The sequence below is a fragment of the Oreochromis aureus genome, linkage group 11 (assembly GCF_013358895.1).
Source record: "Oreochromis aureus strain Israel breed Guangdong linkage group 11, ZZ_aureus, whole genome shotgun sequence".
Lineage (NCBI taxonomy): Eukaryota > Metazoa > Chordata > Actinopteri > Cichliformes > Cichlidae > Oreochromis > Oreochromis aureus.
This window is the reverse complement of record NC_052952.1, coordinates 15,900,544-16,044,722: the sequence shown is the minus strand read 5'-3', so window position 1 is coordinate 16,044,722 and position 144,179 is coordinate 15,900,544. Positions and strand designations below refer to the sequence as shown.

Genomic DNA, 144,179 nt, shown 5'->3' with positions numbered 1-144,179 from the left:
ATTTGCAAGAAATAGCAGCAATAGTTTAAACCTACCTTCTGTCGTCCACACGGGGGCGGTGCTAACACTCTCTTTCCATGGTAGAGTTGTTAGCCAAACCATGTACACGCGTTTATCTGTAGCAGAGGACGGATGGATGTGGAGTCGTCATCTGAGGTAAGTCCAGCATTTACTTGTTTATTTGTTTGTTTGTTTTTTAAGCTCCTGTCATTTGCTTGTAGTTCTCCAGTAGTTTCACCAGCTGGTTGCCTTATTTGTGTGCTATTTGGAGATGACGGTGGGCTGTCTTTTTTTGAGAAGACCAGTGAGAGGAGAGTAAAGCAGTTGGACAGAAAAAAAGCAAAAAGCGAAGAAGTAAAAAGACAAACCTATTAAAATGAGGGAAATTGTAGAGCCACATGTGTTTGTTTAATTATAAAAAAAAAAAAAAAGATAATTAGTGAGTTACAAGCTAAAATTGTCTGGAGCAGTAGTAATAAAGGGAGCACCTGATATTTTAGCAAATTAGCTAAGTCCATTACAACACTATGCTGAAAAATTCTGCCTGTTTCAAGTGTCCTTCAGAGGCGTTATTTTGGTTGTGCAAGTAGTGGGGAGCTTTTGGGAATTTGACAAGAAGTTTAAACTTTTCAGAATTTGTTGACATGTGCACAGCCAAAATGATGGAAAAAGTAATACTAAATAGAAAACAAATTTCCCCAGTGACGTAGAACAGTTAAAAAAATAGAAAGCCATCTTTTCTAATTTTCTAATTAAAGATAGGAGGTCAAGGAGGTCAAGCAAACATCAGAAGAGAATCCAGATTCCAGCCCGTCATAAATGATTTAAAGCTGTGGAAGAGCGAAACAAGCCTTCATCTTCTCCCTGAGGGAGGGGCTGTGTGGCTCTCAACCTGTGAGTGTAAAAGTTTTGGTCTTTGAGAGGTTTTTAAATGACTCGTGATTTGAGAAGGAATGACAAAAGAAAAATGCTCTTAAAATTTCGCTGAAGAAGACACGATACGTAATTAAACATACATTTGTAAGCCACAAGGGGGCAGTGGAAAGAAACTCTTACAAGAACGCCACCATTAAATTACGCGGTGAACTCGTTAGAAAAAGTTTGTTACCACATCTGACTTTAAGAGTGAAAATGACAAATGGCTCATTATCTGGTTAAGTCCAACGGTCCCCCTCTATTTATTCATTTTTAATAGAAGGGTCTTTCACAGCAATCCTTGATGGTGCTGTAGTGCTGTGCAGGTGTGTTAAACATAAGGCCCGGGGGCCAGAATCGGCCCAGCCAAGACTCCCACCTTGCCCACTAGACAGCTTTAGAAAGGATTTGTGGTATGTGACTTTTGTTGCCATGATGCTGCCAGGTCTCTCTTGGAAATGAGATTTTAAATCTCAATGAGATTTTTACCTGAATAAATAAAGGACTAATAATTTGCAGCTTTTACAACTACAACACCCCATCCTCTTAGTTCAAATCATACTACACAACATACTTAACTGATAGATTAACAACTAAATGACAGAAAATTTCAATTTTCTCCACTATTTAATATAAAATTATCTTTTTTTGTTTTGTTTTCTTACAGTGAGTCCAAGAAGGGAAAAATTAGATTTTAGGTGAATTAATCAAATCCCTGGGTTTGTACCAGGAAGGATATAAAAAATCAAACCTGTGGAGATATCTGCTCTTGGGAATAAGGAAGAAGACGACGTTAGCACCAGTTCTCCACAATATTTTCTAAGTGGTTCCTCACTTTATTCCTTGTTTGTGGACAGATAGTGTTTAAGTTTCAATAGGTGTGGCAAATTAGGAGGATTAAAGGAGTCCAAAAGGAGTAAGCTGAAAGACAGTCCCGTTAAAAACGAGTGACCGATGATCAATAAATAAGTAATTCACACAAGAAACAATCTGAGAAGGGAAAATACTTCATAAATGAACATTTCCAGGTGGGAAATATGGTGGTTGGAAAACCTACCAGCCTGCAAACAGCACGATTCAAAAAGCTTGCAAATTGCATTTCCTGTTTTTTAAAAATAATTTTCAAGAAACACCCTCTAAATTTCCTCCAAGCGCTCTGCTAGATGGTTTTTAAATTTACATGTGAATGTGAAACTCCAAGGTCAGGGCTGAATTTCACAAACCTGAGAAGTGAGTTGATAAGCTTTGGGATTTCAACTGGTTTAAAGTTAGGAAGATAGGATTTACATATGGAGATTTGTCATTGTTTAGATTATGTTTATGCTATTGATTCTTAAATGAACCCTATAACTTCTAAAGCACCCTCTAGTCACAGGGTGTATTTAGAACCTGTTATGCAAACTGGAAAATGCTGAGGGACAGCTGTAGAGTAATTAAACATATGCAAGTCTGAGAGGCGGTGCGTAAGGTTCAGTTTACTGTGTGCCTCCATGGCCTACGATGGAGTCCATTATGTCCACCCCTTCCCCCTTTTTTTGCTGTCTCAACAATTAAACCAGTCAAGGTGAGGTGACTGTACACTCTCTTTCTTTAAAAAAATGGGCAAGTGGATAAAAGCATAAGCTGGTATAATAGTCCACTCTATGACCCACAGCACAAATGAGTTTTCTTATTATGAAACATTTCACCTGTATGTCAGCAGTTGCCATGGAGATTTTGTGGAGATATGCAAGGCTCTGCTTAATGGTCTGACCTTAACCTTGCACTTTCTCCACTGTATGATGTAACAATCACAGTGGAATACTTCATATTGTAAATCAATATTTCAAAAGGCAGCCTGTTCTCCCAGCTCTCCTTCACATCTTCACACATATCAATCGTTATTTTAATATCAGAGAAGCCCACGAAAATGAAAAGAGTGCTCGACCTCGTTTCATTTTCACGTCTGCACGCTTTACATGCTGTATTTCTCAAACTAAGTCTTCCATAGCCTTGAACCACCATTTAAAAATCCATTCCCATCCCCCATCTGCATTTGTCTTTCTGCCCCTTTCTGCCCCTCTGTCCTGCTCTCTCTCTCTCTCTGTCTCACTCTCTGTCTTTCTCTCTCGCTCTCTCCTGCAAGCTGTGTCTCTTTCCTGTGTGCTGGGGGCCAGCAGAGGGGAAGTACACAGAGAAAGAAAAGCACTCTCTGAGTTCAAGTGCACGGGCTTAAAGACACAGCTGGCCATAAACAAAGGGTTACAGGATGAGGAGAAAACAGGCGTGGAAAGGTGGAATAATAACCCTGCTGATAAGTTAGCCATGTACTCGAGGACAGTATAGGGCTCATTCGCAAATACACACACACACACATGCACAAAAAGAAATTTTAAAACATGTGAACAGGAAAAAGGGGGAAATATGTCTCCTCCCCTTTCCTCTTTCCACATACACTCCTCCTATTCCCCCCTACCTCCTTTCTCTCAATCTCCGTCCCTCCCTCTCGCTCTCCTTCATTCCTGCATGCACACACACACATACACACATATACACACACACACAGCTACACACACACACGATGACTGATGCCTTCTCCCTCCTCTTCGTGCGTTCTCCGTTTTCTCAGCTCTCTGTGGCACCTCTGAGACTTTTGGCTTTTTGTCCTCTGGTTAAAACCGTGCGGTGGAAGCCGTTCTGCACAGCTCCAGCACCATGCTGTCCCAGCTACAAACTGAGAAGCAGCCGCAGCAGGAGCGGATCAGCCTGCCTCTCACTTTACTGCCTGTGACTTTGTCGGCCGCCTTTCCGTCCTGCACTTTTTCCTCCTCATGGTTGGTGTTAATTTCCTTTGTCTGTAAGGCATGTTTCCCCTCACGTCCACAAAGGGATAAAAAAAGATTTTTTTTTTTGTTGTTGTTTGTTTGTTTTTTAATGGTGTGTGTGAAAGACGAGGTGAGACAACAGTGGATAAAATGTGATGAGGCTGGAGTGACATAGAGATGCAGGGCTGCAAGTCAAGAGGCAAAGCACTAAGTCGAGAGTGAGGATGAGGGAACAGAGAGGAAGATTCAAGTTGGAAAATATACGTGAGAAAAGGTAAAAGAAAAATGGGTTTCCGTCTTATTATAATATTTTCTTATTTCCTTCTTTCAGTGTTTTATTTGGAAAGTAATCGTGTTTTGTTTTTTTCCCCTTTTTTTGCCTCTTTGATTCCTGTTCTCGGATCTGCTTTCATTTGCGCACATAAAGTCATTTTCCTTCCTCCCACTCCCATTTTCCCCATCTCCATCCTTCTCCAATCTCCAAAACATGCCTTTTATCACCTCTGTTTGCTTAGCAGAATTTGCATGTTTGCTTTAAAACCGTTTTTCCTTAAGTCTCGGTCAGTTACAGCTCAGGGCTGGTTTTGGGGCCCAGCTGGGAGGATAACGGGGAAGGAAGAACGGGGTTGGGGCACTCACTTTTGTGTCGTTTTTGTGTCTGTCGCTGTCTTTGTAAATCTTCAACATATTATGCGTTAATAATGATTGTGTTACTTAGTGAATGTGTCTTCAGCCCGTAATCAGATCTTCAGCTTCAGCTGATATGAAACTTAAAAGAATGTGGATTATTTGGTCATCATGCTCCCGACTTTGGGACCGACACGTCCCACCCTCTACTTCCCCTCACTGTTTGTTTGTGGTATCAGTATGCATCCCTCTCATCTCGTCCTCACCCCGCTGTTTGTTCATGGCCTCGCCTTCATTAGGTAGTTTTGACAAGTTACTGTCATATTGGAAATCTGTAATATAGCCTCGTCCTGATATATGTTCTTAACAATCCTGACCATCTTGAAGAAAATATGATCCAGGCTCTCATTCCCAAACGCACAGATAGTGTTTCTCTGTGCAAGGGTGTGCCATTTGACAAAGGGGAGTAAAAGGGTTTTCGTGACTAGGATTAGAGTTTGAATAGGGGGACGATCGCAGTTCTGAGCGTTGATCTGAATACATCTGATTTAAACCAAGACTTAGTGTTGGTACCAAAGTCACAGGCGGCCGACCTTGGTGTCTGGTTTGTACAGGGTGTAGCAACAGAACAATAAAGAGAAATACACAAATCACCATGCCCAGTTAAATTTGAGCAAACCTTTATTCATTTTACTTCTAAATTCATAGTTGGGAGATGGATATAGACTAGTAGATATGAGAAATCCCTCTGAATAATCTGAAGAGGACCAAAATATAGAATGTGCTAATGGTTGCACCAAAAACTCTATGCTAGATACCCGATTTAATCCTTTGGACTACCAGTTTACGTCCCGTGCATTATTGGCCAAAAGTATAAAATCGTTTGTATTATCACAAAATACCCCCATATTCAGTCATTTGACTGCATAATGAGGCTTAGATTTAGTGCAAAAGGAACATAAGAGAAGAGTAAATAGCTTATTTTCACATGAATTATTTTGAAAGGTGTTTTCCCAGTAGTGGATTAAAATATCAAAGCATAGTCAAAATGTTGCATGAGCTGTCAACTGTATTGTGTGGCCGAACCATCTAAAACCGCAACATACTCAATTTGCTATAATTGAAAACTTCAGTAAACTCACAAATATTCATATCTAAGAAGTCTAATCGTTATCAGTGCAGTTACTGATTTAGTTTCTATTAAGCAGCAACAACTTCAACGCCAGTGTAACTGAAACGTACAGCAAAATCTCAGAAATAATTTGGATAATTGTACAGCTCATTGACCTTAATTCCTGCATTAGTGAGTGGCACTTCAGCTTGTACATCACAAAGTGTAGCTGTGCGGTGTACACGGTGCAAGGGGGATGATGATATTTGGGATCCGTGCATCATTTTGAATTATTTTCTTTGTTGTTGTTGTTCTTGTCCTTTACGTAGGATTATTTAGACATTATTTACAGTAATGACAAATTCCTTGGAGTTTGATTTACCCACATTTTGAGTTTGGTTCTAATAAATAAGTGGGTTGTGTATTTTATTATTTTTTTAATCATGTTATGCCAAAATAAGGCAAAAAAAATAAGGCAACTGTAAAAAATTAAGCTAATTAAGCACTATCACTTTTCATCACTCAGAGCAAATGAGCAGTTTTGACACTGACTACACGGCCACAGAAGTGTCTTGCCATACTGAATCCTTTGGCAGAAATAATGGATTGCCATGGCTTTTTGAAGTGACAAAGAACCTATCAGTTATTTAAAACCTCTCAACTTGAGGCTGCCACTTACTGACCCGAGCACATCTAAACATTAGAGTGGAGAGGAAGCCATTCATGTGTTTCACTTTCTAAAACATAACTCGGCCTTCGCTATCAATTATGTAGTTCTGGTGTGAAAGAGATGGGGAAAAAGGGCCACACACAACAGGCAGCCAGGCCCAGCGTGAGAAAGCGCTGCACCACGTGACTGCTGTAGATGTACTAACGCTCTCTCACGGTCTGAGTGAGAGCTATTCCCCCTGGACTCAGTGTTCCAGTTGCATCAGTGTTTGTCTGCCTTCTCTAGGATATGGGGCTGAAACGGGGCAGGAGCTGAGAGAGCTCCATCTGGACATCCATAGGGCCCTCCTCCTTTATTGGCACGAAGCCGATAATGTTGCTCTCTGTTGCATAGGATGCAAAGTTTTTTGCACCAGTTTAAATCTCTAACTGACCTTGTAAAAAAAAATTTTTTCTACCTCTAAGAGATGCATGGCTTGAATTATTTTCAGCTGCCTAGCAATGTTTCATATATATTCAAGCTAGCTTATTACTGCAGATACTTTTGTCTCTGTTGAAATGTGTAAATATTCATGTTCAAATCTCGGCTATTGAATGCATTAAAAGGCCCAATCTTTTATACAATAAACATTAACCAACTGCACGTTAATTACACATTAACACCTAAATATCCATCAGGCAATACTATACAAACTGATATAAATAAATACAACAAATTACACCACTTTGCATTAAGGAGTACTTTCACCCGTAACACTGTTAAAATATGTTGTACTTCCATGAAAGTAAAATCTTCAGTGCAGGGCTTTTTTATTAGTGTGGGGGTAGTGTGTGTTTATTAAGTGGGGTAGTGCATTTTCTGTTTGTATTCAATGCTTAACTGCAGCTGTTAAATAGCACTCCTTTGGTTTTATTTTTAATAGCTAACATTGATATTGTGCTTAGAAATAACAACAGATTAAAAAGATTATCTGAAGTACAGCTACAGTGAAAAAGCAATCATGGTGCCAGCATATATACTCATAGAACATAAAGTACCTTCTTGTATTTTAAGGGGAACCATGCCTTGTCACTCTGGTGGCATTCTTCATTGCATGCTTTTACTTATTTGTACCTCACAGAGCACAGTCTTCAGCCTCTGGTGGCAAATTTGTACCATAATGTAGCTGACCTTTAAAAATCTGCAGGTACAAGGGTTCTTTATTCCAGGGCTCACAAAATCGCTAGCCCGACGTCCCGGGGCTAATGATTTTTCCAGTCGGGCTACCAAATTCTATCTCAGCCCTGCCCGTCGGGCTATCATAGGAAGGGAAAATATATGTCAGTGCTTTTGCATTCTTTTGAAAATGTAGCTGAGTAATTATGTCATTGGCATCGATGAGCCACTGCCAATATGTGACATATTGAAATCGCGTTTGAATTTGTGCTTGTTTTTTGCTTTCACTTTCACTTTGCGATCGCGCGAACGGTGTGTAGAGAGCGGCAGCACTGATTGGTGAGTGACGATTAATTGCGCACCAATTCCTCTGACATCGTCTTATCACTCATTAGCTTGTCAAACGTGACAAGTGAAATCTCCCACAGCAAGCTTAAACATGTGAGAGATTGATTGCGCAGAGAATCGCTGACCGTTATGTAAGTACTAAAAGCAGCAGGACTTACACCGGTATTTTAGTTCTGCTGAGCCAAATAAGACAGGTCAGGGTGAAGAAGGGGCAGCCAATGAAAAGCCTACCACAAAACGGAAAAGTTATGACAAATCAGACTATGAGGCAAAAAGAAAGCTCAGCTTTTTTGGTTTCATGGACAAAAGAATTTCTGTGGTTGGAATATGACGAGCTAAATAACATGATGTTCTGCCGGGTGTGTTGTGAGCTTCATTTCATTTGAGTCGACAAGCGCCTTTGTAACTGGGACCAGTAATTTTAAGAAAGACCTCATCAGAACCCATGAGAAATGCAAGAAATGCATTATTGCCCAGTCTGCAGTATCTTTCCCAGAACAAACAGCAATTGCAAAAAAGATACTAAAAATAAACCAAGCACAAGCAGAAGTCCTGAAAAATCTTTCAAAAGCGTACTATGTTGCAAAGAGTTCACTACCATTGTCAAAATTTAGCAGTCTTTGCAAACTTCAAAAAGCAAATGGCCTCGATCTTGGTTCCACTTACCCCTTACCCTTGACTTCAGTGGAAATTTCAGATTAAGGATCTGACACAGACTGATTCGTGTTCTACACAGTTCTACAAGTTCATAGAAATTTCTGTTCAATTAGAACCAAGTATTTGAGTTGATGACTGTGATTTTTATACAATTGTTGTGATTTGTGTTTTAACAACTTTCTGATTAATTTTTGTTTCACACAATATTATACTTTAATGTATAATATTGTAACGAAACAAAACATTAAAAAATTGCTCTCTTTTTTATTCGGGCTACTTAAATTTATTTTGGGCTACCAAAAACTGAAGAGTGCCTGCCCGAAGGGCTACCAGAGATTTTGAAATTTTGCGAGCCTTGTATTCATATATTTTATTATTATTGTTAATATTATTATTAATATTATTCATTCGTACACTTGAAAAGGAACAGGTACAGGAAGAATAAAAACTTCTTTGAACCCAGGAGCTTGGTACAGGCGATAGTGCTGTACCCAGTAAACAGTAAAGCCTTAACAAGGAGTGCAGTAGAGAGCTGTAGGCCTAGAAATTCACTCCTACTGCACTCCTGTTTCTGAGATGTGCAGATAGTTTAGAAGCATCATGATTGCATTTCTTTCTCGATTGTTTAGCACATATCTTAGTCACAGCTCTTTAAAAACGTACATTTGATTAATGTCAGAATCCATATCTGCCTCTAACTTCAGTGGCTACTGTTACACTCTTAGTGTTTGGTATAAGTCACCTCTTTAATGGCTTTTATCAAACACATTGAATTTAAGACAGTAAAAAATGATAATATGTAACATGACTCTCTCTCAGCTCAATGAGACTAACAGAAAAGTGTATACACTTAACATGTGTTTGCTTATTTTGCCCTTCTTTATATTCTGGTATTGTGAAATGAATCTTCTGGTACATTTGGGGTGGCTGTAGCTCAGGAGGTAGAGCTGGTCCCCTACTGATTGGAAGGTTGGTGGTTCGATCCCTGGCTCCTCCAGTCTGCATGTCAAGTATCCTTGGGCAAGATACTAACCCCAACTTGCTCTCTGATGCATCCATCGGAGTATGAATGAGTATGAATGTCGTTAGAAAGCACTAAGTGTAGATAAAGTGCTTGTGAGAATGGGTGTGATTGGGTGAATGAGGCATGTTGTATAGAGCGCTTTGAGTACTCCGTGAGAGTAGAAAAGCGCTATATAAGAATCAGACCATTTGCCTCCATGATTTTTGTCCACTGGAGTACAGAGAGGACAGTGAACCTCTGTCACGCTGGGTGGAGGGTGTTTTCATTTTTTCCTCCCACCTATTACTGTGTCAGAATCTTTTCTGAACCTGGTTGATGTGAATGAATAGTTTCCTCATATACGGGCCAGGTGGCTGCCTTGTGTGTTCAAAAGCAAGCAGAGGTGGTAAGGTGGGGGTTAATATTTGCAAGCTGTAGGAATGTGTTTGGAGTCAGCAGTGAGAATTCCTCAGTTCTGCATTAGTAGGTCACAGCATTGCTTCTTACCTCCCCTAACTGTCTCAATCCTCTCTTTCCCCCTCTTCCCCCTTGTCTGTCTCATTTTTCTTCCTATCCAACTCTGTCACGTCTTTATCAACACGTTCCTACCACTGTCTCATTCTTGATGCACATCTTTATCTGCTGTGTTCTGACTCAAGTTTTGATCCTCTGCACTTCTCCTCTCCGACTCTTTAGATGTGTGCGAGACATCTAAAGAGCCTCGGGAGTTGGGGGTTGGGTAAAAAGCAAGAGATAGTGAAACTGTGTGTGAGTGTTGATAATGCTATAGTGCAGGGCTCTCCTGCTGGCTCCTCTTCAGTACATCAGTCATGTATGATTTATGGAGTAGGTTCCTGAGGAACTGGCTTTGTTGATGTCATCCGGGATCATCTGTTCAAACAGTCATGTGAAGTTTTCACAAGACTCTGTAAAAAAACAAAACAAAGTACACCCCATGATTCAATAGCTCACAGGACCACTTTTAGCTGCAATAAATCAAAGTAAGTGTTTGCTGCATGACTTTATCAGTCTCTCACGTCATTGTGGAGGAATTTTGGCACACTCTTCTTTACAATGATACTTTAGTTCATTGAGGTTTGCAGGCATTTGTTTATACAAAGCTCTCTTAAGGTCCTGCCACAACATTTCAATCAGGTTAAGGACTTGACTTTGACTGGGTCATTACGACACCTTGATTCTTTTCTTTTTCAGGCATTTTCTTATAGTAAGTAAGTAAGTAAAATTTATTTATATAGCACTTTTTAGGACAAAAAGCTGTTACAAAGTGCTTCACATGGGAATGAAGGCATGTCAAACAAACAATATAGCAGTATAGAAGCATATCAAACAAAGCAATAGTGCAGTATAAATATAGAATAAAACAACATATTTCACACGAACATTACCCAAATGCCTGTCTAAACAGATGTGTTTTAAGCTGATTTTTTAAAAGATGCCACAGTGTCGATGGTGCGTGGGGGGGGGGGAACAGTTCCACAGTATTGGAGCCAGGGTTTGAAAAGTGAGATCCCCCTTCGTTTTCAAACGGGTCCGTGGAATAGATAGAAGACCATTATCAGTGGATCTAAGAGTCCGCTTGGGAGAGTAGGGTTGGAGAAGCTCATTGATATAGGTGGGGGCCTCACCTTGTAGAGACATAAACGTAAAGGTGAGAATTTTAAACTTATATCTATACCCAACCGGGAGCCAGTGCAGGGATTTTTAGTATAGGAGTGATATGGGAGAATTCTTATGAGCTTAGCATCACTGTCCTGTTGCATGACCTAGTTTTAACCAAGCTGTAGCTGTTGGACAGATGGCTTCACATTTGAGGCTAGGACACTATAGTGTACAGAAGAGTTCAGGGTCAACTCAGTGGCTGCAAGTTGCCCAGTTCATGTGGCTGCAAAACAAGCCTAAATCATCGCCACAGTGATTGGTCGTGGGGGATCATATGATTATTGGGGTTATCTCTGTATTATTGTAGGGTATTTGCCTTACAATATAAAAACCCTTTCGGCAACTGTTGTTGTCATTTGACAATAAATAAATACAATTGAAATTAAAATCCTTGCCTTGTTACAGCTGTGCCTAGCAGTTGGTATGTTATGCCTGGTTTTCCCCAAACATGGTGTCATGTCCTTTTAAAGAAAAGAGGCTTTTTTCTGTAACCTTTCCAAGCAAGCCACAGTTGTCAATCTTTTTCTAATTCTACTGCAATGAACTTCAAAATGTGACATGCTAAACTTGACTGCCGCTAGTCTGAGAGTCAGGAATTTAGCTCTTGGGTTTTTCACAAGTTCTCTGAGCATTGTACAACTTGACCTTGAAATGATTTTGCTTTCACAATCTTTCCTAGAAGATTGTGGCATTGCATTAGCACACACCTGAGAGCTGCAGACCAGTAAATTTGCCCAAAAGTCTTTTTTTATAGAAGTGATGACACTTGCAGATGATCAGTTTATCTAATTCACTTGATTAGCATTCATCTGTTCATCCTATTCATCCATCCATCATTTCTCTTTACCACTTACCCAATTAAGGGTTGTGGAGGACTGTACCCTCTCCCAGCTATCATAGGGCAACAGGATAGGTAGAACCATGACATTTCTATAGTCTATTAAAATCTTAATTGTTATGGAAGCATTAAGGATGTACTTAGTTTTTTACAGAACTGTATGGAGTCATGTAAAAAATTTATTTTTCACATAACTGCATATCACATGAATTGATTCAACTACAAACCACGTTTAAAAAAGCATAGTTGCACATTTTTGAAAATATAATAGATATAATAGATATTAGGGCTGCACGATTTTGCATAAAATGAGAATCACGATTTTTTTGCCTAGAATTGAGATCACGATTCTGTCACGATTTTCTTTTCCAATATAAATATTTATTGCACTTATTAACTGCACATCAACTTCGTAACAGTTGAAACTGAACATAAAAACAATAAATAAAAATAAAAACAATAAATGCCTCACATTTTGTGGTTGCCGCAAAATGTTGTACTGCTTGAAATTCCGTCTCCACCGTTGCTGGACACTGCGTGTATAGAGCAGGTAGTGCAACAATAGAAAAATAGTTGCGGGATGGCACTGTGTAGCGTTTGTCTAGGGTGTTGATCATTTTCCTAAATCCCTCGTTTTGCAGTGTTGATATATCTTTGGTCAGGTGATAAGTAATAGCCTCCGTAATTTCTTTGAGCCTGCGGGAGTTCGACGTGTATAGGGAAGCGCTGTATAAGGTTCCCGTTATTGATGTTTGGGTGGTTGACCGGCACAAATTTTCTCTTGTTACTCTCTCGTCATCCCTGACGTGTTCTCCGATGTTTTTTCCCTGCCAATTTGACCATCACGGCACAGCTTCTGTATCACGTGGTATAAGGCTCCGCCCATGTCATTTGTTGAGCAGGAAGGGTGAGCGCTTGTTTTCATGCAGATTACGTCCCGGATCAAAATGCGGTACAATCGTCGTCGTCTTTTTTTTTTTTTTTTTTTTTTAAATCGTTGTCATTTGGAAATGAGATCGCACATAAGTATGAATCGAGATCGCGATTTTCTAACGATTAATCGTGCAGCCCTAATAGATATAATAAAAAAGATACTTTTTTCAAGAGATGACAAAACTGGCACCACTCTCATGCCTGTCCATTATATATAATGCTAAAAAGTCTCGTCTGGCTCCTACCAGCACCTAATTGTATATAAATAAAATCAAATGGAACATTTTGTTTACTGAGCCCTGGTATTATCTTGTGTGCTGGTATGTAATCTTTCTAACAAAGCTCGATTAGCTGTTTCCACTCTGTTTTAAGTTAATTTAAGCTAGCTCCTGTTTCATACTGACAAGAACCATTTAAATTCAAGTAAAAAATATGCATGAGACACAAATGCTAAAAGCATATGTTGTTTATTGATAGTGGTTTAAAGGGTCACTGTGTCTCCTCTGGAAGCATATTGATGGCATTCACAAGGCTCTTCGTTACACTTTGCAGTGATACACGCACTCTGCAATGAGGTGTCGTCACACAACGGCTCCCTTGAGCGTGCCAGCTCTCTGGTGCCAGGCAGGGAAGAGGAGAGAATACAACAGGGAGGAGGGGAGAGTACATGAAGATAGAAGGCAAAAGAAAGATGAAGGTGCAAAGAAACATGCTGTCTGAGAGGTAGAGACAAGTGGGTGATAAAGCGAGACAGAAAGCGTCTGAGGGGGAAGAAAGGGTTTAATGCTAGACAATGGGAGGAGGTGCAGTCATTGAAGGGGTGGAAAACAAGGAAAAATTTCAGTGTTGCTCAATGTATCATTAGAAAATAAACCTTGTGATTTCTTAGCACAAAAGGTTGTCACTTTAAGAGCCAAGTAGTAGTCAAACTAATATCCATACATTAAGAATTGTGTAAGAATGAAAAATGTTTAGGATCAAGGAGTCTGTAGCTGAGTTAAAACCTGCAGTCGCTGCCTGTTCTTTGGTCAGTAGGTCGTCAGGGTCACATCTGTAAGATGAAAGGAGAAGCTTTGGTTGGCTGCTTCCACAGAGAGATGGAAGGGTCAGGAAGTGGCCCCAGCACAAACACCAGACTTATTGTTCAAGTTCAAGGTAACGCTGAATAGGGTTTTCATTCACTTAGCTCAGCCCTCCATCCCCTGACAAGCTGCTGTTTTTCAAAAGGGTCGTAATTAGAGGAAATACTGCCTTTGGCATCATCTGACGTCAGTTTCTTGGTTATAATTGCAAACTAATTATGTCAGTTTTATTTATTTAAATAAGGGTTTTAGTGCCGACCTTTGGCTATTTTTAAAGAATTATTGAAAGTGAATCGTTTAAAATATTGCTCTCACGTGGCTCATGTTGAGGGGTGCCCAGTTTCTGCCCTTTCAGACAGTGAACAAGGTCACAGCCAGAGGGTCAGATGTCGGGGCAGTGTTTGCCCCTCCTCCACATGTAGCTGCTTCCCCGCCTGCCTCCCGCTCTGTTGTGTCTGTTCACTCGACAGCTCCTCATTAACTCCTCACATGGGATTTCCTGTTCACCTCCTTCACTTTCCTGTTCATGTTCAAAATGGAACAGCATATTAGCTCTTTTTACAAAACATGAATAATTAAATCCTTCACAGTTATTGTGCTGACTCTGTGAACCAACGGCCAAAAGTTGTTACTGAACACTAGGAATGCAAAAGCTAGTTGGAGCGCAGCTAGACCAGTAATGGTGCCAAACCTTTGGGAAGTCGAAGTCTGTAATTGATGACTTTGTGCTTTCAATGAATACAGTAAAGCCACGCGCGCACACACACACATATAGGGACATAATTCAGAGTCTGACGCACTCCCTTTAACAGAAAGTCAATAACAATACAGGAATGATTAATCAGTCGCTCCATGGTCCCACCCTTTCTACTCACCACCTTCCACTCTCCCTTCGCAACCCCACTCACCCTCTCTCAGCTCAGTATTGATCTGAATGCATTTGCCTCCCATTTATCCGTTAGCACCCCTCCCCCATCACGTATACACTGCCACTGCATTGAGCGGTCACAAAGAACCTTTTACACAGGAATGTTTCCCATGCGCACAAATAACGCACACACTTACGAGCGTGTGCACGTGCAGTCCAACACATCACTGCAGCATGCGCGCCATGTCACACTTTGATAGGTACTACACTTAACTGCATTGCACTGGGGGATTTGACTTGATTATTCCGGGCTGTGGAGTGCAAATTAGGAGGGTCCATTTCACAGTGCAGGTGCATTACGTGTTTGTATGTTGCCCACACATTAGCCTAAACACAAAGCTGCATTTTAAGAGGTTTAACTGACAGCCCATTTGATCCCCCTCCTCTCACCCCACATTCTAGTTGGTGGCACACAGGTTGCCATGACACCAGACTGTTTTGTCTGCCCTTTGACCTCTTTAAGGGGCTCTGTGGTCAATCAGGCATTACATGTGAGGGGCAAATAGAAGAGAGGAGAGCAAAAGGGGGGGGGACTGCATTTCCTCTGTAAAAAATTAGGTCCAAAAGGTTCCTCTATACATCCGCTTTGTACTGAACAGAAGGTGGGGAGCCTCCAAGAGGCTTGCAGTGAAACAAAGACACATGTGCACATACTGACCTGGCAGCGCTCTGGAAGGGTAAATGAACTAGGCTGGAGCTCCCAGGAGGTGGGGAGTTATTATGCTCATTGTGCAGTCGGCCAGCTAAAGCTGTTTGGCTGCTTCTTTTGAAGTTATATTTATCAAACCAGAGCAGGAGGCTTAGCGCTCCAAGCTGGTGCATTGCTTTGTCCATACTGCAGAACGCATGTGTGCACCGAGATGGCTTTCAAACATCAAGGCTTGAGAACCCTGATATGTTTATTTAAAAAAATAAAAAATCTTAGAAAAATAAGCATAAAACACAATTTAGGTTACAGTGTTTCTAACAGTGATGCCTTTCCATGATAGCCGTAAGCAGTAAAACACTGATATGATAGCATCTAATAGCATTATCCCTTTCTGAGTAATTCCCTCATAGCAAAAACTCACAGTAGGTAAATATCAAATCATTTATTAAATGGAAGCATTCAAAAAGCAATAAACAGTTTTCTTTTAAATTAGACTAAATATAATGAAATTAACTGAGATGCATAAAAAATTAGATACGGGTTCATGTCATGATGTTTTAAGTGGTAATAACTAATGATTTGATTGTGTCATTTTGTTTTTATTCTCTCAGTTTATGCACCTTTTGATTTCCTTTGAGCTGAATATTTGGATCACTTTTCCCTTGTTCTTTTTTTTTCTAAATACTGACATTAAAATGCTTAATCAAAATTAAAACTGTGTCAACATACACAAAAATGGTGTTTTCCCTTTGTAGTTATTTTTTTTGAGTGGTGTAATTAAACAAAAATAATTTAATTACCTTTTTTCAGAATTTGTACTGCTGCAGTAGTGACCGTCGTCATTTCGTTTTAATCTCCTACATTAAATTGGTTCCTGACATTGAACCTGTGACCTACTGTGTAAACAGTCTTTTCATTCACAAGGTCAGTTTTACTCACTCTAACCTTGATACCATCTGTGTTATCTTTGTGTTTTTCAGTTACTTTTTGGTTCGAGTCTAAAGGAAGATCCAGAACACGTCGACATGACAGCAATCTCAAGGTAAAACCTCAGTAGGACATTTGACAGATTTCTGTGGAGAAATAAAGGCCTCTTGTGAATGGATGGCTTTCTCACACACATATTCATACTCATATTTAAACAATATGTTATTGTACACATTTCATTTGTTTCTGTTCTTGTTCTTTTGTTATGCAGCCAAATTAAATATTGACAGATAATTAGTTGATACCTGTAGCAGGTTGTAATACAACTGTCAAAATATCAAAGAGAAAATAATCCACTTATTATCAGGCCTTTGATTATTCAGTCATACCAGGTAGTAGTCTCAAAGACAAGGACATTTCTTTTTTAATTTGCCCTGTTATGTTTTTCTGTAAAACAAAGCCCACACTTAACAAAATAAAAAGATGTTAACACTGCAGGAAAATGCAACAGAATTTCCTGTGTAAATTAAATTAAGGTTTTCAGCTCTGTTAATAGCAGTTTGCTTTAAAGAATACAAATAAAATAAAATAAAACGGCACACTGTCAGTGAAGGGTAAATTAATTAAAACAGGTGCAAACAGAGCCAAATAATTTGTGATCATGAATTCAAATTAATCTCTTTTATGATATTATCTGATGACGATAATGTGCAAAGTCCAATTGCATCTATTTGAGTACATGTGGGAATAGTTTAGATCTGATTGGTTTACACAGAGTAAAGCGGACACAGCTCTACCTCCTGCACGCTTCTATGACTAAGCCAGAGCAACATGTCCAGTAGTAGTAAAGTCAACCATCTCGGGTTGTGTGCTGTATGTGAGCAAAAGCATATTTTCATACAATGTTTCATCCTGACACTCCTGACTTTTTTCTAAACTCATGTGAAAACAGCTGCAAAGTTACCAGTGAATTAATTTTTAGGGTGCGTTGCAAAGAGTTAAAGTGATAAACGAACTGAAAGATGTTTTTCAAAGCTCAGTATAGACTTGAGGGACTTAGTGAAAGCATCTTTGTCCAAAGCCTGAGTCATGTATAGTCCCACTGTAAAGTGTGCAGATTGAAATATCTGCACTCTGGCAGACTAATAGCTCTCTTTCATCATCTCTGTTATCTGTACAAAAATATAGATCCTCAATAGTCATTACATCTATTTTTTAATTTAGAAATGTATGGACCTTTAGTAAATTAAAGATCGCTTGGATGGCAGTGGCATTACTTACAAAATTAATTCATTATTGTCATATTTCAAATGACATTTAGAAAGGCTGTAAGCCAAAGGGCAGGCTTCACAGATATATTAACATACACGCAAGCCACTTTGTTTTACAAATTTTAGCCCAGAGGCACAGTGAATTGGGATAACTCCTTAGAGCTTTAAGAGTCTAAAATATTTGTCTTTGCCTTATTAGACATTAAATAATGCTTTTCCTACAGTTCAGTTAAATTTAACCTGTGGTGCATTTTACCAACAGCTGAAAACCCAACATCAAAATATTTTGTGATGTCTAAAAAGTGATTTTAAACCAAAATGCAAAATAAAATCATGAAACCTTAAGATGCAATCAGATTTCAAACGAGGATGCTTTTGGGGGGGAAAAAATGGACCAAGCTCATTTTCAGTTAAACACCCCTCTACCACCACAAAGCCACCCCCTTTAAAACTCAAGTACTTCATTTCCAATCAGATCCATTCTTTCATCAGGCATGTGATTGGAAACTTGGGATGGGAGGCATTATGAACAGCCACTCACACACCAATCCCAGTATACGTAGCTTGACAGCTGTGCCATAGCAACAGTTTGGCTATTTGCCAGGCTGTTAGAGTTGCCAGGCAAAAGGTTCCCATGGCAACATTCATTTTGCCATCTTGGTATATGTGGATGGCGTCAACCAAAGCAGATTACTTTAGGTTAGAACTGCTTTTACCTGGGGAAAAAACACACATTACATCAGATCACTGTCACTCTGTAACAGTAAAAATATCAACAACAGCGTGAAGATGCCTTCTGTCAGAGATAGTGTTGGAAGTGCAAAGGGAGTGGCAGAAGTTGTATGCTAATACTTGATTTAGAAACCTGGTTGATAAAAATCAGATGGTACTGCACACTTTCACAGAAAACAGGTATTTTCCACTTTAGGTATTTTCCTAATTGCATCATCACCTACAGCAAGAAATCATTTACAGTAAACTTATCTTGTTGTATCGACTTGTAAATCAGGGAAGTTTTTTTTAAAGCGACTGAGTGATATCACATTCTGCGTCAGCATTCGTGGATGATGATCAAGTATGCGAGGAATTTTGAACTTGAAGTTACACCAACCCATTCGGGAATTACTGCACACATTTTTCATAGTGGAGTATTTTTTGTTTTTTACAGCCTGCTTAAGGGTGGAGCGAGCAAGACAAAGAGGGAGTGGGTGAATGATAGCTGACATTGGCACAATTACACTGCATTTCTGCGTGATTTGACTGTGAACTACTGCACACACGGAGTAAAGTAGAGGAGCTTGTTGGTATGTAAAAATGCCGGCATGTGTGTGTTCAAAGGGCAGGAGGGGGGTATGAAGACAGAGGGTGGCTAAAAGGGTAAGAGGCGGGAAATGGGGACCCATGAGGGATGAAGCAAAAAAAAAAAAAAAAAAAAGCCAAAAAAGGTTGAGTGGGTGAGGGAAGGAGGAGTGGGGGTGCACTTTGGGACAGAAGATTGAAAGGGAGTGGCAGAAAAAGAGTGGTTTGGACTATAAATGCATACCAAGAAAGAAAAGAGGAAGAGGAGGAAGATGTGCACATATTCACCTAGCTTTTTTTTCTTTAAGTTACACCAAACTGCAGCTCAATTGGCTCAAGGCTTTCAAGATAGGCTATTCAGTTTCTTCTTCTCTATGTCTTTAATGCTTCTTTGTTGGAAGTCAGATTCCTTAAATCCTACATACCAGCGAATGCTTTCATGCAGAGCTCCCACACATATAGCTCTCTTTTGTCAGTGCATCCAGAAACGTTTTAACTTCTTGATCACAGAAGTGTTTACATTTCTGTAATCATCTTTACTTTGATATCATTTCATGTTACATTTCTGCCCCGATAAGGGTCTGCTGGAATCCTTTAAACGCCATTTGCACAGCATATCATCTTGCCCCAGTTATGTCTGAATGAGTGCTCAGAGTAGCCTATCACTCCTGGCTGGTCTTTGCTGGAATGTATCACTGTGCCAGCAAATGTAGCACCGCAGCACACAACAATTGCAATTTCTACAGAGAGCATCTACATCCACCTAAAAAGTTTCAGTTTAGCAATCATTTTGTGATGTGAAGGAAATTTCTGTTTGACTGTGATGCAGAAGTCCCCCAGATTTAGATGTAACAGCTGACAGCAGAATTGATGCTTGTGACAGTGTTATGGCAGATGGCCTTTAACTCCCATGAAAACCTGTCAGCGCTTAAGCGGAATCGGACAGTTGATGTGGATGAAATGCTGCAGTCAGTGAATGTAGGAATTTGGTTCAACAACAGGTCGAAGAATAATATTGCTTGGTGACTTTTTTTTCTCCAAAGACAAAATTCAGGCTCTGATAGAATAGGAGACTGTGATTGTAATTCTTTGCATGTAGCTATTCTTAGACAGTCAACCCCTGGAATCGTATTTTGTAGCTGTCAGTGTCGCTCTATTGCAGACTAGTGGCACTGATAGAACAAAGGCCAGAAGGGGAAGTAAGCAGGAGTTTGCCCAGTCACCAGTAGAGGGCAACAAGCCCTAAGAAATGGTTGAAAATACTATGAATGAATGGATAAATTGAAGTTTTTGTAGTACTCACACTTGCATGAGAGGCTTAGATGTCAGGAAAAGGATTTTCATAGTTCTGTTCCAGCATTGTCAAATTTCAGACCAGCAAGGTTGTCTCCTTCCTACAGTACATTTGATTACATAAGCCATCCTCCAGCATCATACATATGCATGCCGAGAGTCTTTGTGCTTTTGTATACATGTGCTCTGTACAACATGTGCCACTGCAGCCACTTAACACTTTCCTTCCCGTGGCATCACTGCAGGACCGTAGGTGAATTTTTGTGTGGTTGCAGCCGCCTACAGTTCCCACGTTTCAATCATGATTGCAGGTTCAGTCCCCATTTATTACAGCTCAGAAGTAAAATGCATCTCTTATTCTTCTTTTCCTGCTATTCATAAAAAAGAAATAGAAAACACACCACTGAAAGAGCTCAATAGAACCCCCCCACACACAAAAAACAGCCCTTTGTAATGTCAGTGAATCGATTTTTTTGCCCAAATCCAAGAGCAAACAGAGACGTTCCATAGCACAATGAGAAGTGCACAAAAGGAAATCAAAGGATAAATTCCCATTTGAGTTTGTGCGACTCAGTCTCAACACTTGCTAAATTCTGTAGTGAAGAGGTCACTTACACTATGAATGTATTGCTGAAAGAGTAAAGCGGGGCATGGGGTAGGAGGCAGAAAGGTGAGTATGTACACAGACGCCTACGTCCTGCTGTTGAAATCTTGTCTGGAGTCTCTACAGTCTGTGCTCTGCAGTGTGAGGTAGTTGGTTGTATGGTTTCGCATAATAAACAGCACGGAGATAACTGTACAACCTTCTAGCTTTCCCTGCGGAGTCACTTCTAGCCACGTCTAGTGTACCACCAGCAGAGAGGTAAGTATGTTTTGTTACTCTGTGAGCGGATCTCCTAGTGTTTAATGACACGGCACGTCCTTTTCAACTGCAGCGCCTTTTATCCCCTCAAGGTCTTTATCATGATGCTCTCTCCTTTGGGCAAACCCTCATGAAGTCTCTTTCCCGGGTCTGTGTCATTTCATGGGCAATATTTGTGGCAGTTGGATTGTAGTTGTTGGGATGACTACCCACTGCTTGACAGGTTGTTGGCTGTAAAGCAATCAGTGGCTTATACTGCAGCAGAAATACCCTTAAGACAGGACGCCGAACGTCCATTTTTATCAAGCAGCTGACTCTGACTTTGAGTAGAAACTAATACCTAAAGAAAGAAAAACCCTAGAAAATAATCCAACTGCCCTATATTGTGAGGAAAGGGGCTGCTTAACAAGCTGTTTGCATATAACCACACAGGTTACTTTAGGTGTTTTTAAAGCACCAAATGATGAAATAAGACACAAAAGATGCAATTAATTAATATATGTAAGACTACACTCGTTAAATGAAAATAACCTACTACTCTCTCCCTCTTTCAGTTACCTCACATAAGTAACATTCATCATATACAGCTTCACTGTGACATTCATGAAATCCCTGCCTGTATTTTTGCAGCATTTCACAGTATCCACGCACTGCTGTATACTACCACAGGTTGAGAAGCCTTGCGTGTCTGCCGTTGTACTTATACCCGTTTCATTACCCTGAAACCTTCCCTGCCTCCTCCCCCTCTCCTTTTCCCCTCAGCAAGTCAGACTGGTGGTTCAAACAGCAGCCATCTGCAGTGCGTTACAGTCACCCCCCCCCCACCGTGCCTCCTGGAAGGGGTGGAAAATAGGGGGCATATATCAGAAATGTGCTGATTCTGCACTGTCAGTCGTAGCCTTCTTTATCATCCGCCACGCAACACTGCTCTCTTGCCTGAGCAGACAGTTGAACATCAGACAACTGCTAGGTGTGTGGAGCAGTGATAATAATGTGCATGGGAGGAAGTGCGATTAACCTCGCACGTTCTTCTATCTCTGTCACATGTTGACATAGTAAAGACCGTTTGCGTTCGCGACCTCTTGTACCTGGTTTCCATCTCCGCATATACAGCAGACTGCGCATATGTGTGAGCAGATTGTTATGTGAACATATTTTCATGACGTCCGCATGCGCATATGCTGCTTAGAAAAACGCCTGCAGGAGTTGTTGGGACTGTGAGTAAAATGCTACAACCTCTATATGAAGTGCTGCGAGTTCCTTGAAGCTCCCGCTTGCTCAGGCAGAAATTCTTACATTACTCTGCCTACATCAGACTTTGCGCGATACTTTGTGAAAACCGGCGCTGCCACAACAATGCCATGTGCAATCTCTTGGGGTGCATCGGCGAACTAGAGCATCCTGATCCTGAGACAGACAAGGCAGACATCATCCTAGACTGATGATGTCATCCCTGTGGAGCACTCCCAGTGCTTTGTCTGTCAGTGGCACTGCAGAGTGCAGCTGCAGGCACACACAGACACACACACACCTGTCCGTGACTGTGACGTTCTGCATTTGTGACTTGGGTTTGCTGTTCTGCTAGAGAGGGGCTTTTTCTTGGTTCTTCAGCCAAAATGGCGCCCACATTGCCTCTGTCTTGGAAAGAGATGCTTTAGTTTACTGGCAGAGGAGAGCAGGCACAGGCTCCTGCACTCTGAAATCCATCCACAGCCAGAATATGTGTGTTGTAAACGCCCAGGAGTTTGTCTGTGTGACATTAAAGCGGGATTAGGTGGATTATATGTGCTGCACAAGACGAGGAACTCGCATTCGGTGCAGAGGAATTGCGCCGACCACTGAATGCACACATCACAGCAGATTGTGTAAACACGTTCTGTAGTGCTGTTTCTATGCAAATTTAGGTGTCTTGCCATTACAGTATGATTGCAGCTACGGAGGAGGATGTTAAGAGTCTGAAGAGTGTAAATTCAGTATATGTATAGAATACAAGCGGCAAAGTGACACAGACTACTATATAGCCTACATGGATGCAGCTTAATTAGCCGAGTGTTATTAGTGAATGCTCTTTTTCCTGCTTTGTGTATTTATGGAAAAATCCCTTTTGAAATAAGGTGAAGATGGATTCACTTCATTTGCTGTTGGTCAGTTCTTGCTTTTTAGTGAGAAGGCTTTTGAAACTTTCACCTAATGATACAAGCAATCAATGTGCTTCTATTTATTCCTGCTGTTTTCTTTATCTCCTCGCCTATTTTATTTTTATAGTTGCCAAGGTCTTAACTAGCTTTTCATTACATTGAGGTTTTTTATCAATTCATCACTGCAGCTACTTTGTGGCCAAAAGCAATGTGTTTTCGTAGTCAGTTTACCCCCATTTACTCTAAATGTGTGAGGCACTGGTGATACGCTGCATTGTAAAACATGGTCAGAACACTTTAGAGCCATTAATGACGCTTACCCATCAAGTGTAGTGTTTATGCTCGCTCTCGCTGAAGAGACAGCCAATCAGTGGGTCCAAATTGGATTTACTTTCATTTCTGAATTTCCCTGGGGGCTGTATGATTCTGTTACCCAACAAGCACAATGGCAACTCTCTTTCCTCCCGGAGACGAGCTCAAATATTAGAATCAAACTGCCTTAAGAGATGCGAGCTGATTGAACAAAGAGCGGAAATATTGAATGTATTTGTAGGTACGTGCAAAGCTGTTGCAGTTTTGTTACTTATGCATGCAACACGGGTGCAGGTTTTATGTTATTTCCTCATTGCTCCTTAAACAGCTCCCCACATTTCAGACTCATTTGGATGAATTCGGCTGTACAGGATGGCTAAATGCATGTTGTTCACCTCTGATGTCAAGCTGTATAATCAAGACGCATTTTACAATTAGCAGAGCTTTCCACCATGGCTTTATTTAGTGTGTTTGAAGTCACTCCAGCTGCAATTTACAGCAGTGTTGGAGCAACACCATAAATCCTGTAATCAATTTGATGACGGTATGATTGCTGTACACATATGAGGAGGCAGTAATGTCAGCCTCTCAGGTTCATGAGACTCCTGGGCTTCATATTTTCTCTCTATTCTCATCCTATTAGAGATTCTGACCCTCCCCCTCCATCCCCACTTTCTGCTAGCCTCCCTACTCACCCCCCCCATCCCCACCTCCCCTCACACATACACACACACACGGAGTTCGTCTCGTTCACACACGCACACACACACTCACACACACACACACTTGCATGCACTCACGGCACTCACATTCCCTCTCTCCTTCCCTCTCTCACACTTTCACACAGATATATGGAGCTTGCAGACTGGAGCGTGTGTGCGACTGTGTGCGTGTGTGCATGTGTGCGTGCGTGTGAGCGTGTTGGGGAGGTTACCGGGTTTGTGCGAGACTCGGAAATACGTGTGAGGAAAAAGAGGGAGATGGAAGGATGACGACCAGAGAGTGTAAAAGAAGGAGAGAGAAAAGGAGGAGAGGAGACTTGGATAGAGGGAAAGGAAAAAGAGATGGCTGGAGACCACTTATGCAGCATGGAGGGTAAATGTGCGTGTGTGTGTGTGTGTGTGTGTGTGTCGTTTTTAAGTGTTGGATAGTATGTGCACCAGGCGGGTTGGTGTGTACACGAGAATGTGAGCGCACAAGTAAGCGAGCTCTTCTTTTTTTTCACCCCTCTCTCTTCTTTATTTTTCCCTTGTTTGCAGCTCTGTGTGTTTGTGACAACAGCCCTGCAGAGACAAAAGGTGAAGCGTTGTATAGGTGCTGCTGTTAGTCAGGCAGGTAGGCAGTGAGAAGAAGAATAATGGAATCAATACTATTGTCTGTAACCTACCTGCCGCTGGGCTCCCTGTCTGGCCCCGACAGAGACCATCAGAAAGAGAGGGAGCTGAGAGGAAACACAGAAGCACTCTGACTGGGGGAAGAAAAGGAAAGAAGAGGCTGAGTGTAAGGTGAATTTCTTTCTTTTCTTTTCTTTTAAAGCATTCATGTCACAAGTTCAATGTAGAGTAAGAATGGTATTTTTTTATGCTGCTTTTAAAATGATTTATAATACAAAACTTTTGTCATCACTAATTCACTTCACATTCTTCTCTTTGACTGTAATAAAACATGCTGCATGAATAAGCATGAGAGCCCTCCTGTAAGTGCCTGTATTTGTGGTATTTATTCTGCTCTTCTGTCTTTGTTGCCGTATGCTGAATAGCCTTTCAATTAGTATCTAGAATCTATGCTGCATGCTGTCGAGGTCATGTCTGCGTTTTGTGTCTAAGTTGCCCTTCATTTTAATTCACATTTTCTGTTTGCACCTTATTCGTGCATCTCTGTTTTAATTTATTCCCCTTCACAGCTGTCAATGAATTTCAGTGTTATGACAGGCAATAAAATGACACGCATTTTAATTAACCTGGATATAATCATTTCTGTGAGCTGCGTAATTAACTCAGAGTTTTGTTCTCTGGATACTGACAAGATTTTAAACAAACCTTCATTTCCACCTCTTTTGCAGTTATTCCAGTCATTCCGGCTGTTCCCTGTGGTCTGCCCCAGCTGCAACTGTTAACAAAGAAAGCCTCAAAAATCGCAGCTCTGTGTCCCAAAATGTGAAGGCCTGACGCTTATAAAGTTAACCTGTAGGTAATTCGTGATGCATTAATATGCATTAATGCAGTTCAGTTTAATGCAGCAAACTGATGTGGACACATTGCGGCTTTTTATTTTCAAATTCATGCAAATGTTTTAAAACAAGATGGAAACATTATTTCTCCACAGATGAGCTATGAAATACAAATATTTCCAATTTTGTTTTTAATTGTATGGTCATATGCAGTCTTCCCCAGTCAGTGTGTGTCATTCTGTCTGTCTACCAGTGGGTGGCGTTGCCTTCTAATACTTCTACGCAATGACATTTCTTTCTTTCTTTGAAGTGTTTTATAGTGATATCACCACAGTTTAAGTGACCAAGCAGTGCAATTATGTTATGTCATCTACAGGTGGATTGATAATTTGCATGCCGCCCGTGTCCTGCTGGGGTTCTTCTTTTTTCTTCATAATCTTTGAAAACTAATTTCCTCTTTTGCTGGTAAGTTAGAAGACAGACGCTGCCCTGCGTTCAGAAATGGATGGACAAAACACAGTGCAACGCCGTAATGATAAGAACTGCACGGAGACGTTGTCGATCCTGAAAGACGCTTTGAAATGAAAAAGTCTCAGACTGGATGGAGTAATCTGAAGTCCTCTTTACAGCGAGTTGTGGAAAATGTAACTTTCGTACCGCCACAGTTACTGAGAACAAAAAGAAAAGGTGACCTATGCAAAGTCTGCATACATATTTAAATGATTATTTGTCAGCTTTGACAACTTTAAGATTTCAGTGTATGTGTGTTAAGTTCCAGCGTGTAAAAGGTCTAGTAACATATTTCACATGAGCACAAATTGATTTTTAAAACCTCTTCAGCTCAGTGGGCTCAGAAAAGCTATTAGAAACTGTAATTTGTCCACGCTAGCTCAGAAATTATGTCCAAAACTCCTGTGGCATTCACCAACAGTTTAAAATTAATTGTTTCCCCTAAATTAATTGTGTCTCCTCCACAATGAGCTCTCAGCGGCTGCGTTTCTGAGATTATGTGTGCCTGCTGTGAAAAATGTTACTTTATATCTGATTTGATGCACTGCAGAACAAAAAGATTAGCATGGATAAAACGTGGACAAATCTATCATGATTATGCGCCGATTACGCTTTAATTGAACTGATCAGCTTTGCTTCTAATCTGCAGCAAACCAGGAGCCCGGTTGGTGCCGCAGAATCCAAATGTCAGATGAGGTCATTTCTTTGTCTCGGTGCAGTGACTCTGCAGTTCTCTCATTTAACTCGAATGAGTTTAAACTCATTTAAACTCCGTTTTGGCATTTTTGTATAACAACTGGCTCCGTCTTTACACCCTCTCAGTGTATTTTAATTTTACAGTATGCCCCTCTGTCCCTGAGACCCTTAACCTGTGAGGTCAAAGCAGGTCACAGGTGAGGTCCTCGGGAACAGGGCTGCATTCAGTTTCAACATCCTGTAGAGGAGGGGATCATTTTAGCAAATATATTCAACATGATACACTCCTTCTCTTCTACAAAGTATATCTGATACCACTTGCAGTTAAAGTGGTTTCTTTAAAAGCACTTTAAGTGCAAGAAAAGTGACAGGCGATACCTGTCACTGTTTCTTCTGGATTTCATGCATCTCACTATCTGTAAGTGACCGTCAAGACTTTTCAGGTTGAAGAAGAGAATGGCTGCTTGTCCTGCAGCACAGACCGTCTCAGGGAGCCAACCCTTCTGGCTGACTTTGTGTTACAGACCCCAGTTGGGGTGCAAAATAAGAAGACAGCCAAGGGTTGTGACCCCGGCATATATGACATCTTCAAAAATCTGTGGCGTCATTTTTTTTTTTGATCATGTACAAGTTTTCATACTTTCCTGTTTGTTTGTTTTTTAACAATTGTATGTTAATAAAATGTGAAAACATACTCTGTGTAATTCTTTTTTTAAATAAAAGATGTTATTGGATGATTAAAAAAAATGCACTAAATATACCGTATCCCAGCTTTCCCCTAATTTTATCTAGACAGTCTCTGAGATTAGGGAATTCTCTGATCCTGCTCTATTTCCTTTTTTTTGTTTTGTTTTAAGTGTCAAATCTTCCATATACATAAAGTCTTCTTTTCTCACAGCCAGACATTTTGAAAGCTCTGAGTAAGTTTGGATATGTAGCAGCAAAAATGATCAAAGTGTCCTTGTCACTAGACACAATTAAATGCCCTCAAACATACACGCACACACTCATTTGGGATTTTCCATGTCCAACCATCTGACTAGCTGTCTGACTTTGGCAGTCCTGGAGCACACTCTTGCCTAATATTGATTGGCCTGTCTGTGTGGAGACAGATGAATGCATTAGTACCCAGCTCACCCTGCCACTGGAAATATATTAAGTTCATGTATTAGGCACCCTGTCTGGTTGCCATGGAGATGCACCAGGAGTGAGGGACAAGGGAGAAGGGGGGGTGGTGGTGGAGGGGATGAGGAGGATGGGAGACGAGAGGGGGATACAGGATGCGATGAGGCAGTCGACTTGATTTGTAGTCCCGCTCCCTCTCTCCCTGCCTCTGCCTGTCACTTGCGTGTCCTCCCTCACCTCCCCTTGTCTCTTCTTTGTTTCTGTTTTCTTTCTCTCACGTTTTTGTTTTTCACCAATAAAATTTTTTCTAAACTGTGCACTGCCTCCTTCTCTCGCTCTGCTGCCCCATCGATTTTGTGGTCCCTTTTGTTCTTTATTTTCATATTTTGTTTTTTTTTCATTCTCCGTCTCGCCGTCCACCCCCCCACCCCCACCCCACACCGCCGGGTAGACTTTCATTTATCGTATATTATGTGTTTCTCTTGGGTTTTCACGTCGGCACCCTTCCCACTCCATCCCCTACACGTACACAAGCATTTAACTCCATCTTCATCTGCCCCTCTCCCTCTTGCTGCTGCCACCTCCCTCCTTGGCTCGCTCCATCTCTGTGCTCTGCAGTAAAACTGGTGCATTGAGGCAGCAGGAAATGGGGACTGGAGACAATAGAATGGTGGGAAATACAGAGAGGAGTCTGTGATGCTCTCCTGTTGTGTCGAGAAAAGATGAGCGTGATACACTTTCAAGACTTTACTTTTATCCCCGTGTGGGATGTGCACACAAATACAGGGCTCTAATTCATCAAGCCCTAAAGAAAAAAGAAAACAAAAACCTTAGAATTTCCACATTTTTAGTCACTATGAGACCAGGATTTGAATCAAAACACCTACAGAGAAACATCAGTTTAGTTTTTAAAGCTCACATTGAAAGATGTACACATCTGCATTGAGGCTTGTGTGTGTGAGCCTGCTGTTGTGCCTGTCTCAAAGCTGCTATCAGTGTTTTGTGAATGTGGAAGACAGTCTCCGTCTGTGCTGGGGTCACGTTTTGACCGAGTACAATGTGAGAAACGTTGACGCCTGCTTCGAGAAGCTGGACCGCATATTCAACAATAATGAGACCGTGATTGAAGCTGGTAGAGTGGGTGCGAAAGACTTTCTTTTTTGCAGATTTTGGAACAGTTTGTGACAGCATGTAAAAATCTGCGTGATATGTGATTTCTTTATTTTTTAGGTAAAGGCTATGACATCCAACTGAAGGAAATTCTGGGTGCAGAGATCCTCCCGCTGGTGGAAGAGTTTGACCAAAAGCTGAATAACGGTAGCTAAACACCTGTAGACTGTATAGCTGCATCGATAAAAGAGTAATACATTTGCTAAGTGAGGTCAGGAAAAGGGAGAAGTTAGAAAAAACAAAAAACGATGCCCCCTAGCCACACAATTCCCCAGTATGCACTGAGCCAAATATTTCTGTCTTCCTCCTCCTCCTCCCCTCCATCTATCAGACACTGTGTACGAGCAAAGGTTGCAGACAGCAGCAGACAATTTCATCTCAGCTGCCTCCAAACTGCCTAGAGGTGAGCCACGGACTTCCCTTTTCCTCCATCTTTCTGTCCATAATAACTTATATTAGGTCATCACAGCTCACTGTACTCTCTCTAAGATGCCAGTTACATTTTTAGAGCCTTTCAAATACCATGAAGGATCCAGAAGGTGGTTTGCTTTAACTGGCTTTCACTCCTGGATGCTGTATCAGTAATATTTATTAATCAAAGTTTTTTATTCTCTTCACAGTCTCCGGATGTATCCCCCCATGTGGTTTGTCTTGATTTTATTGTATTTTTTTTGACTCTACAACATAACAATCATTGCTTTTAGAAACAAAATAATATTGTCATCAGTATCGGTTTCATTCACCCATCAGGTTTTCAGAGTGCAGGTGCAGTGTACAACTGTGTTACCTGCCAGTACGACTCCTGTGAATTTCCTCTCGACTGCCCAGGTGAGCACTGATATCCGTATTATACCCTCTAACACATTACTGATTCTGTTATGTCACAATTTCCAACTAAGAAAATATGTATTAATCCAGATGTGACATATCCTTAAATAGCTCTATTTTCACCTCCATAAGCATCCACTCTTGATCCTTGAAATGCTCTTAGCAAAAAGTGAGGATTTGAAAGAGAGACAGAGGAAAGGTTTTATTTCCACACATTATATCTTTTGCACAGAGCCCCCGAGGTACTCTTTAAGTCCTTGGTTTCTTTATGTAAGGTGACAGTTGACTCCCACACACATGGTATTCGTATCAAGCCTTTACAGCACCGCCACTCTTTAGAATATCATCACTTTTACTCGACTCCTCTGAGACTGGGCTTAAGTATTATCATTAAGGAGAGCTCAGGCTGCAGGAGCTGCCCCTGTGCAAATGTTATCTGAGTGTGTGCATTTGCCTGTGTGCATGTGGGTGGCTGTATGTTTATTTCAGTGGAAGAAATTAAAGTTATGGAAAACAGCGGGATTCGAATGTGGTGCGACGTGCCATTTGCCTTGCCAACTGATATTGAAGTGATCTGGAGGTTCGCAGAGGAGGTACGCTCAGCATATGGTGAATCATTCTGGGTCACTGCCATACTGTTAGAAGTAACAGTTCAACATTTTTGCAAAATACACACACTAGCTTACTAAAGTTAGAGTTAGACGAAATGAGCAACATGATTTCACGCCTTTCAAATATGAGGCTGGAGCTGGAAGAGAGTTAGCTCTGCCCTACAGACTATTATTAACACTTTATGCAATTGAAGGAAGTTTGTTTGTGTGAAGCAGAAAAAAACTGAGAAGATTTTAATCCTTCAGGTTGAAACGCAGCAATTGGATCATTTTAAAGAAGTGACTGTGGGCGCTGACAGGCTCTACTCCATCCCCTCAGTGACTTTGCAGCATCAGGGCACCTACCAGTGTGAGGTGTACTCGGGCCAGCTCTCCCTTATCAGAGTATACTACTATATCTCAGGTAAAATATCTGATTTTAGAAGGATCTTTGGAAATTTTACTGATCAATGGGAGAGTCATTGTACCAGGAAAAAGGCATCTTCTTCACATTTAAAGCAACAATACTTTGTACCAGAGAAAGGTTTAAACACTAAACTGAAATAAGTAAATAGGTCCTAACTTTGACATGTAATGAAACTATTTTAAAGATATTATGTTATTTACAATGTTTTTTTACTTGTTTAAATGAGAAAGAACAGCTTAGAAATGTTTTTGAGGGTACATTGAACTTTCACATTCTTTTCTAAATTTGCCATTGCCAGTCAAATCTTCTCCCATAAATTTCCAGAGACGTGAGTGCTGGCTCCTGTTTGTCTTGCTCACCACTTGATTGCACTCAGAGACACTCTAAGTAGTTGGCTAGAAAGTCTCTAAAGTCTCCAGTAAGTGCATTTAATTGAAAGCCTTCTCTATCCAAAATTAACATCCTCTGGAAAATCACTGTAAATTAGCAACGCACCTTTCTAAATAAGCTGGCTACTGTGTGTCACAAAGAGGCCTGTGACCTCCAAACATACAGTGTTTATACTTCCATTGTGCTGTGCATGTCCTGGCACTTTGGGACTGCTTTTTATGGTCACCTTCCTAGAAGTGTGGTATGAAGGAGGGGGACTTTAGTCTGAAGTTTAAGAAATAAATAGATGATAAGTAAATATATCTACTTTTATTTTTTTACTCTTAACTTTTACCATCGTGTTTGACTGAGACACTGTGCACTACTATAAGTTTAATATAAGTTTAATATTTATTGGTATTTAAGTATTATTTCCTGGGGTGAGAGAAGTTATTAACTATATAGGCAGGAGTTTCTCTCAGGGATTGTTGCGTGTCAGGCTGTGATGCTGAGCAGGTCAGAGGGCTCTAAGGTCCCACTGAAAATGGGTTTAGCCTGTTGCAGAATTGTTCCTTAGAAGTTTGATTTAGTTTTGGATTATAATATTGAAGTTGGAAACACTAGTTGTTTTGTTTTCTCGAAAAAAAATATTTTCTTAGTTTGATTTTTCTTCAGTTTGTCTAACCAGTCTGCAATGTAGATACAGCACACTAATCCACTGAAGAAAAGGGGAATAAAAAGAGACTGGACTGTTGAGCTGCTGAAAAGCTCGTTATTTCTGAGTCTACTGCTCAGGTGCACTTCCAAACATGTTCACATCCAGTAAAATAAAATTATAATTATGATGAACCCAAGGTTTCTAAACACTATTCCACTACCACTGAGTGACCTTGCAAATAAAATATATTTGGAAAGTGTGTTGCTGAGAGGACGTGCTGCTGCAGGTATCTTAATACAGCTATTGGCTGGCAAAGCAAGCACTGGCTGTTTGGAGTCAAGAGGGAGTGATATGCATGAAAACAAAAGAGGAACATATTAACTAATCTAAAGGCTAGCCCATCTAAAGCACTAATAACTAACATTAAATACTAACTAATCTAAAGCACATCCAGTTTGACTATATCCTTGCTTTTTCTAGCCAAATTCTTCCTACAGGAAAATACATCAGACCTGCTGGGTGTATGCCTTTGGCAACAAAGTTGTTAACACATTTAAAGAAATGTGGAAGAATATATCAAAATGTAAATGAGCCCTGTGCAGACAATTCCCTGTGTACAGATTGTGTTTTACCGAAAAGTGGAATTAAAGGGGATTCTAGACAGGAGGAAAGAATAAAAATAACTGTTTGACTATATGAATGTATCTATTAGCATTCATGATTATGCATTTTTACACAGCTTAGCATGTGTAATTATGTATATGGGTATAATATTAAAAGCACATGTGCGTCTCACCTCCTGAACATTACATTATTTGAATAATTATTTTAGTTTTCTGGGTTGGCACATTTTTTCTTAAATTCTACAACTGTTGAATTGGTGGGTTTTAACTAGAGATGGACCGATCCGATATTACGTATCGGTATCGGTCGATTCTGAAGTAAATTACTGGATCGGATATGAAGGGAAATAAAAAATGTAATCCGATCCATTAAATATCAAAAAAGCACCTCAAAAAACTTGCGACATGGCGTAACTCGGGTCGGAGCAGTATGCGTCAAGTGATAGAGCGGCTGTGTGTAGCCTCGCTAGCAATCCGGCAGTTCATCTCCGAGGAAGTTATCCCAGAGAGAAGTAAAGCAAGTGTGTAAGTTCATCTCTGAATGTTTATAAAGCGTTTTCACGTTAAGCTTAACAACCGATATATGGAGTGACTGCCTGTCATTCTCTCCCCCTCCCTCTGCTGCTGCTACTTCAATCATGAAACTGATCAATGATCAGCTGATCGGCTTTTCTGTTGCTAGTCCGTCTCTCTTGTTTGTTTATTGCCCACTTCGCGCCAGACAGAGGAAACCAGCGGCTGAACAACAGCAGCACGTTTAAGCTTGATAAGCTGTTGTTAGAATTTATTTAATATTACTTTCTACACCAGGTGCAGGGGCGGATCTAGCAAAATTTAGCCAGGGGGGCCGATAGGGCATGAACAGGGAAAAGGGGGGCACAAAGACATACTTTTCTTTCTTATTCTCATTTAAAATGTCTAGCTTTTAATGAATAATTATCCGAATCTTACACCCAAAGTTTTAATCTGATGTAAAATGTATAGAAGTCCATTACTGTATATAGTAACTGTTAAGTCTAATATACCCTAGTAAGCTATAGTACTTTTTCCTTTGGGAAGGTACCATCTGTGCAGTCTGCAATTCTGTTGAAGAAAGATGTTGAATCTATTTAATTATTCTTGAAAAATAATTGATTTCTGTGCATTTTTTTTCACACTGCATCAAATTAAAGTTGATTACATCGATTAAGCATCACGAGGTGGAGGGTGGGGGGTGGTTCTCTATTTTTTTAATTTTTTTTTTTTGCTGGGAGTTTTAGAACCCTATTAGTTAGGTTGCTTACTCTTTAAAATACCAGAATAGGAAGGATGGAGTTTAAGGGTTTAAGTTTATTAGATTGATCAGTGTTGCTGAACTATGAAATATTTTGGGTGCAGTGTATTTTTTGCATACAGGTATAACAGAATAGCTTTAGTGCTTGTTTTTTTTTAACTTGAGTATGAACTTATACAAAAAGCAGCAAGATATTTAAAAAACAGTTTTATTGATTAAAAAACACACTATATGGGATTCATATTGATATCGGCAGATATCCAAATTTATGATATCGGTATCGGACATAAAAAAGTGGTATCGTGCTATCTCTAGTTTTAACCCACTATTTTTTTGTATTTGTGCTTAATAAATGAGGAAAGTCCTACTAAGCAAATACAATTTCTCAAAAAACTGCAGACTTTCTTAACCATTATTTTTCACTTTATTCATGGTCGGTTCTCTTCTATATTCCCAGTCTTCATCCCTTCTTGTCTGTCTTAGTGACCCCCCAGGTTGTGGCAGGCCACACAGAGCTGCAGGAGACATTTGACCTGTCTCTGCTCCCAGGAGGGCAGTTTTTCTCCGCGTCTGGTGACTTTCTCCGCTCCTTCCTCGCCTCATTGTTACCGCTTCTCGCCGCCTGTTTAACCTCTTTACTGCTGCTGGTGTTTCTCTCCCTGGGGTAAAACAGAACTATTATTTGCACAGTATCAGCTTTAACAGATTTTAACCGCAAAGTCGCTTAGAAATTCACACCTGTCGTACGAATACATGATGCTCCAGGGCACATAGATCATGTGGTATTCATGCTTTTATTTTTTTTTTCTTTGGTTGTTTCAGGGTTCTGCATTGGTCATCCATACAAGAGCAAAGTCATGCTGAAGAAACACATCAGGCTGATGATTTAGGTTTATTCTAGAGTGTTTGGAAGATGTATCTGAAGCAACAAAGGCATTTCATCTGGTCTGCAGAGTGATACGTCATAGTCCAGACAACATGTGTGTCACTCCTTCCGCCACTAGAGGGCAGGATCCACCTCTTTATTAGTAGTAGTACCGAGTAAACATTTTACTACCACATAGTGTAGAGCAGCTGGGTTTGCTTTCATATTTGTGTGTGTGTGTGTGTGTTTGTGTATCCTTGTTAGAAAAAAAATATATGGTCCTCATCACTCGTCATGAGGCAGGAACCACTTTAAACTGACCTTAGGTTTAAGGTACTTTAAGGGCACTTTGACTTTGAGGGTTAGGCTTAGATTCTTTGGCTACTCCAGAAGGCAGCTGAGCTAAAAATATGAGACCTTAGGCCACTCGCTTTTGCAACTTCGTACTTTTGTGTTACTCGCAGCAACAACTCAACCTCATTGTTAGTCCATTTAAAAAACTCGGTGCTTTTCTTCGACATTTTGCTGCGACGTTTCAAAGAGCCGGAAAGTAAATAAACGGCTGACAGAAATGAAGCAGGTCGAATCGTCTCGCGTTTCACACATGCGCAGTACTGGAATGTAAGCGTTTTCAGCCGTTTCAATGTGGATGAACAACTGGATGAAAACGGGGGGGGGGAAAGTGATGAGGTAAAACAGGTCATATGTAGACATTGTGACCATGATTACACTCTGAGTGGCTGATGGACTCAGTGCTGTCCAGACAGTTGTGCAGTCAAAAGGGTACAAGGAAAATCCTTTGTTTCATCATCCACAAGCAGAACACAGAAACAGAGAGGGGTGACCAGACAGACATAGCAACAAGCTACTGACTACAGTCAGTCTGAGTGAAACCACGAGAAGGCAATCTTGACATGTTTAAATATATTTAAATATATATATTTAAATTATTTGTGGGCCAAGAAATATTTGGTTGCTTAAACAACAACAACAAAAAAGAAAACAGCAAAAAACAAAAACAACAACCCCCCCCCCCCCCACCCCCAATACCCGCAAATGCTGAATCACATATCATATGATGAAGAAACTCTGTTACAAAACATTGTTTTACAAAAGTCACTCATATGCTGGGACCAACCCTCAAAGCTGAAAACCCCAAACAAAAGCTTTTGATGTCAAAGTGTGTGATTATGGTTTGCACAGGAATGTGTACTTCAGGTTTGCTGAATGGCAGAGGAACAGGACCCAGTTGCAGGACTTTGTGAACAGTTACAGTGAGTTTATTTACAATGAAAAAACTAAGTGCAAAACAGTTCCAGCAAGATGCGATTTCCCCAGTGGTGATAGTCCCAGCTCCTGGTGCAGCGATTCCCCCAAAACACAATCTCCACAGTTCCTTCCAAAATATTTGCAAAAGCCTTAGTGCTCTCTCCAAAACACTCCACGGGTTTCCTGGACACAAAGAGGACATAGGGTTAGTTTCCTTCACTCAGAGAAACACGACAAGTTCACTTCTTTGCATGAAACAGGGTTCCACTGGCTATTGTTACCCAACGATCCAGCTTTGCCTAAAGCTCAGCCACTCTACTGAAGTGAGCCTTGATGGGATCAAGATCAAGGCAGGTGTGTGATTATCAGCAGGTGTGTGGCTCAAGAGCAGGAACTTCTTCAAGGTCCCAATGCTGCACAAAGACAAGAACAGCACACACACACACACACACACAAACAAATACACACACAGAAGGGAGAGAAAGAGCTCGAGGTGGAGGAAAAAACAAAAGAAGAAATGACAGGTCAGGCAAGCAAGGAAGGAACATAACTGACGTCATTTAGCATTATGTAACCAATTCAGCCTATACTGTACTTTGATTAGTATGAAGACACGTCTTATGATGGATAAATGTTATAAATCACCAATAGCCTATGATGATAAAAGAGCAACTATCAACAAAAATAACAGCATGTAATTATTTTAGTAACTGCATTCTTTGTTTTGTTCTTCGAAAAAGCCACACCTGCCCTCAGTTTTATGCACACAGACATAAAAGCACATGACAACAATATAACCAGTGACCTTGATCCAATTAAAATGTATTTTTTTATATAATGACAATAAAGATAAAGCTCTTCTTAGGTGTGTGGACACCGAGTTTCTGAATGCGATATCTCACGAATGAGATGACATGGGAGCTTTAAATTAATACTATCAGTACAGCTACTAAAAATCTTGGATGAGTTCAAATCTAAGTGACTTTGACCTCAAGGTCTAAGGTCAGGTTTTATAAAAATCTTGTGAATGCGATAACTCTTAAATTCATAGGTAGATCTACTAAAATCTTGGATGACTTTCAATCTCAGCAATCTGGTCAGAGTAAGCTTTCTGAAAATCTTGAGAAATAACTTGAGAACAATGTGATGTAAGATTTGAACTGATAACACAGGTGTCTCTCCTAGAAGCTGAGGATAGCACTGGCCAGCATTTTTCGTTTTGTTGTTTGTCTGCTTGGCAGTCTCCACTTAGGTCCAAATTTTGCAATTCTTGACACTCTTGAGGATTTTTGCATAGCTGAGCATGTAAAAGGAGTCCAATGATAGTCTAAAAGATGACTGTATAGTGAATATGAAGGCTTCCTGTTCTATAGAAGTCTTAAAAATGGCCACCAGACTTGACCTCAACAGGTTTATGGTCCCAGTCACTCACTTTACTTAATTAAAAAAAGGAGTCTAAAAAAGAAAAAAATGAAGCGCTCTGTTGTTGTTGTGATTTGTTGCTATATAAATAAAACTGAATTTATTTATTTATTTTTACTCATCCGCCAACTTCCGCACACAATTTAACAGGGAGATCCACCCTTCACTCGTAACATCGGTTTCTACTCATCAGGATGGAGATGGTGAAATTGTACATCTTCATGCGTCAGAATTCATAAACTGTGGCTGCACCTATCTTTTATTTGCTGTCGATGAGTCTCAAAACCTGCATGCAAAACATGACATTTGTCCACAGCAGGTCATCCGTGCATGCACATTTAACCATTTTTTTGATATTTTTACGTGCTCAAAGCTCTTTGAACATAAAAAGGATCAGATTTGTGAAACCAAAAAATGTTAAATTTCTGTGCAAATGATAAATATTCAAGTTCAAAGATATACAAAAGATATTTATATGATATAAGATGTATATGTCCTCATGGTTTTTAACTTATTAGTGAACTGAAGCATGCATTTGTGAGTACTCAATGTTACACAAAAATCACAAACATCTGTAGATTAAAGGGCCAGAGTCCGTTTAAACCATCTATGACGCAAGGGAGAATGGGCCCACTGGATGTGAGTGTATGGGTAATTCTTCAAAAATATAAAAAAAAAAACAAGCATTTCTAGGCATGTAAATGAAATTAAATAATTTCTGCTGTTCATACACAAAAAATTCAACTCACATATGGTTTGCAATGTGTGCCAGATTTGGACACATTGCATAACGCCTGAATATTTATTTATTGGAAGTGCAGACACTTTTCACTGTTTCACTTCAGAAGCATAGATCTTTGCACAGGTGATGTTTATATGTTGTTTAATGATTTTCTGGATTAAAATGTGAACTAAAGCATATTTTTAAAGGGGTTATATGCTAAAAAAATAAATAAATAAATTAGGCAAGGATGATACCTAATTGGTATTGGTATTTTGATACCAAGAGTGTTTACACGGAGTTTGTTCAGAGACAGGAAAATAATGTGGAAGATGATTTTTTAACATGTAAGGCAAATATTTTCTGACATTTTAGAGGCTCATTATACTATAAAAAGATAAGATCTTACATTGAAGAGATTTTTGTCTCTTTTGTGTTAACATGTGCTCCTTAAACAGATTCACTGAGAGTCAATTTCTGAATCTCTTTCCAGCAATGCCAAATCTTTTTTTGGCAGTGATCGTTTAGCCAAACAGTGCCGTAACCTAGTGACACCTTATCTTTAATTACCATAATTTAGTAGGAGTTACCCTGATGGCTGGATCACACTGATATAAAAATTGTTTAATGCTTGTACAGCTTCAGCAAATTAGAATCACTGCACTAAAGATCATGCTACTCAATTTTAGGACATTATTCTGTAGATGCACAAGTCACAGCCACACTTTTTGCTCCATCTTTACAGAATTCAGCCACAAATTTTAATTCAGGATTCTTTTACTGCCATGTCTCAAGTCAAGTCCACCACCTCCCTACAGGGTCAGACTTAAGAATTACCTTTGTAAGTAAAGCTAAACTTTCAAAATCAAAGACCAAAGGTCAGGATCAACACGGATCTTCAAAAATTACTTCCTGTTTTGTTCACCAATAGTGGATAAAAGGATGAATTTGAAACTCATTATCATTATTCTCTAAAAATTCAGATAAAAGATTTTATTTCAGAAACAGGACTTTAACATGACATTTAAAAGACCTGTTGTTGTTTAAAATGTTCTATAACACACTTTTTAATTTTATTCTGTTAAATTTTGTTTTGGTTTTTTGGTTAATTGTTTTTGAGAGAAAGCTAGAGCAATGTTATTAAATCTAATTGTAAGATTATAACAATTGGGCCAAAAGAGAAATAAATCTGTTGAGTGTCTGGATTTTCCTGAAATGAAAAGTGTCCTGTTGGTGGAGAAAGGCAATATGAAGACAGCCTGCAATCTCTAACCCTTATAAAGCTCTTGTGGAGATTCTAAATTTAGCCACACATGACTCAACATTCATCATGTCATCTAACTGTCAGATCACTTGTATTTTTTTCCACTTCCTTGCCATGTTGCTATGCCAACATGTGATGCAATCAAAATGAGAACATAAGTTTTTACATTACTGTGCAAAAAAAAGGCTTTAGTCACCTCTGAAATCTTAATATTTTAGTTCCAAGGAGCAAGGTTTCTTTGCAATTTTGAAAGGGGTCTTTAGCAATAGCTGTCCAGATGTTTTTAAGGTCTTTCTTTTTTTTTATTTCTTTACTCAGTTTTAGTCCAGTTCTTGTACGTCACCATTTTCAGAGGATTTTTTGTTTGTTTGTTACAACACTTAACACTTATCTATCTAAGAAAAAAAAGAAAAGAAAAAAGGCCCCTAACTTAAAGAACCTTTTTGTCTCTATACATAATAGACAACTTAGCAAAGAACCAATTTTAAATTGTATGTTCAGGCACTCTACTAATAGCAGTGCGTTGCAACACAGCACAATTTGTTTCCATTCCTCTGGTTTACTCTATGAAAAAAAATAACACAAAAATAACACAAAACACATGGTACACACACAAGGTGTGCAATGTGTTCCTTAAAGGACAAATATGAAAGTCTGAGGAAACAAAATAAAAAACAAGTAGAATGAAGTGGCTGGCCTAAAATCTATCTACATAACATAAACAGTATTTGAAAAACAACCATGCAATGCCATCTGGAAAATATCTGACTGGCATCAGCTTCATTTTTCAGTGTGCCAGTGATTCTTAACACACCGCAAAAACAGCAAAAACATACCTGGATAGAAAAACATACAATGCAACGCACTCAGTCATGGATTTTCCTCCTCAGAATCAAAACTCAACATAAATGAAGCAATGTGTGATCCGGCCAACATCTAAAGAGGAGCTTTAAAATGTCCTGTAAGAAGCCTGGAGAACTATTCCTGAAGACAACGTAAGCTACCAATGAGAGTTCAGGCTGTAGAAGAATAAAGATGGTGACACCAAATATTGACTTTCAAGCTTGTTAAAGCTGTACCTACTCTGTTTTTGCCTTACATACTGTATATGCACGTTTACATATTTTTCATTAAATCACTGCATCTATTTCTCATTTGACTCAAGACTTTTGCACAGTACTGTATTTTGTTACTTATGCCAGATCATGAGAGAAAATGCATTCACTGTTGAATGGGCTTAGCCTTTTCTGGATTATCTTTTTCATTTTGACCCCAAAGTGAATCATATCTTTTGTCAGAGTCATGTGGTTGTTTGGGTCATTTAGACTCACTTCTCACTTCTCCTATCATCTCCTATCACTCACTATGTGGCCTTTAACAGCTAAAGGTCACATACATTTAACTTCATTGCCAGTCCTGTATCATTAAGGCTGAAATTTCCTTCAGCTATCGTAAAAGCTCCTTAGGCAGATCTCACTGTTGACAGAACCATAAATCTTTCTTTTCTTGTATAATTCTTTTATAACTTGGTGGCCCTGCGACAGACTGGTGACCAGTTCAGGGCGTACAATAGGCTCCAGCCTCCTTGTGACCCTGAAATGGGTCACAAGGGGAGAAAATGGGAGAAAATGGATGGATTTTCTGTGGATAAAGTGTAAAGTATAACTCCTTTTGTTAACTTGTCACTTTGAATATTTGAGGATTTATGTTTACACTGCACTCATAATAATTCTCAGAAACAAAAAAGCCATCTTATTTGAAATTTATCATCACTATGTAAAGAAGTAAATAAGCTATTACATTGAAGTGTATTATTTTTTTTACTGCAGCTGACCTTTGGCAAATATCTATAATTACTTAACCATTAGCTTGTTGCAATTTGTTGCCTTAGGCATATTTTTATGCACCGTATCGCTTATAGATATGGACTAATTTTGATGAGGACAATAACTTTGGTTACAGACAGATACAACAGAACAAGCACGTAAAACATTTTAGAGAAAAAATGATAGTGTAAGCATTTTAATTTAATGAGCACCCCGGAGTTAAGGAAAAAGACAATCTTTCTGCTTTTTACATTTTAATTACACAATATTGGGGACCGTATTAGAGATTTTTATAATCTCTCCTGCTTGCATTGCAATATTCATTTATTTAGGGTCCAAGCTTTATAATACAGTAGCCTAATCTTCCCTTCTTATATTGTAATTACACAGTACTTTTGAAATGCAAGCTGTGATACACTTCACCTGCATTTACAGAAGAAGCGGTAGGTTCCAAAGGGAAGAGCTCTGGCAAGCCCTCTCAGTGAGAAAGGTTGAAGGTGTATATGTCACACCTTAAAACAAAACTGAATTGAAACAGTGTCATAACCAGAAATGAGGAAATTTGATTTGCTTTGCTTTGATTTGATATACCTTTATTAATCCCACAAGGGGAAATTTCATGTTAAGGCTGCCGACCTATTGCACGCAATGGCGGCGCCATCTTTCCCTCCGACCATACATACATTACACAAAAACATCACATGGGGGGATCTGAAGGTAACTTAACACAAAGTTGCCTGTCCTTGTTTTTCACTTTGATTTTAGCAGTAGTGTATGTGTGTGTGTGTGTGTGTGTGTGTAGATAGATTAAATTAGATTAGATGAAACTTTATTAATCCCTCGGGTGGGTTCCTCCGGGAAATTCGGTTTCCAATAGCACAGCACCGACAGAATGTGAGCAGAAATATACCATATATACACATATATGAATACAGAGACATATATAAATGCAGACTATACAAAAGGGATAAATAGAATAAATAGGAATAAGAATACAAGGGAATTGCACAGTTCAAGTATTGTGAGTCTATTGCACCGTTGGATATTAACAAAAAGTATTGCACAGTGAAAAGGCACTACAGCTTAGTTGTTCCCCCCTCCTTTGCCCTCCTGTTTCCCCTCCCTCTCCCCTCCAGAGAGGAGTTAAACATTTTGATGGCGTGTGGGACAAAGGAGTTTTTTAGTATCTCTGTGTGTGTGTGTGTGTGTGTGTGTGCGCGTGTGTGTGTGTGTGTTTTCCTTAAGGTATATAATCAAAAAGCTAGTGAAGACAAGGTCCTTATTGTTTGGCATCCATTTTTATCCTCAGCGATGAAAAGTTGATGTTGCAGGTGTAGCTGGTCATTACTACTGATTGTTTCATTTCCTTTTCTCTTTTGACTTTGAAGCTTATGTCATCAGAGTTGTCTCTCCTACATGAAGCTACCTGTAAAGAAAATAATTTTTCCCAGATGGATCCATTGCCGTCTTAAAGCAACTATTCCGTTCATCCAGGCTTGAGGCTGAGGCTGACTTTGTCTCATCCCAGTCTTGAACCAGGAATATTTTCCATATAAGCCAAATGTACTGCACCCCTTCTATCTCTCTCTTTATAAAACTAAATTACCAAGGCATATCCCAGTCTGCGCCTTAACAAATTAAGCAGTTACAATGAAAGTTAGAATCTTTTTCCTCTAGTTAAAAATACACGAAGTAGTCTTTACATACAAAAATTACAGTAAAATTTGTGTCTGCTTTCTTTTCTAAAACTATATTTTTGTTTCTTCTTTCTTTTAAAACTGCCCGTTGATACCCATTTGTTTTGCTGTTTTTTTAACAAAGGGGTAGCAACAGCTTTATATAATAAAAGGTTAATTTAACTGTTGTCTGACACAAGGAAATGTCTGGCTCTAACCAGACGCACCATGAACCCAAACCTTCACAGTGGAGCTGGAGTCTATCCCAGCTGCCACAGGAAGAAGCTGGAACACACTGCGAGAGAACGTGCTCCACAGAAAGGCCAGATGGTGGATTCAAACCTGGGACCTTCTTGCTGTGAAGCAATAACTGTGCTTTCTTACTTCATGAGAATTTTGATAGTCATTACGCTTGTTTTTTTGATGATCCAGTGTGACAAATGATTCTAAAGACCTCAGAGTAATCATTACGCTGTTTGTGTCATCATGAAAAAGAGGCTTTTTAAAAAAAACTCACTGCTCCAGTAACTTGAAAAAATTTGGGGAACAATTGTGGGCACTGATTGGTGTTTCATGGTATGTTGCTTCAAGCTATGTGTTGTTGCGTAGTTTCCAGTATGTCACTGTTGCTCCACCAGCATGAGTATGCTTACTGCATACTCATGAGTATGCTTACTGCATACTCATGCTGCCAGATTAAAGCTGTCTCTGCAGATGGGGAAACACCCTCGGTTTAATTTGTTCATATACTGTGAGCCAGAAATAACAAAATGAGCTAACAGAGTTGTCCATTCTTATAAGAATGGACAACTCTGTTAGCTCATTTTGTTATTTAGAATATATTCTAAATAACGGTTCATTCTCCCAGCCCTTCTACTTTTTGTTTTCTTTCTTTTTTCCTTCTTTTTATTACAGGAAAGACTAGAATGGTAAAGAACTGGAGTCCATCAAGTTAATGTGGAAAATATTGGTAATTGCAATTTATCATCTTACTGTTGTAAGGAAAGTAATCATGTTATAACAATGTAACATAACATTAATCAACGTTATATCAGACCATACAAACCTTGTATGAATTATGCATTTTCAGTGTAGCAGCCACGTTGGAGGTTACACAGTCATGATCACCTTGCTGGTTTTCAGAGCAGTTTGGTGAGAAAGGTCGGTGGGACAGCTTCCTCTAAAGCAACGTGAGCTGCTCAGATGGAATGAGACCAGGGGGTGAAACACGACTTATGGTTCCCATTTCAGACAGACGGGAGGGAAGCTGAGACAGGGTGGGGGCGGACAAGTTAATTAAAAACAGACGCAAAGGGAAGTGATGTTTGGCTTCGTCATGCTTCTACACTTCTTTCTCTCCTTCTCCTTTCTCTGACTCATTAAAACTCAAGCCAAACTAAAACTGATTTCCTCCAGTAAATCACCTCACAGCTCTAATTCCCACATTGGCTGGAGACCACCATATCTTCACAAACTCTAATGACTAATGCAGTGGGATCTCTAGACACATTTACCGAACGTGAGAAAATGCTTTAGTCTGCAACCACTGGTCCTGGATAGCATCTACTGAAATATCCTGGCAATACACCAGGTGCGTTTCTTTGATGTCAAATCTCTGACGCAGTTTTATTCTCTCCGTGAGATAGCTTCAAACCAAACAGAAGTGGAGCGTTTAGTCTACATGCGGTCTTTTATTTTTTAAGTTGACCAGATTTTCATTGCTATTCATTAGTGCTCATCCTTCCCTCCTTATGTGCTCTGCACACTATGATGTGAAAATTAGGCCATATTCGAAACTACACAGAGCTGAAATCCACTATGGCACCTCTGAAATGGGGCACCTGTTAGCATCATCATTAGTGATCAGCTCCTGTGGCCAATCGTGGAGCTAGAATGTTACACAGCCAGGCCCAGTGTATCAAGAGGCAAGAGGCTGGGGCTATACTTACAGCGCTTTTCAACTAGTATCTACTCCGCTCAACTCGACTCCACTCGGTTTCAGTTTTTACCACTAATGTCCGTGGAAAAACGTAGCAATGCAGCCTAAGGTCCCGTGACATCATTTGTATGCGACTCGAATGCCACAACAAAGGAGGATGGCGAGTCGATGGTCTACCAGCTGCTTTGGTCTGTGGCTTTTTGTCAGACTCAGGGAACGTGCTGTTGTGTTTTGTGCAGCCATTTCCTTCGTTGACAGGTTTCAAAAGTGGCAGTTCAGATTTTTATGAAGCAGATTTTTATCTCATGATTTATCGAGTGACGTCACTAAACAGCCAGTTGGTGGCAAGCAGTCCATTGACGTCACATTTGGATCACTTGGAACCCCAGCCATGTAGATACTAAAAACGTACCAGGTATAATCGCCTAATAGAAAACCCTAAAAATAGAGTTAAACTGTGCCAAGCTGACCTGAGTAGGTACTAGTGGAAAAGGGCTATTAGATAAAAATGAATGCTAGCTTACCAGTTCTCCCTGGTTGCTTAGCATGTGTCAGATGTTACTGTTCAATTCAATGGCCGCCTGCCCTTCTGCATGACTTACAAGAGGTTAGAATCCAAGATGTATAAAATAAAAGTATTATCTCTGGGCAGAGCTACACTGTAATTTGTCTTCTTCATTAATGCTGGAATCAAGAGCAGACTTGATGCTATAAGGACTAAGTGGTGAATAAAATGTGGACAGGCTTAGTTAGCATACTAACTTTAATTTTTTTTTAATCTATTTTGTTTAATAAATATACAAAGCAACACAGAAGCTCTTACTATTACTATATCTTCCCACTGAGTTCATTTTTGAATGTTTTCCGTTAAAAATCTTACAAATTGTTTCTTTTACAAAAGCAGCTCTTCTTCGAGAATTAATGATACTATTTAGGACTAAGTCACCTGAGTCCACTCATTATTATTGTAATCTCATTGGTTTGTAGTTACCCTGAACTAAAAATTATTTAAAAGACAACATCTGTGTGGTCCTAGAGTTTGCAACATAGGACACCATCTTTTTCCAAAGATTCAATGTCCAAAAATTTTGTTTGTGGAGATAATATTGCCAGAGAAAATAATATCAAGTATCTGTTGAACTTGAAACTACTGTACATGATTCCTCCCACATTACCCTGTGCATTTCTTATCACAGGCTTTCCACTCTAATCACCCACACAGGCAATGAATGGGTCACTTTTGATTTATTTTTTTCCTCCTGCCTCTCAGATAGTGACAGAGATTTGTCAGTTCCTTTTAGTGAACACCTTCTTTTAATCACTTTAAAGTGAAACTATGTAATGTGGTGTGGCCCCAAGTTCTCTGTTACAAATCTTTCTTATTATATTGCTCTATTTTAATATGATAAATTTGTTCATGTAGTTCACTGTGTACATGAGTGGTTGCGTAAAGAGAATCCCACTTATCTACACCCACCATCAGAATGCACACAGTGATAAAGGTGTACCTGACACAAATATTAATAATGCTATTTGTGTGTTGATTTGTCAGTAGCATTTTCATATTTGTACAAGGAGAAACACCTACCTTTATGATGATTCTCTTCTACTAAACACAAAGAATCGCCTGTTTAATTCATCCCAAGTGTTGATCATCAATAGGATAGTTCCCCACTTCAGAACTGAGTGACAGGTCACAATCCTCATGTTCTTTAAAAAGAATAAACAGGTACTGTATCCCACCCTGAATGTTATGTAAAACAAGTCATCTGTCAATTTGTCAGTTTGACTGAATTATATAACTTGAGAATGAAGTTCTCAAGTTATATAATTCTTGAAATGCTGGAATCAAGAGTAGACTGGATAATATAGGGACTAAGTGGTATAGAGGAATGTTTCTGCATTGTAAATAAACAGATATAATGCCATAAAGTTATCCATCCATCTGTCCTTCTACATTGGCAGGGCTGGAGCCTTCGGCAGCTATCTTAGAGTGGGTGAGGAGCAGGTCACGCTCTTACATACTGCTAGTCTATCTAAGCGCAATGTCTTAAAAAACAAAAACAAAAAAATGGTTTTATAATACTATTTAAAAAGAATATTGATTTATTTGAACATTTTAAGCCCCATGAATAAACATTTTGTTATTTTCATGGGATATGAGGAGCAATAAAGCAATTCTAACTAGCTTTACCACTAAAATTTACAATGTCATGCAAATAAAACTTCCCTTCCTTTGAGGATAAAGCCTGTAATGTCATTCATTCCTATAAACATAGGCTGGATTTTTAAAAGTGTCAAACAACCCATGAATAGCTACTTTATCACAGCTACACACCTTTTGTTCAATTCGTTTTAACGAGTTTCACCTCTGAGTTTGTGTTTACGTCAGTGTTTACGGTGCTGTGCAAAGGTCTTGAGCCACCCTTCATTTCTTAATATTTGGAAAATAGGTGCAGAGATTAATTAAAATCCATTTTGAGTAGTTTTTACTGTATTTTCTCATCTACTTTCACTACATCTAATCCTTGCATCTTACTGATACACCTGTTCACTTTCCAGCTCCATATCTCTGCCTAGCCATCTGATACAAGCCCTGTTCTCCTTCCTCAGTTTCCAGCCTCACAAACAACTCACTATAAGCCTTTCTTTTCTTTTGTTACCTCTCTCTTTGCCATACACTTAGCCTTCCAGTACTTTGCCTCTCCCACTTTTTCTTTGCTAACCGCTTTTTTGAATACCTTCTTGTAATTTTTAAAGTGGTCTTAAGCAATAGGTCTCCAGGCTTTCTGAAGGTATTTCAGTGCTTTTCTTTGGACATTGGCTACTTTATTTTAAATTAATTTTTGGTCTAGTTCTGTTCATGACCATTTGTGTTTGTTGGTGGTCTGTAGGATCACTCTGGAATTCGTGAAAAGGAAGCGACTGACAAAGATAAAAAGATGGAATTTAAATAAGGAAGAATAAGGAAGAATGCTGCACAGGGTTCAGGGAGGAGGTGGGACAGGGACTGTGCGGTAGGGAAATGTTACTATAAATAACTGGAAAAGTACAGCTGTAGTGTTGTTGCATGAAGGTGTTTGGTGTAACCTCTGAACAGAGGAAAAAAGATAGGAAATACAGTAAAGACTGTCTCCTTGGAAGCAAAATATAAAGAAACAAGGGGTGTTTCCAGACTTGTACTGTACACTGCTAATCTAATTTCCAGTCCAGGAATGAATCTATGAAAAAATATATATACTACCTAGCCATATTTGGAAAAACTTTGTTTGATTTATAGTCCTAAATGTACTTTGCACCATAATCTGTCACTGTGTGAATGACTGATTTTTGTCCCCTATAGTCGCACCCTGGATTCATGCATTTCCAGTACAGATGTTTGAAGACTTTGGTTTGGTGCTTTGTGAATTATGTGGGAATGTTGGAAATGTTCTTGTGTTATGTAACTTTATATCCACGTTTCTTTGATTTACCAAGTCAGCATTTCTATAGTTTTCCATTGGTAACATGATTTAACACAAGACAAAAGTGTCCATTATAAAACAAATTTATTTCGTCATTTCTTTTTCACATTTTCCTAAAAATTCCAGCCATTACAAACAATTGCTAAGATGATTCATAAAAAATATATATGTTTTCTCAAATTTTCTCTCCAATAAAGCATTGAATAAAGTGCACTGTACAAAGTACATCCCAACTTCACTTTTCTCGATACAGCAAACAATGTGATACATTATTTAATCAAGTCCTTCTTGATTCATCCTGCAGTAATTTAACAGTTTTAATTTCATACTGCAGTATATTATAACATTTATTTTCAAGTAAGCTTGCAGTGCTGCAGAAAGTTGCATCCAGGATCCAGTGCAATGAAACCAACAATGCTGTAGAAACCTTACACACCTCTGGACTTGTTGTGTTGGTCAAATTAAAATTAAATTAAATTATCAGCATAGACATACACAAACATTCAAAGAAACACAATTCTGTTTATGTATATATATATATACAGATATCAGAAATAAATATTATGCAAACCCATCTCCTCCATTAACATCTGACAAAGAGAACCTGAGACAACAAAACATCTCAGTGTAATTTAAAAAAGAATACGTAACACCATCTCCATATAAATAAATTGTTTGTCTCTATATAGAAATTTTTCATATTTTATTATTTTCACTCTGATTTGCATGTTTTTCACTGATTCTTTTTCTTTGATTCTACTCTTTTTTCTCCAAAAGTTGATTCTGTTCATCTGGACATAGCGTTCAGATAACGTTCACATCCAAGAGACTTCTTCAGTCTCCAATCTTATAAACAGTACTGTTCTTTTTTTTTGAGTTACCATTTTATTTCTTTAGCAGCGTTGTAGAACATCCCTGTCCTTCAATAATGTGACACAAAATAAATACACACATGAGGTTTGAATTTCAATAAATTACTTTTGCTCTTCAGACTTAAGCTGAGGATACACTGTGTGATTTTTGGCCCCATATTGAGACGAATTTTCAGTTTTGGGGATCGGCCCAAATTTCGCCTTAATCGTGTGTCGTGCATCATGTAGTAAATGACAGGCGATTAACACGACTAACACGACCAGCTCACGATCAGCAATCGTATGGTCGCAAGAAAATCAAACCTGTTTGAAATCCTGTCACGCCTTGTGAGGGTATTGTGCTGTTGAAGCAGTGCCACGAGCAGATTTCGCGCAACCTCTCACACTCTGCACGCACAAACACAGAAACTGAAGTGAAAATGACAGAGTAGCGTAGCAGTGCAGCGTGTGATCTGGACACAAGCGATGGATACCCAACTTTGGCAAGCTCATCTGAGCCTTTTCGATGTGGCCTCACAAAGTTATCACGACCACAACAGCCGTGAAAATAGTTGGATGGACATTGCTGCTCAATTACAGCTGACTGGTCAATGTGTGTCATTAGCAATTTAGAAAAGTTGATGGTGGTGGTGTGTGTGTCTGTGTGAGTGAAAGACAGAGAGCGAGAGACAGATTTTGTGTTATAAGCTTCATGTTATCACTTCATGTTATGGACGCACAGTGTGAGCACTTAGGTCGCATCAGAGCATCGGGGCGTATAGTGTGAAACCCTGCATCGTGACCTACAAACTTCTAACCCCTGCGATTCAATCGTACAGTTTGAGCAGGAGCTGAATAACGCGACTGAAAAAAATCGCACAGTGTATGCCCAGCTTTATACGCTCACGTTGTAACTTCCAGAACGCTTTCTACATGCTCTGTGGAACCACACAAAATAGAGGAACATCATAAGAACCCAGTAGCATACATAGGCTACACAGCCATAAATAAGAAATCTAGTTTCCATTTTTTTAGCCTCAGTTGACCAGTCCTCTTTGCTCTCTTTGTAGATGGTGTAACCGAGTCCACTTAATAAAATTGCAGCCCACACCGACAGGGGAAGGAGTGGAATATAGTTACCAACAATCTTACGCCTGCCTGATGTTCCCCAGCTGCTTTTGTTCATCGTGAGAATGGCAAAGTACTTAGCAGGCAGCAAACTGGTCATGTAGAGAGCTGAGTAAAGTGACATAAACACCATCACCATGTTTCTCCGCAGGATGCAGGCATAGACTGCTTTCACCAGCCCGATAAGCTGGATGCAGCACAGAACCCAGAGGATGTCCCACAGAGTGCCTGTCCAAAACAGCTGGATTATGGTGGCCGTGACAAAGAAGGGGAAAATACCTGACACGATGGATTCATAGGTCATCCAGAGATGGTGCTTGTGCCACCACATTGCATTGTAGAGCCACTCCCGGAAGTAAGATTTTGTCCAGCGAGTCTGTTGGTTGAGCCAGCGAAGGAACTGAGCGGGTGTTTCTGTGTAGCATTTTGAGCGAGCAGTGTATCTGAAGGAAAAGGGTAAAAAAAACAGACCTTTAGAACCTGCTTGTTTGATGTTGTAGAATCATTATTGTAGCTACTGAGCTTTGTTGAGCCCTATTATGTAATTTTTGTGCCTAATAATATCTAGAAAATACATACTTAGTGGCATATCCCATGCTCAGCATACGGTTGGTGAGATGTCTGTCGTCACCAAATGTACAATGAGTTCCCAGAAACTTCTGATTGTACCACGACTCCAGAAACTGCTGAAGGATATCATTTCTATACAGACCTGCATGAACAAGTACAAGAAATGACAAATTCAAAAGATGTTGGTTACAATGAGTTACATCAACGCTTTTAAGCCTTTAATATAATAATATTTTGCAAAACAAACAAACAAAAAAAATCCCCTTACCTAAAGGGCCACTAATGCAGGACACACAGTTGAAGAAGGACTGGCAGGACCTTTCGATATTGAAAGCCATCCAGTACCTGAGACTGCTCATGAAGCTGATGTAAGAGTCTTTAAGGTTGAGTATCATCACATCCCCTCCTACAGCCCCATACTTGGGGTTACTCTCCAATACCTTGCACAATTCCACTGTGGCCAAAGGGTCCAGCTTAGTATCTGAATCACACACCTGAAAAATGAGACATAACGTCATTGAAAATTGGAAACATTTCATTTTTATTTTCATAAAAGAATAAGAAAGGAAACACTTAAGTAAAAGTAGATACCTGTATGTAATCAACCGATGGCCCCAGGGCTTTAAATGCTGTGTACATCACCTCCCGCTTGCCTCCCCACTTCTGCATGATGCACACACATCTCTTGGTCTGGATCAGGCGCTCTACTTCTTTTCTCTGTGGATCCTCTCCTACCACATAATCAGCATCCCCTTCCATTGCTGAGCCAATTTCTTCATCATGTTGGACCTGGGTGGGATCCCAGGTATGATAGTTGTTATTCCATACGTAGTAGCCCGGATCCTGGTCTGCAAACACCTCTTTGAACATATCCATCATATACTGGTCATCATCTGAATTCCCATCTATCACCATGATGATGCGCAGCAGCTCAGGGGGATACTTGAGGGCCCTGACTGAGTTTAAGCACTCTCTGAGATAAACAGGGTCCTCCTGGTAAGCCGATATAGTGAAGCCGATTGTTTTGGTATAGGAGCATGGTTTTGTTCGAGATTTCATTCTCTGGTGCTCAACAAAGGCAAACAAGCTCTGGACCAACACATGGAGTGAGAGTAGGAGTCCATAAATGCCAAAGGAAATGATTCCATACATGGACGACAGCAGCTGATGGCCCTGAACGTAGGCCCACACCATCACACCCAGGACGGCCAAAGCAAAGACAAAAGTGAGGATGGCGCGGATTATTGAACCCAGCTTCTTCAATAAAGGTTTTAGCTCCATTTATTTCACCTACGGAGATACAGACAACACATATCAGTAAAACTTTAAATAGAGTCAGGACAGCTTGTCAATCAAAATGTCTACACATTGCAGTGAAAGATGTTTTCTGTTTAGCAGCACATGACAAAAATCTGTTAAAGACTGAAAGTTTTCTGAGCAGATCTCTTTGTCATACTATTAAATTTAGCCATTGGAATATACACAGACACTCAGACTGGGAGAAAAAGAATTCAGTGAAAATATATGTTTTTTGCAAAATGCTTGTGGGACTCATTATCAAGCTACAGTCAGGGGAAAAAAATACACCACAGAATTTATCTATAATTCCACGGTATTAACCAGTGATCAAGTTATCATGGCTGACAATCCTAGAAGGTGTTATCATAAGAACTGTGCCCTACTGAGCGAAAGCATACGAAAAATTAACTGATCATATTTTATTTTTTTTAATTTTGGTGTATCTAATTCTATTTTATATATAAAAATTTCAATATAGGATAATACTATATACTATTATTAAACCCCTTAGGTCAAATGTTATTGTAATTTCCAACCAAAAACAAATACTACTACTACTACTACTACTACTAATGATAATAATAATAATAATACACAGTCATTAGCAGTTTAGAAAAGTTGATAATATAATAATAATAATAACAATAATAATAAAAATAATAATAATAATAATAGTAATGAATTTTAGCCATGTGTTAATAGGCTAAAACAATTTATAATAATAAGAGCATGAATAAAATAATGAAAGTACACATTTTTAACCCTACCTGATGTTAACACTGGCTGCATGTAGAATTATGTGATATCCACCAGGAGTTCTCCTTGTCTCAGAACTTGGTTTGAAATGCATGAGTTTTAAAGTGTACTCGTTTTAGGAGAGGAGGGGGGACCTCCTATATTTTCACGCTCACGCAACCTCGCTGAGTCAGTCGTGCGTCAGGAGCAAGGCGGTGGTCCATTTAACATGAGGGCATCACTGTGCAGATTTCATACAGCTGTTTTGTTTTCTTTCTTTACCATGGAGATGTGTAGAGAGTGACCTCCGACCAGTCTGCCGTTTGCTGTAAAGAAGGGAGTTCCCAAGCTTCCCATTATAGGGGCTTTTCACAGGAGCCGACGTTGTTAAAGGCTGGTCGCGGAGTCCCGAACATTATTTATCTGTTTGCTTATTGTTGTTGTTTTTTAAAATATGTATTTAACTGTTTTTTTATTGTTAATGTGTCATACGTGTTATAAGTATGACAAATCTCTACCCGTTTTTTTGTTAATGACAATCAACTGATAAATGTAAACAGTCAAAGTCTATCAATGAGACCGAACTTAATGCCAGTTACAGTGACAATTGATCTTACAATGATTTGTAGCGTGCAGATGTAAGCTTTCCATCCACTAACAGTGTAAGAACCATATCAGGCTGTTCGAAGCTGTAAGTACTGAAGCTGAAAACCCTTATTAAGTTTTTATGTTTTACAGAAGCTATTGTGACCGTGTGTGCAGGAGTTTCGCTCAATTTAGGTTTTGTTCACAGTTAGATGTTGCCCTCTTGTGGCTCTTTTCTGAAACTCCACAAGCCAAGTTAAAAAAAAAAAAAAAAAAGGTCGAGGCTGTGATTTTAAAAAAAATGTATATGATACCGGTTACATTGCGCTATGTTTTCATATTAAAAGAACCCAAAATACTAAAAAACAAAACAAACAAAGGAAAGAAAACAGCATATGGGATCATAAAATACAGCTGCTGTTGGGCTTTAACAAGACTACAAATGATGAAGATTTGCAACATATTGACCTCCTTTGAAAATGAGACTCCAAGGTGAGGATGTCTAATTTTGGTAAATGCTGCTGCCTCGACTCCTCCGCACATCTCTGACTGGAGGGCTAAAAATGTGATGACAGGGGTCAAGGATAGCGTTTGAAGGAGTGGGCAGACTGTGTGTGTGTGTGTGTGTGTGTGTGTGTGTGTGTGTGTGTGTGTGTGTGTGTGTGTGTGTGTTCGGTGCTGGTGTCACAACTGAAAACAAAGCTTGTCTGCCCTCTCTGAAGAAGAAAACTCTCCCAGATGATTTACTCCACAGCTGCCTACAACTCTTGATTTAAACATGATAACATCCCTGGAGAGTTTCTTTAAGGGAACTCTGTTGACCACTGATGATGGTCCACACCCTCTGAGCTGGCCATAGCCATCAATATGCTCAAATAGCAGCCACGGGGAAGTTGATGTCACACAGGGAGCCCATGCGTGCTATGGGGTGGTAAACAGGCTTGACTTAGTGGTTATGGTTTTGAATCTTTCCAACAATGTGCTGCAGATTTATTGGTTCAAACAGAAACTTCTTCAAACAATGCTCCCGATTTAAACTTCTCCTAAAGTCCAGCTGTGTGCCAATGTCTCATATGATACTGATTTCTGATATCAGTGTATACATTAAGCTGTGTTTTTATGGTTTTATCAGTTCAATTTATCGTCTCTATTAAATGTTTTTGTTATTATATATTAAGATGCACACATTTAGTGTTCATGAAAGCTTTTCACATGTTACTTTTATTCCACTCAGCTCCTCAGTTTTTTCCTTTGCTTCCCATCCCTTTTCATAACTGAGTTTATATGAAAAGATCATGGCTAAACTGGTTTCTTCTATCATATGCCTGACTAATCCTTACAGTTACTGATGGTTAAACTGCATTAGTTTGTGGCCACATCAAGAAAGTGTCCTCTAAAGCGCACTGCAGATGGATGAAGATGCCTTTACCAACCTGCCATAACCTCTAAGTAGCTCATAAACATGGTTTGTGGAATTCCAGATGGATTCAAAACACAGACAGCTGTGTTGCCAGAATAAACATCTTGGCCAGGATCATGTTTTCTAAAAAACATGTCAGCCTCCACATGCCGTACCGCATTTGGTTTTTTTGTTTTAGTAGGGAGGCTATGAGGAGGATAAAAGTCCTCAGAAACTTTGTTAGGTCCCGGTCTTTATGTGGTGGTCAAGCAAGTGCCTGGTGACTCACTCAGCTGCTCTGCGCCACACCCAGGAAACCGAAATCCACTTAAATCATTTCAGGATTTTCTAATCAAGCATTCCCATGTGTGCACCTGGTGCTGTGCTGCTGTGACAGATGCTTACTTTTTAGTTGATTGGTTAACATTAACGCTAAACCGATACATCATGAAACTGACTGTACCACATTTGCAGCAGCACTCTACTATAATCAGTGATTATGGAGAGTCGCCCTATGTGCAACATGCTTCACAGTTTCAACCCACAGAGAGGAGTGTGGCAGCATATTTTGCTCTTTGTGATTTATTGTTGCCTGACTTTAAGTGCTCGGTTTGCTCCTTAACTACTAAGACATCCCTGAGCATGAAACTTGTGTGCCGATTCATTGTAAAGCCATTTTGAGTCAGGGCTTGTAACTGCAAATGCTGTGATGGCATGGGAGGCTGCTACATGTGTCACACACTGTATAAAATTCCTGCGTGACATCTTGATTTACAGTCTTACATACTAAAGTTTGAATTACACACAAGTGGGCTTTTCAAAGCCAAATACTTTGGACACACTTGTTTTAGCACATTGCCTGTCACTTACTGCAAGGTAAGGTCTAAAAGAGAACTCGCGTGTGTGGGAAAATATTAAGCACAAGGCACAAGGTTCTCTTTTTAGAAACTTCAAATGACGCACAAACAGACATGTATGTACACACCACACATCATGTAGATGACTTTACTAAAGTTAACCAGCTGGCATGAATCTTTTCTGTTCATCCAGATGCCATTGTGTTCTTAATCCAGGAAACATAATTGCAAACTTTTGTGTGCACCCCGGCTTGTTCCTCTGTGCACAGCCGTGCCCCCCACGACACAACTCCCTGGAGCTCTCCGTCACACATCAATGGGCCCCAGAGTCACCCTGGAATTAAAATAAATGATTTTCAGTGGTTCATCTTTTTATCATGGTGCATAAACATTTCCTGTTTTGATGTTACCTGGCAGGAGTCCTTCCCTCCCTCCAGATATCCAGCACAGATCATGTTTTCAGTAATTTGGAAAGGATATGCATTAAAGCAGGTGTCATCACTCAGGAGAGGGACCTCCAGGCACTGCAGGGTATCTGGGTATCTTGCTGCAAAGACACAAACAGATCAATATCTTTAAAAATACCTGAGTTGACTGCCTGTTCAAGCAATCTAACACAGACAGGCCGTATAGCACAGTTTAACTTACAGCCCTCATCGCTGGGACGAAGATTCCCCCATCCTGAGACCTGGCACACCTTGAAGGAAGCACAGCAGGACGCACGTAGCTGTTCAGAGCGGCAGGTCGACTCAGTTTGATCAGCATGATGTCGCTGTCCTGTGTGCGGGAATCGTAGTCAGGGTGGCGAATAAACTCAGCAGACATGATGTGCTGGTCAGTCCCGTCAGGTTCCCAGATGTCGTGTTCCCCCAGACGAATTTCTAGATTTGAGCTGAAAGAACCAAGCCCACTTTGAGAGTTTGTTTCTACACTAAAAAAAAGACATTTTAAAGTTTAAAGCTGCTTGCATTCAGGCTTGATGGTGATTGTGTGCCTTACTTTGGTTTGCAGTGTGCAGCAGAGAGCACCCACTCATCAGAGATAAGAACCCCCCCACAGAAGTTGTACCCAGTGAAGAGTGACACTTGGTAGGGCACAGAGTTCTTGGGGCACTCATATCCTCCAACAATCTTGTTATCTCCTTTCAGCGCACCTGTAAATAAGTAAATAAGTCGCAAAATAAAATTAATTATTTTATCAGTGGATTGGCGTCCTATCCTTAATCACTGGTGGCACTTGAGTGCCCATCATCTGAATCTATAAATTAGATTTTATACCTGCCCCTCCAGAGAGAATCAGGAGAAGGAAAAGCTGCATGCCTTCTGTTTTTCTCGCTGGCAGATCAATGTACCCTAATTCTCCTGGTTTCAGGTATTTCAGTCCCTCTTATCTGTCTTTTCTCAAGGCCACCAGAGGCACGCCTCAGACACTAAACATGTGTTACATTTCCCCAGTGATGCTGTGCTTGATGTAAACTATATAGGAGGAAAAAACAGCAGTTCAATAACAAGTTACTACATAACTTGGATTAGGAAACAATTTGAGTGCCATGCTTTACAGTCTGCATATTCTTGTTTAAAGCTCACTTTTGCCTCAATACATTTTCTTCACAGAACAGTCATGTGACATTATACTTTTTATTGCAAGTTTATCATAAAATTCATTACTTTACATGACATGCACTGCCTTCAAGTGACCCACAGAGTGACGTCAATGGAAGTTATGACTGTGCATGTGGGTGAAACTCATGTGGTTACAGATGCTCACGTACCATTTTTCAGCACAAAGACAGCAAAAAATGCATTTAAAGAGAACTAAGGTGGCAATATTTAACCTATAAATGTTATCCTTTTTCATTTAAGGTAGAATTTCAGCTTCAGAAAATTGCTGCCTGGAGATGAGTCTCAGGCGTGATTTGTGACTGAATGACAGCAGAAAAGGGAAGAAAGGGAAGGTTTACAAGATGGTAGTGATATTAGTAGTGGTATTGCATCAGAATCAGAATCAGAATACTTTATTGATCCCTAGGGGAAATTATTTTGGTTACAGTGCTCCAGTACAAACAGTAACAAAGACAGACAGTACACTAAGTAAGAAATCTCAGTCACTCACTGAACGGGCTCCTGTGACTGACCAGCATGTCATGGAGTGGGTGGGAGGTATTATCCAACATTGTCTTTATCTTGGACAACCTCCGCCTCTCCAACACCACCTTAAGAGAGTCCAGCTCCATCCCCACAACATTACTGGCCTTACTTATCGGTTTATTGAGTCTGTTGGCATCTGCGACCCTCAGCCTGCTCCCCCAGCATGCAATAGCATAGAGGATCGCACTGGCCACAACAGACTCGTAGAAAATCCTTAGCACTGTCTGGCAGATGTTGAAGGACCTCACTCGCCTCAAAAAATAGAGACGACTCTGGCCCTTCCTGTAAAGTGCTGTGGTGTTTTTAGCCCAGTCCAGTTTATTGTCAATGTATAACCCGAGGTATTTATAGTCATCCGCAATGTCAACATTGACCCCCTGGATTGAAACAGGGGTCAAGTGTTTCCTGGTCTTCCTGAAGTCTAAGATCAATTCCTTGGTCTTTGCCATGTTGAGCTGCAGATGATTCTTCTCACACCACGTGACAAAGGAGTCGACCACAGGCCGGTACTCTGTTTCATCATCCCTGCTGATGCACCCAACCACTGCAGAGTCATCAGAAAACTTCTGAAGATGGCAGGTCTCTGTGCAGTGACTGAAGTCTGTGGTGTAGAGGGTGAAGTGGACGTTTCCACAGTGACAATCGCTTTGAAGTCTCTTTGAGCTGCTTTTCAACTTTTTTTTTTTTTTTTGCAGTTTTGTGGTCACACATAGACCCCCAATAAAGATCCTCATTAGAAAACAGATTTGTGTTTGGCTTGTGCGACTGGTTATTATGTGACAATGCATTTCAGGTCATGTTACAGAATACAGAAGGTAAAAGTAATCTAATAGGTAGTTTACCAAGTAACTTTCTCTGGGGAGTAATTAAGCAACAATTTCCATTACTTTTAAGAAAAGTATAAGGAATGTGTAATGCACAACTTTTATTGAATAATGACCCCAATGTTGGTAGTGAAGGAGGACATGCAGAAGGTTGGTGGACAGAGAAAGATTCTAGGGATCGGGTGTAATGTGGGCGGATGGCCCCTAAAGGGAGCAGAAAAAGGAAGAAGAAAAAGAAGAAGAAGGACTGAAATGTCGCCTTTTGACCTCGAAAGTATTTCTTGCATTGGTTCTTTTTAGTAATATCTACTAACACGCCGAAAATTAAAGAAATAAATCCAGAAAATGACCTGTAAAGTAATCCTGTCTTGATATTGTACAGAGTAGAATTTTCTGGCACAACTTCACCTACTTCCATCAAGAGACACAACTACAAGTGCTGCTGGAGTATTAAGCCCTTGATACACAGTCTGTCTGGTACCTTGGGAAATCAGTGAATCATTTTAATCTGTCCGGTTTAAAATATTAAAGAAAAATATCAAGCCAACACTGCTAAATTATTGCTGAGTCATAATTTCACAATAGAGATATACTGAAAAACACAAAGCTCTGTTACTCATGTGTGAGCGTAGGTGTTTATCAGCACTAGACAAGAAAACACTGAAATGTTAGGGCCCATTTATCCAAACCCTGTGATTATACACTTAAGGTTAAAATATAACGCATTCCCATCCAGCACAGGCAAGTTCTTCACCCTGTCATTGCTATGAGACACTCACATAGTCTGCTTCACTCCTCCTCCAACCTGTATCTTCTGCTCTTCTTAACCCTAACCCTTCTTCCTTCCTTCCGTATTTGCTACCCTAATGCTTGCTTAGATTATATGGAAAGCATAAAAACTTCCATTCATTTCACCATCTGGCTCTGCCTGCATAACCACTTCCGTTTCCCCTAATCCCGTTCCACTTTATCTCAAAATACTCTCCGACGGACGAGACAGAGAGGACTGTGTCAGATCTGTATGACTTATGCAGTGCCATGCTTGTTTTCTGTCAGACAGAGCTGAGGTTGAGCATTCATATTCACTAGGTCTGCTGAGGGGACTGCGGTTTAAAGTAGGGACAAATGTAAGGAAGTGGTTTGGGTTACTGAGGTGCAGCTTTTTTCCCTGTGTGTGGTTTATTCGTGGAAAAAAAATAACATTTCCTACCCTTATGAGCAAAGACGGTTGGCAGTTTTGACTTGAAAAACTAAATTCCTGACCTCTCCGCACAAGTGAGACGAGGGTTTGATTTCCAGTCAGCACCGCAATAAGATCAACAAACCTTTGAGGTTGCAAGACACAGCAGATTCCCACTGCTTGTGACTTTATGGCAGTGTAACGGAGGTGTAGAAGTTTCAACACTTATGTTGCCCCATGAAATGACTCGGGGATTTACACATTCCTTTTTAGAGTTTCGAAAAGTTGCAAGGTCACACTGTTTTGCACTCAAAAGCAAAATACTGGGTGTATTACAGTGACGCTGGAAGCTGCAGTATGTCATTAGTACTTCACACTTATGTTCCCCCATGAAATGACTCAGGGATTTACACATTACTACTGTGAATATTTCTGTCAACATTATTTGCATCATTAAAACATTTTTGGCTTTATTGCTTTTCCACTGATAATGTTGACCTACTTCTCATTTCATTATCAAAACATGAATGCAGAAAACAACTTCATTCCCTCTACTGAAAATTTAAAGGATAATTTGTGCTACTGAGAAACACGGCAGTTATTAAAAATATCTATACCTTTGAGGAGAAGTATCACAACAGTGTTGAATTTAAAAAGAAAAAATGCTTGGACACTGTTATCATAATGGACAGGTTTTTTGACGGGGCTCCCACACAAACGCAGAGCAGAGGCTGAAGCATCACCAAATATGCTTCCAAACCAACTTCCTTCCAAGCCAAAGACTAGAACATATGATGAAGCATATCTTGCCTTTGGCTTCACCTGCACAACAGCTGTCGTGCGGATCCCCGACAGAATTTGTTTCCCCTGCGTCGGGAGCACATGCTGGGCTCTCCAAATCACGGACAAACAGTATCCCACATTCTTGATTTTTAGTTCACAAACACTTCTTATAACGACTAACTGCTCCTTAAACTTTGGAGGTTTTAGCTCTTTATACAGTAAAGTTACAGGAGGATAAAAATAATTATCAGGCAAAATGTCCTACGTTTGTTAAAATAATCCCATCCGATACCATATGAGAACAATAAATATATAATTTTCTGTTGTAACCCTCAAACTGAATGGTAATGTAATGACACCCATTTTTCACTTTTTCACCTCCACGATTAATTGTCTGTAATGGAGGCGGAGTAAACTGGATCTGCACTCCGTTCCCAGCGAATGCTCGCGACGCAGGGGGAACAAATTTTGTCGGTGACACCTACCTTGGCACAGCAGAGTAAAGCTGACCCCCCACCCACTTGAAACGTAAAGGCAAATAGGCGGAGCAGTTAGTGCTTTGTTTGTGCTGATTTGTGCAGGTAAAATTATCATTTGTGTTGCTATGGTTTCTGAGATATAACGATTTTAATTCTTACGGCCTACGCTATAACACCAATGTCTGTGGTAGTGAGTTTCAGCAGCTGTGGAGTTATGCACTTTTATAGAAGACTGTCCACTTTTTTAGGCTTGCTGCGTATTTATTTTTAAGAATGTTTTGTGTGTTTCCGTACATTTTAGTAAACCAATTTAGTCAGCGGAGAGGTCGATATTTCTGATGCTACCAGAAACGTACACAAGGTAGGCGAAAGTTTTTATTTTTTTCTGTGGAAAACTATGAGTTACATGTGAAATGATTCATGTATACCGAAATTATTTTTGTCTCAATGATTCTGTATCAATGTAGCTGTCTCAGAAAATAAATATGTGTTTGCTTTCACATTAATTTCAAGTGCTATTTTGAGTATGCTTTTTGATAGGTTGCCACCTACATGTAGAAAATTGAATATTCCACAGCACCTAGGCGAGGGATCATCAACCTGCGGCTCTAAAGCCACATGTGGCTCTCTGGCCCCTCCACTGTGGCTCTTATAAGAGCAAGTAAGTTATGTTTTATTATAAAGACAACAAGAAGGGGTTCTGTTAGCAGTTTGTTTTTTATGAAATATCTGCATTGGCTATTCACAGAATGTACAAGGCTTTTAGAAGTGATTTAATGTTTCTTAGCTTCAAAACTATTTGCTGTAAATTTCAGGTTGGTTGCCCATCTTTCCTAATTTTGCATTTTTATGGAAAGGACTCACTTAGCTGGCTTCATTTTAACAAATACTTTTTGCCATTCTAAAGGTTAGATGATTCATTTTGTTCTAAATTCTAAAGATAAACATTTTTATTTACATTTCCAAAGCTTTCACGATACAACAACTCATTTTCTAGATATTTATCAGCTCTTTCTTCTTTTTAGGCTCTAGACACGTTTTGTAGGGGAAAAGAGGCACTTTGAACTGAAAAGGATGTTGACCCCTGACCTAAGCCATGAGGTCAACACAAAACAAATACAGAAAAAATTATTGACAGAAAATGGAACGGTTACTTTCAAGAGGCTACAGGTGAAGGTGAATGGGTGTGTAAAAGCAAATATACATCAGACTGACAAAGAAAAGAGTGTAAAAAGATTTTTAATTTTGAAATTTAACTTTATTTGAAAACTGAACTTACTGATAAAAGAAACTAGCCATATTGAACACATGTAACTGTAATGAACCAAATAAAACAGAAAAATGCATGCAACAGTCATTATACTGTGTATAACACAGCATGGGGTTGTATTTTCTTCTTTTCAGATGCTCCTGTCACTCCATTTCCCAGGTCATCATAGAACTCCGACACAGATGGAGCTCTCCTGCAGTATGCAGTGTAATGCCCCAAACCACCACTAGTCATCTTTCCATGGAAAGCAATTAATGCCCTCAAAGTGAACGACTTTCCTTGGAGAACCAGGTTGGAGGGAAATTCACTTAATGGAAATTCTGTTTGGTTTGCAAGGTCAGTATCAATCCACACGATATCTCCAATGTTGTAGCTGTGAGTAACTGTCCCTGCACAGAGCTCATTTCCTGTGGTGCTGTCTTCTGTTTTGAATTCTGATGGACACAGAGATTGATTGGAGAGTGGCCTGAGGCAGGTAGACTCAGGTAGGCCAAGTCCTGCTTCCACAGCAGTGCCAAGATGAGCCATACCAGACTCTTTGAGGACACAGATAGCAGGACAAACAAATGGCTCTTCCCTTTTCATCCCTTTTCTGAGGTAGCAGTGCTGTGAAGAGCAGTGTTTTGTAAAATAAACACTTGATATGTTCCTCATTGCCTTAGCAATTACAGCAGAGACATTGCACTGAGCATTGATTTGGATTTCACCAGACCTCAACCGGACAGCTTCAAACATTACACTAAGCAGCTCTGCCCTCCTGTATGTTTGTTGGGTCACACCATCTGTGGCAATGGCTTTCACCAGCTGCAAGACTTGGTTTTCAATGTCTTTCAGAACAACATTGTGAAATGTGTAGCTGTCACAGAAGGCACAACACAAGCACTGAAAAAATGCATCAAATGCAGGTATTGAGCACAGAGATTGTTGATTCCCCTAATCTCATAGGCTGATGATGGTTTCCATTTTTTAATAATCCCACCTTCACTCTTTTGGCCCCAAAAGATTCGTCTGTATGGAGCTATTCGGTACATGGAGAGAGGTAGGAAGTCGTCTTCCTTTTTTTGGGTGGAACAGCCCCTCCAGTTCTCAACTGCATCTTCATCAGTCGGAGGAATGTTTGTGGCAGCATCAGATCCCACAAATGGGTGAGCATCCATTTTTATTTTGTCTTCTGCACTGTGAGTCGTCATGGATCCAGAATTGGCATCTATGACTTTCAGTGATCCCACTGTTTCCTCGTCTTTGGTCTTTTCTTTTGCAGAACAAATCTGCACATTTCCCTCGATGAAGGAAAGATGACGAGCAATAAAGCAATCGACTCGAACAGGCAAGTTTTCATGTTTGAAAAGGCCCTGTTTTATGTTTTTGAACTCAGCTTCTGTGGTGGATTTTTGTATGATATGTATAACTATGTAGCTATATACACTATATATCTATGTGCACTGAACATATATATTTTAACTTTCATGTAGAGTTTTAAGCACAAGACATTTTGCTTCACCGAGGTTTATTAAGGTGGTACAGTAACAGGGCAGTTAATGTAAGGGGAGAGTTCTCCTGAATAATTTACTCTCCGGTAACTAACCTTCCCTAATACACGCTCAACGTCTTTCATGCAGCACAACCAAAACAGTAACATTGTAACAGAGATCCTGAACACATCACAATAAAATATCATACGATATAATCACTCACACACACACACACAGACACACACACACACATACTTTGAACCCACACTGAAGTGTTTTTATATATGAGAAAGCATGTAACCTATGTTATTATATGTTATAAGATTGTGCCACTTGCTGTATAAGATGTAATAATTAGGATTAATGTGTGATGTTTGACCGTGTCATGACCTATTGTGATAAGCCAGAGCAAGGGGTAGTCAGAGTCCTGACTGGCCTTTGGCCAAGACCTTAGCCGCTACCTGACCCCTGCAGCTGTGTTTGGGCGCGTGGGAAAGTTACCCAGCAGCAGGGGGCGGGGATACTGGTCCTCTGGTCCCTAGAGGACCAGAGGACACCCCCAGCTCTTTTTCTCCTGCTGCTACTTCCTGTCCGTCTCTGTGTTGCTCTACTGTCTGTGCTTAAGGCTGTACACCCCGGGGTTTTGCTTTGCTTGCTTTCTGCTATGTAATTTTCTTGCTAAATGTCTGTATGTATTTTTCCTGCTGTTCATATGATTCAGTGTATTAAACTCTGTTCCAAGAATTCTACTCTTTTACAGAGCATCTTTTTGAGTGTATTGATTTTAATTGGATCTAAAAGGGTTGGATCTCCACATCGTTGGTGGGAGAAGGTTATCAGGATGGCTTCAAAAATGTGCGACCACACTTCTACAGTGGCTGAACTTGCTGTGATCCTGGTGCTTTGGAAGAGAGGGACCATTATTCCTGTCCAGAGTGGCAAGTAACTTGCCAGTATTATTATATGGGGAATAAGCTCAGGGAAAAGTGAATATTATCTCTATCCCTGTTTGCTGCAGCAAGTGACCTGCTCTCCTCACATATTTCTGTTACCCACTGTCATAGGTCAGTCTGGATCTCATCAACTGAATCCACTTTTTCACTTTCCTCTGTCTGTTCATCTGGAGTGATGATGGAGTCTTGAGCAATTTGGGCTTTCAGGTATTTTTTGCACCTTTCTGAAGGAAGAGGGGCTCCAGAACTGTCATCACCTAACCAGCATTTGCACCACTGGGACACTGGAGCAATTGTTTTCTGTCAGAATACCTTGATAAAGCAAGATATGGCCAGATTTGCCATTTGGTCTCAGCAGTTTTTTCACAACTGAACTGGTTGCATCAATAAACACAGTTGGGGGAGATTTTTTTTTGACAATGTCTTGTAAACATGTGGGATCTCTGTGTAGTGTCTTCTCTGGTCTGCATTCACAACAAAAAGGCAACAAGTTAGAAAGTTTTTTGTTTTTTGTCGTGGGCAGTCAGCGTGAGACCTCACAGGAATCCTCCATTACTCTGAGGATTACATTTACATTGGCAGTGTGATCATATAGTGGTAAAATTATGCAAACAAAATAGAAGAACCTCAACACAAATAATCTGCATCTTTAATTTCCAGAACGAAAGGAATACAGAAAAATATTTCAGAGCTTTACATAAAACAATGTGTATTCTCTAAACAGTGTGGCACAGTCACATACCTGCGTGAGACCTAAATGGAAAAGCAACAACAGCGTTAGCTAACTATGCTCCAATTTTTTTTCCCTCTCTTCCCAATCAAGAAATCTCACATAAACGTGCATTCAATTCAACATAAGGACTGGAGAAATGACCTGCAACAAATGATGATTAAACAACAAAAATAATCGGGTCAGCTTGTATTACCGTTACAACCAGCGGTATAATTTTTCTTCCCCACGACATTTGCGGATTCCTTACCTCACAGGAATCCTTCATTACTCTGAGGATTACCTAGAATCCCTTGCCCTTTGTAAATGTTGCAGGGTGACTTTTACAACAGTAGGTGGTGCCAATGTCCCATTTAGCAGGATTTAACTTCAACTCTATTTAACTATGTTACACATGCAGCTGAGTTTGACTCCAGTAGTGACAGAAAAAACAGTCCAATATCTCGTATGCTACCACTGTTAGGAATACTATATTTTAATAATTGCAGAGATGCAATGGGGTCCTTGTCCCCTAATTCCAAATCTTTTCTCTCTTGTTTGGCTTTTTACAAAGTGGCCAAATTTGGAAGTTGGCTTGGCAGCTTATCAGCTCACAGTCCGACACACACCAACACAACAGCATAGATAGCACAGACGTTAAGGCGGCGAGGCGTGATTGCGGGTGCCGCTCAGGTGCGTCTGCCTCCCCTGCAGCGGCGCTGCAGACCACGCCCCGCCACACACATTAACCACGTAAAATAAATATTTAGGCAGAATTTTGCAAATATCTATTTTTCATTTTTTAGCAGCATAGTGCTTTTTTTTTCCCAATTATTTTTTAAAAGTCAGGTCAAGGCTCCAAAAGCCCAAAGGCGATATAAGGGAGGCGGCTCACAACAGTTTTTGTTTGCTACATGGATCATTTTAGTTCAGCTGGGTGTCTTTCCTTTTGTTATATTTCTTTAAGAGTTCAAAATATGTTAATTACATAAATAAAATGTAATTTTCTCTGTAGCACTTCATGGATTTCATAAGCAACACAACTTAGTTGTTCACACAAAGCATAAAGGTAAAAAACAATATATACAGTGTTATCTTCATTTTAGATGTCTGTGAAGGTTCTCAGTCATCCAGGTCATCGTAGTCAAAGGAGTTTGCAAAGAAAAGCGTCTGGACTTCTTTGAGTTGCTTGAAGACGTTTCACCTCTCATCCGAGAAGCTTCTTCAGTTCTAAGGTCAAATGGCCGAGAGTCCATTTGACATTTTAGATGTCAAAAAGTATTTGCGGCTCCCAGTGTTTTCTTTTGCGTGGAAACCGGGTCCAAATGGCTCTTTGGGTGTTAAAGGTTGCCGACCCCTGCTCTAAACCAACTGAGAACTAGGAGCAAACCTAAACACACTAAAGAACATGAAGTGAATGTAAACCTTAAACCAGGGGTGTCCAAACGTTTTTCACTGAGGGCCACATACATAAAAATATAGGAGCGGCTGGGCCACTTACTAGAAATTAGGTATATAACCTTAACTTTAGTGTATTAAAGTTAGAAAAATCACTTAAAAGTGGTCAAATGTGTTATATTGTTGAATATAATTAAAGACAAAACTGCCTTCATCACAGTTTCCATAAATGGATTTTTGTTGATTTATTCAGAAAAAGCTTTGGTAGCTCATTCTCAGAACAGCAGCCTCAGATTTCTTCTTAGACAGAAGATTTACAGTACAGAGAAAAAACAATAAAGGGGAAAATGGGACGGGGACATTTCAAGCTTATTTTTCTTCCTGTTAAAATGGAGTTTTTGTCATGGGCTGGGTCGTGTGACCCAGCGTTTGAGGTTATGTATCTTTTTTTATTCATTTGTGCCCTGGTTTATTTTGAGATTGCTGTTTAGTCCTTTGTTCCTTAGTTGTTTGTCATCTCTCCCTCTACTAAGTCTCCCTGGTTCATGCGTCATTATGTTTAATTCATGTCATGTCTAATCTCCATGTTTCCTGTTTTACTTTGAAAGTCTGTATTCAATGTCAGTGTATTTGGTTTCACCTCTCCTGTTCTGTCGTTAGGTTCATGTGTGTCAGGTGTGCTCCCTTGTGTGGCCACTTCCCCTAATCATCCCTCATGTGTATTTAGTCTCTGGCTGTGTCCCAATTCAGGGTATGCACGCTTGAAGTACGCACACTACGCGTACTACGTACGGTGCGTACTACAAGTGCGGGAAGTGCGGAAGTGCGGAAGTGAGAGGCTTGTGAAATGGGACGGTCTAGCCTTCGTCGTGCTGTTAAGGTTGCCTAGCAACCATGATACTAACCGCGAGAAATGTTTCATACAGCTTTGTGTGACAGAAATGAAGGAGAAAAAATGTTTTGTTGGTCATTCATTTTTGTCATGACATCACTTTGATTAGTTGAGACCACAGGACTGTTGGGCTTCATTCCTGTACTGAACAGTCATTTCAAGATTAGTTAGTAAATAATAATTAGCTAATGTTATTCATGAGACTAAAGTCATCTCACTGTGGTAATGTTAATATAATATGGACAATATTATATGTATTGTCAGATTATATATATATATATGAGCTTGAACTCTGGGTCAAAGATGCAAGTAGCAGTTATTTATATTTCCTATCACCTTAAATCTTCACTCAAAGACAAGTATCTCTGACAGTGTATATACAGATGTATTATATATAAGAGACAAATATTGTTCTTTTAATATGTTGGCATTACTAAATTTGGCTCAATGCTTATATATGTGTGTAAAAAGAAAATGTACGAGTTGTGATAACTGTTTCTGATAGAATGAAGAGTAGACTGATATATGAAATATTCCTTTATTGGGTGAGAAAATCAGACCATGTCATAACTGCTTTAAGTCATACAGAATAGATATCAGAGCCTTAAACAGGCTGACTTCTGCTAAATGGGTCAAACTGGGCAGAAAGTAAACAAACACATAACATCCTTATAGAATATGATGTAACACTATAGATCAACTTAGCTCAGAATATATAAAGCATATAAACAATTACAGCAATATGATGCAACAAACACAGCAGTACTACTAATCCAAAATACTCAAAGTTTCATAGAACTGAAACAAACATTTATTTTTAGCTCCATTCTGCTGCTGATACATACTTTAGGTTTCTGAATATTAAACTTGTTGCTGCCTTTCATAGTGTGTAACTTGAAGGCCCTGAGTACTTTCTCCCACACTGAAAACACTGGAATGATAACATTATTTGAACATTACCTAATAAGACTGATTCAGGACAGACAATTAGTTATTCTAAACTTTCCTAGCAGTCCTTCACAAACAGGGAACAGTCTGTCTATTCTCTCCATCTGTCAGCTGCTGCTGGCTCTTCCTCCTCCTCTTCCTCACACACTGCTGAGTTTGTCCTGGTGGATCATCAGGGGTGCAAAGCCTCACAGATGATGTGCAGCAGTGGGTCCCTCAGTCTGTCCTCACTCTGGACACTTGCAGTTGTCACACATGGAAATCAAATGTGTGATAAGCTGCAGGATTCAAACACAGTGTAACTTATAAATACATGTTCATACTTTTATTCCACAATCAGAGAGAAAGAAACAGAGAGAGAGTGCAGGACAGACAGACAGGTGACAGTCTCAGGTGTACACACTGCTACAAAACAGCACAAGAGAAGGAGGATTTAGTGTTTGTGTTATTACGAGTGCTAAACAAGAAGAGTTCCCAGATGGTCCAGTGGACACATGCGTGACTCCTGTGATTAAAGCATCTTTCTTTCAGCTTAACGAGTGAACCGTCAGCTCGTTCAAACACACGTTAAAGTCCGTTTGGCTCGACACCACCGAACAGAGGCAGCAATATAACATAGCTAACATTAACAGTGCAGTGAATCCTGCTTGTGCCGTGATATTCAGGACTGCAAACCGAGCAGCATCACTGACTTTCAGCTTGTTGTGTTTGTAGATATATGACTGACTTTAATTATCCATAAAATCATCACATTCTCTGTAAGATTAAGGTCAACTATATATGTATTTAGAAGTAGAGGCTTTAAAACCAAGTAAACGCTGAAAGTACAAACATCACTAATGTCACATAACTTTGCCGACATGTGGCCAACAGTAATGTTTTAATGTTCTTAAACATTCGCACATAACTAAGTGACATAATATTCAGTACTCACTTTTGACAGTTCACTCTTCGTCCGCTCCCTTCTGCCGTATTTTGCGGCAAAATTATCCACACCCACCGCCGCGCTATGGATTGTGGGATATATGGGGCCACGAAGCGTGCACCGGACCACGCTTGATATTTGGGGAAATCGACGGCGCATTTGGAGTATGCATTTTTTTTTTCTTTTTTTTTTTTATTAGTAAAGATAACATACAAACAAAATGCACCATACATTATACAATCAAAGAATAAACATTGCTTACATATTAACTCTTAAACATAGGAAAAAAAAAATATATATAAAAATGGGGTCACATAATTTAACAGATTATTAACTCACTAAATCAAAATCTTCTACAAAGGAAACAAAAAGAGCAGCCTTTTTCTTTTTAACTAAAGTCAAAGATTTGACCAACAGACTTAAGTCGTTTTTCCAGTAAGCTAGTGTTGGTTTGGTCTTAAAAAAACGACATTTATGTATAAATTGTTTGCACAAAATTAATAACACATTAACACCATAATTAGCTTTCTTTTCTTTGGAGTATGCATTTGAAGTACACTTTTGGGACAGCCGTCGTCGCGTGGTGGTGACGTAATCGCACTCGAAATGCGTACTTCAAGCGTGCATACCCTGAATTGGGACACAGCCTACGTGTTTCATGCAGTCCGTGTCGCGTCGTCTGTGTTCTCACCTCCATGTTTTCACGGTCAGTCTTTGCAGTGATCATCATAGTCTCTGAGTCTTCTTAGTTTGTCACAGTATTAGTTTTCCCAGTTTAGTTATGGTCTAGTTTAGTCACTCTATCCCTGCTTTGTTTGTACACTTTGTCTTCAGCCATAATAAAGGCTCGCTTTCTGTTAAATTCACTCCCGTCTACTAACTTGTGTACGCACCTGGGTCCATCACACACACCACCGCACAGCCTGTCTCCGCAGACCGTGACAGTTTTTCCTTCCCACTGTCGCCAAAGTGCTTGCTCATAGGGGATCATATGATTGTTAGGTTTTTCTCTGTACCAATGAAGCGCCTTGAGGCGACTTTTGTTGTGATTTGGCGCTATATAAATAAAATTGAATTGAAAAATTGTAGCCACAGCTGCCCTGGGGTGCACTGACAGAGGCGAGGCGGCCATATCGCGACACTGACCCTTCTGACCACTACCAGTAGGTGGCAACGGGTGAAATGTCTTGCCCAAAGACACAATGACCGAGACTCTTCAAGCTGAGGCTTGAACTGGCAACCTTCTGTTTACAAGACAAACTGCCAACTCTTGAGCCACGATCGCCAGAACAGAGAGACCTGCAGGCTGACGTCACTCTGAGCAGCTGCATGGTTTCATGTTTATTACAAACCTGATGTTCTTCATGACTTTGTCACGAGAAAATGTGACAGAGTGTGAGACGTGTGAGTCTCTGGCTCAGTGTGTCAGCACTCACCTGTAACAGGAAACACTGTTGAAGCACTGAGAGCCTCTGACTCTCTGATATGAGTTTGTATCTGAACCAGCAGCAGGCAGCTCCTTCTCCACCTCCTCTCGCCTCACCTGTGTCCTCCTCATTCCTCTTAAAAAGGCTTCTTATAACCACTGTTGAAGTGTTGTTTCAGAGGTGACTGTGCCCGTGATAACAGTGACAAACAGATGCCTGAATACACCTGCTCTTTAATAAATAATTCTTTTAGGAGATCCAGGCTTTTCAACTCTCTGTCTGTCCCTGCTGAGAATCTGTATCTCTCATGCAGAACATCATCAGGAAAGCCCAATTGATCACGTCGGCCTCTGAAGGTTCTCTCCATCCAAACTGATCCTCTCATTCTGAACACCTAAATCTGCAGGATTTTCTAAATGTGGTGACACCATTTCCAAAGCAGCTGAGAAACACTATAAAGCTTCCACAAGATTTTAAGCCAAAGCTCAGGACATAATCAGCTCCTGACCAGGTTATGTGTTCACCAGATGTTACCATGGTTATTTAGCCAGAAAAACTCTGAGTTTCAGCTCGACGTAGCTCGCTAAACCACTAATTTCACACCATAGGTCACCCCTCAGGTGTCACTTTATCTGTGATAGTAACTCCAGGAAAGGGTAGGTTTGATATCTGCTCCATGTATGAAACACATAAAGAAATCAACAGCATTGTTTCAACGATGCTTTTATTTTGAAAGTAAAGAATAGAAAGAAATAAACCCGAGTAAGTTTACAGTCAGTTATCTGTGTCTGGATCTGGATTCAGATGAAAAATAAGGAAACATTTCAGCTTCTACAAATTCCTCCACAGCACTGACACACATTTTTATATCAAACTAAATCAGCTGTTTACATTTTTATCATGATAGTCAGATTAAGTTTAACATCTGTTAAGTGTTTAAGAAAAATACCTGCATGATTATCAAAGAAGAGAAAAAAGAGGAACTGTTGGATTTTGCTCAACTTAACAGGAAAGACTCCAGTTAAAAGCAAACATGTGGGCCAGCAGTCACCAAAATAACAGACTGACCAACACAGGACAGTGGAGCCAATAAAAAATAATGCAGTTTACCAACTTATAGAAAATAGTCATGACCTAATGGAGGAGCAGCACTTTATGAAGAGCCGACTCAAAGAAAGGAGAAAGAGAAGAGAATCACTGAGCATTTAAACTGGATTTATTTGAATCAAAGATAAGAAGAAGAAGTAAATTATCTGAGTCAGTGGAATCAGAGGAGAAGTAGAAACAAATAAACACAAAACTAGAACCCAACCAGAGAGAGAGAGAGAGCAAGAAACTGATTACAGCAGGTGATTTACTTTCTGTTTTACTTCTAAAAATGGCTAAGCTCCGCCCACACAAGACAGTCCAAACAGGAAGTGTTGGAGCTGTCACACCTCTCACATGGTGAAAATCAGATGACCACTGAAGGTGGTATGATGGTTTTGATTTTCATGAATACTTGAACCAATCGGGAGACGTACAGACACCTGATCTCCAACCTCTAGAAGCAGTGAGACTCCATTAGAGGCGCTCACACTGCCAGATTTTGGATGTTCATATGCAGTGCAAATGAGGTCTCCATTCCTGAACAATGAACCACCTGCACGAATGCCTGCTGTTCCAAATATGTGAAACTCAAAGTGGTAGACTCCTCTCACTGGTGCAGTGAAAATACCTGTGGGACATTTGTTTTTGATAAATGGAAAATCAGCTGTTAGAACATCTGGAACATCAGCCTGACATCAACATAGATGAGAAGTGACATTCAGAGTTATTACCTGTGGATTGGTTGTAGGCATTTCCAATGTTTGTGATGACATGTTCGAAGATCAGAGTAGTCTCTGTGGTAAAGGGTCCAGTATCTGTAGGGCTTTGTTTCCCCAGAGAGGCTGAGAAAGCCACCTGTTTGACTGAGAGAGAGAGAAATGTCATTATTTTAAACTTTCTGTTTTAGAGTTAGACTCTTCCCAAAAAAGTGACCATGACAAAAACTTTAATCTCCAATGAAAGAAATGTTCGACAGCTGAAAGTGTTTCATTGTCACAGAAGAAATCAAACTCTGTGATTGGAAACTAAAATTTGATTAAATCTATTTTTGAGGATCCCAAACTCGTCCTTTAGATCAGACAGACTAATTGTCACGGCCTTTTATGTTCCAAACACCAAAACGTCCAAGAAAAGGCCGTGGGTGGGAACAGGAGGTTTGTTTTAGAACGCACTTCTGACTCCATTGTTTAAAAATCATATGGCGTTTATTTCGTGGGAAAATTATAAACAAAAGTCAGCCAAATAACTTCTTACAACTTAAAATTAAACGAAAGTTAACTTAATTTGCTTTAACAACTTTGAAAGTGGTCAAAAAAATCATTTTCTAACCCTCCCATCTGACATTTGGCAAACAAAAAACAAAACATTTACCACACCCCTCCAGGGTGCTCTTAATCCCCTGATTAATGGGAGGGTCCATAAGCTAATAAACCAATCACTTTCCAAAAACTTTTCCAACAATTAATTACAAATTTACATAACAAAACTAGGTCAGTATATTCTTACAACTTTAAAGAAAAAACTAAAATGAATACAAATGACATTTTATAAACATTCAACAAAAATGGCCACAACACTAATCATTTTAAAGCTCAGTTTTTACTGCCATCCATAAATAAAGCTGCAGCCGGCTGAGTTGATTGTATTGCTGTGACGTGTCTCCAATAATCCATACAGAGTCTTAATCTTATTTTGTGTATTTATTTTAAGAACAAAACAAGATACTTTGGGCTTTTAATCAAAACAAATATTGCATGTATTAACTGATGTGCTAAAATGACGGTCAACAGAAAAGTTTGCCCACCAACCACTCACCCAACGACCTCTTGCGAACACCTGCGTCAGGTAAATAACATATGACCACACCCCCATGCAGTCACCTGAGATGTAGGAAAATCTAAACACCTTTGCCACCATAACAAATAAAGTAAACACAAACATTGACTTTGGCTTTTACACTGCTGTTTAGTTTCCAGTCTTCATTTATGTTGGAAGTGATAGCAGAGCTGTACCTTTTAATTTGTTTCAGAAATCTCTCAGTGAGAACATGCTATAATATATTTAAAAGGAATTTAATAGGAACTTCTAACTCCGTTAAATTTCATAAATTCTTTTTTCATGGATGCCTGGATGTTAAACTTAATTGTTACACCTGGTAAAGCAGCAACACTGATCATTTCATTACACATGAAAGAATTTAGACAGTTTTTCAACTCTCAGTTAAGTCGCAGTGTTTGTTTGACTTTGGGACCTGCAGCAGAGTTTGGCCCACATGACTACTGACGTCAGACTTAAAGACCAGCTATCCAAGGTACATCTAATGTAGCAGCTAGCATGACACAACATCCTCTTCAAAATTTTATATGGCATGTTAAAGTTCGCCAGAAACTGAAAACTCGTTCACAGCCTGCACGACTTAATGAACAGTTGGACACACACACAGAGACACAAGCAGCAGTCAACTGTGCATGTAATGAAGTCCAGAATCAGGAGACTACAGCATGGCTGAACATGTTATAACTGTTCCAAGAGCACTAAACAGTCCGTGACTGCCCCCTTGTGGAAACCTGGCAAAAAAAGGCCCCACTACATCTTCAAAATAAATACATTAGCGTCAATTAGTGTCAAATACAGAAATAGTTCAGCATTTATATTTTCAGCTGATCAGTCTCAGTTTTCTGTCTCCACCTCTTCAAGCTTCTTTACCTGCTCTTTAATACATTTTGTTTCCTTGCATCATTAATCTCTGAAGATTGCTCCAATATTCCTGTGATAAAAATATTCAGTCTCATAAGAAAACACATAACCATGAATGTTGGTCATTCCTGTTTCTGATGTTCTGGATATTTCTGAAGTAACATTGATGTATGAAACTGTACCTTGATTCTCTCTCTGTAGGACAGTGATCTGCTCATTCTGCAAAGCCAATGAGGCGGTCAGCTCTCTCAGCACAGCATGGATGTCCTGTGTATCGGATTGTTGGACTGCAGTCTCAGTCTGATCTGCTGAAACAGAGCAGACCAGAAGCAAAAGTGAGAAAAACATGATGATCTTCATTCTGTCACCAGAAACCTGCTGTATAACTGTCATCTGTTAATCTGAGAGTTTTATAATGAGGGGGAAAGAGGCGTGAATGAGGAGCTTACTCCCCCGCATGTCCCCTCATCCTCCACCTCATACACTGCAGAGCCACAGGACCACGCCTCCTACAGGTGCTGCTGGTGAATGACTCAATAATAAGACTCAGACTCAATGACTCAATAAAAATATTTACCTGAAGGCTGAACCGTTGATGCCGTAGATCTTTCAGAAGAACTCACTCAAGGCCTTCACAAACAGAGCAAATGTTTGTTTGTCGAGCTTGTTGAAAGAACCAAAGTACAATTCAACAATACAAAGAACTCCAACACACTGACCTCAGCTTCTCCATGGTTACAGGAAATCAACTGCACATCTTCCCAACACACACACACACACACACACACACACACACACACACACACACACACACACACACACACACACACACACACACACACACACACATGCGCACACACACACAAATATCTGAAAACAGTGAAGCTTCACTGTTAGATATAAATGATGTCACAGCTCTGCAGACTGCCAAATGTTTACTGTGTCATTTCTCATAAGTAGAAATTTTGTACACGTACGATTCCCATCACTGTTACACAACCACTGGTCTGTGTGTGCAGGAGTGATGGGCGCTGTTTACTCTCCTTCACAAACACAAATCACTCAGTGAAAAAAGTCAGAAAAACTGAAGTGAATTAATTTTCTCTCTTTTTTTAAATGTTTCATTTCAGCCGTGTGTTGATAAAGAGAGCAAACATTTGTTTGTCAAGCTTGTTAATGTGATCAAAGTAGAGTTTGAAAACACATCAAGAATAAAAGCCAGAGTATGAGCTAACTTCCTCCCATCACGAAAAAAAAATTAACAGCCAGCCTGAGTTGAAGAAAGAGTTTCTCATGAAGGAAAGGGAAAGATGGAGAAATAAAAAATAATAAAGAGGGGAAAAATAAAGAACATCAGTGATCTGAAAGAAAGAGAAAAAGGGCAAAAGAGAAGGTTTTGGAAACAAGCACAGAGAGACAAAAGGAGAGAAAGTACAGCAGGGTCTAAACACACAACCACAGAGTACTTTAGACATTAATTCTGAGGACTCAAGGAGTAGTAGGCAGCTACTTGCTGGTGAACTATTAAGATGTAGAACTTGATATGTGCAAAAACAGAATTGTTATGAAGTGTCTTTTGATATTACATAAGTTGTTAAGGTTTAATGGTCATTTGGAAAGAAATAATATCTTGTTTTCTGCTAGTGTGTCACCACCGTCAGCAGTGTTACTTTTTTCAGTAACGAGTAATCTAACTAATTACTATTCCTATCGTTACAACGCCGTTACAGTTACTAACAAGGAAAAGAGGTCCGTTACTATTTTTCAACAAACAGACGGTTGAAACTGTGTTCAGCTTACCGCATCTTGTATCAGTTGCATGGAAGTAGCTGTAAGTAATCTGGAGCTGCGCGCTCCCGCGGACGGCAATCACGATCACTGTCTAGCACAACACCTGGAGCTCAGGGGACAAAACAGTCGAGTGCTGCTGTTTGACTGAGGAAGAATAAAGTAGTCGTGGTAAGTCAATCACGTGACCACTTTAAGACAAAGCAACAAGGTGATATATACCAGTTTTTAAATTGTGTCGATAGGCCACGTAAAACCAGAGTCGTGATAAACAAGATATACTCGGCGTTTTTTCCTCAATAGTTTTGCCAGTTAGCGCTAGCAAGCACTCTGCTTATGAGCAAAAAAAAAACAAAAAACAGGGGAAGTTTTAGGAGTGACGGCGAGAGAGAGAGCAGAAAAAGAGAGAGAGCGGGTTTTGAGATGTGAGATTTGTGACGTTTAGCGTGTTTGGAGTGTGTAGTTAATGTGTTGTCTTGTGTAGTTAGTGTGTAGTGTTGTGGATAGTTTTGTGTTGTGTGTCAGAACAATGAGGCGACTGCTGTCTCCAGGTAGAAAACAGGAGTGATACACCTGCTGCTGTCAGACCTGCAGGTATCAGGCTGTGATGTTCTCCTTTGTAGTGGACACAAAATAGTTTTTTTTGGAGTGGCACAAATAATTTGTGTGGCATCTTATTGAAGAACAGCTGATTGTTCTGTAAATAGTTTGAAATGGTTATTTAAAAAATCAAGGTAAATGGATGCAAATAAATTTGTTGTTTGCAAAACTTGTGCATATAGGATTTTAAAATTGACAATTAATATTTGCATTTGAAGTTATGAAATATGATTCATTAAACATGTTTGTGGTTGTTACAGTAAAAATATAACTTTTTCTACTCTGATTTTATGGTTTTTGTCTGATTTTAGATCAATTCTGGTTATACAGTATGACAAAATGAGAACATAACTGTAAATTCAGGCACGCAAGGTTGTGCTAAAAAGAATGATACCAAACAAGGCAAAGCAAGTAGTTTTTAAAGGTAAAATGTGGAGGGAAAATCAAGAGTAGTAAAAAAATGGCCAATTATACCCTGGACCCCAGGGGGTTAAACGTTCTTTGTTTTTTTTTAAGTAACGCAATAGTTACTTTTCCAAGTAATTAATTACTTTTAGAATATTGTAACTCAGTTACTAACTCAGTTACTTTTTTGAAGAAGTAACTAGTAACTATAATTGAATTACTTTTTCAAAGTAACTTGCCCAACACTGACCGTCAGCACCTTGTCAACTTCGTAATATTGATTTTTTGTTTTGTTTGTTCTCTTTTGAAGAACCATTCTTATTCCTATTTATTCTATTTATCCCTTTTGTATACTCTGTATTTATATATGTCTCTGTATCTATGTATTTATATATGTGTATATATGGTATATTTCTGCTCACGTCTGTAACTTCTGTCGGTGCTGTGCTATTGGAATTTCCCAGATGGATTAATAAAGTTTTATCTAATCTATCTAATCTAATCTAATCTAATCTAATCTATTTTCCTCCCTCATGATCTTCCAATAAAAATACTTAATTTTCTCAATAAATGTGTCATTTGCATGCTGCTAAATATGATTAGTTCTTATAGAGAATAAATACAAGCTTCTGAAAATATGTATGACTGTAACTCTAATAATAAAAAGCCAAAAAAAATCTTACTTTGAAAAGTGGTATAATTAGTTTGAAAACTTATGTGCATAAACAGTAGATCAGAGAAGCTGCTCACAGTCAAAATAGCTGAAACAACTTAATTTAAAATATTTATTTTTACATTTCTATGTGTCTGACGGTGTTGACAAAAACCTTGCACTTCTCCAGCAAAAACATAAATTATTAAAAAATGTTAGACCTGGGAGATTGTACCAAAACATGGTGAGACAGTGACTACACTTTCTGTAACAATTATATGTTAATATGTTTTTGAAAAATAAAAAAAATAATTGTTAGAAAATTAAAACCTGTTTTGTCCCTAATATCAGGAATCACTCATTTTTTTCCTTTGTCATATGACCTGGGATAGAAAGAGATAACAGAGATCATGAAACAGAAATCCTGTTACAATGAATGTCCATGTGAAAATATGCAAAACATAAAACTAACAAAAGTAGAATTATATAAAACTGAATGAAACATGAACTCAATTATTTATGTTAGAATAACAAAGATAATGTGATAAAGTTTAAAGATTTTAAAGTTTAAACTTTGTGTTAAGTCGTGTAAATCAGACAGACAGATGGGTGGACATCAGATGATTAAATGTCAACAACTTTATTGGATGTTTAGAGTGTGAAGATGTAGGATTCAGGGTTCTTCCCTTTTCTCATCTGTGAGATGAGCAGGTCAGATGTTTGGATCTAAGTGGTTCATGTTAAGAAAGAGAACCACAGTCCAAACTGTGAACTGGTTTTGTGATTTTTGGCTTTTCATCTGCTCATTGTTGCCGTGTTAGATGGCTCATTCAGAAGGATTTCAAGTTCAAGTTCAAGTTTTATTCGCCACATGCAGGTTGCCCTGCAGTGGAATGAACCCACCCCCCCCCGACCTTACACAGACATCACATGGGGATACAGGTCGGAGATCTGTAATATTACAGAAAGCCACTGAAATGTACACTACAATGGGAAAGTACAAGAGGAAAAAAAGAGACCTCTACTCATGCTGGGCTCCTATGGGAGGACAGCATGAGAACAGGAAACAAAAAAACTCCTCTGCACAGAAAGAACATAAATGTCCACAACACAACATTATGGAGCATGTGACAAGCAACAGGGTTGGGTAGGGGGTGAGGAGTAATCCCAAGCAAACACAGCAGCCATCCTGCCACTGCGCCATCTCTCCAGCGTGGGCCCAGACCCGCCGTGTTCTCCAGGAGGGAACAAGCATCGAAGGCGTTTGGAAGGGGAGGAGGGCATGAGTGAGTGCTTATCAGTGTATGTGTGTGCGTGTCCAGAGTTCAGCTGAGACAGTGTCCTTCAGGGCTGCAAGGCTAAGTAAACAGTCTGCCAGCCAACCCAGGTGGCCTTGCATAGAATGGGAAGAACAGTCTAAACACAGTCGTTATCAGGTAGTTTTTGTTCAGCTCCAACCTTGAGCCCGCAGCTGGCGCCGAAGGGATAGCCGCATTAAGATGGTGTTTTTTTCTTTAGTGCGAACAACTCATGAGAATTTCAAAGCAATTTTGATTGCCATCATACGTCCACTGAATGCAGCTGTCCTGTTGGGTGATGATCATCAACACGGGACTCGGGGATAATAGCATCTTTAGACCTGGCTGTGCTCATCCTTCCTCCAACCTCTCCTCACCAAAGATAAGAACAAACTCAGCTCAGAGTAGGTTAATTAGAAAGTAGAGTTCAGATGATTTGATTTTTGTTCTGTGATTTTTACTATATAATTTTGCTTTGCTCTCCTAAATTTCTTTAAACCAATTTCCTGAAGATAAGTCTAAATTGTGGACATTCACTTTTCAACCTTTAGTGAAACAGTAAAGTTAAAGTCTGAGTATTATTCTATATTAGTGCCAATAGCTCTTACAGGTTAGCCTAGCCTTAATAATAAAATAATGTGTCCTTGGAGCCTGCTAGCCAGGCAGCTGAAACCATCCCAGATATAACAAATGCCACGATCAATAGAAGAGCTACTGTTAACATGTTGACTGATAGGATTTGACCTGCAAGGCTACTCAGGTTTCTTCTTATCAGGGTTTGCAGGGAAGACACCTGGATGATTGCAAAGTACTTAGTACTGGGCGAGTCCACATCGGCTCCAGAAATCTACATTATGCACTGGGTAAAACTCATAGGACAAAATCAACTACAGGAGTTTTTGTGGGACTTCATAGAGATCAACACCTTCCCACAGTGTTTGTTCATCGGGGGTTATATGTTTGTTAATGTTCTCTCTGTATTATTGTAGGATCTTTACCTTACAGTATAAAGCACCTTGAGGCCCCTGAATTAAGCACCAGTTTGTTTGAAGTCTTGAACAAATAAAACAGGAATCCAGAAAATTTGACAGCAGGTGACACTAAGGAGGACGGGAGAGACAAAGGGAGAAAGAAGAAGACGTAGTAAAGACACGACTCCAACACACACATGCTCACAGACATTACTTATTATGTCATCAAGTCTTCAAAGAAACCACCAAAGCTCTCCTCTGCAGCGCCCTGTGCTTCATACTTTACACTCCATTTAACCTCTTAAGCCCCAAAGGCGTTTCTGAGCTTCTTGCTTGAAAATGTAATGCCCAAATTTAATTGATTATTTCTCTGCAATTACAAACTCTGTCCTTACAATCTTGGTATCAAACTAAAGCTAACACTTGCGAGATTTCATCAGAGGTGTAAATAAAATCAGAGGTGTAAATATTGAAGCAGATATTACTGTGTCAAAGTTACTGAGACTGGAACACAGAAAAAGTAAGTATATTTTATCCTCGCCTGATTTTTTTTTTTTTTAATTTTTAGCATATAACCCTTTTAAAAATATGCCTCAGATCACATTTGGTTCCTGGATTTCAGTAACCAACATATAAACATCATCTGTGCAAAGATTTATGTTTCTAAAGTGAAACAGTGAAAAATTACAGCCCTGTCAATACATGAATATCCAGACATTGTACAAAAATGTCCATTTTTGAATTTTTTTGGTATTAAAGAGCAGAAATTAATAAATTTTATTAACAGGCCAAAAAATGCTTTTTTTAAATATATTTTTGAAGAATTAACCACACATTTACATGGTAATGGCCCTTTTCTGCCGTGCGCATGAAGCGTTTAATTGGTCTCTGGCCCTTTAAACTCTGAGGGGCTGTAACTTTGGTTTCTTTTGGTCAATTTGCATGATTGACATCTCTTTTTAATCGTTTTAGCCAATAGAATCACAGTAATGATGCCACGTTCACGTCACTTCAACCAATCAGACGTTGCAATGCCAAAACCCACGTGGGACCAAATTTGCTGCATGTGGCGTCTGTCCACTCACGTGTCTGTAGGTGGGCCTAAAATGGAGGTTGTCGACGGAAAACGGCTCTGATACGGCTAGGTAGGCGTGGTAACTTCTGATAATCACGTGGCTACCACCTACCAGCTACCGGCGAAAATAACGGAGAAAATCGGGACGATAAGCCAATCTCTGTCTTAGCGTATTTGCGCCGCTGTGTGTTTTTGTGGTCTTCTTTTGCGGCTCATTCAGTGAATTTTGGTCTGATCGTGGTGAAACTGATAACTCTGGAAGCTAACCAGCCTGTCTTTAGCCGGTTACATGAAGTCTGGAGAATTTCCGGTTCGGTTTTGTTTGTTTAGCGGTCTTCTGCGCATTTACGTAACTGCTCGTTTAATCATAGCTTGTTTTTGATGTGTTTGGTGGTTGTAAAAATGATTTATATGACATTTTAGCTGAGGTTCAGAGGTTTCTATGGATACCACACGTCTGGACTTATATTTCTCACCCCGTGTTATAACCGATTAAACGTGATCTCCTCCTTTTTGCCCCCGGTACCGGGGGCGTGGGGCTTAAGTTTAAACCAGAGGAGGACAGCAGGACTCGACGTGCTCTACAGTGTATACAGAACGATCAGGGCACCCTCACTGAGTACTGTTGAACAGAAGGTCGTAGCTTCAGTATCAGCTTTACATTTCACAGATGAAAAAGAGGAATCACTGCTAGTCCTCAGGATTTCAGTCGTGACATTTGTTATGAGGAAAGTTTAGAACAGCTGAAGTTTCAGGTTCTGGCCTCACACTTCATGTTGCTGCAAACAGCTTCGTGGTTTTAACTGCTGAGATAGATTTATCCTCTCAGATGGCTTCTACCTGCACACCCTTAAAGAAGAGAAGGAAAGAAACACCTGCACGCTCCTGCAGATCAGCATATGACCAGCAAACAGATATATTCTAATAAAGTTCTTTTTAGTCAACAAAAAAATATATCAATCAACATTAAAAACATTGAAACAATAAAGTCTGTGAGTGTAAGAAGTGAGCTTTGAAGCACTTTCCCTCCATTTAAACACTGTAAACAGGACTCACACTGACTCACCTCTCCTCAGCAGGAAGTGACATCCACAGAAGGCCAAGTGTCACACAAAGAAAAAAAAAGCTCCCAAAAATATGAAGACACAAAATAAATATGCAGCAAGAACAGAAGATGGAGAAAATGTATCATTTTAATTCTGCTGTCATACTGTCTGGATCATAATCACACAAACATTTATTGTTATGGTTCTTATAGTTGATTTGCAGCTGAACGGGTGTTTGAAACATTGTCAGAAAAGTCCAGCGAAATAAACCCAGGTGTCATATTCAGGAGGACTCGTAGGGTTTGAACACCAACAGAAGGCATCAAGCAGCAGCTAAAAAACAACAATCATTACTACAGAGGATCCAGATCCAGGATCTGATCCAGTCATCATCTTTGCATTTATATGTTAAAATTGTCTGTGTTGAAAATGTTTTGGCCCAGAATCATAGCTACAAGATGAGCCTGTAATGTTTGGAAAAGGAGACTTTTCAGATGCTATAAACAGTTTTTAACCAGGATTTTTAAAAATAGGTTCTTCTTGTTGGTCTTTTTTTTTTCTTCTTTGGATTCATTTATGTTATTTACTTTATTACTCGACCTAAGGGGCAGGTTGGCAAAAGAGATGAGAAGCGATAAGGAAAGAGAAGGAGGTGCCTGAGAACCGCCCGGTACCCAGCAGATCCACATCGAGTGCCAAAGAGTTGTAAGCCACCCAGGACCAAAGGCCCCAAGGAAGCAGGTCAGCAAGCAAACCAAAACAGCCTCCATGACCATATCCCACAAGGGCGAAGACTCAGCAAGCCCCAGGCCCACTCATAAACACACACCCACAGACACATACTGGCTCAGACACACAAAGAGAAATTGCACAAAGACATACATCTGCCAAAATCAACTCCACGCTTCAAAGTGCGTATCTGGAGAGAAGGTGTGCCTTTTGAGGAGGCACCCCTTTCTCTTTAGACTCACTCAGACTCATGACCTTTGAAAGTTTGCACAAAATGCACTTTTTGAAGTTTTCTCCAGGGAATTTTCACAAAACTGTCAACTTATTCAGGGAACCAATGCTTCTTTCTGCTCCTGTGTGTCACAGACATTAAACAGGTGAAGATTTGCTGCTTGTACTCTGAAATATTGCATCACATTGTTGGCAACAGAAGAACAAACTCTGCAATCCTTTCTGAGAGGAAAGAAAAAGCATAAAAGAGATTAAAGGAGAAACCGGCTCAGTCCAGTGTACGTCTGTTTCTACACAACACACGTAAAGTCATGCTTCCCAACAATAGTGCGCTCTCTTTCTCTCTCACACACAGTGCAAGCACCACCTCATTTGCCCCTCTCTTCTTCTACAAGTCAGGTAGTTAAACTACAGCATGACTTAAAGACATAAAGGTCTGGATGACCTCTGATATCCTGCTTCTAAATTCAGAGAAAACAGAAGTTATTATAAAATCTTAGAAACGTGGTGTTGAGACCCTGACTTTAGATTGTACAGTTTGAATATTAGCTTTGCTTTAAATGGTGTTTTCATTCTGAGTTTTGGATTCATAGTTTTCTTTGTTAAAGTTCAAGTTTTTCCTGTCCTATGTGTCCCATACCTAGTCTGTGTTTCTGTCAGGTCGCCCATGTTTAGTCATTTTTTTAAATCAAGTTTTATCAAGTTTATGTGTTTTAGTCTCAGTGTTAAAGTTTATTTCCCACGGCAGTCTGACGTAGTTCAGCTGTTTCTTGTTTGTGTTTCGTGTTTCCCTAATTAGCTTGTGTGTATTTAAGTCCTCAGTTTGCCTTTGATCTTTGTGTAGCCTGGCTAAATCAACCAGCTCAGAACACACATTATCTTTGGGGTTCCTTTTAATTTGAATTGTAAAGTAAGTGTTCAGAAGAAAATAAAAAGGTTGTAAAAATAAGGAAATACAATTGTTACAGACAGTTCTCATCCAGTAACAGCTTTGTGCACTGGTAACCCACTGCTACTGCAGGTTATTATCTCAACTTTTTCAGGGTCTGGAACTGAAAAATGTCTAGCGTCAATTTGTAAATGATAGAAGTCTATTCAGAAACGAAACAAACTTAGCAGTGCCAAAATAACTGTAGTGGCTTCTCCTGCTAAAATACAGAGCAAAGATAAAACAGTTAACAATACGCTTTACCTCTTACACACGGAGATATTATAATACAGGTGTGAACTCAAATACATACAGTGCATTATTCCAGCAGAAAAACACAATACAGATCCCTCTGAGATGAACGGCGAAGTCGGTCGCAGCAACTCCTGGTGCCTTAACTGTTCCACGTCGCACTTAAACAGACAGTTGAGCAGATGACAGAGCTAAAGACTGAACTAGGGGGGACTGCACAGGAGACTGAACTGCTAAGGGCGACTGAACAGGTAAAACAGGTGGCTGAGATGCAGACTGTAGTGATGGTTAGAGTGGATGTAGGACAGTTGGTGGTGTTTGTTCCCCTGCGCCCCCAGAACCCGAGTTAACCAGCTGGACGGGCTCACCAGAGCCTCCAGCGAACACCGACACGGGTGCAGGCCCCTGCTGAACCTCAACCACTCCCACCCGAGGAGTGAGTACAGATGCGGAGGTTAGCTGTGTCCTGGCGGACCTCAACTCGGGGGTCGGCGCAGGTTTTGGCAGCGACTGGGCAGCTGCTGTCCCCAACCGAGAAGCTGATATGGGTGCAGGGACCAGCAGAGCCTCAGCCGGCCCGGAAACCGGCGCGGGGACCAACTGGGCCCCAGCCCCCCTCACCTGCAAAACTGAGACAGGTGCAGGGGAGTGCTGGACCGCAACTGTGCTAAGAACTTGGGCACAAGGATTCTGAAGGAAAGGCTCAGTAAAAATAAGCTTTGAGCTATTTGCTCCCTGGTCTGAGTAAGCAGCTAAAAAACAGTCCATTGAAGGCTGGCTGGGCTTGCCTGAGCTACCGGCAGAAACAGGAGTCCGAGACAGCTCGGCTGATCTGCCAGCAGATGGTGGACTAGGCTGCACTAGCTCCTAACCTCCAGGGGCCCAGAATCGGCTGAGGTCAGCAACTCAACCTCTAGGGAAGCTGACTTTTTTCTCAGAATTCAGGAAAAGAAGAAAAAAAATACTTTTTTTTTTTTCAGTGGCCCTAATCGTCTTCCGTAATTTACAGAACAATCAGGTGTTCTGCATTCAATGATGCCACACTAATTATTTGTGCCACTCCAAAAAAACAATTTCTGTCCACTATAAAGGAGAACATCACAGCCTGATACCTGCAGGTCTGACAGCAGCAGGTGTATCACTGTTCCTCCTTTCATTCAGCAGTCGCCTCATTGTTCTGACACACAACACAAAACTATCCACAACACTACACACTCTAAACACACTAAACGTCACAAATCTCTCACATCTCAAAACTCGCTCTCTCTCTTTTTCTGCTGTCTGTCTTTCTCTCTCTCTCTCTCTCTCTCTCACCGTCACTCCTAAAACTTCCCCCTCTTCCTAAACAACCAAATGTCATGTTTGTCAGGCTCCTGGGTGCTTTGAGTTTCCTGTGTTTTTTGTCACTTTGTATTGGGAATTATGTTCTCATTGTTGGTCTTTAGTTACTCCCTTGAGTCTAGTTTCTTGTGTTCTGTGCCTAGTATTTCCCTCTGTGTATTATTTATCATCTCTAGCATTTTGGTTCTTTGAGTTCTCTGCCTTATGGTTTATGTCTCTGTGTTTCTTAGTTGCTCTGTCTCCACCGTGTCTAGTCCGCATCTCAGTGTTATACTTCCTGTTTTACATTGAAGGTCTGTGTCTCATGTGAATGTATCATGCTTTGCTTCCTTGTCTCATCAGTTCTGATTTCTCCAAGCTGTGCCCTCCTTCTGTGTCTCATTCCTTCATTATTCCCCAGTGTATTTAATCATTGTCCCTCAAGCTGTGTGTTCCCTCGTGTGCCTCTGTGTAAAGTTTAGTTTATATTTTCCCAGTTTACTTTTGTATTGTTGTTTGTGCCCCACCACGCCAGCAATAAAGCTGTGATTTTGTGTTCACCCCTTGTGTCTGAGAGCCTGCATTTTGGGTCCAACTCCTGCCTGCCACACAGCGATTCTTGACAGAAGGACGCGACCAGACATGGACCCAACGGCACTCAACCTGTCAGAAGATCTGCACCAGGACATTATTTACTCTCTGGAGTAACTCCTTCAACTGTGACTTGAACATGAGGGGAGGGAGTTTCATCACGCTGTGGAAACAAAGCTACAGCGGTTAATGTCCAGTCTTCCTTGGCTACTAGGTGCACTCCACCCGCTCGAACAGGATTTAATCCTAAACGAGCTCCACCTTCATCGTCTAGCTGCTACTGCTCACCTGCCCGATTCGCCGGACGTGGAGCTGCCCAGTAGAGCAGGGCGATATGGCCAAAAATATTTATCACGATATATATTTGAAAATTTGCGATAACGATATAACTGACGATATAATTGATGCGAGACAAAATACAACTCCACAACTTTACTAGCGCAAAAAAAACCCCATCTATTTATTTTCACTTAAACAAGCAGCTGTTTTTTTATATGCACTAAAGCTATATAAAAATTTAACAGTTCAAATGCAAATTCCTTGCTGAAAGTTTAACCAAAAGGCATTTCCAGTAGAAATGGGCTGACATATCTTGAGGATAACCATGTATAATATCCACTGAAGTTAAAAAGAGGTGCTTTGCAACATTAAACTGCAGTGTGCCAAATAAAAAAGCCAAATATGTATTTTTCGGACCATAAGGTGCACAGGATTATAAGGTACATTAAGCGAAACAAAGCAGTCAGATAAATCAAACTTTATTCAACTCATTCTTCTTGCTTCCTCCACTTCTGTACCATTGATTCATTAATGCTGTATTCTATCACAGCTGCTCTATTCCCATGTTGTTGCAGTATATTAATGACTAACCTCGTATTGTGGATGGATTATCTCAGTTGTTCTCCTGACTGAAGTTTGGTCCGTTTACAGCATCCTGCCATGCGAATACATTTGTCCCTAACCACCAGGAACCCTCACGTTAACGTTTATCGAGTGGAAAAGTGTTAGCCTTCATCCTGCAGCTTCACTGTTTATGTTATGCTAACATAGCTGTGTCGCTAGCGATCACGTAGCGCATCATTATATACCAGCTAGCCCAACTTCAGTAACCCTACAAACGTCACTGCTGTTTAGTTTTCTGTCTTCATTTGTGTTGGAAGTGATAGCAGAGCAGTACGTTTGAATTTTTTCAGAAATATCTCAGTCAGAACATGCTATATCATGCTTAGGTAACTAGCGAAACTAGCGAGCTAACTTCCGCTAGCTTCCTGCTAACTTCTAACTCCGTTAAATGTAATAAATTCTGTTTTCATGGATGCCTGGATGTTAAACACCTTGTAAAGCAGCAATGCTGATCGTTTTATTAAAGATGAAAGAATTTAGACAGTTTTTAACTCTCAGTGATGCTGTGTTCGTTTGACTTTGGGACCTGAAGAGGACGGCGTTTAGGATCCAGATTACTCCCATATTTACGAGCACCTTAGTCCGACAAGTACGGCAATAACAACGGCCCGCTTGCATGTTCTACAAAAAAATGTGCTTTGTTGTGTATCTGACGGACAAACACCAAACTAGTTCCACATCACTGAAGTTGCAGCATTTTTACAAACCAATTCTGGTTCATCTGTTTCACTCAACAATCGGCCATGTGCGTATGAAAACAAAGGCACTGCGCATGCGCGTTTTACCCATATTCTATCGCGATATTTCATTTTCTTATCGTTGCCTAACATTGTACCGGTATTACCGTGAACGGTATAATATGGCCCAGCCCTACTGCCCAGCCCATCGGAGCCATCATCAAAAGGGAAGTGGCGATCACGCTTCCCTTTTGACTTCTGAGTTGCCGGCTGTGGTGAGTGAAAGAGACAATACCTAAGAGTTTTCCGACTTAGGGACTGTTTATTCCGGGGCCGTGTTTCTTGAGTTAGCTGCCCAGCCTCAAGCTCAGTCATCTTCTCCGCCACTGCCTCAGTCTCCAGTGTCCCTGTTAGCTCAGTCTGTAGTGTTTCCCACTACTCAGTCATCTACTCCGCCACTTGTGCAGTCCATAGCTCACCTGCCTGTTCAGTCCATAGCTCAGTTCCCCGTAGCAGCTCAGTCTCCTGTTCAGCAGCCCGTAGCTCACCCATTAGCTCAATTGCCCTCAGTCCAGTCACTCACCCACCTGGTCAGCTAGACATTCAGCCAGGGGTCCCAATACCCTCTGGCCCTGCATCAGCTCCTGCTGGAAGCTCGGGTGAGCCCATCCAGCACTTCCACGCCGCTACCTGCCTCATCCAATGGGGGTTCTGGAGAGCCCGGCCAGCAATTCTTCGTGTCGGCTGGAGGGTGCGAGGGGCCTGTTCAGCAACCTGTCTCTGCTGGAGGGTCTGAGGGGCCGCTTCATCCGTCACCAGCACTTCCTCATGTCCGCTCGAGGGTCTGATGGGCCTGTTCAAGAAGGCAAGCTGTCCAAGAAGGCAAGCTGCACGTAGCTCCAAAACTTTATAGGCATCACCTCTCAGACACCAACTGACATTTAGACACATGTGCACGCTGATGAGGACGATGCTGACGATGTTCACGGAGTGTTGCAGGATGCAGAGCCCACGGTGCAGCTTAGGACTGGATAAATGATCACATGTTAACCTCAGTTATGATTGTTAGCTTCCATCACTCATGAACACAAGATCATTGGAATAAAATGATTCTTTTTGAATTATCAGTCATTATGAAGTTCTTATGAATCAAGTACACCTCTTTCCTTTGTAGAAGCTTGTGCTGTACCTCAGATGGTGAATACAGATACTAATAAACCAGAATATTGACACAATTCTACATTCTTGCCAAGAGTGTTTACAAACAAACACAAACATTTGAAATTCACCATCTCATCTACAGCAGTGATCTACTGTTTACTATGTGAGAGAGAAACAGTCCATTTCATCTTCAGCTACATGATAACAAGCTTTTATTGTGTTGAACCATTTCTTAGATCTTAAAGTGAAGCTGATTACACTCAGACACTGAAGCAAACCTCTCACTGTACTTTATATAGAAGCTGGATGACTGCAGAACAACAGTTTGTAACATGTAGAAAATGTTCTGATAGTTTTCATTTGTACCTCGACCCAGATTTTTTAAACATCGCCCTAACCTTGCAATGCTTCATATCAACGTTTTAGTGGAGATATCATCTGAATTTCAGGAGCGGGACCACTCCTCCTTCACTCCTCCTCTGGCCACAGGCTATAACCCCCCCCCCCTTCTCCCCGCTGTTCTCATTTTCATGCCCCACCCTGCCCCCCCTTTTTCTTTCCTCTCTTCTCCTGTCTTCTTCTCTCTTCCTTTCCTCCCTTTATTTCTCGTTAGTACAGGGGGATCTGCCCGGCCCAAGAGCCGTCGCCAGTCCTCTTCAAGGCCTTCCCCAAACCGCAGCACTAATCACACTTCCTCATCTCTCATTGCCTGTTGTTACCAAGGAAATGGTCCCTGCTATTGAATTATTCAATGTCCACTAAGATAAAATGAATCCAGTTTATAGGAAAAAAAGTCCTTGTGACTGATCCTTCTTTAAGGGGTCCAGACTGATAGCAGGTCTATTTCATGGACCATTTTAACAAAACAGTTATCAGGCTATCACTGCTTCCTGTGAACACTTTAAACTTTGGACCTAAATGGCACAATTAGCCTTGGGCAACACGTGCATGATATTTGTTTGTGAAGGAGTGATGGGAACTGATGACACTGTATTTCCTCATACTTCTGGAGCTTTGACAAACTGAGTGATGTTTGTTGTTGTAGATCTGCAGCATCCTGATACAGGAAGTCTGGTTCGGCCTCCTCCTCTCTGGTCCTCCGAGTCTTACAGTAGATAACACAGAGGTCACATGGAGTGTAGAGCTGGGCGATAGAACGATAACGATATGTATTGCGAAATAACTTTTTCTCGATAGAAAAATTAAACTATTGCGATAGGCCACATCTCTCTTGTCCTCTTAAAAAAAAGAAGAACAGCCAATCCAAATTAAGTAGCGCAGAGCCGAACCAATCAAAGCCGCAGCGTCACGTAACGTGACTTGTTACGTACAGCACAAGTGCCAAGCCGCACATGTGTATTTGTTTGGGAAGCAGCGAGCCGCCGTGTCGCTCGGGTAATGGAGGAAATGAGTGTGCCGACTAGAGAAAAATCAACCGAGAGCGTGACCGAAGGTTACCGAAGAGAAAACAGATGATGGTTCCAATGCCGGAGAGATTGTCGAACGGAAGGGCCATAGAAGTTGGGACCAGGAAGCAGAGTTGCAGTCTTACACGCCTCTCTGCAGCTGCTCTCCTCCTGCTACCCCCCCAAAAACCCATCTCCATTGAGACTGTGTCAGCTCCCAAACAGACAAAAAACAAACTAAAAACCAGCAATAAACAATTTAAACATAAAAAAAATCACAAAGAAAGAACAATACAGTATCCACATCTGAACCAAAGAGTAAAACAGTGAAATGTGGATTATTAAATATTAGGTCTCTCTCCTCCAAGTCTCTGTTAGTACATGACTTAATAATTGATCAACAAATCGATTTACTCTGCCTTACAGAAACCTGGTTGCAGCCGGATGATTATGTTAGTTTAAATGAATCAACACCCCCGAGTCATTCTAACTACCAGATTCCTCGAAGCACAGGCCGAGGGGGCGGTGTGGCAGCAATTTTTCACACCAGCCTATTAATTAACGAAAGACCAAGACAGACTTTTAATTCATTTGAAAGCCTGATGCTTAACCTTGTCCACCCCAGCTATAAAACTCAGAAACCAGTCTTACTTGTTATCATCTATCGTCCACCTGGGCCTTACACAGAGTTTCTCTCTGATTTCTCAGACTTTTTATCTGATTTAGTGCTCAGCTCAGATAAAATAATTATTGTGGGTGATTTTAACATCCATGTAGATGCTAAAAATGACAGCCTCAACATTGCATTTAATCTGTTATTAGACTCAATTGGATTCTCTCAAAATGTAAAAGAACCCACCCACCACTTTAATCACACTCTAGATCTCATTTTAACATATGGCATAGAAATTGAACATTTAACTGTTTCCTGAAAACCCTCTGCTGTCTGATCATTTCCTGATAACATTTACATTTACAATAATTGATTACACAGCAGTGGAGAGTAGACTTTATCACAGTAGATGTCTTTCTGAAAGTGCTGTAACTAAGTTTAAGAATATAATCCACCCACTGTTATCATCTTCAATGCCCTGTACCAACATAGAGCAGAGAAGCTATCTGAACGCTACTCCAACAGAGGTTGATTATCTTGTTAATAATTTTACCTCCTCACTACGCACGACTCTGGATACTGTAGCTCCTGTGAAAACTAAAGCCTCAAATCCGAAGTACCTGACTCCGTGGTATAATTCTCAAACACGTAGCCTAAAGCAGATGACTCGTAAGCTGGAGAGGAAATGGCGTGTCACAAATTTAGAGGATCATCATTTAGCCTGGAGAAATAGTTTGCTGCTTTATAAGAAAGCCCTCCATAAAGCCAGAACATCTTACTATTCGTCACTGATTGAAGAAAATAAGAACAACCCCAGGTTTCTCTTCAGCACTGTAGCCAGGCTGACAAAAGTCAGAGCTCTACTGAGCCAACAATCCCTTTAACGTTAACTAGTAATGACTTCATGAACTTCTTCACAAATAAAATTTTTATCATTAGAGAAAAAATTACCAATAATCATCCCACAGATGTAATATTATCTACAGCTACTCTTAGTACCATCGATGTTAAGTTAGACTCTTTTCTCCAATTGATCTTTCTGAGTTAACTTCAATAATTACTTCCTCCAAACCATCAACGTGTCTTTTAGACCCCATTCCTACAAAACTGCTCAAAGAAGTCCTGCCATTAATTAATGCTTCAACCTTAAATATGATCAACCTATCTCTAATAATCGGCTATGTACCACAGGCCTTCAAGGTGGCTGTAGTTAAACCTTTACTTAAAAAGCCATCTCTAGACCCAGCTTAGCTAATTATAGGCCAATCTCCAACCTTCCTTTCATATCAAAAATCCTTGAAAGAGTAGTTGTCAAACAGCTAACAGATCATCTGCAGAGGAATGGCTTATTTGAAGAGTTTCAGTCAGGTTTCAGAGCTCATCACAGCACAGAAACAGCTTTAGTGAAGGTTACAAATGATCTTCTTATGGCCTCTGACAGTGGACTCATCTCTGTGCTTGTCCTGCTAGACCTTAGTGCAGCGTTCGATACTGTTGACCATAATATCCTATTAGAGCGATTAGAACATGCTGTAGGTATTAAAGGTACTGCACTGCAGTGGTTTGTATCATATCTATCTAATAGACTCCAATTTGTATATGTAAATGGAGAGTCCTCTTCACCCACTAAGGTCAATTATGGAGTTCCACAGGGTTCAGTGCTAGGACCATTTCTGTTTACATTATACATGCTTCCCTTAGGCAGCATCATTAGAAGACATAGCATAAATTTTCACTGCTATGCAGATGACACGCAGCTCTATCTATCCATGAAGCCAGGTAACACACACCAATTAGTTAAACTGCAGGAATGCCTTAAAGACATAAAGACCTGGATGGCCGCTAACTTTCTGCTTCTTAATTCAGATAAAACTGAGGTTATTGTACTCGGCCCTGAAAATCTTAAAAATATGGTATCTAACCAGATTCTTACTATGGATGGCATTACCTTGGCCTCCAGTAATGCTGTGAGGAACCTTGGAGTCATTTTTGACCAGGATATATCCTTCAACGCACATATTAAACAAATATGTAAGACTGCTTTCTTCCATTTGCGCAACATCTCTAAAATTAGAAATATCCTGTCTCAGAGTGATGCTGAAAAACTAGTTCATGCATTTATTACTTCCAGGCTGAACTACTCTAATTCTTTATTATTAGGATGTCCTAAAAACTCGCTGAAAAGTCTTCAGCTAATCCAAAATGCTGCAGCAAGAGTACTGACAGGGACTAGAAAGAGAGAGCATATTTCTCCTGTTTTGGCTTCCCTTCATTGGCTTCCTGTTAAATCCAGAATTGAATTCAAAATCCTGCTCCTCACATACAAGGTCTTAAATAATCAGGCCCCATCTTATCTTAATGACCTTGTAGTACCATATCACCCTATTAGAGCACTTTGCTCTCGCTGTGGAGGCCTACTTGCTGTTCCTAGAGTATTTAAAAGTAGAATGGGAGGGAGAGCCTTCAGTTTTCAGGCCCCTCTTCTGTGGAACCAGCTTCCAGTTTGGATTCGGGAGACAGACACTATCTCTACTTTCAAGATTAGGCTTCAAACTTTCCTTTTTTGCTAAAGCATATAGTTAGGGCTGGACCAGGTGACCCTGAATCCTCCCTTAGTTATGCTGCAATAGACGTAGGATTCCCATGATGCACTGAGTTTTTCCTTTCCAGTCACCTTTCTCACTTACTATGTGTTAATAGACCTCTCTGCATCAAATCATACCTGTTATTAATCTCTGTCTCTCTTCCACAGCATGTCTTTATCCTGTTTTCCTTCTCTCACCCCAACCGGTCGCAGCAGATGGCCGCCCCTCCCTGACCCTGGTTCTGTCGGAGGTTTCTTCCTGTTAAAAGGGAGTTTTTCCTTCCCACTGTTGCCAAAGTGCTTGCTCATAGGGGGTCATATGATTGTTGGGTTTTTCTCTGTATGTATTATTGTGCGATCTACTGTAAAACATAAAGCGCCTTGAGGCGACTTCTGTTGTGATTTGGCGATATATAGATAAAATTGAATTGAATTGAATAGAAGTTCCGTAGTGTGAAGGTATTTTGGCTATTTCAAGTCTGACAAAAAACAGAGTAGCGCGCACTGTAAATTGTGCCGAAAGCAAGTCTGGAAATACAATAAACCGGTGCATGCTCAATCTCTGACTAAAAGCGCTAATTCGTTATTCGGCTTTTGTCAGACCAAAGTAACTGTTTGAAAAGCTAAGCTGTACAACAAGGAGAGATTGAGAATTTCCTTTGAGTTCTCAGTTTATTTGATATTGACAAAAGTTAGTCAATTTTGTCTGTTCTTCTGTAAAACAAACTAAGATTTATTTTTAGAATTAATATTTTGTTTCTAAGTGGAATTGACAATTTAGTAGTCTGTTTTGTTTGTTCTATTTTGAAACTTCAGCGCTTTAGCGGCTGCCTTTTGTGTAGTTTGCAATATTTGCCTTTATTTATCTGAAAAAGTCTCATGTTCCTTAAGTACATCTACCCTGTTGAACTTATTATGGGAAATAAATATTTAAATCAAAACAAGCTGCTGATTATTTCACATTTTACTTGTGAGCAACGGCACATTTAAATCTTACAAATATACTTATTTGGCTTATATCGTGATATATATCGTTATCGCCTGAAATGAAAAAAACATATCGTGATATGAAAAAATCTTATATCGCCCAGCTCTAATGGAGTGTATGTTAGAGTTAACATAAACTCCATCTTTTAAATGTTAAAGTTTACTAACACTAGTAAGGTGTTATTGCCATCAACTATTGATGGTGTTATTGGCAATAAGAATGTTGCTGAAATATGGAGAAAATATTACAGCAAAATTCTTAACTGTTTAAAGAGCGAAAGATTTAATTTGTCTGATATTGGTTTCAATAATGGCGTGACTATTCAAGCTGAAAAAGTACAACTTGCCATTAAGAAGATGCCTCCAAATAAAGCTGGTGGTTTAGACCCATTATCAGCAGCTGTCAAGTTAAATGAATGTAAAACTGGGTGTATGCTGGGTAATCTTGTTTATCATTTAATGTACACTGAGGATTTGGTCATTTTGTCTCCTTACAGTGCTGGTTAGTGTTTGTGCTAGTTATGGTGCCCAGTATGATTTTGCTTTTAACCCTAAAAAGAGTTTTATTGTGATCGCTACAACTGAGGAGGAATTTTCCTTAAACTTCCAAGACGGACATCTGCAAGTCAAATGTTTTTTCAGGAGTAACGTCCCAACTTTTCGTGCCTTACTGAAGAACTGAGTACAAATTTATGTGCTGTTTGAATAAGTCAAGACGTTCAACAGTATAAGTTTTGCCACTTCTAACACAAGGTGGCACAAAGTATGTGTCAAGTTTTTATAAACTTTGGAATAAGTGTCCGTATATTCTGTGAGTTTTGTCTTTGTTGTTTATTTTTAATGATATAATGACTCACTCTGTCTGAAATCGAATCAAATATGATATAACTGTTACTTTAAAAGGCTGGAGGAACCTGAGATGTTTCCACCAAAACTAATTATATATTTTTTTAAATTGTAACTAATTAAAAAAATAATATCCAAATCACCTGAAGTCTACTTTCTAACTAACCTACTGTGAGCTGAGTTTGTTCTTATCTTTGGTGAGGAGAGGTTGGAGGAAGGATGAGCGCAGCCAGGTCTAAAGATGCTCTTATCCCCGAGTCCCGTGTTGATGATCATCACCCAACAGTACAGCAGCATCCAGTGGACGTATGATGTCAGTCAAAATCCTTCTGAAAGAACCATCTGACATGGCAACAATGAGCAGGTGAAAAGCCAAAAATTCAATCCAAACTTCTGACCTGCTCATCTCACAGATGACAAAAGGGAAGAAGCCCAAATCTCTTCTTCACCTCACTTTTACACCTGCTCACCCTTTCTCTCCTACTGGACGTCACAGCTTCACACTTTAAACATCCAATCAAGTTGTTGATATCAAATCATGTGATGTCCACCCTCACCTTATCTGTCTCCATCTGTCTGACTTTCTCCACAGACATGATTTAAAACACAATTTAAACTTTAAAATCACTTCATTACATTTTCTTGTTTTCTGAAAAAGAAACTCGACTACATTTGAGATACAGATATTTGTTTAAAATGTAGAGCATGAAAGTAAAGAGTAGTCAGAAAAAAACTACTGATACCTGTAAATTGTACTTAAGTACAGTAACAAAGTATTTGTACTTAGTACTTTTGGTAGTCTCACATGTCTGTGTCAAATTTTCCACCAACTGAAAACTGGACAGAAAGCCTGAACTTTCCTTCTACCTCTGGATACTCATTAGGATTCTCATTACCTTCAGTGGTGTAATGTTTTGTTTCAGCAGGAAACAGCATCTTTGAAAAGAAGTTTTTAATTGTAAATCCCAGGGCTGTTCGATATAACGATATATATCGGATGACGATATAAAAACGTCTATCATTTCATTTTACGCTGTCGTTTGTTTCGTGGTGTCACAAAATAAACTGTTTATGGCAATATTTTTTCATCATTTTGATGGTCACTGTAGTGGCTATATTAATTTCTTAAAGTTCTCTCTTTCTCTTATATTTAATATAACAACACTACAGACAGACAAGCACTTGTTTTTATGCGTTGTCGTTGGCAACAATGACGGTAAAACCACGGCGTGTCCACTTGTTTATTTTTCCACATAAACCTTTCACAATAAAGCTCAAGATCCTGTTGAGACTTTTCAAAATAAACTGAATCACGTGAAAGACGCAGAGTATTTACGGATGAGAAACAAAAAAGAGCCGTCAGGTGCTAAAAAAACAAACCTTAGACTCAAACGTTAGAACAGGCTTTTCCCCGCAGCACGCCGTGTAATAAATACTCACAAAGAAAACGGCGGCCATTAAAACTTATGTCTAAAAATGTATCGTTTCATGCATCAGTTAAAACACTCGACTCCAGGTACATGACGCCCAGCTGGAAACACTTCATGCAAGTCGAGCTGCCCGAGATTCACAGAATTTACAGAAAATGTTGCATTTTTGTGATTTATATCGTTATCGGACGATAGATGTCTTAATATCTATCTATCTATAAATGAGATTTTGGTCATATCGCACAGCCCTAGTAAATCCTCCTCCTCACTAATGTCCGGGTGTCAGACACAAACAGGAGAGTGGGGATCAAACTCTGGCTGTTGTGGTTCCTCCAAGTCTGTTTAACACCAGCAAGAGTGAACCTGATGTGAGGAGGGAAATCACTCAGGTCTAAATGGTCCCATTCACCCACGGAGACGACCTGAAGAGGAACATAGAAGAAGTCATCACTGACAGCAGATCGCTGCATAACTTAAATCTACATGTAGAAGACAGATTTGATGTTATACTTATCTTCATGCAGAAATGTAGAAAATGTTGACTGATACTGGGAGACTGAACACTGGGAAGGATGGGATACTTTAAGTAGTGCAAAGCTGGAAAAGGAAGACAGTCTGTGCTCATATCCTGAAGTCCAGTCAACTAACTGCTCTTATTTATTTTAAATATTTTTCAGTTAAGTTTCATCTGAGCAGCACATTTATTTAGCATTTAAATAAATACTGCTTTATGTTTGAGACAACACCACATCCATGTACATCTAGAGACACTTCACTGTCAGGCTGTTAGCTAACCATCACATGTGTTGCACTCAAATGCTGCAAAACCTGTTTAAATAAAAAAATCACACTGAACTGTTTTATTACAATAACTTTAGTGTATTTAATGAAGCTACAGCGACGTAAAGAAGATGCAGGTGAGTGTGAACATGTGTGATCCTGAATAACTCCACAGGTACATGAGATCCTCATATGAAATATGCAGGACTGAGAAACACATTTGACCTGATCAGCAGCAGGATGTCCGTCTGTAAACAGATGATCAAGTAAATTCAAAGCTGTGAACACCACGTGGAACAACAGCTGGAACTCATCAAAATACAACGAACAGAAACAGTGTTTAAGTGGAAACTGCATGAAGGCAGAGCTGAGTGAGTTTTCAAAGAAATGATGGTTTAAACGAACCAGGGATTAAAAAGGATAAATAACCTAAATAAATAAATAAATAATTAATAAACCAAAAAATCAATTTAAAATATATATATCAAAAGAATAAATAATTAAGTAAATAAAACTTCTACCCAAAATATATAGACTGGGTAAACTGACCCAGGACTGTCACAGTCAAGTCTATTCATGCATTTCCAGTACAGATGTTTGAAGACTTTAGTTTGGTGCTTTGTGAATTATGGTAGCTATGTGGGAATGCTAGAAATGTTCTTGTGTTATGTAACTGTGTTCACTTTTCTTTGATTTACCAAGTCAGCATTTCTATAGTTTTCCATTAGTAACATGATTTGACCCGAGACAAAAGAGTCCATGTTAAAACAAATTTATTTCTTGAGCAGTTCCTCAAATCATCATTTCTTTTTCACATTTTCCTAAAAAATTCCAGCCATTACAAGCAATTGCTAAGATGATTCATAAAAAATATATGTTTTCTTACATTTTCTCTCCAATAAAGCATTGAATAAAGTGCACTGTACAAAGTACATCCCTACTTCACTTTTCTTGATACAGCAAACAATGTGATACATTATTTTATGACGTGCTTCTTGATTCATGTCGCAGTAATTTAACATTTTTCTGCTTGTTTATTATTATATTTATTTTCAAGTAAGCTTGCAGTGCTGCAGAAAGTGGCATCCAGGATCCAGTACAATGAAACCAACAATGCTGTAGAAACCTTACACACCTCTGGACTTGTGTTGGTCAAATTAAAATTAAATTAAATTATCAGCATAGACATACACAAACATTTAAAAAATATGCCATTCTGTTTATATAGCTATATATCTATATATATCTATATCTATATATATATATATATATACAGATATCAGATATAAATATTATGCAAACCCATCTCCTCCTTTAATGTCTCACAAAGAGTAACCTGAGAAGCATCTACACAACAAAACACATCAGTGTAATTTAAAAAAGAATACGTAACACCATCTCCATATAAAAAAATTGTTTGTCTTTATATGCAAATGTTTCATATTTTATTATTATTACCATAATTTGCATGTTTTTCACTGGTACATTATCGACAATGTCTATTCTTTTTTTCAGTTTCCAGTTTATTTCTTTGGCAGAATTGTCGAACATCCCTGTCCTTCAGTAATGTGACACAAAATAAGTACACACATAGTAAGGTTTGAATTTGAATAAGTTACCTTTGCTCTTCAGACCTATACGTTCACTTTGTAAGCTTTACAACGCTTTCTACATACTCTGTGGAACCACACAAAATAGAGGAACATCATAAGAACCCAGTAGCATACATAGGCTACACAGCCATAAATAAGAAATCTAGTTTCCATTTTTTTAGCCTCAGTTGACCAGTCCTTTTTGCTCTCTTCGTAGATGGTGTAACAGAGTCCACTTAATAAAATTGCAGCCCACACCGACAGGGGAAGGAGTGGAATATAGTTACCAACAATCTTACGCCTGCCTGATGTTCCCCAGCTGCATTTGTTCATTGTGAGAATGGCAAAGTACTTAGCAGGCAGCAAACTGGTGATGTAGAGAGCTGAGTAAAGTGACATAAACACCATCACCATGTTTCTCCGCAGGATGCAGGCATAGACTGCTTTCACCAGCCCGATAAGCTGGATGCAGCACAGAACCCAGAGGATGTCCCACAGAGTGCCTGTCCAAAACAACCGGATTATGGTGGCTGTGACAAAGAAGGGGAAAATACCTGACACGACGGACTCATAGGTCATCCAGAGATAGTGCTTGTGCCACCACATTGCATTGTAGAGCCACTCCCGGAAGTAAGATTTTGTCCAGCGAGTCTGTTGGTTGAGCCAGCGAAGGAACTGAGCGGGTGTTTCTGTGTAGCATTTTGAGCGAGCAGTGTATCTGAAGGAAAAGGGTAAAAAACAGACCTTTAGAACCTGCTTGTTTGATGTTGTAGAATCATTATTGTAGCTACTGAGCTTTGTTGAGCCCTATTATGTAATTTTTGTGCCTAATAATATCTAGAAAATACATACTTAGTGGCATATCCCATGCTCAGCATACGGTTGGTGAGATGTCTGTCGTCACCAAATGTACAATGAGTTCCCAGAAACTTCTGAATGTACCACTTCTCCAGAAACTGCTGAAGGATATCATTTCTATACAGACCTGCATGAACAAGTACAAGAAATGACAAATTCAAAAGATGTTGGTTACAATGAGTTACATCAACGCTTTTAAGCCTTTAATATAATAATATTTTGCCAGAAAAGAGTTCCCTTACCTAAAGGGCCACTAATGCAGGACACACAGTTGAAGAAGGACTGGCAGCCCCTTTCGATGTTGAAAGCCATCCAGTACCTGAGACTGCTCATGAAGCTGATGTAGGATTCTTCAAGGTTGAGGATCCTCACATCCCCTCCTACAGCCCCATACTTGGGATTACTCTCCAATACCTTGCACAGTTCCACCGTGGCCAAAGGGTCCAACATAGTATCTGAATCACACACCTGAGAAAGGAGCAATAACATCATTGACAATAGGAAACACTTCATTTTTTTTAAAAGAATAAGAAAGGAAACACTTAAGTAAAAGTAGATACCTGTATGTAATCAACCGATGATCCCAGGGCTTTAAATGCTGTGTACATCACCTCCCGCTTGCCTCCCCACTTCTGCATGATGCACACACATCTCTTGGTCTGGATCAGGCGCTCTACTTCTTTTCTCTGTGGATCCTCTCCTACCACATAATCAGCATCCCCTTCCATTGCTGAGCCAATTTCTTCATCATGTTGGACCTGGGTGGGATCCCAGGTATGATAGTTGTTATTCCATACATAGTAGCCTGGATCCTGGTCTGCAAACACCTCTTTGAACATATCCATCATATACTGGTCATCATCTGAATTCCCATCTATCACCATGATGATGCGCAGCAGCTCAGGGGGATACTCAAGGGCCTTGACTGACTTCAAGCACTTCAAGAGATAAACAGGGTCCTCCTGGTAAGCCGATATAGTGAAACCGATTGTTTTGGTATAGGAGCATGGTTTTGTTCGAGATTTCATTCGCTGGTGCTCAACAAAGGCAAACAAGCCCTGGACCAACACATGGAGTGAGAGTAGGAGTCCATAAATGCCAAAGGAGATGATTCCAAACATGGACGACAGCAGCTGATGGCCCTGAATGTAGGCCCACACCATCACACCCAGGACGGCCAAAGCAAAGAGGAAAGTGAGGATGGTGCGGATTATTGAACCCAGCTTCTTCAATAAAGGTTTTAGCTCCATTTATTTCACCTAAGGAGATACAGACAACACATATCAGTAAAACTTTAAATAGAGTCAAGAAAGCTTGTTAATCAAAATGTCTACACATTGGAGTAAAAGATGTTTCCTGTTTAGCAGAACATGACAAAAATCTGTTAAAGACTGAAACTTTTCTGGGTATATCTCTTTGTCATAGCTAATATATTTAGCCATTAGAATATACACAGACAATCAGACTGGGAGAAAAGGAATTAAGTGAAAACAACTGTTTTATGCAAAACATTTATGGGACTCATTACCAAGCTAGGGGAAGAAATACAGCTTAGAATTTATCTATAATTGCACTGTAGTAATCAGCGATCAAGCTATCATGGCTGATAACGGGGCTTGACTGGGACAAAAAATCAGCCTGGGCATTTTGACTAGAGACCGGCCCACCAGGTATTATAGGAAAAGCTATAATGCCATTGAATGAAAACAAATGCTGTTGTGACAGTGATGTGCACTGTCTTGTTGGTATATGTATGATTTCTATACATTTTACATCAGATAAAAACTTTGTTTGTAAGATTCAGATAATTATTTATTAAAAGCGAGACATTTTAAATTAGAATAAGAAAGAAAAGTATTTATTTGTGCCCCCCTTTCCCTGTTAATGCGCTACCGGGCCCCCTGGCAAAACTTTACTAGACCCGCCCCTGCATAGTTACCAGCTAGAAAAGGATCCTGGTGTGATTTGTCTCTCAGAAACAGTTCATAACTTCCCTTCAACTCATTCATGTCACCTAAAAGGTAAACCTGTTTCTCCATCAGCTGTTCAGCTCTGATGATTCAGTAAGGACATCTCTAGTTTCATCTTCATGTTTCCCTCTCACCAGATATCCAAACCGACATCATGGTAAGGCTGCTGCTCCTACAAACATCAGCTGATACTAGAAATTAATATTAAATAAATTCTAACAACAGCTTATCAAGCTTAAACATGCTGCTGTTGTTTAATGCGACATCCACTGGTTTCCTCTTTCTGTGCAAAGTGAGCGATAAACAAGAGAGACGGGACTTGCGACAGAAATACCGATCAGCTGATCATTGATCAGTTTCATGATTGAAGTAGCAACAGGAGAGGGAGGGGGAGAGAATGAAAGAGGAAGAGGCAGCTGACAGCGTAAAGACGCAGAATTATTCCAGCTGTGTGTCTTTTTTTTCATCCTAGCTGAAGTACGGGACAAACTGTGTTCCTTTTCCAACCCTTTTCAGCTCAATACCAAACGTGTAATATTTTCTCTGAATACAGGACAATTCCGTTTTTTACGGGAGGGTTGGCAACTCTACTAACTAACCTTAAGAATAAAATAAAGTTCACTATCAGTAACATCATAGCACCCACACAGCTGTATAGAAACTCCGTCATGTTAGCTAGTACGCTGTAGGAGTTATTGTAACTGACTGTAAAAAGTTAGCACAGCGAAAATAAACTCCACCTAAACTTGTTTTATATCTGACCCAGATAGACTGCAGGTCATAACTTCTCACCTGAAGTTCAGTTCACCTGACAGTCGCATCGGCGGCTGCGTCGGGCCTCTCCTCCTCCTGCCTCCCCTTTCCCTCATCCACCTGCTGGCCTCTGTGGAAGCTCCACCATAGTCACCATCAAACAACTTAGTTATTTTTACACATCGGCCAGCATCTGGCCAATACACTGTAAAATCTAATTAGTTCCCAGAACTCAAAAAAATTATGGAAACTCGTTGCCTCAAAAAAATTGAGTAAAGCTTAGCTAAAAATGACTAAGTTAGGACAACTTATTTACTTTGAGTACTCTGTACAAGCTCATTTGTTCCCAGAACTCAAAAAAATTGGATCAAGTTTACGTAAGATGACCAAGTTAGGGGAACTTACTCATTTTGAGTACACTGTACAGCTTTGTTAGCTCCCAGAACTCAAAAAATTATGGAAACTCGTTGCCTCAAAAAAATAAGTAAAGTTACTTAAGATGACTGTTAGGACAACTAATGTATAAGTTGTCCTAACAGTCATCTTAAGTAAGCTTTTACTTAGTTTTTTTGAGGCAACGAGTTTCCATAATTTTACTACTAATACTGCAAGTCTGCAGTATTAACAATAACTTGATATTTCTGACTGTACAATACTAATTGTTTACCTACTGACAAACATGTTAAGTTCAACTAAATGAAAAAACAATTTGTGGTACCATGAATATTTTTAAAAATAATTAACAACAATTTTTGTAATGATGTTAAAATCAGCCCAACTTTTATTTTCAAACACAACAAAGTATAACAGCCAACATACTGGACACTGTTCTGCTGAACAACAAACAATTATATTGCCATCACTGTTATAATCTTACAATGAAACAAAGTCTCAGATTTAATTATTCTGAAAATAAGTTTAGGCCTGCCACAAGTTTGTTTTGTACTTACATTACTTATATAATCAAAATAAAATATTTGTTGTTCTGTCACAACTGCAGTCTCTAATTTAAACAACACATTTGTTTTCCATTCCAACACATGAGCTGGAATGTTGTATTATTTTAAGGATGCTTGTTTCCAGTCCAGGCATTACTGCCTGAATGAGTGTCATGGATCGAGGTGATCCAAATGTAGGTGCAGAAGAAAGTCTTTAACTTCCCTTAAGTACAGTGGCAGTGGATGTGGGTTGGAGATGCAATGAGCTTGAACCTGCAGGCGACCATCTTCACTGACCACACCATCTGTGACGGAGGACTCATCTCTCCTGGTGTCCTGCAAGCAAACAATCATATTTTTTGGAACATGAACTTAATTGCTTTCTTAAAACATTTTTTTCTGCATTTGGTATAAAACAGACTCCAATTTAGACGATCTCAGGCTCCCTCCCCACTGGAGAGGTGACATTCAATGTCCCAAATTGTCAGTCTGGATAACCCTGACCACCACCCAACACACAATAATGTCATGAAAGCATCATTTTAAAAAAGGGCTATGCAAACATGGCCTCCCCTCTGTCAGTGCGCCCCAGGGTGGCTGTGGCTACAACGTAGCTTGCCATCACCAGTGTGTGAATGTGTGTATGAATGGGTGAATGACTGGATATGTAAAGCGCTTTGGGGTCCTTAGGGACCAGAAAAGCGCTATATAAATACAGGCCATTTACCAATAACTTTCATTCTAATGATGTGCAAAATGATTTTGGGCACAAAACAGATTTTGCTGTTAGAAAACTTGCAGACTTCACTATATACAGTGTAGAACCTCTAAACTAAGTTTGGGGGATGTGATCTTTCAAGAAATGCAGACCAAACTGTTGTTGTTTGTTTACTTACACAGCATGTCTTGTAGAATTAACTGTGGTCACATCTCAAGTCTAATAACAGAAGACAGGAAAAGATCAGTAAAGAAACAACTTCCCCAAACCAAACCACAAATAAAACAACAAGTAAAACAGGCTGATCTAAAGTATGATTAAAGTTCAGCCTGATTAATATAAATGTCACTGACAGTTGCTAATATATTGGAAAACCAAAATACTTACCACTGAGTTGATGTCTTTCTGTCCAACAGCAGGAGTGCTGGTCCCGAGCCTCAAAGACAGTAAGAAGCAAGCAGAGGAGAAAAACAGAACATTTTTCAGAAACTGATTTGATCCTTAATGGCTGTGCAATCATTGTAACATAGAGTTTGCTTATGTTGTTAAATAAAGGCTAGATTTGACATTAATAGATGCCACAGATGTTGTAAAGCTGCCACAAAGCATGAAAAAAAAAAATAGTCTCCGAAAACGTCGGAGCATTTTTTGCAAATATGTGATGTCTTGATAAATCGAGCAGATATTTGAGCATTACACAGCTACATTGTCGCCTGAAAATATCTTAAAAGTTTATTTTGTGACCCAGAAAAAGTAATAAGTTTTTCAGCAGCGCTCCTCCGCCATTGCCGCGCTTACAAGTACGCACAGGCTCCGACAACCGTGGCCGATGCGATCCTCCTTTTCCCCAGACTACCCTTTCTGGGTCACAAAATAACCTTTTAAGATATTTTCAGGCGACAATGAAGCTATGTAATGCTCAAATATCTACTTAATTTATCAAAATATCACATATTTGCAAAAGTGCTTCCACGTTTTCGGAGAGCTCTGTTATCCACCCCCCACATCCCACACCTACCTACCCCACCCCTAACGGCTGCACCTCCCGAAGAATTTTGTCTGGGCTCTTATCTCACTTATTTATTTCAAACAATCAACAGAAAATTTCACCACATAGTTTTATGTAAGGTTTTTAAGGCTGTGGTGTTAATTTTTAAGTAAGACGAGCCCAGCGGCAGCAGCAACGCTAGGCTAACACTAACTAGCTAGCAAGATTTTAAACCTGGTGCTAAACTAAGAGAAGCCACAAAATCAGTTTGAATAAGAGTAAACATTTACTCACCAAGTCAGTGTATCAGGTAAAGATCCACAGCAATGACAACAATAATATCTTGAGCTGACGCTTCTCCAGGTTTGCTCAACATATTCCATAAAAAATGCACCGTGAACATGCGGACTGATCCGGGAGGGAGGAGGACGGTAGTCACGTGGCATTTTCAAAACACATCTTTCATCCTTCCGCACTGAGAAGCAAAACTTCCAGCTTACTTAGTTTTTCTAAGTTAAGACAAATCAAATAAATGGAGTTTATCAGCGTTTTTGCATAAAAAGTACTGGTAACTTATTTAAATTGAGTTCTAATAACAAATTGATAAAAATTGAGTTCAGCCTATTTAATATTTTTAATTAAACACAATATTACATTTTACAGTGTACACCACCTTTCATTGTTTATACCATTACAAAAGAAAAAAGAAAAAAGAAGAAAAAAACATTGGCCCATAAAAACGAAGGCCCACCGGACAAATGCCCGGTATGCCCATTGGCCAGTCCAGCTATGGCTGATAATCCAAGAATGCGTTATCACAAGAACTGTGCCCTACTGTGCAAAAGTATACGAAAAAAGTGATGCAACATTCAACTTTCAATATAGGATAATATTTTAAACTATTATTAAACCCCTTAGGTTGAATGTTATCATATTTTTCCAAACAAAAACTAATAATAATAAAATAAAATAAAATAAAATAAAATAAAATAAAATAAAATTATAATAATAATAATAACAACAACAACAACAATGCGCTTGTTTTTTAAATGGCATAATATTTAACACGCTTATTCTGGAAAATTCTTGAATAAATTAGTGATTTTAGTCATGTATGAATAGGCTAAAAAAATTATAATAATAATAAGAGCATGAATAAAATAATGAAAGCACGCATTTTAACCCTACCTGATGTTAAAAGTGGCTGCATGTAGAATTATGTGATATCCACCAGGACTTCTTCTTGTCTTAGAACTTGGTTTGAAACGCATGGGTTTTAAAGTGTACTCTGTTGAGGAGCAGAGTGGGACCTCCTCTTATATTTTCACGCTCGCGTGCCCTCGCTGAGTCAGTCGTGCGTCAGGAGCAAGGCGGTGGTCCATCTGACACGAGGGCATCACTGTACGGAGTTCATACAGCTGTTTTGTTTTCTTTCTTTATCACGGAGATGTGTAGAGTTTGACCTCCGACCAGTCTGCCGTTTGCTGTAAAGAATGGAGTTCCAAAGCTTCTCATAGTTGCTGTGAGGAGCAAACAACCGACGTGGTTGAAGGCTGGTCGCGGAGTCCCGAACATTATGTATCTGTTTACTTATTGTTGTTTTTTTATTATAGATATTTTTTTTATTGTTTATATGTTATAAGTGTAATCCAAAATGTCATGCCATAAATGATCTCTAGCCGTTTTATTGTTGATGACAATCAACTAATAAACGTAATCAAAGTCTATCATGAGACCAATCCCTTCACTGGAAATGACAATTAATCTTTCAATGACCTGCAGCTTGCAGTTGTAAGCTTTCCATCCACTAACAGTATAAAAACCATATCGAGCTGTTCGAAGCAGTGAGTATTAAAGCTGAAAATCCTTTTCATGTTTTTATGATTCACAAAAGATGCAGTGGCCGTGTTTTTCCACATTTTCGCTCACTTTAGTGTTTGTTCACAGTTAATGTTGCCCTCTTGTGGTTCTTTTTTGAAACTGCAAAAGTCAAGAAAAAAAAGTAGAGAAGAGGCTGTGATAAAAAAAAAAAAAAATACGTTGCGCTGTTTTCAGATTAAAAGACTCCAAAATGCTAAAAAAAAAAAAAAAAAACCCAAACAAAAAGCTGTTTTGTTTTCTTTCTTTACCAGGGAGATGTGTAGAGTTTGACCTCCGACCAGTCTGCCGTTTGCTGTAAAGAAGGCAGTTCCAAAGCTTCTCATAGTTGCTGTGAGGAGCAAACAACCGACGTGGTTGAAGGCTGGTCGCGGAGTCCCGAACATTATGTATCTGTTTACTTATTGTTGTTTTTTTATTATAGATATTTTTTTTATTGTTTATATGTTATAAGTGTAATCCAAAATGTCATGCCATAAATGATCTCTAGCCGTTTTATTGTTGATGACAATCAACTAATAAACGTAATCAAAGTCTATCATGAGACCAATCCCTTCACTGGAAATGACAATTAATCTTTCAATGACCTGCAGCTTGCAGTTGTAAGCTTTCCATCCACTAACAGTATAAAAACCATATCGAGCTGTTCGAAGCAGTGAGTATTAAAGCTGAAAATCCTTTTCATGTTTTTATGATTCACAAAAGATGCAGTGGCCGTGTTTTTCCACATTTTCGCTCACTTTAGTGTTTGTTCACAGTTAATGTTGCCCTCTTGTGGTTCTTTTTTGAAACTGCAAAAGTCAAGAAAAAAAAGTAAAGAAGAGGCTGTGATAAAAAAAAAAAAAAAATACGTTGCGCTGTTTTCAGATTAAAAGACTCCAAAATGCTAAAAAAAAAAAAAAAAAAAAAAAAAAACCCAAACAAAAAAGCTGTTTTGTTTTCTTTCTTTACCAGGGAGATGTGTAGAGTTTGACCTCCGACCAGTCTGCCGTTTGCTGTAAAGAAGGCAGTTCCAAAGCTTCTCATAGATGCTGTGAGGAGCAAACAACCGACGTGGTTAAAGGCTGGTCGCGGAGTCCCGAACATGTATCTGTTTACTTGTTGTTGTTTTTTTATTATAGATATTTTTTATTGTTTATATGTTATAAGTGTAATCCAAAATGTCATGCCATAAACTATCTCTAGCCGTTTTATTGCTGGTGACAATCAACTAAAAAACATAATCAGTCAAAGTCTATCATGAGACCAATCCCTTCACTGGAAATGGCAATTAATCTTTCAATGACCTGCAGCTTGCAGTTGTAAGCTTTCCATCCACTAACAGTATAACAACCATATCGGGCTGTTCGAAGCAGTGAGTATTAAAGCTGAAAATCCTTTTTATGTTTTTATGATTCACAAAAGATGCAGTGGCCATGTTTTTCCCTATTTTCGCTCACTTTAGGGTTTGTTCACAGTAGGGGTGGAGCCAACTCGAATACGGTATTCGGAAAGACACAAATAACGTGTTTTTCACGAATACTTTAAAAAATATTTGTATACGGGAACAAGAAAAACTTTATATCAAAAAGCTTCCTTATGAGACCGCACTGCATGCCCGGATGAGTGAGTGACGTGTAAAAGGTGACTGACACCGGCTGCTCCACACAGCAACAGAGAAGCCTCGGCTAAGCCTTGAAAGACTGAACTGCATCACTATTTTTGATCAATAGATTTTTTTTTAACCTTAACTGGGTTCCGGAGGCAGTTTATAACTTTCACGAAGATCGGGAGATTGATCAATTACGCTGCACTATTGACGCCTGCAGTCGGGTGCTCTCATGTTCGCTCTGTTTACGTAGCTCTGTTAGCTGGTAAGTAACAGACAATAGGCTGTTGACAGAGTAACGTTAACGTTGGGTTTAAAAGGTTAAAACAATGCTTGTGTAGTTGTGTCGAATTGTATGCACTTATATATGGTACATTTAAGTTACTCTGTCTCAGGCACGTGCACAGGGGTGGCCGGGAGGGGCTTCAGCACCCGCCCCTTTCCTGATGGGTGCCCAAAGTGCCCTTTTGTTGAGGCAATTTTTTTTTTTTTTTTTAATGTGTGTGTGCGTGCGAGTCCTGTCTGTGCCCCTCAACAATAATATTTAACTATTAATCACAGTTTTGCTAAATAAAAGGATCTGGCTTGCATCAGTCACATGATGAGCATTAACCAATGATCGCCCTTGACGGCAGAGCGCGCTGGTTATGAGCCAGGAACGAGCTCACAAAGAGCACGTGCATTTTTTGTGGTCTGGAGCTGTAGGAGAAACACAAATTAACTCAGAGACACAGACTGATGTGACAAAACCAGTAAGTAGGTGTACAGCGTACACTGTAGTCTATAGCACACAGGAGTATTAGCTTATTATGTACACGTTGGTAAGTTGTCTTGTGGCAACTGACGAAACAAATGAGCGTGCTGTGTGTGTAACAGCGCGACAAACATTACAGCAGTAAAATTATTGTATCTCTACAGTTTAAAAATTTTATAAGCTTTCTGCCTGCACAGAGTGGATAGTGAAACAAATGGAATCATCATAAATACATTATTTCATATTTATTACTTTTTTTCTCATTGCTTTATTATTGTAGCTCTAGTAATAAATAATAAGGGAAGGATTCTGGATCAGCACCATGATGGAAACTTGTGCCCACAGTATATACAGTATTCTGAAGAAGGTCTAAAATGTCACTGTGTGTGCATGTGTGTGTTTTATGTGTATAGATTTTTTTAACTTATCACTCATGATATAAAATTGTCCAGACATGGCTGGTAAGGACATGAGGAGGAAACAGGAGGAGCTGTGTGAGGCTACTAAAGGCAGTGGAACCCTCACCAGCTGGATTACAAACAGCACAGGTAACATTAACACATGTACCAGTTGTTGGAGAGGTATTCCAGTATAAAAATAATAATAAGCACAACTGAAATATTTTGCTTCTATAACATTTTTCTGTCATCCTCTTATTATAGATTAAGTGCATGAGTTGTTAAGTGTGGACAATTAAATAATAGTTTATTGCAATAGCAAATTGTGCCTTGTTCTCAGATGGACAGCAAGTGGAGAGTGATAGATGAGATGAGGAGATGAAGGAGGAAGACGACAAGGCCACCTCACAACAGTGATGTAGTATGATGCGATCCCATATTAGATTCTTGATGAATGTGTGTTGTTGTTATTCAGCCTGGTTCAATGTGCCCCTTTTTAACTTTGAGCACCCGCCCCTTTAAACGTCTCTGCACGGCCCTGTTCTGTCTTTTACAGACAGCAAGATATAGGGGGTGTCCAAATTCTTGGGCTGCATCCTCCTGAGGACGCATTTGTAGGCCGATTACGTCACAGCGACGTGACGAAGGCTGTCCAAATTCGTCGACTCCTCTGAATGCAGCCGACAAATGCGTCCTCCTTTTCCCCGAATTTGAAGGATGGGTCGGGTGTGTCCTGCATGGCCCACCATATCCCAGAATTCATAGCGCGACCCAGCCAATTCCAGTTTTCAACAATGGCGGCCACTAGTAAGTTTTTAATATTAGTGTTATTACTCTTTCTGGGTCACAAAATAAACTTTTAACATATTTTCAGGCGAGAATGTAGCTGTGTAAACTTCAAATATCTGCTTGCTTTATCAAGATATCACATATTTGCATAAGTGCTCCGACGTTTTCGGAGACGTCTGTTATCCACCAGCTCGATAGCTAGCTGGGAGCTCGAGGGTCACTAGAGCCGCCGAGAACGGCAAACTCCCGGCACATCATTTTCAGATCACCGCAGTCTTTCGCTACTCAGGTTAAACGTAATATATAAGTCACTTAGATAACCTAAAAATGTTATTGTTTGGCTTTTTTCAGTATTTTATTAGTTCGTGAGTAAATCGGTTTGGCTGAGATTAAAGTTATTAGATAAAATAAAACTTTATTAATCCCCCGGGTGGTTTTCACACAGCTGAATAAACGTCAAACAGAAAACTGATTAAACAGAAGTGTGAGAATTTACACCAGTGTCCTGTTATATTTTAGATAGCAAGGAGCAGACAGCTGAGTTTATTAAACTCCACTGAGACAGCGGTGACGCAAATCTGAAGGCTAGACCGTCCAATTTCACAGCCGTTTACTTCTGGCCTACCCGACCTTCTGAGGACCCGGCCCACGTAGACCGCGAAGGCCGGGTCCTCAGGGGGATGCAGCCCATGAATTTGGACACGACTATAGGCTATAGGCTATAGCCCGTTGTCCAGTCACTCATTAACTTAGCTGAAACTCCCCACATGGATTTGGGCAACCAAATAGAATAGAGTGTTGCTGGTGCTGAGCCATCTCTTGGTCCTCCACCAGCCCAAAAAACTTGATCAAGTTCTGTGTGGAAGCATTTTACATTCAGTGCAGCAGATGAAACCAAACTGATATGTAATGTGTGCAAAAGGTCAAATCAGCAGAGGCAGAGATATCAAACATCTGTCAACATCTGTTATGCATAAGCATCTTATTCCGGGTAATGTCTGCCAACCCCCCCTTACAAGCACCCCCCCACCAGCACCAATTCATCATCACAGCCATGTTCTGCCCCTGCAAGTCAGTTTCACTGTTCAGCGTCCTCTAACAAGGACGGGTGGCGGTGGGGTTCATAAGGTTCACAATGGTATTTGTGTACATGTGGTAGTTGTTGGTTTTAACCATGGATGAAGCAATGGCTGTTATGTTATTTTCTTTTCAATGACGTTCCTTGTTACATGTTCATTGCTGGATTTATGGAAAAACCATCAACTAATATTGCTAATCCATAATTATTAAAATGGATATAAGTAAAGAATACTTACAATATAACATTAATTAGAAGTGTAATGGATGGCAAAAAAATGGATTTATACGCCTATTTTGAATTTTAGTCAAATACAAATACAAATACATTTCCCCCTCAACAAATACAAATACAGATACAAATACCGGCTGCTTTGCACATCTCTAATTCACAGTTAATGTTCTCTCTTGTGATTCTTTTCTGAAACTGCACAAGTCAAGAAAAAAAAAGTAGAGAAGAGGCTGTGATAAAAAACAAATTATGATACCAGTTACATTGCGCTGTTTTCAGATTAAAAGACCCCAAAATGCTAAAAAACAGACAAAAAAGCTGTTTTGTTTTCTTTCTTTACCATGGAGATGTGTAGAGTGTGATGTCCGACCAGTCTGCCGTTTGCTGTAAAGAAGGGAGTTCCAAAGCTCCTCATAGATGCTGTGAGGAGCAAACAACCGACGTGGTTAAAGGCTGGTCGCGGAGTCCCGATTATTATTTATCTGTTTACTTGTTGTTGTTTTTTTATTATAGATATTTTTTTATTGTTTATATGTTATAAGTGTAATCCAAAATGTCATGCCATAAACTATCTCTAGCCGTTTTATTGCTGGTGACAGTCAACTGATAAACATAATCAGTCAAAGTCCATCATGAGACCAATCCCTTCACTGGAAATGACAATTAATCTTTCAATGACATGTAGCTTGCAGATGTAAGCTTTCCATCAAATAACAGTATAAAAACCAAATCGGGCTGTTCGAAGCAGTGAGTATTAAAGCTGAAAATCCTTTTTATGTTTTTATGATTCACAAAAGATGCAGTGGCCGTGTTTTTCCCTATTTTCGCTCACTTTAGGGTTTGTTCACAGTTAATGTTGCCCTCTTGTGGTTCTTTTCTGAAGAATACCATGATACCAGTTACGTTGCGCTGTTTTCAGATTAAAGTACCCCAAAATGCTGAAAAACAAAAACAAAAAAAAACTAAACAAACTAAGGAAAGAAAACAGCATATTGGATCATAAAATACAGCTGCTGTTGGGCTTTAACAAGACTACAAATGATGAAGATTTGCAACATGGCATATTGACCTTCCTTTAAGACTCCAAGGTGAGGATGTCTAATTTTTGTAAATTCTGCTGCCTCAACTCCTCCGCACATCTCTGACAGGAGGGCTAAAAATGTGATGACAGGGGTCAAGGATAGCGTTTGAAGGGGTGGGCAGACTGTGTGTGTGTGTGTGTGTGTGTGTGTGTGTGTGTGTGTGTGTGTTCGGTGCTGGTGTCACAACTGAAAACAAAGCTTGTCTGCTCTCTCTGAAGAAGAAAACTCTCCCAGATGATTTACTCCACAGCTGCCTACAACTCTTGATTTAAACATGATCACATCCCTGGAGAGTTTCTTTAAGGGAACTTTGTTGACCACTGATGATGGTCCACACCCTCTGAGCTGGCCATAGCCATCAATATGCTCAAATAGCAGCCACGGGGAAGTTGATGTCACGCAGGGAGCCCATGCGTGCTATGGGGTGGTGAACAGGCTTGACTTAGTGGTTATGTTTTTGAATCTTTCCAACAATGTGCTGCAGATTTATTTGTTCAAACAGAAACTTCTTCAAACAATGCTCCTGATTTAAACTTCTCCTAAAGTCCAGCTGTGTGCCAATGTCTCATATGATACTGATTTCTGATATCAGTGTATACATTAAGCTGTGTTTTTATGGTTTTATCAGTTCAATTTATCGTCTCTATTAAATGTTTTTGTTATTATATATTAAGATGCACACATTTAGTGTTCATGAAAGCTTTTCACATGTTACTTTTATTCCACTCAGCTCCTCAGTTTTTTCCTTTGCTTCCCATCCCTTTTCATAACTGAGTTTATATGAAAAGATCATGGCTAAACTGGTTTCTTCTATCATATGCCTGACTAATCCTTACAGTTACTGATGGTTAAACTGCATTAGTTTGTGGCCACATCAAGAAAGTGTCCTCTAAAGCGCACTGCAGATGGATGAAGATGCCTTTACCAACCTGCCATAACCTCTAAGTAGCTCATAAACATGGTTTGTGGAATTCCAGATGGATTCAAAACACAGACAGCTGTGTTGCCAGAATAAACATCTTGGCCAGGATCATGTTTTCTAAAAAACATGTCAGCCTCCACATGCTGTACAGCATTTGGTTTTTTTTGTGTTTTTTTGTTTTTTAGTAGGGAGGCTATGAGGAGGATAAAAGTCCTCAGAAACTTTGTTAGGTCCCGGTCTTTATGTGGTGGTCAAGCAAGTGCCTGGTGACTCACTCAGCTGCTCTGCGCCACACCCAGGAAACCGAAATCCACTTAAATCATTTCAGGATTTTCTAATCGAGCATTCCCATGTGTGCACCTGGTGCTGTGCTGCTGTGACAGATGCTTACTTCTTTAGTTGATTGGTTAACATTAACGCTAAACCGATACATCATGAAACTGACTGTACCACATTTGCAGCAGCACTCTACTATAATCAGTGATTATGGAGAGTCGCCCTATGTGCAACATACTTCACAGTTTCAACCCACAGAGAGGAGTGTGGCAGCATATTTTGCTCTTTGTGATTTATTGTTGCCTGACTTTAAGTGCTCGGTTTGCTCCTTAACTACTAAGACATCCCTGAGCATGAAACTTGTGTGCCGATTCATTGTAAAGCCATTTTGAGTCAGGGCTTGTAACTGCAAATGCTGTGATGGCATGGGAGGCTGCTACATGTGTCACACACTGTATAAAATTCCTGTGTGACATCTTGATTTACAGTCTTACATACTAAAGTTTGAATTACACACAAGTGGGCTTTTCAAAGCCAAATACTTTGTACACACTTGTTTTAGCACATTGCCTGTCACTTTACTGCAAGGTAAGGTCTAAAAGAGAACTCGCGTGTGTGGGAAAATATTAAGCACAAGGCAGACACGTGTTCTCTTTTTAGAAACTTCAAATGACGCACAAACAGACATGTATGTACACACCACACATCATGTAGATGACTTTACTAAAGTTAACCAGCTGGCATGAATCTTTTCTGTTCATCCAGATGCCATTGTGTTCTTAATCCAGGAAACATAATTGCAAACTTTTGTGTGCACCCCGGGCTTGTTCCTCTGTGCACAGCCGTGCCCCCACGACACAACTCCCTGGAGCTCTCCGTCACACATCAATGGGCCCCCAGAGTCACCCTGGAATTAAAATAAATGATTTTTCAGTGGTTCATCTTTTTTATCATGGTGCATAAACATTTCCTGTTTTGATGTTACCTGGCAGGAGTCCTTCCCTCCCTCCAGATATCCAGCACAGATCATGTTTCCAGTAATTTGGAAAGGATATGCATTAAAGCAGGTGTCATCACTCAGGAGAGGGACCTCCAGGCACTGCAGGGTATCTGGGTATCTTGCTGCAAAGACACAAACAGATCAATATCTTTAAAAATACCTGAGTTGACTGCCTGTTCAAGCAATCTAACACAGACAGGCCGTATAGCACAGTTTAACTTACAGCCCTCATCGCTGGGACGAAGATTCCCCCATCCTGAGACCTGGCACACCTTGAAGGAAGCACAGCAGGACGCACATAGCTGTTCAGAGTGGCAGGTCGACTCAGTTTGATCAGCATGATGTCGCTGTCCTGTGTGCGGGAATCGTAGTCAGGGTGGCGAATAAACTCAGCAGACATGATGTGCTGGTCAGTCCCGTCAGGTTCCCAGATGTCGTGTTCCCCCAGACGAATTTCTAGATTTGAGCTGAAAGAACCAAGCCCACTTTGAGAGTTTGTTTCTACACTAAAAAAAGACATTTTAAAGTTTAAAGCTGCTTGCATTCAGGCTTGATGGTGATTGTGTGCCTTACTTTGGTTTGCAGTGTGCAGCAGAGAGCACCCACTCATCAGAGATAAGAACCCCCCCACAGAAGTTGTACCCAGTGAAGAGTGACACTTGGTAGGGCACAGAGTTCTTGGGGCACTCATATCCTCCAACAATCTTGTTATCTCCTTTCAGCGCACCTGAAGAGTAAAAAACAAAGTAAATAAGTCGCAAAATAAAATTAATTATTTTATCAGTGGATTGGCGTCCTATCCTTAATCACTGGTGGCACTTTAGTGCCCATCATCTGAATCTATAAATTAGATTTTATACCTGCCCCTCCAGAGAGAATCAGGAGAAGGAAAAGCTGCATGCCTTCTGTTTTTCTCGCTGGCAGATCAATGTACCCTAATTCTCCTGGTTTCAGGTATTTCAGTCCCTCTTATCTGTCTTTTTTTTCAAGGCCACCGGAGGCACGCCTCAGACACTAAACATGTGTTACATTTCCCCAGTGATGCTGTGCTTGATGTAAACTATATAGGAGGAAAAAACAGCAGTTCAATAACAAGTTACTACATAACTTGGATTAGGAAACAATTTGAGTGCCATGCTTTACAGTCTGCATATTCTTGTTTCAAGCTCACTTTTGCCTCAATACATTTTCTTCACAGAACAGTCATGTGACATTATACTTTTTATTGCAAGTTTATCATAAAATTCATTACTTTACATGACATGCACTGCCTTCAAGTGACCCACAGAGTGACGTCAATGGAAGTTATGACTGTGCATGTGGGTGAAACTCATATGGTTACAGATGCTCTCGTACCATTTTTCAGCACAAAGACAGCAAAAAATGCATTTAAAGAGAACTAAGGTGGCAATATTTAACCTATAAATGTTATCCTTTTTCATTTAAGGTAGAATTTCAGCTTCAGAAAATTGCTGCCTGGAGATGAGTCTCAGGCGTGATTTGTGACTGAATGACAGCAGCAAGAGAGAAAGGGAAGGTTTACAAGATGGTAGTGATATTAGTAGTGGTATTGCATCTAAGGATAATAGCTGCATTCAGGACAGAAAGAACTGCATTATACTGCTAACAGAGTTTCAGCTCTTTGCAAACATCTGGACAGACAGCACGCTAACACAAAGCTAGCAAAGAACCCATGGTGAAGTTAAAACTGAGTGTATGCAGATGTTTCCACGGTGACAACCGCTTTGAAGTCTCTTTGAGCTGCTTTTCAACTTTTTTTTTTTTTGGCAGTTTTGTGGTCACACATAGACCCCCAATAAAGATCAAAGGTGTGTCCTCATTAGAAAACAGATTTGTGTTTGGCTTGTGCGACTGGTTATTATGTGACAATGCATTTCAGGTCATGTTACAGAATACAGAAGGTAAAAGTAATCTAATAGGTAGTTTACCAAGTAACTTTCTCTGGGGAGTAATTAAGCAACAATTTCCATTACTTTTAAGAAAAGTATAAGGAATGTGTAATGCACAACTTTTATTGAATAATGACCCCAATGTTGGTAGTGAAGGAGGACATGCAGAAGGTTGGTGGACAGAGAAAGATTCTAGGGATCGGGTGTAATGTGGGCGGATGGCCCCTAAAGGGAGCAGAAAAAGGAAGAAGAAAAAGAAGAAGAAGGACTGAAATGTCGCCTTTTGACCTCGAAAGTATTTCTTGCATTGGTTCTTTTTAGTAATATCTACTAACACGCCGAAAATTAAAGAAATAAATCCAGAAAATGACCTGTAAAGTAATCCTGTCTTGATATTGTACAGAGTAGAATTTTCTGGCACAACTTCACCTACTTCCATCAAGAGACACAACTACAAGTGCTGCTGGAGTATTAAGCCCTTGATACACAGTCTGTCTGGTACCTTGGGAAATCAGTGAATCATTTTAATCTGTCCGGTTTAAAATATTAAAGAAAAATATCAAGCCAACACTGCTAAATTATTGCTGAGTCATAATTTCACAATAGAGATATACTGAAAAACACAAACCTCTGTTACTCATGTGTGAGCGTAGGTGTTTATCAGCACTAGACAAGAAAACACTGAAATGTTAGGGCCCATTTACCCAAACCCTGTGATTATACACTTAAGGTTAAAATATAACGCATTCCCATCCAGCACAGGCAAGTTCTTCACCCTGTTATTGCTATGAGACACTCACATAGTCTGCTTCACTCCTCCTCCAACCTGTATCTTCTGTTCTTCCTTCTCTGACTGGAAACAGCTGCTTGGTTCTGCTGGTACACTTACTGGACTTACCAAAGTCAAAAACACATCAGGCTGCTTATGTGTTCCCCAATATGAGCAGCTCTTTACCTCTCCTCGGTCTAGATTTTACAAGACCTGCTGACAAATTTCATTGCAATGTCAAAAGAAGTTAAAGCACTGCAAGACATTACAGCAACCCACAGTGGTATTTATTAGACTAAGTTTTAATAAATGCAAAGTCGCTGATTTAACTTTTGGAAAGGTCCAAATCTGTGACAGTCTCACATATGATAGCCAGATGCCTGTTTAGTTGCACATCTGCAAGACATCATTCAGGATGTGATCAGCTGGATGAATTAAGTAATTAGGAAGGGAAAAAAATGTTCACTGCTGCTTTCTCTGCAGCCCAAGACTGTCATTGACCTCCAGTTATTTCCAACACCGCAGCATCTGTTTTTCCGTATTTGCTACCCTAACGCTTGCTTAGATTATATGGAAAGCATAAAAACTTCCATTTATTTCACCATCTGGCTCTGCCTGCATAACCACTTCCGTTTCCCCTAATCCCGTTCCACTTTACCTCAAAATACTCTCCGACGGACAAGACAGAGAGGACTGTGTCAGAAATGTATGACTTATGCAGTGCCATGCTTGTTTTCTGTCAGACAGAGCTGAGGTTGAGCATTCATATTCACTAGGTCTGCTGAGGGGGACTGCGGTTTAAAGTAGGGACGAATGTAAGGAAGTGGTTTGGGTTACTGAGGTGCAGCTTTTTTCCCTGTGTGTGGTTTATTCGTGGAAAAAAAAATAACATTTCTACCCTTATGAGCAAAGACGGTTGGCACGGATTTTGACTCGAAAAACAAAATTCCTGACCTCTCCGCACAAGTGAGACGAGGGTTTGATTTCCAGTCAGCACCGCAATAAGATCAACAAACCTTTGAGGTTGCAAGACACAGCAGATTCCCACTGCTTGTGACTTTATGGCAGTGTAACGGAGGTGTAGAAGTTTCAACACTTATGTTGCCCCATGAAATGACTCGGGGATTTACACATTCCTTTTTAGAGTTTCGAAAAGTTGCAAGGTCACACTGTTTTGCACTCAAAAGCAAAATACTGGGTGTATTACAGTGACGCTGGAAGCTGCAGTATGTCATTAGTACTTCACTATCCCACACACAAAGGCACACACATGCACAGACAGGGAAAGATACATGTATAAATGTACATATATGTTTGGTGTGCCTTCCACAACAGTTGCTCACAGCCGCTGTATTAAATAATAACCCCCTCCAAACTTCAACAGTGTGCATCACACTCTGCTAAATCTATATTCTCTTTAAACCTCCACTGGTTGTTTTACACACCCAAATTGGTATTTGTGTGGCATACACATAATTGCAGGTTTGGTTGGTAAATCAAGCCTTGGGCTCTGAAAGCTTCCCTCAAACTATAGCCTTGAGATAGCTATTAATATCCCCTACAGACTCTAGCAAAATGCTTTGCCTTTAAGTTCTGTAACAAAACAGCACAGCAGAAAAATGAAAAAAAAAAAAAAAACACCAAAAAACACACACACACATTTTAGCAGAAAAATAGTGGATGTATTTCTCAAGAGAACCGTGATAAAATTAAATGCTGTCTAGACTTCAGCTAAAACAGGCATGCAATTTAGTTTTGGAGCTGAACAGCTTAATGTCGTGTTTAAGAGAGATGAAAAGATGAGAACAGTTTCCTGTAGCTGATGGAATGAGTTTGGTCCGAGTGTCAGGTATCGCTCACTGGGGAACTTTTTTACATGCTAAATATTTATACACTCTGCTAGAAAAAGACAAAAAGAAAAGAAAATAGACTCATGGGTCCTCCCACACACTCAAATCAGGGTGTTGTTCTGAACACACGCAGAGACTGAGAGCACATACATGGTCACATACACACACACACACACACACACGTAGTGTTTCTTCCTCCTTCTGTCCCTCCCACAACTTTCTTTCATTTCTTCCTCCCCCTCACATCTGGACTTCTGGCAGGACCCAGTTCCTGTGTGATGTGTGTACATTAGAGGGGGACCTAGTTTCTGGGCTGGGCAGGTTCTAGCAGAAACTTGAACTGTGTGAATCTGATCGGTTCAGGAGTTAAGCCTCGTTGTGCTTTACTGTGAGAACAAGTTCACTTATTATAACTGCCATTGGCTAGCTTGATGTTTTCCTGAATTATTAGTATCATCAGAGTTTCTTTTGGTTTTACAAATATTTGTTTTTGAGACTGATATTTTGGGAGGGTATTTCAGAGGATTAAAATCTACTAGCAGCCAATTTAGAAAACGGTACAGCATTTACATTTACATGCATTCAACTGTTAGTTTCAAAACAGCTGTGTTCAGCCTGCTGCAACTTTAGAGTTAGGCCATGTAAAAGGTGAAGCGACAAAGTATTCATGCTCACACGATAAACTCCTAAACATAAAACATAGATGTAGAAATGCGTGGATAGTGGAGCTACAAAACCAAGCGTAGAGGAAGCCCACGTGGGAGGAAATATGAGGATGAAGTTAAACTCAGATGAAGCATTTCTCCCCCCGAGTGAAAGGTAGGGCCTTACTCAGGGGATGTGAGACTGATTTTCATTTTCTGTGGCTAAAAGTTCCCTAGATCCACCATCTTGAACTTATTATATATCAACTATCCAGCCCTGTTCTTCCTGAAACTTGATTAATTGGACATTGTCATGATATACTTTGATGCTCCAGATGTGGTTGATGTGTTTACTGAAAATAGAGGAAACTGAAAATTCTCAGTTTTTGAATGGGAAGCTCAGGAGTCATGTAAAGTACAACAGAAAACACATAAAGTGCAAAGAAGAGGAACGTGCCAGATAGATGTCATGGATGAAATTGCTCAGAATTACAGTTTAGGTTTGCTCCAGGGTAGTTATGTGAATTTGTTTTAGGCATGTGATCGGGTCTATAGTTGATTACTGGTCCCATTCTTTCAAATTCCTTTACCCGTCCTTTTTTTTTTTTGGCATATACAATAAATGTAAAATGCCTCAGAAATGCATGGAATTCAGTGATGAGTGACCAAAAGTGTTGCATCATATCCCAGTGTATTTAGCTTTAGAGTTGATCCAAAATTTACAGGTCAACAAACTGCAGTCTATTTAAAAAGTAAAAGTCTGCTTATTTGATTCTGACAAGTTTACAACAGAAATATCCAAAATACCGCCAGTTTCAACTCAGATTTAAAATAAATGTGTTGCTAAGACTTCCTCCAGATCTGTTTTGTTTGCGGGTTGTCAACTACACAAGCACCACAGATACTGACAGATGCTGCTGTGACATGTAGTGCAGGCTAGAAATGCATATACCAACATGCAAAGATGTCAAGTCAGTCAACAACACAGAGAAATTACACCTAACCTCAAGCAAACATGAGCTCAACCCACGCAGAGAAAAACACATTACGCAGCAGGAGCCCAGGTGGGCGTATGAGAAGTCCAGGCTCCACTCCTTCTCAGGTAGTCATTTCAACAACCCACAATTTATGCATTTAGTTGTTTGGTTACTCAGGGTTTTCACTTTTGGAGTTTCCCAAAGGAATATGAAGAAAATCTTGCAGAGGCAGGAGTTTTAGTGAAGTACTAGAGCAGTTCTTGCAGATTAGAGCATCATTTTCACTGTCGGTGGGGATTTAATGTGTGCAGGCAACACACTTAAACACACACTTAAATCTTCACTCTGTGTGGAGAGATTTAATGAAGTCAATTCCTGACAAACTTGTTTAGGACTGTGCATTAGAATATGTTCCGATGCATGGAAATCAAAAGTTCGAGAAGTTAATTGAAGTTCATTGGCATTGAGAGCAATGGTGGTTGGAGGGCGGGACCTCAGCACCCCCCGTCACAGATTTGACGTCACATATTTAAGGACTCCGCGATCTGAGCTCCAGCTTTTTCAAAGCCCAGTCGGAGGTAAAGGGCTGGCGTTCGACATCAGAGATCCGAGTGGGTCGCTGAGAGAGGTAGGATTGTCGTTTTTTCTGCTTTGTGATTCAGGCGATTTTTTTCTTTTTTAAGTAGGAAAAGACAATAAAATGTAAGAAATATGTAGTGTTTCTGGGAAGCATCTCACATTAGAACGGTTGGGCTTTTTTAAGTGGAAAAATTTCGGGAACTGGGCTTTTTAATTGTTTTGCAGCGCTGTGAACTATATAAACGTTATGCAATTAGTATTAGTAGTAGTAGTATTAGTATAATTAGAATTATATGCGATTACGTATAGCCATATTTCCATACGTGGGAACTGTTTCTTGCATGTATTATAATGAGTTCTCTGTGGTTAAACCTTGAATCCTCTTCCGTATTTTTGTTTCTCTTTTTAAAAAAAAAAAAACCAAAAAAAAACTTACGTTCCTGTGATTTTAACACAGTGGAAATTTGCACATGCAAGCTGTACAAAACTTGAGGTTTGGGCCTTTTTTTTAATTAAACTTTAAACAAGCATGCAGAAGTAAACTTTATTAAAATGCTTTTAATATTTGCTCTAATTACTCTTTGGGCGCACTAAAAGGGTGGATAATGGAGTTGTCCTGTTTAGGGCATGTTGGTGTTATGTCATGTTTCGGTATGATTTGGAGGGGAATTGAAAAAAGGAAACCTTTCTTTCTTTTTATGTGACTGAACTGCTTTCTATGTTTCAGTTTAAAGAGTTTTGTTTTGTTGGTCATTATTAATCTCAGGAAAATCTAAAAAGGTTAATATTCATGTTTGTTTGTGTTGTAGGTTCAAAGACAATGATGGAGGTAATGACAGACAACCCTTTCAATCTCATTAATGGAACAGATGACATTGGAAATAATGGTTCTGTGTATAATGGAAGCACAGAGTATGCCAGTTTGAGGCATTCTCTGAACACCATGTCTATCGTTGTGTATTCCCTGGCCTTTGTCCTCGGTGTGCTCGGGAATGGAGTGGTTATCTGGGTGACCGGCTTCAAGATGAAGAAAACTGTTAACACAGTTTGGTTCCTCAACCTTGCCATGGCTGACTTCCTCTTCACTGCATTTCTGCCCCTGAGTGTGACTTACACAGCTTTGGATTTCCACTGGCCTTTTGGCAAGTTCATGTGCAAGCTGAACACCACCATCAGCTTTCTGAACATGTTTGCCAGTGTCTACATTCTGGTGGTGATCAGTGTGGACAGATGTGTGTCTGTGGTGTGGCCCGTCTGGGCTCAGAACCACCGAAATGCACGCAAGGCATCCTACGTGAGTCTGTGTGTTTGGGTGGTGGCTTTGATTCTCAGTGCACCATACTTCATCTTCAGGGACGTCGGGCCATCGTACCACAATAAGGATATCATCAACTGCTTCAACAACTTTGCTCTTTCTGATGACGAGGACACATACGATCCGACTGAGTTGTTTCGTCATCAGGCCATGATTTTCACGCGCTTCCTACTGGGATTTGTTGTGCCCTTTACTGTGATTGTCTCGTGTTATGCTGTCATAATCCATAGTCTCAGAAGAAACCGCACACTGGCCAATCAGTCAAGTCGCCCCTTTAAGATCATCGCTGCCATTATCATCACTTTCTTTCTGTGCTGGTCTCCCTTTCACATCATGGGTCTAATTGAAATGGCAAATTCCATGCCAGAATATTCAAGTGAGATATTAGATGATATCATCATAATTGGGTCGCCAATAGCCACCAGTCTGGCCTTTCTCAACAGCTGCCTGAATCCACTTCTGTATGTGTTCATGGGCCAAGATTTTAAGGATAAAGTCCGCAAATCCATCCTGAATGTGCTGGAGAGTGCCTTCCAGGAAGAGATTTCTCGCTCATACACATATACAAACTCAATGATCACCACTCGCAGCAAAGAGAAGTCATTTTCTGATGCTGAGTTATAAGGCTGTTAAAGACATGAACCAACTGTACTGCGTAGAAATAACTGTATAAAAAATCATGTTTTAAACAACTTTTAATCAAAAGTTCTCTTAATCAAAAGAGTTCATCTGTCAGCTGTAGGAGGATTTCCTCTTTATCTTCACTTTGTCGTTGTGACAGCAGAGAGTTTCTCAGCTACAGCCTCCTAGACTTTGTTTTAGTGATATTGTACAATAAGCTTGTAATTCATTCATGTGTTAAAGCATTGAGGATGGTTAAAATTGTTACTTCTAAGGTGTTCACAATCTGAGTTCGGTTTATCCATCTGTGGTAGCTGTGGTGTTTTATTAGTTTTGCTGTCACACTTTCTCAGACTCAGGGTATAAATAATTTGCACATTTTTGGAGAAGAGAAACTAGTTTCAGAATTGGTGTTTTGTTTGCAGCTGAATGCATGCAACACAAGCAATACCAATCTGTAGGAAGGAAACATCTTTCATTCACACTCCACATGTAAATTTCTTCCTCTCTGCATAAGACACAAAAGAATCCAGATTAAAAGTGCATTATCAGTTGAAGAATAGGCTTTAACTTCTGGTTTTACTGATCACTGACAGTAATAAAGACTGTGCTTCTTGCTAGACAATACATTATCCTGTTAATTAACCTATCAAATTTTACTCTGTAAATGAGTACCTAGGGGTGACCCCTGTAATGATTTGTCACTATATAAATAAAACAGAATTTAAATTAAATTAATCTATAAAACTGATTCTGCCAAATATAAATAACCACTGATCTAACTGATTACAATTATGATTGTAAATGACAAAACTGTCTCTCGATATTGAAAACAAATGGCACCTTTAGGTACATATGAAAGTAAATGAAAGTCAAATGTGTAACCCTGTAATCAAATTCTCATTTGACAGAAATCAATTCTAGTATTTATTTATTTGAGTATAATGAACAACAGATCTAATGGACTATAGAACCACTGGAAAGCTGATAGGAAGTGAGAGGTTAATGTCTGTGGCCTCCATAAGTATTGTTATAATTCTTCAAATATTAATTAATCCTGATTGTAACCAAAAAGACTCTACAAATCTACATTTTTTTTTAAAAAATTTCAGTGACAAAATCAGTCTTTGGGAGGTTTACCTTAACAACTAATGGTATATTGTGATCAACATTATAACATCCTGATTCAACTATAAAAAATGTATTTTTAATTTTTCTTATCCCTAATGGACAAATCTACTTGTCTTTAAATGTTTATAAGTATTGTATTACTATTGTGAATATTTCTGTCAACATTATTTGCATCAATAAAACATTTTTGGCTTTAATGTTTTCCCACTGTTAATGTTGACCTACATCTCATTTCATTATCAAAGCATGAATGCAGAAAACAACTTATTTCCCTCTACAGAAAAATTAAAGGATAATTTGTGCTACTGAGAAACACAACAGTTATTAAAATATCTATACCTTTGATGAGAAGTATCACAACAGTGTTGAAAGATAAAGAGAAGTTCATACTGACTAATTTATAGCTTTTAATCGAGAGATTACTGCCATAAACCTCTTTGCACAATTAAAGGCCTTAAATCCATCAGCAGGCTCCAATCTTTTTCCACTCTTTAGTGTGTTACAGTGAAGTTGTCAGGAAGTGGATAAAACATTGGAAATATTCCTCAGAGATTTTGATTCATATAAAAGAATCTACCCATTGAACTTTTTTTCCTAAGACTTCCTTTCTCTTTGGAGCTAAAAGAAGCCACCCAAACACACGAGCTATCAATGGGAAGCCCAGGATGTCCTCTATTTAGTAGATCAGGCCTTAATAGGGTAGCTCAAATAGAACATAAATGAATAGGCCCGGGGGGGGGGGGGCAGGTTTTTTGACTGGGCTCCCACACAAACGCAGAGCAGAGGCTGAAGCATCACCAAATATGCTTCCAAACCAACTTCCTTCCAAGCCAAAGACTAGAACATATGATGAAGCATTTCACCTGCACAACAGCTGTCGTGCCAAGGTAGGGATCCCCGACAGAATTTGTTTCCCCTGCTTCGGGAGCACATGCTGGGCTCTCCAAATTATGGACAAACAGTATCCCACATTCTTGATTTTTAGTTCACAAACACTTCTTATAATGACTAACTGCTCCTTAAACTTTGGAGGTTTTAGCTCTTTATACAGTAAAGTTACAGGAGGATAAAAATAATTATCAGGCAAAATGTCCTACGTTTGTTAAAATAATCCCGTCCGATACCATATGAGAACAATAAATATATAATTTTCTGTTGTAACCCTCAAACTGAATGGTAATGTAACGACACCCATTTTTCACTTTTTCACCTCCACGATTAATTGTCTGTAATGGAGGCGGAGTAAACTGGATCTGCACTCCGTTCCCAGCGAATGCTCGCGACGCAGGGGGAACAAATTTTGTCGGTGACACCTACCTTGGCACAGCAGAGTGAAGCTGACCCCCCACCCACTTGAAACGTAAAGGCAAATAGGCGGAGCAGTTAGTGCTTTGTTTGTGCTGATTTGTGCAGGTAAAATTATCATTTGTGTTGCTACTGTTTTTAAGATATTAAACTTTATTTTATAGGTCATTCAAAGGTCACCATCCCCCAGGCTGCCTCAAAACAGACCAAAATGGTCAGGTAAAATTATCGTTTATTTATTACGGCCTACGCTATAACACCAATGTCTGTGGTAGTGAGTTTCAGCAGCTGTGGAGTTATGCACTTTTATAGAAGACTGTCCACTTTTTTTAGGCTTGCTGTGTATTTATTTTTAAGAATGTTTTGTGTGTTTCCGTACATTTTAGTAAACCAATTTAGTCAGCGGAAAGGTCGATATTTCTGATGTTACCAGTGCAGAAACGTACACAAGGTAGGCTAAAGTTTTTATTTTTTTCTGTGGAAAACTGTGAGTTACATGTGAAATGATTCATGTATACCGAAATTATTTTTGTCTCAATGATTTTGTTTTTAATTATATATGTTGATTAGTATCAATGTAGCTGTCTCAGAAAATAAATATTTGTTTGCTTTCACATTAATTTCAAGTGCTATTTTGAGTATGCTTTTTGATAGGTTGCCACCTACATGTAGAAAATTGAATATTCCACAGCACCTAGGCGAGGGATCATCAACCTGCGGCTCTAAAGCCACATGTGGCTCTCTGGCCCCTCCACTGTGGCTCTTATAAGAGCAAGTAAGTTATGTTTTATTATAAAGACAACAAGAAGGGGTTCTGTTAGCAGTTTGTTTTTTATGAAATATCTGCATTGGCTATTCATAGAATGTACAAGGCTTTTAGAAGTGATTAAATGTTTCTTAGCTTCAAAACTATTTGCTGTAAATTTCAGGTTGGTTGCCCATCTTTCCTAATTTTGCATTTTTATGGAAAGGACTCACTTAGCTGGCTTCATTTTAACGAATACTTTTTGCCATTCTAAAGGTTAGATGATTCATTTTGTTCTAAATTCTAAAGATAAACATTTTTATTTACATTTCCAAAGCTTTCACGATACAACAACTCATTTTCTAGATATTTATCAGCTCTTTCTTCTTTTAGGCTCTAGACACGTTTTGTAGGGGAAAAGAGGCACTTTGAACTGAAAAGGATGTTGACCCCTGACCTAAGCCATGAGGTCAACACAAAACAAATACAGAAAAAATTATTGACAGAAAAATGGAACGGTTACTTTCAAGAGGCTACAGGTGAAGGTGAATGGGTGTGTAAAAGCAAATATACATCAGACCGACAAAGAAAAGAGTGTAAAAAGATTTTTAATTTTGAAATTTAACTTTATTTGAAAAACTGAACTTACTGATAAAAGAAACTAGCCATATTGAACACATGTAACTGTAATGAACCAAATAAAACAGAAAAATGCATGCAACACTCATTATACTGTGTATAACATAGCATGGGGTTGTATTTTCTTCTTTTCAGATGCTCCTGTCACTCCATTTCCCAGGTCATCATAGAACTCCGACACAGATGGAGCTCTCCTGCAGTATGCAGTGTAATGCCCCAAACCACCACTAGTCATCTTTCCATGGAAAGCAATTAATGCCCTCAAAGTGAACGACTTTCCTTGGAGAACCAGGTTGGAGGGAAATTCACTTAATGGAAATTCTGTTTGGTTTGCAAGGTCAGTATCAATCCACACGATATCTCCAATGTTGTAGCTGTGAGTAATTGTCCCTGCACAGTGCTCATTTCCTGTGGTGCTGTCTTCTGTTTTGAATTCTGATGGACACAGAATGGACACAGTGGCCTGAGGCAGGTAGACTCAAGTAGGCCAAGTCCTGCTTCCACAGCAGTGCCAAGATGAGCCATACCAGACTCTTTGAGGACACAGATAGCAGGACAAACAAATGGCTCTTCCCTTTTCATCCCTTTTCTGAGGTAGCAGTGCTGTGAAGAGCAGTGTTTTGTAAAATAAACACTTGATATGTTCCTCATTGTCTTAGCAATTACAGCAGAGACATTGCACTGAGCATTGATTTGGATTTCACCAGACCTCAACCGGACAGCTTCAAACATTACACTAAGCAGCTCTGCCCTCCTGTATGTTTGTTGGGTCACACCATCTGTGGCAATGGCTTTCACCAGCTGCAAGACTTGGTTTTCAATGTCTTTCAGAACAGCATTGTGAAATGTGTAGCTGTCACAGAAGGCACAACACAAGCACTGAAAAAATGCATCAAATGCACAGGTATTGAGCACAGAGATCGTTGATTCCCCTAATCTCATAGGCTGATGATGGTTTCCGTTTTTTAATAATCCCACCTTCACTCTTTTGGCCCCAAAAGATTCATCTGCATGGAACTATTCGGTACATGGAGAGAGGTAGGAAGTCGTCTTCCTTTTTTTGGGTGGAACAGCCCCTCCAGTTCTCAACTGCATCTTCATCAGCCGGAGGAATGTTTGTGGCAGCATCAGATCCCACAAATGGGTGAGCATCCATTTTTATTTTGTCTTCTGCACTGTGAGTCGTCATGGATCCAGAATTGGCATCTGTGACTTTCAGTGATCCCACTGTTTCCTCGTCTTTGGTCTTTTCTTTTGCAGAACAAATCTGCATATTTCCTTCGATGAAGGAAAGATGACGAGCAATAAAGCAATCGACTCGAACAGGCAAGTTTTCATGTTTGAAAAGGCCCTGTTTTATGTTTTTGAACTCAGCTTCAACAGTGGCTGAACTTGCTGTGATCCTGGTGCTTTGGAAGAGAGAGACCATTATTCCTGTCCAGAGTGGCAAGTAACTTGCCAGTATTATTATATGGGGAATAATCTCAGGGAAAAGTGAATATTATCTCGATCCCTGTTTGCTGCAGCAAGTGACCTGCTCTCCTCACATATTTCTGTTACCCACTGTCATAGGTCAGTCTGGATCTCATTAGCTGAATCCACTTTTTCACTTTCCTCTGTCTGTTCATCTGGAGTGATTGTCACGATCCTGGGTCTTATGACCCAGTGTTTTGAGTTTTAGTTCATTTTGATGTTTATAGTATGTTTAAGCTGATTAGGTTTCCTATGTTCATTTGCTTATTAGTTCCCCCTTGTGTTTTCAACCCCTGTGAAGTCTCCCTTGCCCTTCATTTGTTTCATGTCTGTGAGTCTTATGTTGTCAAGTTCATGTTGTCATGTCTGCGTCTCATTGTTTCCTGTTTTATTTTGAAGGGGTCCTGTGTTCCTATGTTCAATGTTTTTAGTTTTACTCTCCTCTTGTAACGTTGTTATGTTCATGTGTGTCAGCTGTTCCCCCATGTGTTTCCATTTTCCTTCATTATCCTCCCGTGTATTTAGTCCGTGTGTCTGCTTATCCACGTCACAACTTCAGGTATCCATGTCAGTTCACCATGTTTAAGGTTTTTTTTCATGTTTAGTTTTAGTTCACCCAGTTTAGGTTATTGTTTAGTAGTGATGGCCAAATGAAGCTTTCTGAAACATTGAAGCTTGTATTGAAAAACGGTTCATTACTCGAAGCTTTTCAACACAGTCCTCTCTGGTGACATCTTGAGGCCAAAAATATGAGGAACAGCTTGAATCCACAAAATAAAACCAACTGCTTCATTATGATTGCCCACTCTACAGAGTGAAATTCTGTCTGATATTGGGCCGCCGTTGTGTTGATTTGAACGTGTATTTTGGGGGGTTAAAAAATGTGGTTTATTTGTTTAATAAATAATTGTGACTAGTAAACTCTCCTTGTTTGAACATGCACCATTCTGTGGTCTTTCTTTACTTGTGACTTCTTGATGTTGGTAAATACAATAATTGAAAAATACCATATTACATATAATGTACGTATAATAATGTACAATACATTATGGAGTAGGCTTCTGCTGTGAGCTCCTGCCTCCATGTACGTATGCAGTTAATCGCCAGAGGGGTATATTTACAAATAATATTACATTAGGGAAATTTTCCTATACATATTTTTGACCTGGGGGTAGAATTTATTGTGAACTGGAAAGGGAAAATGCTTATGAACTTGCAAATTCAAAACATGATGCATTTAAGGTAACCCTTTTCCATTTGTATTTAAGAAGAAAATTAGTTCCACTGTGCGATGGCCGAACCTGTTCCTTTTCGTGGAGATAATTTCTCCTGCCTTAAGTAAAATCCCTTCACATGGCACAGAGGAGGCTGGAGTGCAGAGAAACTGGTAGAGATGCAGTTATACAGTTTACCTGGGCCCCACAAACTATCAGCTAAAGAGAATAAATAAATTAAATTGCTGCACATTTGGCAGATGTGGAATTACAGGGATTATTTTACATAACCATCATCTTATTGTTGCATTAATTATCATTTCATCAAAGCGTTTATTGAAGCTGCTGGCATTATGTTATAATTTATATTATAGGGGTTATCATAATCAAATATTAACATGTTTATTACAGGTGCAGTTATAACTACTTTAAAATGATTGAGTTAAATATATATGTATCATAACTCATATGCTGAGTATATTGTTACAGTAAAATAGTAGCTGAGCAAAGGCCTGAATGTATTCAGCTTCTTGTGGTATTTGAGTTTGCCTAGTTACAGGTGACGGAAGGATGTCCAGTCCATGGTGACCTCAAAGGCCTTAGGTCATCACCATATTCGGAAGAGTATGCCACAAGGAGGAACCTCTATGTTGCATTTAATTCTTAAAATACATGAATGTTCTGTACATGCAAATTATGTGCTTGTAAACGCAAGAAGGGGCGTTACAATACCCTGATGTTATAAAAGCAGTCTAGAGTGTATTTTGGGTAGAGATGTACAACTGTTTTGCAGTTCACACCTCTCCACGCTGCGTGCATTAAAATCAATTGTTTGAACGACCTCTTCTGGACTATCATTGTTTTACTCTCATCCTCAATTTCGAACCCGTAACATTTGGTGCATTGGCCGAGGTTGAGGGAGAAAAGTTGGAGAATGAGACTGAGAGGGTCCGAGGCGCTCAAACAGGCAGACACGAGTCAGTGGTCGAAGTGAGTGGACATAAGCCGGCTTATTCAAAGGTAAGGCACTACCTGTTGAATTATTTCCAAACAGTGCTGAATTGGTTCTGACAAAATTGAAAGTCTACTCACTGAAAATTACTGGTAAAGGTCTGTTTTGATTTTGGTGAAAATCTCATGAGGGTTGAAGTAATGATAATGTAAGGTTAAGTGACAGTAAAGGAAAAGCAGTTGGACTGCTACGAGGATTTAAATGGAGTTGGACTGCTAAGGAAAGAGAATTTAAAGTAGTTGGACTACTGAATTTAGGATTATAGGTAATTTGGAAACTGTGTATGGTGATACAGTCATAATTGAATATAAAGCTGGGCTTGGACATCAATAAAGTCGGTTTGGTGGTTTCATAGGATGTCTTTAAAAACATAATTAAATTTATGTAGAACGGAACTGTGGGATGTTCTAGGAAGTGCATTGTCGGAAGGTGACGCTTCCAATTTGTCGGTGACGATCGACATCTTCCTCTGGGAGGGATAGTTCACTTGGCAAGTGTGGAGAACAACGACGCTCCTAAATAGCTACTGATTGGATCAGTTTACCGTTTGGAACGGTTTATGCACTTTTTTGGGTAGTAAAGGTTGGACCTTGGGCGTTGGACGCTTTTAAATTGACTTAGGAACTTTAGCAATTAGACCAGACACAGGTTGGACCTGATACTGGGTCATTGATTATCAAAAACTTGGAGTTTGTCCCTTGGAGGGTTAATTCAAATTTTGTCTAAATTATGTAGGTTGTGCAATTTAAGGCCTTGTAAATATTATTTAATTTATCAGACGTCTCTGTGTTATAATTTCTATGTTTGTATATAGGCTCTGTCTGCCACGGGCACTGCAGCAGGCTGGTTATTTTGAGAGTGTGTCTGTGTCTATGTAAATGAGATGCCTGTGACTTATTTAGAGTGACATTTCCTGTTTACTAATGAGTGGCTAATGACTGACTGCAGAGCCTGGGTGAAGGACGACTTATATTGGTGTTTTAAGGGAAGAATTGCTTTTATTTCTACTTTGTTGGCATTACGGTTGTTAAATACGATGACTACTTTATGATACATGTCTGTCTCATTTTGCATGTGTGCGATTGGCTTTCAAATGTAGTTTTGTAATGTAACCTGTACACTCCATGGAGGAAACAGACCATGGAGTTTTGGAAGAAGATAGCAGAGATATGACTGGCTTTACGTTTAGTCTTGTGTTGACTCCAATAACGGATGGTCAGACAGGGCTGGTTGAAACAGAGGTGCATGTTTGCTGTGAAATAGGGGCCACTGACCATGACTCAAAACACAAAGGCTGTGAGATTAAAAATTACTGTGAGTAACGGTTTGACTTTTGACTAGGGAAATAATATGCTTACTTTTGGGTTTATGAAGATCTCGTAACAATCTGGGGGAGATGCCGGGTAAAGAGTGAGCTCGGACGAAGGGGTCCGAGAAAAGAACACCGTGAGTTGAGCAAGGTGTTTTAACTGACTCAGGATTTCAGAGAATCGAGGCAGCTGTGATCTTGAGTTTTAAGGGTAAGTTGATTTTAAAGGAAAATCAATGTTTACCATGTTGAAGTAATTCTGATGATATTACTAGATGTGTTGTGATACAAGTGAAGAATAAGTTGTGTAAAGGTGAACACACGATTGTGTTGAGATGTATGGATCGGCTGCGGTCCACCTGATAAGTTAATACTGGGTAAACTGAGAAAATAAACTGTTTTAAATCTTCACTGGCTGCAGTGAGATACGTGTGCTGAAGATTACTGGACCCGGCGAGGTCCATATGATGAAGTTCTTGGGAGATAAATGACAGAAACAGTTTCTGAATTTTGAGGAGAATCCTGAAGCACTGAGGTTGAATTTTCTCTGTGCTTGGTGTGCTGTGTGGACTTATATCAGAGTTATAAGTCCAAAGGTTATGACCTGGAGGTCATTCATGGTGTTTAAAGAAGAACAGGAATTAGAAAAGGATATTTCATGTCATATTTTGTGTAAATTGAGGAAAACTCACCACATGTGTTCACCTCTTTTCATTTAAAGGGACACAGACATTAACACACACACAGTACTTGGGTGTGAGTTACTTCCTCTTTTAATTTTAAACTGCAACACGTGTTCATTGAACTAGAATTTCAGCAGTGGATGAGACAGGATTTAGGTTAGGGCTAGTCAAAGATAAAGATGACTTTTATTAGTCCCACCGGTGGGAAATTTGTTTTGTTAAAGCAAAAGTGCAAAGTTATGCAGCAGAAATTAGAAAACACTGGAATGCAATAAAATAAAGTAGAATAGAATAAAATAGAATACCAATACTATATACAGCTGAGTAAGAAAATACAAAATACAACTTTGTCAAAGAAAGAATTGCACATATAGCAGTCTTATTGGACGTATGAGGGTTCTGGTAAAGTACTAGTTCTGGTAAAAGTAAAAACTTAGGTTTAAAGTTTTATGCCCTGGAGGCCAAGAGTTGTGTGTAGAGAAGAACATGACTTGGAAACGGACATTTAAGGTCACATTTTGTCTAAGATGGGGAGAATTGTCCCATATGCGTTATTTCTCTTCTTTTTAAGAGGACAGACGCACTGAGTGTTGTCTACTTGCTCTTTCTGATTCTCAGCAAGCATGTTTGATAAAATACTCTTAGGAAAGCGTATTTTGAGTGCTTCTAAGTGTGTGAATGTTGTGAGTACTTGATTTGAATGATTCTGTGTGATTTGTACAAAATAATAAATAAGTAATAATAACTCATAGGAGAGTGCGTGAATAGAGGAGGCCTGAGAGAGTGTGTGTGCGTCAAACAGGAAGTCTGATTATAGCTGGGGAGAGACGTTGCAGCATGAAAACAGAGCAATTAGAGACTGAATGTCTTAAGAAAAGTAATAAAATATATTAATTACATGTTTTAGAAAAAGAAAGACTGAGAAAATAAATACATGAACTAACAATTACATTAATGAATAGAAAACACACGTACACAAATTGTTACAGGTGAAATGTTGGGAATAATCAAGAAGTGAGATAGCTTAATATACTGATGAAATGAAGAAAGCAGCTTACACTCCTTTGATTTCCAGAGTCAGTGTGTCCCCTCCCCTCATAGCACCCGTGCCCAGTTGGCCCCGTATCAGGCGAAGCATGGAAGGCTGGACAGCCCATGACGGGTAAGATCCCACCTCGAAACCCTGGGACAACCTAAGGCAAGGCGCAGTCACGATTGCTTGAACCTAGGTCCCTAAGTGAGCTTGGACTCACTGGAGGAGACGGGACTACAAGGGTAAAGCCGCTGGGGCAGAGGGGAAACGTCATTAACAATGACGAGTGATGAGCCAAGAGGGGAGACACTCACTGTCTTTCAGGGTGAATTGTTCCCTGAACCTGAAAATCAAGCTTTAACTTCTGGCTGAGGACAAGGAATGTTGTTATTTAAGGAGGAGATCAAATTTGGGAAAGAAAAACTGACTGTTTAAGTGGAACCTTGTGAGGGAGTCTGAAAAACCACGAAAAGAAACATATACACAATCACACACACAAATAGAAAATGCGTTAACCTTAGAATACAAAAGAGCTCATGAAGATCAGATAGCAGGTTTAGCATAGGAGTCTGTTTATCATGTTGTCCAACTCGCTTAGTGTGTAGTAAGTTTTCAGAAGAGAAAATTTAGAATTTAGTGTTGATGGTGTGCAAGTTGTGTGGTGTTTAACGAGATTTTCTGTGTTTTGAGCAGGTGAAATTATGTTAAGTTGACCTGAGAGAGTCAGGACCTTGAAGAACTTGTGGCAAAATGTTCTGTGTTTAAGATTGTTGAGGTTGTTGTTGTAGTGATGGGTTACTTCTATCGGTTAGATTTGTGTTGTTTTCTTATTTTAATAGAGGGAGTTTTATCAAATATGCACATGTCTAAGGGGGTTCATCATTTTTGTAACAGTGCACTTAGAAAAAACCTGTCAGGTGATTTTGTTTTGTGTTTTGATGAGCTAATAATCAGCTCTCTTTTTCTCATTTTTGTTCTAAGCAGGCCTGCAAAAGAGTGGATAACAGCGCTGAAAATTCTCGGTGACCTTCTCCAGATTACAATAGGCAGAGGAGAAGGCTAAGTCTCTGTCTAAAAGGATTGCTGCGAGCCAATCCAGTCTAAAAGCAGAAAGAACTATTTTCTTAAAAACAAAGTAAAACAAATAAATGAGTTGATGTTGCTGAGAGTGAAGACTGAATATTTGCGAGATAGTCTCCACTGTCAGCAATACCTGATGGTAATGCGTGTGAGTGAATGTGTGGGAATGGACAGGTGAATGGACGGACCAGGCAGACCATAGGTTGGACCGACTGGACACTGACAAAAGACTGGACTAAGGTTGGACACATGACTGATAATTGTTCTGTTTTAAGTTTTCTGTTATAACACAGGTTGGATCATAAGTGGAGAAACTGAGTATAAAAGGTGATGTTCTGGTTAACACACAGGCTTTTGTTTATAGGACGTTTCAAGGATGCAGGCTGTGGATGGAGCCAAGAAGGGATTTTGACATGATGATTACTTTGATTTCATTCCTTAAAAACAGGTTTGAAGTTATGGAGCATTTATACATAATGTGATAGGACTAAACTTTTATTTTAATTCCCTAACCTGAGTGAAGGATTTTGAGTTTGTAACACATGAGATGTGTCACAAAAAGGGGGGTGTTAATATATGCGATTAGCTACATGAAATGTGTTCTTTTAGGGTTACTAAGCAAATTTCTACGTGACCTTTACCTAATAACCTTTGTGATGATAAACTTGTTTACCGACTTGCTCTCTTGTAGAACAGACAGACTTAGAAAAGGGGAACTTCAGCTCTGAGTTTTGAGAATAACTCTGTTAAGTTGACAGGAAACACGTCGAGACAGCCATATAGGGCAAATGTGTTGGAGCTTGTAATTAAATGTGGAACTTGAAAAGAGGAAGCAAATTGGGTACAGGACGTACTTGAGATGATCAGACGAGAGAAGGAGAAGGTCAGGAATAGTTTAAACTAAGATTGAGAAAGTAAATGGGGTAAAAGGGGGTGTAGCTTCAGGGCAGTTCACAGCCTGGCGTAAACGCAAGGTGCTGTCACACAGCTTAAGTTATTTGGTTGATTTATTTTATGACAAAATAATAAGGAAATATTAAAAATATACAACACGTTGAGAAGATCTCTTTTGTTATATTTTAGTGTTTAACATGGAAGATGCCTCTCTGGAGCTTCTCTCCTGATGCTACTCCACCAAAAGAAGTTTATTTATAGAGACTATGTCAGCTCCCAAACAGACAATAATAAACCAAGACTAGCAAAAAACAATGTAAATATAAAGAATAAGAAATAAAGAACAATACAGAATCCAAATCTGAACCAAAGAACAAAATAGTGAAATGTGGATGATTGGGTTTTTCTCTGTATATATGAAGCATTTGTAATGTGTATCGGCTCATTATCTTGTTTTATGTACTTTAATTGTGAAGGCTTGTAGAGGTCAGTTTTTACTCACAAACAAGTGCTCAGCCAGACTGAAAAACAGGAAGTTTTAGTGCACAAGGCATATTAATAAATATAGACACAAAAAGAGGAACTCCCCATATAAACAACGTTGAAAATGTGTGAAGTATAAAGTACCGAAATAACACTATATAAGTCACAGTGGATGATTCTAATGTTAGAGAGCTCTTGCAACTGGCGTCTGAGCTGTGCAGAGGTCTCTCTTAAGACAGGTATTTATGTAGGTTAGTATGAGGTTGAGTCCAACAGAAGCAAGGCACCCTAAATGCGCACAGCATGCAGCAGGGGCTGCCAAAATAATATAGGAAACAGCACATGTAGGGAGAGAACACTCACTAAAAGTTCTAACTAACATAGTGTGGTGGCTTATGTGAACTTGCAGGCGTTCACTATGACATCATTAGCACAACAGAGACTGAGTAAAGTTTTAGATGCTCGAAACCTGACATTTACACATGAAGGAATCAATATGGCAGATTTAATGGGATTAGGAGGACCTAATTATTATACTAAGACAGCAGAACTTGAAGGGAAAGTCAGGGAAGATTTAAAAGCAGGACCTGTTGGGATTGGGGATTTAGAGATTTTTATTGCTATCATATAATCTGCCTTAGGATGACTGTATTAATAACGTGTTGTACAGTATTATTTTATGTTTGTCATAACAGTGATGTCTCTATTTACAGGTTGAGTTAATTTTATACACAATGCGTAACTGTGCTTGTTTAGAGTTGATGTTCCGTCCAAACAGGTTTTAAGCTTCACTGGTGAGAGTGTCCAGGTGATACATGTTGAGGGAAGATGAGAACATAGCAGGTTAATTGCATGCACGCTTACAAACACACATGATTTATATATAGGCCAGGCCAAAGGCCTGGACTTGATGTAGCTTTTAACTTTACAGCTCCTAACTTGCAGGAATGGCGGGGAGTGTAATGAATGAATGCAAAACATGCTTACAGACACAAACATGACAGGGGTTTATTTTACAGGGTAAAGGTGGACCACAGGTTGCTTTGTTTCTGCTTAGCAACTACTGAGGTAAATGGTGTTAAAGATAAATATGCAATAAGTGAACAGGAAATGTGTAAGGGTGAGCCGGGTGAAACAAAATGTTGTAGATAATGGAAACTTGTCTAACGGGCATTAACAGTAACCTTTGCATGTTATGTATATGCTTGAGGCCAAAAGAGGCGTAAATCCAGATAGAAAACTTTGAAGTGTGCTTTTTAGCGGAGAGTCAGGCTGACATGGGGATGGTGTGTATTTTACTTGGGTTGTGTTTAATAAGACTAAAAGCGTTGCTCACACACATAAAGAGTATTGAGATTAAATAAAGTTAATATAATGGATAGAGCCCAGAACAGGATAATACATAAGTAAAATCAAATGTAATGTTTGATTTCACTTTTATTGGGAAACAATCAGGCTAGAAATGTGAGTAACCTATGTTTAAACTGTGAAAACACTCTCCACATACATTAAAACTGTGCAACTCTGAGTGGGCCATGCAATCAAGCAACTGTTACATATCTGTATTAAACTAGCCAACATAGACTCACCACCACATGATGTTGCCCTGCAGCGGGGGCAGAAAATCATTTGCAAACCAGGGATCTTATGTTGATTATCATATTCTTACTTATGTACACACACACACACAGAAGGGAAAAATTTCAAAACAAAACAAAAAACAACTTCGCTTAACCTGTCAAGCACAGGAGCAAAATAAAAATCTCTTTGGGCTCTGTTAAAATTTCTTTAGTAAAAGTGTAAAAGGCCAAACCTAAGAGGTTGGGCAACCCGGAAAGTCCCTCCAGTATCAGGAGTTAATAGTCAGGAAACATTCTTCACTTTAACGCCTTTTTTCTGAAAAACCACTGACTCATAGATGCAGATAGACATACAAGTGCACATACATCCAGATGTGCATTTAGACATTAAAAGTGTAGAGGCATGTACACACAGATTGGCAAACCGGTACAGAGTCTAACTGAAGAGCTTAACAAAGCAGACGTGGCAGTAGGGTTTGTGATTTTGCCTGATATGATATTGGGAACCAACTTTGAATAATGACAGGAACCTTAGATGAACACAGTAGGTTAGTAAGGTGTAGCAGAGAGAGGGTCAGAGCGAAGGTAGTGGACCTGGGAATGGTGTAGTGACATCTTTGGAAGACGTCAAAAGAGGGAATTGTGGAATTACAGGGATTATTTTACATAACCATCATCTTATTATTGCATTAATTATCATTTCATCAAAGCGTTTATTGAAGCTGCTGGCATTATGTTATAATTTATATTATAGGGGTTATCATAATCAAATATTAACATGTTTATTACAGGTGCAGTTATAACTACTTTAAAATGATTGAGTTAAATATATATGTATCATAACTCATATGCTGAGTATATTGTTACAGTAAAATAGTAGCTGAGCAAAGGCCTGAATGTATTCAGCTTCTTGTGGTATTTGAGTTTGCCTAGTTACAGGTGACGGAAGGATGTCCAGTCCAGGGTGACCTCAAAGGCCTTAGGTCATCACCATATTCGGAAGAGTATGCCACAAGGAGGAACCTCTATGTTGCATTTAATTCTTAAAATACATGAATGTTCTGTACATGCAAATTATGTGCTTGTAAACGCAAGAAGGGGCGTTACAATACCCTGATGTTATAAAAGCAGTCTAGAGTGTATTTTGGGTAGAGATGTACAACTGTTTTGCAGTTCACACCTCTCCACGCTGCGTGCATTAAAATCAATTGTTTGAACGACCTCTTCTGGACTATCATTGTTTTACTCTCATCCTCAATTTCGAACCCGTAACACAGACTAACATTTTAAGATTAATTAAAAAGTAAAATACATATTTTTATAACATTAAATGTAAAGAGTCAAATTGAAGTTTTTCTAAAGTTATTTTATGATATTTATATTATGAAAAGCAGATTTTTGACATTTTAAGTTTTTCCCGTTTTCAGATCAAATAAACACGCACAAAACAAAAGCAAACGGCCAGAACACAAAGCTGGAAAATCCACCCGATTGACCAAAATCTACTCAAAATACTTCCACACAACAGAACCTCCTCTATTCCTCGCTGGCTCCAAATCTGTCAGTAGATTGATCAGTGGTTCAATATCTGTCACCATCAAAACACTCCACAAATCCCGCTAATGATTCACTTCCTTATAAACCATTGAATCAGATACTGAAGCAGTTACGTTCTAAATGAAGCTTCGGACGTCACTGATCACGTGACTCTGGCCAAACGAATCAAGCCTCGACACAGTGGGCGTTTATCAATATGCGTACTTGTGCGTACTTGCGTTCTCGTGTACTCGTGATACGTCATCAGTCGGAGACCAAGTACTGTTCCAATTCGAAGTACGCATCACGCCGAGAACGCGAAAAAGTCCCGGATGTGTTCTCGATCCGCCCGTTTTATCGAGCATGCATCGGTGTAGACTTGGGACAGCTAAATATCCCAGAATGCATTTCGTCCAAAACTCAACAGCGGACTCCCGGCACATCGTTTCCAACCCCCCCCCCCCAAACCGCTCGCGGACTTCTCACTACTGAGGTTAAAGAAACCCCAGCAGCTGTCTATAGTATTGAGTGTCCACTAGAATAGAAATAAAAGCGTTCTAACATCTCACCTGCTTCTTTTTATTAAGGTATGTACACGTATGTACATGTACACTATTTTTATTAATAGAGGTTTCACTACTGAGGTTAAAAATGATATATAAGTCACTTAGATCACTTCTAAATGTTAATGTTTGGTTTATTTCAGTGTTTTATTTGTTCCTGAGTAAATCGGTTTGGCTGTGATTAAAGTTAAGCTTCATAACATGTTACTCACAGTTAAATTAGGAGGGGACGGCAGTAAAAACTCCGGACCTGTGACATCATCACGCACGCAGGTGTTCCGACTGTACAAATCACGAGTCCGTGCTCGCGTACTTGAGAATTGAGAAACGGCCGACGAGTCCGTGCTCGCGTTCTCGGCAGGTACGTACTCCCGTGCGTTCTCGGCGGGTACGTACTCACCGAGAACGCGAGTACGTACTCGCGTACTTGGGCATTGATAAACGGCCAGTGCTTCTGAAGCGGTGTGTTGATTTTTTTGACACACGCACCGGAGCGTCAGCTTCAAGCGGGCCATCACTATTGTTTAGTTTCACCTATGCCCTTTGTTTGTACCTTGTTGCCTAGCCTCAATAAACGGCTTGTTTTTTGTTAAATCCACGTCATGTTCAGTTTTTGGTCTGCGTTTGAGTCCTCTCTTGCAAACACATACAGTCTGCCTCAGCCAGACTGTGACAGTGATGATGGAGTCTTGAGCAATCTGGGCTTTCAGGTATTTCTTGCACCTTTGTGAAGGAAGAGGGGGCTCCAGAACTGTCATCACCTTGTGCCTCACTGAGGGCCACAACAGTTATAGCTTGTAGTAGCTGTTTTGCATGGTCCAAGCATTGTGACCGAAGACGTTTTTCTAATGACCTGACAATGAAGTCTTTAACACGGTGTGTTTTCTTCTTCAGGCAGTCCCACTGGCATATCATCTTGATGCAGTGCGCAACATCAACCCTGATAAAACAAGGGGTGGGTTTGGCAGACTGGGTTCCAAGAAGGACATGAAAGCATTCATTAAGGTAGGACTTCAGATCAGGATGAGGAGTGAAAACCTTGACCAGAGCTCCCAGAATTGCCAGAGAAAAGTCACTCACATCTACCTTTGGCACAGGTGCACCTGCACAAATCCATTCTGTCAACCAGTTTGCGATGGCATTAACATCATATTTCTCTCATAGCATTTGCACTACTGGGACACTGGGTCAATTGTTTTCTGTCAGAATACCTTGATAAAGTAAGATATGCCAAAAAAAGTTTGGGAACCATTATGATTCGCAAGTAGATGGAGTTAAACAAAAAGCTGGCCGATGACCAAAGTACAAAAAAGGAACTAAAGGAAAAAAAATAACTGAAACCTAAACTGAGAACTAATACTAGGGAAGGGAGTGCTGGAGATGGGAAATAAGAGGGGAAAGTGAACTGACACTCTGGAAAAAGACAAAGGACAAGACAATAACTATATATACTCAAAAGACAATGAAAAAGGAACACAACCTCTAAAATGAAACAGGAAGTGACAGAACTAAATGGGGAAACCGCAAACATTTGAATGGACTTTGCGGAGGATCAAACGCTGGGAGAAGTGCTAAACTCTAAACCAACTGAGAACTAGGAGCAAACCTAAACACACTAAAGAACACATGAAGTGAATATAAACCTTTAACAAACCAGGGATCACAAAGGATAAATAATGTAAAAATAAAATAAAATAAAATAAACACAAAAATCAATTAAAAATATATATATCAAAAGAATAAATAATTAAGTAAATTAAACTACTGCCCAAAATATATACACTGGGTAAAACTTACCCAGGACTAGTGATGGGTAGATGAGGCCTCGTGAAGCGTTTCAGCACATTCCCCAAACTGTATCGATACTGTGTTGACACAGTGTTGCTGTTTTGCTCCATGCTGACACCTGCTGGACCTTAAATATCATTGCAGGCAATTTACTTGAGACTCCCAACAGACACGGATTCAATAACCTAGTCATACTTGTATACACTGTAAGGTATTGTACTTTCCATGGAATCATTTTATATATTTTACATTGCAAATATTGTAGACATCTTTAAATATATTGTGAATGACCTTAAGCGAAAATTAAAATGAAAGTATTGTGAATGTAATATTACCCATTTAAATGTAACTGACTCGGTTTATTATAAATTTCTATTCAGAAAAATACGTTTATCCAATGTTTTTGCATTCAGTCTATTGCCTTTTTTTTTTTTTTAAAAAAACACCATTTCCCCAGCTTTGGAAAAAAACACGCTCACAGGGCATAGATGAAGCTGGGGTACACAAACTGTAAAGCCAGGTGGAAAAGGTTCAGATACGATGTCTTCCTATTCCCCCAGTACGTTAAAGTATCCTCTGATCTTGGAATGTTTCTCTCTGACACTCTCCACAATACTAAGGGGTTGGCAGTCCTTTATAATAAAATTCAGGACTGCCTGGTCCAGAACAGTTTTCCTAGATGCTTGATTTCAAAATAATAAAATGCATATTAATAAAAAAAGATGATAAAGCTGTTCAGTGTCAATATAGGCCTACCTGTGTTCATTCTCGGTGTGTTTGTCTCCTCATTTTCATGTTTGGCTCTTGAATGCCTAAACATTCAGGAGGTGCTTTTGTTTGTGTAAGAAGGTCCGCAGAACAGATGCGACATTTAACCTGCATAAAATGAAATAAATAATTTACACTGCAAGTTACATTGCTGTTTTTCCTATTCTTATAGATTACACTGAAACAAA

The 144,179-nt window shown here is 39.6% G+C and overlaps 4 protein-coding genes, 2 long non-coding RNA genes and 3 pseudogenes across 8 annotated transcripts; 4 read left to right on the top strand and 5 right to left on the bottom strand.

Moving 5' to 3' along the window:
* Positions 1–24,433: 24,433 nt before the first annotated feature.
* LOC120442589 lies at positions 24,434–27,572 on the top strand. Of its 2 annotated transcripts, XR_005614791.1 has the most exons (3): positions 24,434–25,007; positions 25,565–25,688; positions 26,049–26,073. It is a non-coding gene; the product is annotated as an uncharacterized LOC120442589 (long non-coding RNA). The 2 variants fall into 2 exon arrangements; XR_005614790.1 differs by having other exon boundaries at positions 25,565–27,572.
* A 1,356-nt stretch (positions 27,573–28,928) lies between these two features.
* Positions 28,929–34,994, top strand: LOC116318738 (sperm acrosome membrane-associated protein 6). Of its 2 annotated transcripts, XM_039618996.1 has the most exons (9): positions 28,929–29,144; positions 29,234–29,320; positions 29,505–29,576; positions 29,794–29,817; positions 29,924–30,001; positions 30,491–30,594; positions 30,859–31,015; positions 34,425–34,605; positions 34,764–34,994. In XM_039618996.1, the coding sequence occupies exons 1-9, from the start codon at positions 28,931–28,933 to the stop codon at positions 34,840–34,842; spliced, it is 996 nt and encodes a 331-aa protein (XP_039474930.1). In that variant the 5' UTR covers positions 28,929–28,930; the 3' UTR covers positions 34,843–34,994. The 2 variants fall into 2 exon arrangements, with proteins under 2 accessions (XP_039474930.1, XP_039474931.1); XM_039618997.1 differs by lacking the exon at positions 34,425–34,605.
* Positions 34,995–50,204: 15,210 nt separating this feature from the next.
* LOC116318737 (hyaluronan synthase 1-like) lies at positions 50,205–103,727 on the bottom strand. The gene is given in 6 exon segments (XM_039619690.1): positions 50,205–50,265; positions 50,268–50,809; positions 50,946–51,078; positions 51,205–51,430; positions 51,528–52,226; positions 103,490–103,727. Coding segments are annotated over 5 exon segments (1,602 nt in total). The 5' UTR covers positions 52,218–52,226; positions 103,490–103,727; the 3' UTR covers positions 50,205–50,254.
* Positions 55,969–63,651, bottom strand: LOC116318735 (annotated as a pseudogene).
* Positions 71,925–75,451, bottom strand: LOC116318733 (complement C1q-like protein 4). The gene is made up of 3 exons (XM_031737857.2): positions 75,187–75,451; positions 73,039–73,170; positions 71,925–72,935 (listed from the first exon to the last, which is right to left on the bottom strand). The coding sequence occupies exons 1-3, from the start codon at positions 75,395–75,397 to the stop codon at positions 72,658–72,660; spliced, it is 621 nt and encodes a 206-aa protein (XP_031593717.1). The 5' UTR covers positions 75,398–75,451; the 3' UTR covers positions 71,925–72,657.
* LOC116318732 lies at positions 100,033–107,387 on the bottom strand (annotated as a pseudogene).
* Positions 107,388–109,399: 2,012 nt separating this feature from the next.
* Positions 109,400–111,389, top strand: LOC120442683. Its single transcript, XR_005614859.1, has 3 exons — positions 109,400–109,825; positions 110,767–110,862; positions 111,053–111,389. It is a non-coding gene; the product is annotated as an uncharacterized LOC120442683 (long non-coding RNA).
* A 4,458-nt stretch (positions 111,390–115,847) lies between these two features.
* Positions 115,848–116,990, bottom strand: LOC116318736 (annotated as a pseudogene).
* A 5,817-nt stretch (positions 116,991–122,807) lies between these two features.
* LOC116316232 (chemokine-like receptor 1) lies at positions 122,808–126,083 on the top strand. The gene is made up of 2 exons (XM_039618970.1): positions 122,808–122,868; positions 123,629–126,083. The coding sequence occupies exon 2, from the start codon at positions 123,640–123,642 to the stop codon at positions 124,756–124,758; it is 1,119 nt and encodes a 372-aa protein (XP_039474904.1). The 5' UTR covers positions 122,808–122,868; positions 123,629–123,639; the 3' UTR covers positions 124,759–126,083.
* Positions 126,084–144,179: the final 18,096 nt, after the last annotated feature.

Excerpts from the sequence above, each read along its gene's own strand:
- LOC116318738 (XM_039618996.1), top strand. The coding sequence starts at position 28,931 with ATGTACACATCTGCATTGAGGCTTGTGTGTGTGAGCCTGCTGTTGTGC. Across the intron at positions 29,145-29,233 it reads GATTGAAGCTGGTAGAGTGG|GTAAAGGCTATGACATCCAA; the intron begins GTGCGAAAGACT and ends TTTATTTTTTAG. Across the intron at positions 29,577-29,793 it reads TGCCTCCAAACTGCCTAGAG|TCTCCGGATGTATCCCCCCA; the intron begins GTGAGCCACGGA and ends TTCTCTTCACAG.
- LOC116318733 (XM_031737857.2), bottom strand. The coding sequence starts at position 75,397 with ATGACAGTTATACAGCAGGTTTCTGGTGACAGAATGAAGATCATCATG. Across the intron at positions 73,171-75,186 it reads CCTACAGAGAGAGAATCAAG|TCAAACAGGTGGCTTTCTCA; the intron begins GTACAGTTTCAT and ends TCTCTCTCTCAG. Across the intron at positions 72,936-73,038 it reads TGCCTACAACCAATCCACAG|GTATTTTCACTGCACCAGTG; the intron begins GTAATAACTCTG and ends AATGTCCCACAG.
- LOC116316232 (XM_039618970.1), top strand. The coding sequence starts at position 123,640 with ATGATGGAGGTAATGACAGACAACCCTTTCAATCTCATTAATGGAACA.